General features: G+C 43.6%; 1 protein-coding gene and 1 non-coding gene across 2 annotated transcripts; one reads left to right on the forward strand and one right to left on the reverse strand.

The window, feature by feature from the left end:
* Positions 1–5,226: 5,226 nt before the first annotated feature.
* On the reverse strand, positions 5,227–100,785 carry CLIC4 (chloride intracellular channel 4). Its single transcript, XM_034958399.3, has 6 exons — positions 100,080–100,785; positions 48,347–48,456; positions 32,483–32,608; positions 19,627–19,733; positions 9,508–9,689; positions 5,227–8,775 (listed from the first exon to the last, which is right to left on the reverse strand). The coding sequence occupies exons 1-6, from the start codon at positions 100,149–100,151 to the stop codon at positions 8,611–8,613; spliced, it is 762 nt and encodes a 253-aa protein (XP_034814290.1). The 5' UTR covers positions 100,152–100,785; the 3' UTR covers positions 5,227–8,610.
* On the forward strand, positions 68,219–68,325 carry LOC112438350 (U6 spliceosomal RNA). Its single transcript, XR_003026795.1, has one exon. It is a non-coding gene; the product is annotated as a U6 spliceosomal RNA (small nuclear RNA).
* Positions 100,786–144,179: the final 43,394 nt, after the last annotated feature.

Genomic DNA, 144,179 nt, shown 5'->3' on the forward strand with positions numbered 1-144,179 from the left:
AGGCGGAGAGGAGGAATACACTTGGGTAGCTGGGGAGCTCTGGACAGTTCCACAGCTGGGCTAAGAAATCAGCTTCCCTGAAGGTCACAGTGAGCCAAGATTGCACCACTGCAGTCCAGTCTGGGCAATGGGAGTGAAAGCCTATGAAAAGAAAATAAAAAATAAAAGAGAAAAGAAAGAGAGAGAGAAAGGAGGGAAGGAGGGAGGGAGGGGGGAGGGGAGAAGAGGGGGGAAGAGGGGAGAAGAGAAGAGAGAAGAGAAGAGAAGAGGAAAAAAGAAATCAGCCTCCTCGAGTCTCTTTAAACCCTGCACAGGGGAGGCGACAGCAACCAACCCAGTGCGATGTTAAGCTCTGGAGCCAGATGACCTCTATCGGTTCCTGGTGTGATCTTGGGCAAATTATTTAACCTCTCTAGGTTTAAGTTTCTTTATATAAAACAATGGGGACAAGAATAGTCCCTCCTCTAATAGACTTGAGAATATGAAGAGACTTGAAACATTTTAAAAACTTTAGCACAATAACTGGTACATCGAGTTTAATGACAATTATTATCTGACTGAGGAAATTAGAGAAAGGAAGCACAGGAAGAAACTGAGGTTTATCTATTTCTTATAAGAAACTGGATCAGAAATGTGTCACTGGCTTCCCCAAAGGATGTCCCGAGGCCGTCCCTCCCCGTGAATGGGTGCCGCTTCTTCTGGCGGGGAAGTGAGGCCCGTCCGAGTCAGCAGAGCGGGGACCGCCCCGCCTGGAACCGTGGCCCCTTTTCCTAGTGCCCATGCGGCCCCTCCGGCGGTCGGCGCTCCGGCCTGTGCCGGGCGTCCAGGAGGGATCGCTCGGGCTCCCGTGCGCGCTCTCAGAAGCAGGGAACTGGCGCCTGGCGCGGCGGCGGGGACGCTCTCGAGTCCCCAGGCAGTGATCGGGGCCCCCCGGGGGAAGGACGCCGCTCGGGGCCAACCGCAGCGGAGCCCTCGCCCTGCCGCGACCCAACCGCCGCCCAGCCCTGTGGTTCGCGGGCGAAGCGCTTCCTCTAGCTGCCGGTGGCCGGCCGAGAACCAGGGACATGCAGAAGTGCCAGCGTCGAGGCCCACGTGCGACCTGACCTCGCGTGGACATTGGCTGGCTCCGTCACACCCAGACCGCTGGCACTTCCCACCCCACCTAGGGTGTGAGCGGGTCCCTGCCCTGCCCCGCCGGGGGAGGCGCGGAGGTGTCGGTGCGCGGAGGTGTCGGTTCGCAGCGGCGCCGGGGAGCGTCCGTTCGACACAGGAAGGAGGGAAGGAGGCCGGAGGCGCCTTCGCAGCGCGCAGCAGCCCTGACAGATCTGATAAAGAGGAAGGAAGCCGACAACGCTGCTGATCGGGTCTGGCAGCTCCCCAAACTGACGAGGTCCTGCAGCTGTCCCAGCCCTGCTTGCAGAAGTGGCGCCGAAAGGAGGGGAACCGCGGCCCCTGCTGGCCACTTCGGAACCGCACCCGAGTGGTGACAGGAAAGCGAGCAGGGGCTTTAGGGACGAGGCCGGCTGATGCCTCTCGCAGCAGGAGGTGGGGGATGCAGGGCCCCTCTGGGCCCGAGACCTCTACCTCCTGCTTGGTGCGAGAGACCTGCCCCTCAGGACAAACCAACCAAACGTGCTCTTGGCCGGGCGCGGTGGCTCACGCCTGAAATCCCAACAGTTTCGGAGGCTACGACAGGAGGATTGCTTGAGGCCAGGGACTTGACACCAGCCTGGGCAACAGAGCTAGAATCCTGTCTCTATTTTTATTTATTTATTTTTTTAAAGAATCTATATGTTCCAGCTGGACCTCTGCTTACCTGGCAACCAACTACCTTAGTTGTCAGGGGCCAGGGAGCCAAGTCCACTCTTTTAAGGAGGAAAACAGACACACTTTTAAAGATTGCTGAGCACTATCTGCATATTGCTATATTGCCTAGCTTTGACTGTCATTTACTAGCTGTGGGATTTTGAGCAAGTTTCGTTAATTATTTAGAGACAGGATCTTGCTCTGTTGCCCAGGCTGGAGTGCAATGGCACGATCATAGTTCACTGCAACCTCAAACTCCTGGGCTCAAGCGATCCTCCTGCCCCAGCCACCCATGTAGCTAGGACCGGAGGCTCTCACAACCTTAATTTTTTTTTTTTTTTTTTTTTTTTTTTTTGTAGAGACAGGGTCCTGCTATGTTTCCCAGGCTCTTGAGCAAGTTTCTTAACCTCCACATGCCTCAGTTTCCTCACCCATAAAATGGGAATAATAGTCTCTATCTCATAGGATTGTTAAAGAGACTAAGTTAATACATGTAAAGTGTTTAGAATAGTTCCTGGTATATAATAAATATGTGTGTTAAATTTAAAAATTTAGATTTTCAGGCAGGATGTGGTGGCTCACGCCTGTAATCCCAGCACTGTGGAAGGCCAAGGCAGGTGGATCACTTGAGGTCAGGAGTTCGAGACCAACCTGGCCAACAGGTTACAATTTTTGTATTTGTAAAAATACAAAAATTAGCCGGGCATGGTGGAGGGCGCCTGTAATCCCAGCAACTAAGGAGGCTGAGGCAGGAAAATCACTTGGACCTGGGAGGCAGAGGCTGCAGTGAGCCAAGATCATGCCATTGCACTCCAGCTTGGGCAGTAGAGTGAGACTCTGTCAAAAAAAAAAAAAAAAAATTCAGCATGGGTTGTAGGCTACTGTAAGTAGTTCCTTATTCTGGGGATTTTCTTGGTATCTTTCAACTATTGATTTCTAGTTTAATTCCACTGTGGTCAGAAAACGTATTTTGTATTTCATTCCTTTGAAATTTGTTGAGGCTTGTTTTATGGGTCGGCATAGGGTCTGTTTCACTAAAAGTTCCACATATACCTGAAAAGAATGTACATTCTGCAGTTGTTGGATATAGCATGCCATATGCATCCATTAGGTCAAGTGGTTGTGTTATTCTCTCTTCTGCTATTCCTATGTGTGTACGTATGTGCACACGCACGTGTTTTCCTCCTTGTTCTATCAGTTACTGAGAGCTATGTTAAGAATCTCCAATTATGAGGATGAATTTGACCTCATAATTGCAGACATTTCTCTCCTTTTAGTTGAGTCAATTTTTATTTAAAGGTGTTATTAGATACACAGAAATGTAGGACTGTTAACATTTTCATAGTGAATGTTCATGATTATCAATGTCCTATATTGTAAAACATCCTTTTTCATCTCCAGTAACACTTCTTGCCTCAAAACCTACTTTGTATGATAGTCACATCTTCTTTCTTTTTATTTACTGTGTCAATGAATTAACTATTCCATTCTTTAATTTCACCCTTCTGGGCCCATATATTTGTCTCTTGTAAATAGCATATGTTGGGTTTTGATTTTTTATCCAGTTTGACACTTAACATTGTTCAGCCCATTTACATTTCATAAATTTACTAACAGTGTTGGATTTACAGTTAACCTTTTGCTATTTTTCCAATTTGTCCTATGTTTTGTTCATTTGATTCCCTTGTCCTTTCTTTTGAATTTTTTTAAACTTCCATTTCCTCCTTAAGTCTTAAGATTTTTAAGTTATTTATTCTTGTAGTTCTTTTAGTAGTTACCCTAGAAATTGTGATATTTATCCATGATTTATTATCATTTTCTTAAATTGGTACTTTCACCACTTCCCAAATAACGTAAGAATCTTGCAAGTACTTAACTCCACTTACCTTCTCCATCACTATTGTTATATATTTTTTGTATTTTTAGTAGAGTCAGGGTTTCATCATGTTGACCAGGCTGCTCTCAAACTCCTGACCTCAGGTGATTCCACCTGCCTTGGCCTCCCAAAGTGCTGGGATTTGAGCCACCGCACCTGGCCTATTTTGGTGTTTTAATAGTTTTTTATGGTTGTTGCAGCAGTAGTATTGTGTTGCTGTGATCTATATCCTACCCATCAATTACTGTTTTTATTAAGTCTTGGTATCTTGTCAGACAAGTTCTCTTTCCCCATCTTCAAATATATGTTGGCTATTTGGGGGCATAACTCTTCCACATGAATTTTTGAATCCATTTATCTAGTTTCCAAAAACACCTGTTAGGATCTTGTTGGCAAATATATTTTAAGTAGTCAGAATTTAAATTTTCATGCTTTTGAGCTCTCCATCCATAAATATGGTATGCCTATCCATTGAACAAATTTCTATTAGGCCTTTCAATAATGTCTTGTACTTTTCTCCATAAAGAATTGCACTTAAAAAAAAAAAAGATACAGGGTCTTGCTCTGTCACCCAGGCTGGAGTACAGTGGCACAACCATAGTTCACTATAGCCTCAAACTCCTGGGCTCAAGAGATCCTCCTTCCCCAGCCTCCCAAGTAGCTAGGACTACAGACTCACGCTACCACACTTGGCTTTTTTTTTTTTTTTCCTGTAGAGACAGGGTCTTGCTGTATTGCCCAGACTGGTTTTGAACTCCTGGCCTCATGTAATCCTCCCACCTTGGCCTCCCTAAGTGCTGGGATTACAGGTATGAGCCACCATGCTTGGCTAGGAATTGCACATTGTTTGATTTGATCCTCAATCACTTAGGATCTTTATTCGCTTTTTAAAGCACTTTTTGTTTATTAGAATAGGTAATATATTTACCAATTTCTAAAAACTTAAAAGTATACATTGATAATTTCCCACCCCTTTACCTCAGGCACCCAATTCTCCTCCAGAAAAAAACCAATGTTACCAATTTCTCTATTGGCTTTCAATGTGCTTACTATTTGTATATAGTAGTTATATAAATTTTGTTCCTCGATCTTGCAACTAGAAATCCAGCTGAATTATTTTTAGTATTTGTAAGTTATTTTGGATTTTATACACATACACACCATCAACATCATTACCTGCAAAGGGCAGTCATTTTGTTGCTTCTTTTCCATTCTTTATTCCTTTCACTGATGTTACTGCATTGGCTAGGATATCTCTAAATAAAGTAGCTGTTAAAGTAGCTGGATAGTAGCTGTGATAGAGGGCAACCTTGTCTTATTCTTGACTTTAACGAGATCGCTTCTGTTTCATTTGCTATAGGTTCTCAATAACAGTCTTTATCAGGTTAAAAAAAAAAGTTACCTATTTTGCTAAGAATGAGTAACATGAATATTTTAATCAAGTTATTTTCTGTACCTATTGAAATGATCCTATGGTTTTTCTTCTTTAACCTATTAAATGTGCTGAATCACTCATAGAAAAAAAAAATAGTAGTCTCAAACACTTTTACCCCAAGTTGTTGTTTATTTTCATGAGGGTTGAAAAAAGAATCCTTTATGATAGTGAAAATATACTTTATTTTTTAATACAATAGCTGCCAGCAATATACTGGTGCTGATGTTCCAAAGAGAAAAGAAAATACATGCATTCTATAATAAGCTTTCATTTGCCTGTTCAAGAAATTATAAAGAAAATACTCCAATTCTGTTCAACATTACGGCTTGAGGAGTTGAAATTTTTCCATGATAAAAATATACTTTGTGTGGCCCAAACCTTGACTATTTATAAAGGATGGAGTTTTTAAAAGCCCACATGTATCAATAATGAATGCTCCCCTCTCTTTGAATTAAATGCTTAAATTCAAATTAATGCAAGAAATTGGTGAATCATTAAGTGATGAAATTTGTATCAAAATGTTCATGAAAAAATACATTTCTATTTCCTCTACATTTTTACTTTGTAGTTATTTTCTAAATGGGTTTAAGTGCACAGAAATAAATGCTATCTACATGCAACTCTGGAGAGATTCAAAACACAACAGAAGTTAACATGCCTAAATCCTAGAGTTGATCCACTTAGTGTAAGAATAAATGTCAGAAATCTCTTAATTGTATACAGATTGCTCAAGGATTTAAAGATAAATTGTGAAAGCCAAAATTACCAAGAAATAAAATCTTATTTGAATTTTATCACAAAAGTTAACAGTCCTAGTAAAAGACAACAGAACTGTATAGAATATCTGCATCTACATCAAAAAAGGGAAGTTTTATCAACTAGAATAGAGAGCTTTCCAACTGTTGAATACAATAATTTCTCAGAATCTCTTGGAAAACAGATCCATTCAGACTCCAATCTCCTCACTGAAGTAAAACACAAAAGGTGTTTAAATGAAGGGGAATGGATGTTAGTTGTAAAAATAAAATCAGATTATTTCCATTATGTCAATTCATATACTGCATGAACTGTCTACCATGAAAACTTTATGCCCCAAATTTCTCAAGATGTTAAACTATACTCTTTCCACAAACATACAATGGAGTTAAAGCATGTTGCTGGGTCGTCCTTTTTACTAGCTAGCTTTTGTCCATTTACCAATTTCCATTTCATTTGACTAACTTCCCTGATAAAGTGGTATCTGTCTTTCTACAGAGAAAAATAATTCTGTCTTCATCAAAATCACAATAGACATGCCTTCCTAGAACATTTAGAGGGATGGCCAGGTGTAATCACTGGTTTAATAAAAACAGGAGAATATCCAAAATGAAAATATTTGAGTTTCAAAATGAATTTTCATCACTGTATTCTGAAGAATGGAGTTCTTTCCTCTGTTAGCCCTCCAACTCGCACCACTCAGTCCACCATTCACTGGAAAGAACAAACCTCACTGCTCTTGAATCTTTTTTATACTTTAAGCTATGAGGCAAGGTTCAGAATCACCAGAATGAATCCCAAGTTGCCACTATTTAAAAAGTAGGTGAAGAATGATAATGCCTGCCTGTGTACTGGTGCAGATGGGACATTTTCGCCCACTAAAACCACTGCAAAATAATGTCTCAATAGATAACTGAATAGTGCATCTTCCTTGAACCAGATAAATCATACAATATTTAATTACCAAAAAAAAACCAAGCGGGTACTCAAACTTTTGATAAGCAATAAAGAGTTCTAAGAAAGGTAAGGCAAAGAATCTTCCTGAGCCAAATGGATACAACATGGAGATTTTCTTATCTTTCATACTAAGCTAATTAATGATAGGTTCAAAAAATGCAGTATACTTATAAAAAGCCGCTTTCATAAAGCCAGTGCTTACTAAATGTTAGCATATCAAAGTGGGAGAAACACTGCCATTTTAAAGCAATAAACTTAAAATTTCAAGAAACAGCCTATGAGAAATAGCACTTCCTATACAAATTAGGTATAAAAAAATTACCAAAAATGTATTATAGTCACAATCACAGTCTTTGGAGTAGTACGTAGAAAGTCTGGTTTTGCTTTTGTCTTTTAAAAAAGAGTAAATATATAGCAAAGTTTTATTTTCAGCAAGTTCATCCTCTCTTGTTAGAGCACAAATAATTCCTGGTTTAGGGCTTCAATTAAAAAAAACCCCAAAAAACAAAACAAAAACATGCAGAGTGCTATTCCTCAACACGGCTGTTGGAAAATTTAACTCCAGGAAGTGCAATGAGTGAGATCAGGCAAAACTACAGTAAATACACACTCACCATAACTATAACTTAGTCCCAAAGGAATGAACAATCCTCTATACAAGGTAAATGGGGTGAAATGAGAAAATTGGTGACCTGTGTTTTATCTTTCTTTTTATAGGATGGATAATGCATTCTTTAGGTCATCTACATTAAATGTACTTTAGAAACAAAAATTTACTTGATATTTTGACAAACCCACCCTTCATTCCTTAGGTTAATTTCTGTGTTAATTTTTACATTACTAATCATTGTACTGCTATAGCTAAGTCAACTAAAAATCAGTTATGTAGTGTTGCTCAAAAGATGTACAAATAGCAAGCTCTATGATTACGTAAAAACAAGCTTTTTAAAATAAAGAATGCAATAAAGTTCCAAATGAATGGCACAGGGCAAAACACATATAACAAACGTATTTAGACAGAGTATCAGGTGCCCATCAGTTTCTCTTCTAAAGATAAAATGCTTGAGGAAGGTCTTGAGAAAACCCTCACTCCCTCTAAACTTTTAGCTTCTACATGGTGTCAGATGTTACAATTGGTATGAAGGATAAATGCTTTTAGGCAAAAGTAAAAATCTATCTACAAAGCAATATAGCAAAATCTGTAGTGACTTTTGTAGAAAGCTCTCTTCTCTGGTGGTAATATTCGTTAGTACATATCCAGGATAGACTAAATTGAAACAATATTTCTGATACAGTAGCAATCCTTTCATATACTCTTACTAAATATTACAAAATTCCAAAAAATACATAAATATTTCTTGTACCATGCATTATGCACCAGTTTGGGGCTGCCTGATAAAGTCGTGGCTACTATTTTTAACAATTAAACATTGCACCTCAAAAGTTCTGCCATCTATACACAGTGAATGGACACAATGGTGAGGGCTCCTGAGAGATGGCAAGCTACCTCTAAAGTGAAAAGTTTGTGGTGGAGTGTCTCCAAATTAAAGAGAGGGGAACCCGGGTAGGGGAGGTAGCCTGGGTAAAGGATTTTAAAATAATACTGCTTAGGAGTGTATATTTTAAGATAACTACTATACCTTGTCTATCCTTGATCCTAATCTTCAATAACTGCATGTTCGTGCAAAATACAATTTCTGCTCTACAGGAAGGAGTAGCCTGTTATGAAAAGCGTATTCTTAGGGGAAGACATGAAGACATCTCTTTTACAAACGCGATTTTACTTGGTGAGTCTTTTGGCTACATCACTATATGCTATTTCAACCTCCTTATCACTGGGACAGGTATTGGTGAACTCGTCCCTACTGTATGCATTAGTTAGGTATCTCCAGATGCCAGTCATTTCTTTTGGAATATCAAAGTTGCGATATTTTTTGGCCACCACCTGAAATACAAAGAGATCAAAAGTTAACAGACTTATTTCCACGTCTTGTAAACTAGACATATCTCTGATTTTGGAGCAAATAATTAATGCTCTAAATCTTTGAGAACTGCTTCTATATGAAAAAAAAGTCCATCACCATCATTCTAACCAGAGTTTTAAATAATGACCAAGACTGCAAGCTACACCAGGGATTTAGAAGTGTGACAGTGACTGCAAATAACTGCCTTGGACATCCAGAAAGACAGCCAAGTATAATCACTGGAAAATACTTCACAACACACATATGCTATTTTAGATCTGTTTTTGTTATCTTAGGTCTTTATTTACAACTAGCGCTTATTATTATTCTATTTAACAATGTGCCCAGCCCAGTGTCTCATATAATAAATGCTCAATACTTTTTGCCTTCAATAGAGAAAGCAAGGTGTGATCACAGAACAGAATTTGATAACATAAGTCAGTGTGGCAAACTCCAATTCAAAGTCACGCATTGTATCTTTGAATTTGTATGCAGTCACAGAAAAAAAAATATTCATCTTTCTTATATTCCTCAATTTTAAGACATAATTTTCCATTTAACTAACTCTAGGGTGCTTCAACTATTGCCTAAACAGCATTGAGTTAAACAACTAGTCATATAAAATCAGAAATGTTTTGAGCACAAAGGAAATGCCACTTTAGTAAATACAATACAAGGTAATGGCAATGCGACATCACCCCCTACAGACCTACCTTGACAATATGCAGTTTGGGCAGCAGGTTGCAATCAGCTAATGTCATTTCATTGCCATCCAGAAATTTACGTGTAGAAAACTTTATGTCCTCCATACTATTTTCATCAATTTCATCAGGGAGAGGAGAATTCAGATATTCATCCAGTTTCTGCAGGGTTTTCAGGAGACCCCTCTCCAGTGCTTGGGGGGGAAAAAAAAGATGAGAATACTGTAAGAAGGAAAACCACTCAAGTCCCCAAGCAGAAGCAGACTCTTTGAGTCAATAACTGTTTAAAAATGTTTACTCTGAAACAAGGTACTGTAGAACAAAACAGACAAGGCTCCTGCTCTCCTAGAGCTCAATTATGTGGGGCAGGGGATGAAACAAGTTTGTTCAGGTAAAAGTATAAATAAGCATAATAATGTCAGGCAGTGGTATTTGTAAAAACTTGCTAACAAATGGCCGGGCGCGGTGGCTCACGCCTGTAATCCCAGTACTTTGGGAGGCCGAGGCAGGCAGATCACGAGGTCAGGAGATCGAGACCATCCTGGCTAACACGGTAAAACCTCGTCTCTACTAAAAATACAAAAAATTAGCCGGGCATGGTGGTGGGCGCCTGTAGTCCCAGCTACTCGGGAGGCTGAGGCAGGAGAATGGTGTGAACCCGGGAGGCGGAACTTGCAGTGAGCCGAGATAGCACCACTGCACTCCAGCCTGGGCGAAAGAGCGAGACTCTGTCTCAAAAAAAACTTGCTAACAACTAAATGTCCCACACATGAACACAAATGGTCCAACACATTTGACATTTAAACTGGAAAAATGGATGAGAAAAGGCAAGCATATTAATTCAAATCTAGGGATTAAAAAAATCTTAGAGACAGATTTTTGCCCTCATTTTTAATTCCTGCTCCCCCAGGAATATTTTGATTTATCAGCAAGAAATGTGTTAAGAAATACCAATTCAAACAATCCAAACAGAAAACCTGAGATTTTCAAAACTGTCTTATAATTCACAGGAAGCCAAGAATAGCACTATCTTGTACAAAAAACACAAAGGTCAGATTAAGGAGTTCAATTTACAATACTGAACTGGGAGCCTCTTTAACCAAATAGATTAAGATGCTCTGATTGTCATGATTCAGATTGTCATGATTCTGATTGTCATGATTCAGAAGAAAGGATAATAGAAGATCTGTCTGTTGTTATTCCATATTTTGATGGCATTCATTAAAGTGGGACAGAGCACCACTGTATATCTGGAAAGTCAAGGTTAGTGGCCCTCAGCAGAAAGGGGGTGGGAATGTCATTAAAAATATGGAATAACAACAGACAGATCTTCTATTATCCTTTCTTATCCTTTCCTTCCAAATCCACCTTCCCCCTCACTCTCAGAATAGATGAACTTACACAGATGATTGTGGTAACTGGCCATAAAAGACAGTTAAATATCATGAGGTGGCAAACCATGTAGTTTTAAGTCTGAATTCAGTTGTGTCCTTTAAGGAAAAAGGTAAAGGCTTACATGCTGCATCTTAGATATTTTACCAGCAATGTACATATGTCCTAACCCCAAACCTCTTCTTCCAAATTGCAGCCACCCACTCGGCCCTTGGTCCCTTCATGGTAGTCCAGGTAATAGATGGCAGTCTTAGTTAGGTAAGGGGCTATAGGCATAAAAAGGAATGAACGGATTTTAGGAAATAAAAACTAACAAGAGTTCAGAAACCAAAGTGAATATGGAGAAAGGGGGGAAGATGTATTCAACAAAATATAATTGAGCCCCTCCTACATGCCAAGTCTTATTCTAAGGATTGTTAAATTCACTGTTGAATAAAACCTAATACATTCCTATCCTCAGAGAGTTTAGATCTTGGGGACAGAGGGTAGTATAGAGAAGCTGGTCAACAAACTAAAGACTCCCAGGGTGAATGCTGGTGTCATTTACTGAGCCATTTACCTTCCCAAGGAGAAACCGATTTAGGGGCTACGGAGATGAGTTCATGCTGAGTTTGAGGTGCCTGTAAGACATGTGAGTAGAGATGTCCAATAGACAGACAAATATGGTTTCAAGTGTCACAAACTGAGCTGGAGCAACGTGTTTAGAAGTTATGAGAACATAAATGAACACTGAAACCATGGAGTAAAGGAGAAGCAGAGGGCCTAGAGAAAGCCCTAAGGAACATCATTTAAAGGACAGGTAGGAGGAATAGTCTGCGGAGAAGACCGGGTTTCACCATGTTAGCCAGGCTAATCTCGAACTCCTGACCTCAAGTGATCCGCCTGCCTGGTCCTCCCAAAGTGCTGGGATTGTAGGCGTGAGTCACTGCAGCCGGCCAGATTTCTGAATTTTTAAACAATCTTCCATTCCTGAGAAACCCAACTTGGTTGTACTACCTTTTGTTATGTTGCTGGATTTGGTATATTTTATTTCAGACTTTTGTATCTATATTAAAGAAAGATTGGCTTGAAATTGTCCTTTCTTTTGATGTTCTTGTATGGTTCTGGTATCAAGGCTCCCTGCCCTCAAAAAGCAAGTTAGAAAGCATTCCCTCTTTTCTGTTCCCTGGAAAGGTATATCAAAGTATGACCTTACTTCTTCCTCAAATGCTTGGAAGAGTTCAACAGTGAAGCCATCTGGATCTGGAGTTTTCTTTTTAATTATAAGAAATTGAAATGATATAAGAATATTCACATTTTTAATTCCTCCTTGTGTCAATTTTGTTACACTGTACTTTCTGTAAATTTCTCCAATAGTTTCAAAATTATAAGCATAAATTTTTTCATAATATCCTCCAAAAATCATTTTAATGTAAGATCTGTAGCAATCCTCCTTTTTATTTCTAATATTGGTTTTTGCTGTCTTCTCTCACTTTTCTTGATTTTTCTTTTCAAGGATTTATCAATTTTTTTTATTTGTTAGACTTTGCAAAGAACCAGCTTTTAGCTTCCTTGTTCAATGTCATGTTTGTTTTCTACTTCCTTATATTCTGCTCTTTAGTATTTCTAAACTTTTACTTCACCAATATTTAGCTCTCTTCTTTTCTAATATAGGCTTTTGGAACTATAAAATTCCCTCTAAGCACAGTTTTAGCCATATCTCACAAATGTAGACATTCTGTATTTTCATCACTTTATTCTTTTTCAATCTGTGGATTATTTAGAAATATACTAATTAATTTTCAAACATGTAGAAACTTTCTAGCTGTAGCTTTTGTTTTTTTCATTTTTGAGACAAGGTTTCACTCCTATCACCCAGGCTGGGGTGCAATGGCACGATCTCGGCTCACTGCAACCTCGAACTCCTGGGCTCATGCGATCCTCCCACCTCAGCCTCCTGAGTAGCTGGGACTATAGGCACATGCCACTGCACCTGTCAAATTTTTGTATTTTTTGTAGACAGAGGGTTTAGCTATGTTGCCAAAGTTGGTCTTGAACTACTGAGCTCAAGTGATCTGCCCACCTCAGCCTCCCAAAGTGCTGGGATTACAGGCATGAGCCACTGTGCCCAGTTCTAGCTGTACTTTTCTTATTGATATCTATCATATTTTCTTTGATTGAGAAACATTCCACGTTTTCAATTTTTTTGGAAAAATTTTTAGCTTTGTTTTATGGCCCAGCTTTACCATCAATTTTGTTCCATGTGCATTTGAAAAACAAAAGTATATTCTGAAGTACAGTGAGATATGTATATACATATATGAGATTAAATTTGTTCACTGTATTGTTCAATTTTATCTTCTCATTTTTTTCCTTTTGCGGTTGATTCTAACAGTTACTAAGGGGTAAGTTAAGATCCCCCACTATGACTGTGGATTGATCTGTCTCTTTTAGTTCTGTCAGTTTGGCTTATATTTTCAGGTTAGTTATTTGGTAAGATAAGTTTAGAATTATTTTATCTTCCTGGTAGATTAACCTTTTTAAATCAGTCTGGAACACGCTTCATTATCTCATAATGCTTCTTTCCTTAAAGTCTACTTCATCCAATGTCAGTGTGGCTTTGTCAACTTTCTTTAGGTTAGTATTTATACTATTTCATTTTTAGCTCTCCTGGATCCACATTTCATGTATGTATGTGTGTGTTTCATAGATAGATAGACAGATAGATACAGTCTTGTACATAAGCAACATTGTTTTTAATCCAGTTGGTAAACTTTGTTTTTTTATTTGGAATATTTAAATAATGTATATTCAATGTCATTACTAAAAACTCTGGTTCAAATCTGCTATATACTTCTTATTTGTCCACCTGTTCTGTGTTCTTTTCTTCTCTCCTACCTTCCTATGGATTACATTTTTAAAAATTATTCCTCTATTTCCACCTCTATTAGCTTAATATACGTCCTTTTCTAGTCTTTGTTTCCTTGACTCATTAAAGTTTAATTATAACTGTTGCCACTTCCAGGATAATGCAAAGACCTTAGAACCCCATTAACTTCCTTTCTGTCCTATATGCTATTATTGTTACGTATTTAATTCTACATTTTTAAAATTAATTAATTTATTTATTTATTTATAGACAGAGTCTCACACTCTGTCGCCCAGGCTGGAGTGCAGTGGTGCAATCTCAGCTAGCTGCAACCTCCGCCTCCCAGTTTCAAGTGACTCTCCTGCCTCAGCCTCCCGAGTAGCTGGGATTATAGGCGTGAGCAACCACGCCTGGCTGATTTTTCTATTTTTAGTAGAGATGGGGTTATGCCATGTTGGTCAGGCTGGTCTCGAACTCCTGGCTTCAAGCGATCCACCTGCCTTGGCCTCCCCAAGTGCTGGGATTACAGGCGTGAGCCACCGCACCTGACCCGGTAATATTTTTTACTTAGGAAAATATCAAACAAATTAGAATGTGTTACCTACCTAAGTGATAAGTGGCAAGGTCAAAGATCTACCCATTTTATTATTAAAGGATCACGCTAGCCATAGCCAATGATCAAGTTAGCTTATTTCTTAGATGAAACATAACCAGCAGAGGGCACTGGAACCCAGTAAAATAAAGTTGAGACATTAGCAGAGCTCAACTACAGAAGTGACAAGAGAAACAAGCCACTTAAAAATAAAAAAATCAAAAACATAAAACAATAAACATAAATTTTTATTAATTATATTCAGGCCAGCAATAATGCATATAGTTAGCTGAAATGTAAAGTTTATAAATTAACAGGAGAATACAGTGTGAGAAACAGCTAGGTCAGTAAGAATTCCAGGAAACGATGAAACACTTTCTATGGGTATATTTAAGAGGAAAAAAGAGAAAAGGAGAGAGCAGAATCTCAAGGTTGTAAAACAAGAGTTAATATGCTTCTTATTAAAGGCAGTGAATGCATGGCCGGGCATGGTGCTTCACACCTGTCATCTCAGTACTTTGGGAAGCCAAGGCAGGTAGATCACCTGAGGTCAGCAGTTCAAGACCAGCCTGGCCAACATGATGAGACCTCGTATCTACTAAAAATACAAAACTTAGCCAGGCATGGTGGTGCACGCCTGTAGTCCCAGCTACTCAGGAGGCTGAGGTAGGAGAATCACTTGAACCCGGGAGGTGGAGGTTGCAGTGAGCCGAGATCGTGCCACTGCACTCCAGCCTGGGTGACAGAGCAAGACTCTTAAACAAAACAAACAAAAAACCAAAAAAATAAAAGTAGTGAATGCAGAACAAGAACATATTAGAGTACAAGGACTTGTTCTTTGATCAGATTACAATGAATGGAATCAGTCTGTGGGGAAGATAATGTTGCCTGAATTCAAACATTGAATTATTGTCTCAAATGCTATTTGAGTGTTTTGACAAGTTTTTGAGCAAATGTTTAACCTTGGACCTGCTCTAAATTAATGTTTTTCCTGAATTATATATATAAAAATCAAATATCCTAAATTTACAAGGTTTATAACATAGTATTCGTCAGTGCAAGACACAGTGGTTCACGCCTGTAATCTCAGCACTTTGGGAGGCCAAGCTGGGTGGATTGCTTGAGTCCAGGAGGTCAAGACCAGCCTGGGCAATGTGGTGAGACCTTGTCTCATTTAAATAAATTTTTTTCAAAAGAAAATTAAGAGTCTAGCATAACATTACAATGACTGTTTTTTCTATAATTTTGGACTTAGCAAAGCACTTCTGATGAAGTCGAATTGCTATACCTGACTACGGTGTTAGTAATTTTTCATAGTTAAGAATGTCATAACAAGGGTATATTAATGAAAACAAAGAATGATGAATTAGTTTGATACAATTATATGTATTAACATAAGGTATGGCCAATAAAACAAACACAAAAAGAGATATCAAAAAGTACTAAACAGCACCATTCAATAAACACAATACAGTTTTCAAGACTAATCATCACAAAGGAGTATGTAAATATAAAGAAAATGTCTAAATTAACCACTAGAAGGCAGTAGCAAGCCATCACAAAGTAGCTCCCTGTCTTATAGCTAATAAGTAGCACTATTATTCTCCAATACCCCGATGTAGTAATGCTGGTATCCCTAAGAAGCTATTTCATAAAGCTCTCAAAAAATTTTTAAGTGCAACAGAGCAACAATATCAGTTTAAAAGTAATTATGAAAGTCAAAACACCCTTTCTTGTCTAAGAGAACACAGCAAAATTACAAAGATAAACACACACCAGGGTCTGAAGTGTAGGGTAATGAACACTTTCATGTTTGTGGGAATATAAACTGGTATAGACTTTTGGAGAACAATTTAGCAAAATAGAGCAAAATTTAAAATGCACAAACTTTTTGAACTATTTGGAATCTAGCTCAAGGACATTCACCAGCAGCACTGTTTATTATAGTGAAGAAAAAAAAAACTTGAGACAATCTAGATGTCTATCAACATGGAAATGGTTAAATGAAAATCCATATTATAAAATACAAAGCAGAATTTCTAAAAATTGAGGTAGATCTATATTTTGATATAGAAGCATTTCTACCATATAAGTGAAAAGTATAACTGCATAATGTATGTACATAATACGTACTTACAGAAATGTTTGCAAAATTACATAGAAAAAAGAAGAACACTAAATTGTTGAAGAGGTCATGTAATGTGATTAAAGAGGGGCAATTAAGTTTTATTAAATTTATTTCTATACTATTTTAACTTTTTCAACAATCATGTATTCTCTGTTATTTGTATGATTTGAATGAGTAAAATTCAAGGCAGAAAACATTAAATGTAATAAGAGCATTTCTGTTATTGAAAAACAAGATAATTTACAATGACTAAAACAAAGACTAAAAATTGTAAGCACTGACGTGGATAAAACCATATTTTCAAGCTACCTACCGCAGTCTTAATAAAGGGTAACCTTATACAAACAAGTTTTAAGGCTAAGTTACACATCAGTGGAAAATAGAAAGAGGTAATGGATATTTAAAGATAATTCAATATACAATGCAGGCTTACTGCTACAATAATGCACAACCATCCTCTGACTTCCAACACTTTTCCAGAGAGAAAGGCAGGAGTAGTGGGGAGAGGAGAAAGGAGAGGATCCTGAATAAAAAGGAACTAATCAGAACCTCTAGATTCCTTGCCTCCATCTAAAAATAGGAATTTGGACATCATGAAATATGCCTCAGAGTACATTCAACAAGGCTAAGTTCACATCTCTTTTATGAGTATTATAAATATCAATGACTGAGTATTATAAATATCAATGACTAGTCACAGTTGGGATCTTAGCAAATTACATAAATTAATGCCATCACAGAACTTAAAAAAAGTAGGAGATCTGGGGACAGGTCATACTTAATACATCCCCACAAAAGAAATTACCCATGAGCTTCTCTTTGACTGCCTAAATGGTTACATAAATTTTTACTCCCAATCAACTTGAACGTGTTATCAAAAGAATTATATATGTGTTATCTATCTATCATCAGTGTCTCTCCCTTTATTCTTCACATTTTACTTGTTTACTTCGTACCCCAACCTAACCACTAGCCCTTCTATTTCAGTTTCATTATCCCAAAACTGTAGCATTCAGGCATCGAATCCCTTACTTAGAATTAAGTCCTAAAAGGTCTTAAAATTGTCCAAACATATTGGATTTTGAAAATATTTAATAGGTGGTAAAACTAATCAGACTTGTCTACTCTGATTTACCATGTAAAACGACAAATTCATCTCTGTGTAAATTGTCAGCATCTGGGTGGGGGTTGGGGGAAATAAAAAGGAGAATCACTAATTTCCTAGGATTACTAAAGGCATTTGATTGCACTAAATGGATCTGAGGCCTGCGGCAAACATACATAAGGAGGGCCCATTAAGCTCCAAAGTGATTTGAAATATTGTTTTCTAAAGTCTCATGGCCTCAACAGGTCCCTGTGGAGAGAAGTTGCTTGGCAACTGGAACTTTTATTTACCAGTAGGTAATTTAATATAAAGCCTTCTAGATTATGTACCATGTATTATAATTATGTTGTTTGTTCTTATTGGTTACAGCATTCTGAGGACAGGAAGAGTAGGTGGCTACTTAAGATAGTAACAAATTGATAGGGAAAAAATAGAATACAAAGTTATACTTAAATGAGTCACTTTCTAACCTTTTTATTCCCGCCCCACCCCCACCCCGCCCCATCCTCATCCCTCAAAGGGGAAGCAAACACATTTTATTCCTTTCTCCTCCCCACTAAGTGTCAGAAGAAATTTAACCACCCTCCAACTCCCAAAAAACCACACGGAAAAATAAAAACATAACTGTAACTAAGATTGTTCAAAGAAGTATGCAGCAGGGGCATCTAAGTATAAAAGGGTAGTTTTATGAAAAGAACAGTTAGCTCGCATGAAGTGCAGAACAGAAAAGACACTGTCTGTGGAAAGGAGGGGCTCCAACATAACCAGTTGCTTAATGTATAAATTGCTTAGACAGAAACATTAGTCAGGAAAAAAAAAAAGCCAATTACTAAAGAAAATTGCTTCCAAACCATGGCAGCTACTGGAATACATTATTAACAGATACAAGCCAGACCTGAGCACTAACATTTTTCCCTTTTTTCCCTTCACTGTAGAAAAACAGTTCATGTAGTTAAGTATTATTCCAAAAATCAAGAGCAAAAGACATTGGAATCCAATACTAAATTTTAAAATTGCAGCATTTTATAATAATAGTACTGAAATAACAAGGAAATTAGCAAGTATTTCACTTTTTAAAAAGATATTCATTCTTGTTTAACCAGCACTGATATTTTCACCTTTGGTATTCTTGTTCATTTGCTGACATAAACTTCTTCTCAAAAGAATCCCACTCAAGCTAGGAAACTTATCTGGAACTATGATAAATATTTTTAGAAGCTAGCATTTTTGGTTATTGGGTTACTTTCAAATAAACACTAATGTGTGCTACACAGTTTTCCCCAGAGAGAACTCTGCTTAACATCCCGAAGAGAAAAGGAAATTACTAAATGCTGTAGTTAAGACAAGGTTCACTGAATGGAACCTCTTCCAAAGAGACCTCCCTACACTATACATTCATTTGGTGAATAAAATAATAAAAATAGTGTCCTTTAATAAATAAAAGAAAATTGCATCTGTACTACCTAAACAATTCTTACCGCGAAAACATGACTTGAAAATGAAATTCCAGCTTGAAGATGCAGAGAAATTTGGAAGGATAGTATGTCTAATTACCCTCTTACAGCAACTCCAAACATTGCTCAAGGGTAATTAGCAAAAACAACAACAACAAAAACAAAACAAAGCAAAAAAAAAAAAAACCTCAGACTGACTCTAGGCGGCAGGCACTCAACAATAAACATTTAGTTACAGTTTAAATTAAGCTCAACCAATCTATGCTAAACCACCACAACCACACAATCCACTGTTTCTGATGCACCATTAATTCTTTGCCTAGCTCCCTTCACAGTAACTTCTCAAAATAAGATGAAATAAACTTCATTCAAGAAGCATTTTATCACACACTTACTATATACTGTGCTACTAGCTAGAAACATGGAAAAATAGCAACATAGGGACTTATTCCACTTTATTGTCCAATTTCTGACCAACTCTGAAAGACAGTTTTTATTACTTATGGGAATGGCTGGACTCTAAAGTATTCATTTATAATCACTGTCATAATAACAGCCTGTTGTTGTTTGGGGTTTTTTGTTGCAATGTTAATTCAAGTTTTTGTTTTTTACCTTCATTAGCCTCTGGCCTTGAATTCTTGATATATGCAGAGAATTTGGCAAAGATGTCCATTCCAGCAGTATTTGATTCTGGGTGTTTTGGTGAAAGCTTTAAGTACCTAAATAGAAAAAGTGATATGGATTATAGATCCTTCAAAGATGAATTAGCATAAGTTCTCGCAAACCACCATGCTAGCAGTTACTAGACGTCTTTTAATAGTTATTATTATAAGAAATACCATCATTTGTTTTCTATGGTATTTTTAAAAACTGTTTTTTCTTACGAGACAAAGCTCTGCACTGTGTTTTTGTTCACATATTAATATTCTTGGCAACCACAGGGCATGTGCACTCCACCTCCATCTGATAAATTAGAATGCTGGGGAAACAGTTGACTTGTTCAGAGATTTCTGCCAGGCCAATGGGAGTCTTGGAATGAGATTGCTAGAGCAGTGCTGTCCAAGAGAACTTTCTGTGATGATGGAAATGTTCTCTATCTTCATTGTCCAGTACAGTAGCCACTAGTGCCATGTACCTATTTGAATATGAATTTAAATTAATCACAAACAAAATTAAAAATTCACTTCCTCAGTTGCACTAGTCACATTTCAAGTGCTCAGTAGTCACCAGACAGCACAGCTCACGCGCCTTCTCAAACAGCAGTGCCAACCAGATCCTTAGTATGTCCTGCACTAAACCAGCCAGAGAACCCCAACGGCAGGAAAAGCGCCTAGGCTGGTCAAGCATCATGATCACCCATAGCAGGTTAAGGACAAAAACAGAAGGAGGCGGATCAATCGCTTGAAACCTACACCTGGGATTTCCCAAAACCTCCCTTATATTACACATTCCCTAGAATATTTATGAGGGTAGCACCGAACAACAACAAAATGAGATGTCAGAAAGCACACTGACAAGTGTTCTATTGTGTTGTCAAATTTTTCTACTTTTAGAACAGACGTAATACACCAGCTTTCTAAAACACACACAAAAATGTATATTTCACATGTTTAGATTTAAAACACACATACTCTGTGTATATTTCTTCTTCAAACTGGAAAATATATGAAAAAGCTCAATTATTCATCTTCCCTTTAGGAGGACTCATGTCAGCCCCAGGAGTCAGGGCTAGAAGAATTCAGATTCTTAGCCCCATTTTAGGGAAGATTAATCAGCTTGAAGGTCCTGCAAAACGTCACTAGAAAATGGACTTGGGAGCAATAAGACTTTAGAAAAAACCTTACAGTGTACTAATTATTTCAGCTCATTTATTTGAAGACATTGTCTTGCCAGCTTTCTTTAAAAACGAAGGGGAAGTAGTTTTCAAAATTCAGTTCAGTTGCAAGTTGTGTTTCAGCTTTTATATTCATGTATCTTCTGTTTACTATTTTGAATTCAGGAAGAGATATATCTTCTAAATATTGGGCAGAGTACTATATTGGTAAGGAAAATATAAAATATCTATTGAACACCTACATGCTCAAGACATCTTTTTTAATAAGTGTACCTAGTCTCTAGATAGCTCTCATTTTTTAAGCTTAAAGATTTATCTTATAAACACAATTATTTACATAAAGAGTTTTTCTGTAAAAATTACAGTGAGTTTCACCTGAATTTAGATATCTATATCTATCTAGCCACACATTAACCACACATCACCAACTATAGGACCCTTTACCCTCTCCATTTTCTTTGTTTCTGCCTGGGCTGAAACAGTTAATCACAGATCCACCATCCCTGGATTTTCCTTGACTATACAAACAAGCCTCCGGTTTAAATGTTTGTACTGCTTGTGATACAGGACCATCATTGACTCATTTCAAACAAAAAATAGCGCAGTGAACATAGTGCCTTTTCAATACATCTATGTCTTCCTATAGCCAAGTTTCCCAAATTCTCCTTTTCCCCAACCACTATTTAGCTGTACCTAATTGTACTAATGAAGTAAGCCTCATAGTTCTTAAAATAATTTTCGGGAAGGCAGGCTTGAATTACAGATCATTTATATATTCATCATTCATATATACAGTGTAATTCTTGTAATATGCCCTGTTGTCCCTCTGAGATGAATTACTAATTTTGTACTTTTGTGTGTGTGTGTGTGTGTGTGTGTGTGTGTGTGTGTGTGTGACAGGGTCTCCCTCTGTCACCCAGGGTGGAGTGTAGTGGCAGGATCTTGCTCACTGCAGCCTCAACCTCCTGGGCTCAAGCGATCCTCCCACCTCAGCCTCCTGAGTAGCTGGGACTACAGGCATGTGCCACCACACTTGGCTAGCTTTTTGTATTTTTTGTAGAGACGAGGTTTCCCCATGTTGCCCAGGCTAGTGTTGAACTCCTGGGCTCAAGTGATCCTCCTGCCTCAGCCTCCCAAAGTGCTGGGATTACAGGCCTGAGCCACTGCACCCAGCCTGTACTATTAATTTAATGCACAGAATAGTATAGCTATAAGAGAATGTTCACCTCAGATCTCTCATTTTACCTAAAAGGAAATTATGTTCCAGAAAGCTTACACACTTGGCCCCCAAATCACTCAGCTAATTAAAAGTATTGACAAACGAGACCAAGCACAGTGGCTCATGCCTGTAATCCCAGCACTTTGGGATGCCAAGGTGGGCGGATCGATTGAGGTCAGGAGTTCGAGACTAGCCTGGCCAACATGGCAAAACTCTGTCTCCACTAAAAATACAAAAATCAGCCAGGCATGGTAGCGGGTGCCTGTAATCCCAGCTTCTCAGGAGTCTGAGGCAGGAGAATTGCTTGAGACCAGGAAGCAGAGGTTGCAGTGAGCAGAGATCATGCCACTGCACTCAGCCCGGGTGACAGAGCGAGACTGCGTCTCAAAAAAAAAAAAGTATTGACAAACTAAAACTGAAATCTCCTGTCCCCAGGTCTAGTGTTTTTGTTTGTTTGTTTGTTTCTATTACAGATTAGATTATCTCTAAAAGATAAATCAAATTCTAAACCAGTAGGTTCAAAATCAACTTTTTTGCATCTTCCCCAAACATTACATTGTAATTTATGCATTATTATTGGCTTTAGCAAATAGCTTGATCAAGCAATGGTTTTCAGTTATTGTGAGAACTCATTTTAACACTTAGCAAAAGGGAGACAAATAATAAAAGGTTAAGTGTCAATGACAGAATAGACATGAGCACCCAGGGTATTTAGACTTTCAGATAAGTCCTTAATTCTGCTTACATCACAGACTCTTAACATTTTAGACTAGCTAAGAATGTTTCCATGCTTTTAGGAAAGATCTCAGGCATTTTCTCCTTTCTGGTGTAAATATAAAAATGAAGGCTGATTAGCCTTGTAAATTCCTTTTTTGTATGTCTCTTTTTTTTTTTTTTTTTGAGACAGAGTTTTGCTCTTATTGTCCAGGCTAGAGTACAGTGGCGCAATCTCCGCTCACTGCAACCTCTGCCTTCCGGTTTCAAGCGATTTTCCTGCCTCAGCCTCCCAAGTCGCTGGGATTACAGGCGCCCGTCACCACGCCCAGCTAATTTTTTGTATTTTTATTAGAAACAGGGTTTCACCATGTTGGTCAGGCTGGTCTCAAACTGCTGACCTCATGATCCACCCGCCTTGGCCTCCCAAAGTGCTGGGATTACAGGCGTGAGCTACCACACCCGGCGTGTATGTCTCATTTTTAAAAAAGGTTTAATAACATTTTATAGCATGCCCCTCCAAATTTATCTCGCTTCCTTCTATTTTATCCTTTTATCAGTAAGTTAGCTAAGTATATCTAGGCTGTTTCAGTTAAAAATCCAAGTCTCAAAGTTTTTTAGCAAAGTGGTTTCTTCATTCAAGCAAGAACTATAAAACATACACAAAAATACTTTCCCCAGAGAAGAAGAAAAAGTTCACTTTAAAACCTATAGCTACACATACCAGTAAAAGTTATCTGATTTGAGCTTTTCATTAGCCTCTCAATGTTAAGCAACTCTAGAATAGACAATTGCCTGTATTTATATTTGTCATGATTAAATCAGGAAGTGTTCACAAAAAACCACTCAGTTCTCAGTACATCAAATGACAAAAACATGTTATTAGAAATGCTAGATTCCAGTCTACAAGCTTGCACAATTCTTCTCCTTTTTCTCCTTATCCTATTTAGAAACAGTCTTACAAGCAGAGCCTGAAGAAGACTAGCAATAAAGACCTGAGACCTCCTTGTTCTGGAAGAAAAGGCAGTGAGACAGAATGGTCCCTGGGTGCCCTAGAACAATATAGCACAATAGAGGGAAGGAAAATAAATGCAGCTTGTGATCCCAGAAACTCTTCCTCCTCCCACTCATCCCCTAGAAACAATTCTGCATGATGAAAATTATGCTAATTAATTAGCATTTCACATTCTGGGTCCATAGAGCCCACTAAGAAGGCGACATTCCCACTTCAAACATGCTGTTTCAATGCATACAAACAAATAAAAATTCATCAGAAGAGTTAAGATTCACCTGCTTTTTCAAAGCATTCACTGAATTAAGTAAGGGCAGGCACTGTGGCTCACACCTGTAATCCCAGCACTTTGGGAGGCCAAGGAGGTCGGATCACTTGAAGTCAGGAGTTCCAAACCAGCCTGGCCAACATGGTGAAACCCCGTCTCTACTAAAAATACAAAAATTAGCCAGGTGTGGTGGTGCACATCTGTAATCCCAGCTACTCAGGAGGCTGAAGCAGGAGAATTGCTTCAACCTGGCAAGTGGAGGTTGCAATGAGCCAAGATGCTGCCACTGCACTCCAGCCTGGGCGACACAGCAAGGCTCTGTCTCAAAAAAAAAAAAAAAAGAATTCACTGAATTAAGTTTAATAACCACCTTTGGTCCCACTTGTTCACAGTCAAGTAAACTATCTTTGATTTCTCTCCTACCTTTCCTCTAAACTTGAGCTAGCTTTCAATTTTGTACTCATTAAACCACAATCCCAATTAAAGACTTAACATTTTCCCTCTTTTACAAAAGCCAAACCCAATAAAATAAGAAGCAGAAAGCAGAGAACAGATGAAACACAGATTTTTGAAGTCATATTGATGTGGCTTCAAAAGTATCCCTGCTCTGCCACCATTAACTGTGAAACCTTGGACAAATTATTTGGATTACATCTTCAGTTTCTTCACAAAGTCTTTGTGAGGATTAACAGAGATAATCCACAAAATAACCCACAAAGCACAATGCATGGTGCATAATTAGTACTTGAGTGTTATTAATAACAGCAGAGGGATAAGCAGCATCAAAAACAATCCCTGGCCAGGCACGGTGGCTCACGCCTGTAATCCCAGCACTTTGGGAGGCTGAGGTGGGCAGATGGCTTGAGCCAGGAGTTCAAGGCCACAGCTTGGGTAACATGGCGAGACCCTGTTCTCAGACACCAATTGAAAGTGATCTTACTCTCAACAAAAAAAATACAAAAATTAGCCAGGCGTGGTGGTGTGCACCTGTAGTCCCAGCTACTCAAGAGGCTGAGGCAGGAGGATTATGAGCCTGGGAGGTTGAGGCTGCAGTGAGGTAAGATTGCACCACCGCATTCCAGCCTGGGTGACAGAGCAAGGAGTGAGACCCTGTCTCTAAACAAAAACAGAACAAAACAAAAAAAAAACAAAGAAGAAGTAAAAATTTTTACCCCTACAGGGGATTTGGCACACTATGAACATTTATAACACAAAGATTCCTATGTATTTAAACTGAATGAAAAAGACCATCTCTGGTTACAATGTTTCTATGAATATGCTCAAATATAATGGGGCTAGAATTTTTATATAAAAAAGCAATATGAAAATGTTTGTTTTCAAGGTCCAATTTAAAGCTATGATGTCTTATAGAGCATTAGATGCTAAGAATCCAGAATATTCCATATTAACCTTACTATTTCTCTTAATGTCACTTTCCCTCAGAGAGAAATGAGCAAGAATAATGAAAATTCTTTTTTTTTTCCTTCTTCTTTTTTGAGACAGGGTCTTGCTGTATCGCGCAGGCTGGAATGCAGTGGCATGATCGCAGCTCACTGCAACCTCTGCCTCCCAGGCACGAGCGATCCTCCCACCTCAGGCTCCCCAGTAGCTGGGACTACAGGCACGTGCCACCATATCCAGCTAATTTTTGTATTTTTTTGTAGAGACAGGGTTTCACCATGTTGCCCAGGCTGGTCTTGAACTCCTGAGCTCAAGTCATCCACCCGCCTCAGTCTCCCAAAGTGCTGGGATTACAGGCATGAGCCACCGCGCCCAGCCCAAAAGTCTTCATTGTTGTTGTTGCTGAAGGATGTAAGAGAATATGAGGAAATGTCCATTTAACTAAAGTCATATGTATGTTTTCAGCACACTAATTTTAAAAACTTATATATACTTGGAAGAATTTATATAATAAGCACTTCAGACAATACTTTAAAACAAAATAGTTTCCTTCATAGAGAATGAATAATAATTCAAACTACTTCTCCATTTATAATTTAATGTTGATACAATGATCTACAGTGACATGAGAGGAAGATCATTTTCAGTTAGTGTCTGAGAGCAAGTTGGCAAATATGGAACTTACCTCTGAGCTGACACTTTTAAGACTAAAAAGGGACCAGGCATGACAGCTTACATGTGTAATCCCAGCAATTTGGGAGGCTGAGGCAGGAGAACTGATTGCGCCCATGAGTTTGAGACCAACCTGGGCAACATAGCAAGACCCCATCTCTACAAAAATTTTTTAAAACTTAGCTGGGCATGGTGGCACACACCTGTACTCCCAGTGCCTCAGGGGAATTGCTTGAGCCCAGGAGGTCGAGGCTGTGGTGAGCCATAATCACACCACTGCACTCCAGCCTGGGCAACAGAGCAAGACCATGTCTCAAAAAAAAAAAAAAAAAGACCAAAAAGGGACCTACAAGTGGGACATAGGGTGCATGCCTGTGGTCCCACTTATTTGGAAGGCTGAGGCAGGAGGATCATCCTAGGCAGGAGGCTAGGAGTTCAAGGTTGCAGTGAGCCAGGACAGCAACACTGCACTCCAGCCTGGGCGACAGTACAAGATACTGTCTATATATATATATATATATATATATATATATATATTTTTTTTTTTTTTTTTTTTAAAGTATGGCTGGGCGCGGTAGCTCATGCCTGTAATCCCAGCACTTTGGGAGGCTGAGGTGGGCAGGTCACAAGGTCAGGAGTTCAAGAGCAGCTTGGCCAATATGGTAAAACCCTGTCTCTACTAAAAATACAAAAAAAATTAGCAGGGCATGGTGGCGGGCACCTGTAATCCCAGCTATTCAAGAGACTGAGGCAGGAGAATCGCTTGAACCCAGGAGGCGGAGGTTGCAGTGAGTCGAGATCGTGCCACTGCACTCCAGCCTGGGCGACAGAGAGACTCCGTCAAAAAAAAAAGAAAAAAAAAGTTATGGTCAGGCGCGGTGGCTCATGCCTGTAATCCCAGCACTCTGGGAGGCCGAGGCGGGTGGATCACCTGAGGTCCAGAGTTCGAGACCAGCCTGGCCAACATGGTGAAATCCCATCTCTACTAAAAACAGAAAAAATTAGCTGGGCATGGTGGTGGACGCCTGTAACTCCAGCTACTTGGGAGGCTAAGGCAGGAGAATCTCCTGAACCTGACAGGCAGAGGTTGCAGTGAGCCAAGATCACGCCATTGCACTCCAGCCTGGGCAACAAAAGTGAAACTCCGTCTCAAAAAAAAAAAAAAAGTTATTTCCACTAAGTTGAATTCATGTTCACAATAGTACCCTACTGAGACATATAAAGCTTCAATTTATATTCACAAATATCCTAGCTTTGATTTATTGGCATTCTAATTATATGCATGGCCTGAAGGAAAAATCAAGACATGGTTTTCTTAATGTTGGTCTGGAGATACTTTACTGGGGATGAAAGGAAGGTTAGGACTCCTGGGAAGGTAGAGAAAAAAAGAAGCTCCAGGCTCTTAGAAGGGCAGGAAGGATAGTAGAGGATAGGCTTTTAGAATTTTAGTAGAAAAAAAGAATTAAGAAAATAAAATCTTAGGCTTAGCACAAGATTGTTAACCAGAGGGCAATTCTGCTCACAACAGATGAGAAGCTAGTTATAGACAGAGGCGTTGTTGCTCATCAGCCTTCCTGCCTACCATCCCAACCATGCACATCACAGTCCAGCCACTCCAAGTCTCCCCCAAATATACGTATAATATTAATATTATATTAATTATAATATACATTACATACTATTTCTGTATAGTATGTGTATAACATATATGTTTATACTATTGATTTAAAATGACTCTTCTGCTCTGCAATACCTGTCACTCCTTTGTTCAACTGCTGAACATCTTTTTTCTTTTTTTTTTTAAATTAAGACAGTTCAAGTGTTCTCTCTTCTCTAAAGCCTTTCCTGATTCCATTCACTTCCCCGTCCCACCACCATAAACACCTCTCCACCCATACATGACTGCACTTGTTGAGGGCAAGAACTGTGTTTTATTTACTAATATATTCACAGTGCTTTGTAGTCCATTAATGCTTTGCAGAATGAATAAATCAATAAATAAATGAATGGATGAATACTGAGTAACTGGGCCAGGTACAGTGGCTCACACCTGTAATCCCAGCACTTTGAGAGGCCGAGGTGGGCGGATACCTTGAGGTCAGGATTTCGAGACAAGCCTGGCCAACATGGTGGAACCCCATCTCCACTAAAAATACAAAAATTAGCCAGGCATGGTGGCAGGTGCCTGTAATCCCAGCTACTTGGGAGGCTGAAGCACAAGAATCACTTGAACCCAGGAGGCAGAGGTTGTAGTGAGCCAAGATTGTGCCACTGCACTCCAGCCTGGGTGACAGAGTGAGCCTCTGTCTCAAAAAAAACAAAACAAACAAAAAAAAACCAAATTGAGTAACTTCAGGTATAACTTGTCTTATTGTGCTTTGCTTTATTGAGCTTTGCTTCATTGTGCTTTGCAGATATTACGTTTTTTACAAATTGAAGGTTTATGGCACCCTGAGTCAAGCAAGATGGCGCCATTTTGCCCAGCAGCATGTGCTCACTTCATGTCTCTGTCACACTGTGGTATTTTTTGCAATATTTCAAAACTTTTCATTATTATTGTATCTGTTATGATGATCTGTGATCAGTGATCTCTGATGTTACTCTTGTAATTGTTTTGGGGGCACCACAAACCACACCCATATAAGACAGCACACTTAACTGATTAATATCGCGTGTGTTCTGACTGCTCCAGTGATTGCTGTTCCCCTGTCTTTCCCTCTCCTCAGGCCTTCCTGCTCCCTGAGACAAAATAATATTGAAATCAGCCCACAGTTGATGACCCTACAATGACCTCTCAGTGTTCAGGTGAAGGGAAGAGTCACATATCTCTCACTTTAAATCAAAAGCTAGAAATGATTATGCTTAGTGAGGAAAGCATGTCGAAAGCTGAGACAGGCCAAAAGCTGAGATAGGCTGAAAGCTAGACTTCTTCCACCAAACAGCCAAACAGCATATACAGAAGAAAAGTTCTTGAAGGAAATAGTGCTATTCCAGTGAACACACAAATGATAGAGAAAAACAGCTTTATTGCCAATAGGGAGAAAGTTTGAGTGGTCCAGATAATCAAACCAGCCACAGCATTCCCTTAAGCCAAAACCTAATCCAGATCAAGGCCCTAACTCACTTCAGTTCTATCAAGGCAGAGAGAGGTGACAAATCTACAGAAGAAAAGTTTGAAGGTAGCAGAGGTTGGTTCGTGAGGTTTAAGGAAAGAGGCCATCTTTGTAACATAAAAGTAAAACATGAAGCAGCAAATGCTTATGCAGAAGCTGCATGCAGCCAGTTATCTAGAAGATCTAGCTGATCTATCTAGAAGATCTAGCTGATCTATCTAGATCTTCCTTCATCACCTTCATCTGATGATCTATCTAGAAAATCTGATCTACCTTCAACAATGATCTATCTAGAATTGATCTTCTAGATAGATCATTGATGAAGGTGGCTACACTAAACAGATTTTTAATGCAGACAAAACCTTCTGTTGAAAGATGTCATCTATGATTTTCATAGCTACAGAGAAAAAGTCAACGTCTGGTTTCAAATCTTCAAAGGACAGGCTGACTCTGTTAAGAGTCTAATCCAGCTGTTGACATTAGGTTGAAACCCATGCTCATCTTCCATTCCAAAATTTGAAGAACCCTTAAGAATTATACTGAAGCTACTCTGCACATGCTCTATAAATGGAACAATAAAGCCTGGATAATGGCACATCCATCTGTTCACAGTATGGTTTACTAAATATTTTAAGCCCACTGTTGAGACCCACTGCCCAGGAATAAATATTACTGCTCATTGACAATGCACTAGTCCCCCCCAGAACTCTGATAGAGATATACAGGGAGATCATGGTTGTTTTCATGCCTGCTAACACAACATCCATTCTGCAGTCCATAAATTTTGACTTTCAAGTCTTATTATTTAATAAACACATTTCATAAGGCCATAGAAAGTGATTCCTCTGATGGATCTGAGCAAAGCAAAGTGACCTGGAAAAGATTTACCTTTCTAGATGCAATTAAGAACATTCAGCCAGGTCTGGTGGCTCACACCACACCTGTAATCCCAGCACTTTGGGAGGCCAAGACAGGCGGATCATCTGAGGTCAGGAGTTCAAGACCAGCCTGGCCAAAATGGCAAAACCCCAACTCTACTAAAAAATACAAAAAAATTAGCCGGGCGTGGCGGCAGGCACCTGTAATCCCAGCTACTCGGGAGGCTGAAGCAGGAGAATTGCTTGAACCTGGGAGGTGGAGGTTGCAGTGAGCCGAGATCACATCACTGCACTCCAGCCTGGGCGATAAGAACAAAAACTCCGTCCAAAAAAAAAAAAAAAACACGAACATTCATGATTCATGGGAGGAGGTCAAAATAGCAACATTAACAGGAGTTTGGAGGAAGTGGATTCTAACCCTCATGGACGACATTCACAGGTTCAAGACATCAGTGGAGGGAGGAACTACATATGTGTTGAAAACAGCAAGAGAACTAGAATTAGAAGTGGAGCCTGAAAATGAATCAAATTGTTCTACCTTCATAATAAAATTTGAATGGATGAGGAGTTGCTTCTTATGATGAGCAAAGAAAATGGTTTCTTGAGATAGAATGTATACCTAGTGAAGATGCTAAGAACATTGTTGAAATGACAACAAGGAATTTAGAATATTACATCGACTTAGTTGTTAAAACAGCAGGAGGGTTTCAGAAGATGGATTCTAATTTTGAAAAAGGTTCTACTGTGGGTAAAAACACTATCAAACAGGGGTGCATGTTCTCAGGACCTCTTGAGATTAGCCTCAGGCAAAGAATATTTACTTTAAAATTTTTAAATGCTATCAAACACTATTGCATGTTACAGAGAAATCTTTCATGAAAGGAAGAGTCCATCAATGTAGACAAATTCATTGTTATCTTACTTCAAGAAATTGCCACAGCCACCCCAACCAGCAATCACCATTCTGATCAGTCAGTAGCCAGCAACATCAAGGCAAGACCCTCCATCGGCAAAAAGATTGACTCGCTGAAGGCTCAGATAACCATTAGCATTTTTTAGCAATGATTTCTTTTTGAGACGGAGTTTTGCTTTTGTCACCCAGGCTGGAGTGCAGTGGCACGATCTTGGCTCACTACAACCTCTGCCTCCCTGGTTCAAGCAATTCTCCTGCCTCAGCCTCCCGAGTAGCTGGGATTACAGGTGCCTGCCACCATGCCCAGCTAATTTTTTTTGTATTTTTTAGTAGAGACGGGGTTTCTTCATGTTGGTCAGGCTGGTCTCGAACTCCCAACCTCAGGTGATCCATCCGCCTCAGCCTCCCAAAGTGCTGGGATTACAGGCATGAGCCACCACACCCAGCCTAGCAATGAAGTATTTTTAAATTAAGGTACATGCAATATTTTCAGACATAATGCTATTATTGCACACTTAAAACACTACAGTATACTACTGTAAATATAACTTTTACATGCACTGGGAAACCAAAAATTTCATGTGACTCATTTTATTCCAATATTCATTTTATCACAGTGGTCTGGAACCTAACTCGCAATGGTCTGGAACCATACCCTTCAGGGTATGCCTATAATTATTTTAGAACCCTCCATCTCAATAATCCCATTCCCGGAAAATATATCTGGACATGGAGGGCAACAGTCAAGTTAACCAGTAAGAAAGGTTTTGGTCAGTAGAAACAAAACATGTCAATTTTCAGGATAATGAAACTGGAAAAGCCTAAAAGAAACAAATAATGCTTTGAATCTATGCCAATATTACAGTATGATGCAAAGCTGCATATCTGCAATTTAGGTAACTATCATTACAGTACATCCAGGACCTAGAGATCTGGAACACCTCAAAGAAGTAAGTAAATAAAAACTCTGAATCCTAGGGACACAGTCTGAAAAGTCAATGTCCTTGGATTATAGCTTTAGAAAGTTACCTTTAAAATGAACTGAAATCAAATCTCATTGCAGTCCTGTGCCACACTCCTGCTAAGACACTCTTACTGGGTTCAGCTGGAATGTGTCTTTCCCCACCCCTTCTCCTCTTTAAACTTCTCTCTCAGTTTGAGACCTACAGTCCCCAAATAACCAGTCTTTCCTGACCTATCAGACACATCCCAAATCTGTTTCTACCACATACTCTACAGCTTAGACAAATCCCCACCTTTCTTAGTATGGCTGATTGGCCTAGCTGGAAGCCAATTCTTATATCTGTGTAGCATTAATTATAAGAAACATAGAAGAGGGTCCTAGTCATTCCAAATTAATGCTGCGAGAAAGATCTCTACTGACAAATAACACAAGCTTCAAAGAAGTGACAATATTTTCATACGTATTTTCCTTGATACTCACTTGGGAGGGCATAAGACTTCTTCAAGAAATTCCTCAATCTTATTTACATCCGTTTTGACTTCACTGTTGAAAGTTATAAATGGTGGGTGGGTCCCGGGAGCCAAGTTCTGCAGGTCTGCTGGCTTCCTGTTGGGCAAAATATTGGTCAAAATCAGATCATTTTTTACTCTCAAACAACAATAATACTTTAAATTCTCCAAGTTGGCCAGGCACGGTGGCTTGCGTCTGTAGTCGTAGCACTACAGGAGGCTGAGGTGGGAGACTGCTTAGCCCAGGAGTTTGAGACCCAGCCTGGGCAACATGGTAAGATCCTGTCTCCACAAAACATAAAAAATTAGCCAGGCATGGTGGTGCGTGCCTATAGTACCAGCTACCAGGGAGGCTGAGGTGGAAGGATCACTTGAGCCTGGGAAGTTGAGGCTGGAGTGAGCCATGATCGCACCACTGCACTCCAGCCTGGGCGACAGAGAGACCCTGTCTCAAAAAGAAAATAAATAAATTGTCCGGGCATGGTGGCTCATGTCTGTAATCCCAGCCCTTTGGGAGGCCGAGGCGGGTGGATCACCTGAGGTCAGGAGTTTGAGACCAGCTTGGCCAGCATGGTGAAACCCCATCTCTGCTAAAAATATAAAAATTAGCTGGGCATGGTGGCGCGCACCTGTAGTTCCAGCTACTTGGGAGGCTGAGGAAGGAGGATCACTTGAACCCGGGAGGCGGAGGTTGCAGTGAGCTGAGAATGTACCACTGCACTCCAGCCTAGGTGACAGAGTAAAACCCTGTCAGAAAAGAAAAAGAAAAGGAGAAAAAGAAAAAGAAAAGAGATCAAAGTGGTTCTAAATTTTAAAGTATATAAAACTGAATAAGAAATGGTATTTTTCAGCCGGGCACGGTGGCTCATGCCTGTAATCCCAGCACTTTGGGAGGCCAAGGCAGGAGGATCACGAGGTCAGAAGTTTGAGACCAGCCTGACCAACATGGTGAAACCCCATCTCTACTAAAAATACAAAAGTTAATTGGGCGTGGTGGCATGCGCCTGTAATCCCAGCTACTCAGGAGGCTGAGGCAGGAGAATCGCTTGAATCCCGGAAGCAGAGGCTGCAGTCAGCAGAGATCTCACCACAGCACTCCAGCCTGGGCGACAGAGCAAGACTACATCTTAAAAAAAAAAAAAGAAAGAAAGAAAGAAAGGTATTTTTCGACCAGGTGTGGTGGCTCACGCCTGTAATCCCAGCATTTTGGGAGGCCAAGGTGGGCAGATCATGAGGTCAAGAGATTGAGACCCTCCTGGCCAACATGGTGAAACTCCGTCTCTGCTAAAAATATAAAAATTAGCTGGGCATGGTGGCATGCACCTGTAGTTCCAGCTACTTGGGAGGCTGAGGAAGGAGAATCACTTGAACCCGGGAGGCGGAGGTTACAGTGAGCCAAGATCGCACCACTGCACTCCAGCCTGGTGACAGAGCAATACTCTGTCTCAAAAAAAAGAAAGAAATAGTACTTTTCCACTAGATATAATAGCTGTAATAGTATTCTAATAAGAAGCAAGCCTCCACAAAATACATAATTTATGGTAAGAAAATTCTTTGATTTTTTTTTTAACCAAAATACAAAATCCATCATTCTCATTCCAAATTAACTAAGTCACTCATTAGAGATAGTGATAGAATGAGGAGGGAAAAAAGATTTTGGAGAGTTAGTGTCTGGTATCAACTCTGGCCCCAACTAATTGTGTTAAGATGGGTAAGTCATGACTTCCCTAGGCCTTTTTTTTTTCTTTTTGGCAAAATAAAAGAGAAAAGCAGCTGAATCCTGCAGTCATCTTCAACTTCATAAGATTCCAAATTCTGGTGCTATTTCTTTCCCATTATTCTAGAAGTCCAGGCTTGACAAGGAAAAGGATCACCAGATTAGACTATCTAATATCAAAATTACTTCAATACATAAAAGATGGCATAATGAAGGGTAAAAAGCAACAAAGAATGGACAAAGTACTGAGTGAGAAAAGCTTAAAATCTACATTACCTAAGGATTTTGTCCAAATTCATTCCAAAGGTCATCAAAAAAATCAAATAGGTATGGGTCAAAAGAAATTGATGAGAGACAGATAAAACAAGTGAACACACAGAAAAATGTAAAATAGCACAACTATAAAGGGAATTTAAAAGTAAACAATAAGATGTCTTCCTCCTGTTGATTAGGAAAAACTGAAAATACCACAAAACACTGATAAAGATGGTGAAACTGTTATGCTGACAACTACTAACAGCAAGAAATGTTTGTACTATCTTGTTAAAAAAGCAAAATGGCTCACCCAAACCCACCAATGAATTTTAGGATCAAAAAATGAGATGACCAGATATGGTGTGTTTCCTATGGCACCATGAAGTATTCTTACCAAAGAAGTTGACCCTGAATCTAATCAAGCCTCTGGGGCAGGCTGGGTGCAGTGGCTCATACCTGTAACATTAGCACTTTGAGAGGCCAAGGCAGGAGGATTGCTTGAGTCCAGGAGTTCAAGCGAGACCAGCCTGGGCAACATAGTGAGATCCCATCTCTATAAAAAAAATTTTTTTAATTAGCTGGGTGTGGTGGCACGTGCCTGTAGTCCCAGCTACTTGGGAGGCTGAGATGGGAGGATTGGTTGAGCCCAGGCGGTCGAGGCTGCAGTGAACAGTGATCATATCACTGCATTTCAGCCTGGGCAACAGAGTGAGACCCTGTCGCAAAACAACAACAACAACAAACCAAAACAAAGCAGCCTCTGGGGCAGCTGTTTCTCAAATTGTAAGCCAGGAGACCCTTTCACCAGGTGATCCATTAGGTCAGAACTATTCTTATAATACTAAGGCATCATTTGCCTTTTTCACTCTCATTCTCCTCTCGTGCACATATAGTAAAATTTTCCAAATTTACTTGGCTACTTGGTACAAGATATCACAAGGTAATGAATGCAGAAGCAGACACGAGAAACCTCTTCTAAGATGTGCAAAAATGTAAAAGAATGCCACTCTTCTCACTATTTTTTGTTTTGGGAAATATAGTTGTTTTACATTAAAAATGTTTTATGGTAATAAGTAGTGGGTTCATTATTGTTCTATATTTAATGAATTAGTAAATAATTTTTTTTTTTTTCCTGAGACAGAGTCTCACTCTGTCGCCCAGGCTGAAGTGCAGTGGCGCGATCTCGGCTCACTACAAGCTCCATCTCCCAGGTTCACGTCATTCTCCTGCCTCAGCCTCCCAAGTAGCTGGGACTACAGGCGCACACCAAGCCCAGCTAATTTTTGATGTATTTTTTAGTAGAGACAGGGTTTCACCATGTTAGTCAGGATGGTCTCCTGACCTCATGATCCGCCCACCTCGGCCTCCCAAAGTGCTGGGATTACAGGTGTGAGCCACCGCACCCGGCCGTAAATAAACATTTTTAAAATTTCTCAGGATTTTTTTTTTTTTTGAGACCAGTCACCAAAGCAGGAGTGCAATGTCACAATCATGGTTCCCTGCAGCCTTGATTTCCTGGGCTCAAGCAATTCTCCTACCTCAGCCTCCCAAGCAGCTGGGACCAGAGGCACACACCATCAAGCCCAGCTAATTTTTTAAAAATTTTTTGTAGAGATGAGGATCTCACCATATTGCCTAGGCTAATTTCTCAACTTTAATTTCTAATATAGTAAAATAGGTAGCTATAACCCACATAACTGAAAGCTGTTTGAGGCCTTCAATAATTTAAGAGTACAAAGGGGTCCTGAGATTATTTACAGGAAATGCAGGGAGGGGGGAAATGAGAGGACAAAGTTAAATGCTACCACAAGGGAGCAATTGCTAAATTCTGGATTTGGGACAATCTACCTTTCAGCTGAATGGTACTTTTACCAGACACAGGTGGGGGACTGTTATAGATTAAGAAAAACTTAAGAGATACAACAATCAAACATAAAAAGTAGAAATTACTTGGATACTGATTTGAACAAACCAACCAAAAATAAAAAGATATTTTAGAGATAACCAGGGAAATCCCAAATTGTATACTAGGAACTTCAGGAGATCAGAGCATTGTGGTTAGGGAAGAAAATGTCCACATTGTTTGAAGACATACACTGAATTAAGTAGGGATGAAATGACATGATGTCTAGCATTTACTTTAAACATTTCAGCAAAGAAAATAAGAAAAAAGGGGCAAAGCAAATGTGGCAAGATCTTGATAACTGAATTGGGTTTACGGAGAAGTTTGTTCTATTCTTATGCATGTTTGAAAACTTTCATAATTAAAAAAGCAAACATAAAAATGTGTACTTCAAGAAAATACAACAACATATAGTTTCAAAGAATGTTTCTGCCTCCTATTATAGCCCAGAGCTGTTTATCTTGTTATTAAGTTAGCCTGCCTGCCTTCCTTCTTCCTTCCTTCCTGACCATAAATGCACAGAATTTGAATAAAATAAAGAATATTGGCTGGGCATGGTGGCTCATCCTTGTAATCCCAGCACTTTGTGAGGCCGAAGCGGGTGGATCACCTGAGGTCAGGAGTTTGAGACCAACCTGGGCAACACGATGAAACCCCATCTCTACTAAAAATATAAAAATTAGCTGGGTGTAGTAGTGCATGCCTATAGTCCCAGCTACTCGGGAGGCTGAGGCAGAATTGCTGGAAGGCGGAGGTTACAGTGAGCTGAGATTGCACCACTGCACTTCAGCCTGGGCGACAGAGTGAGACTCTGTCTCCAAACATAATATTTTTAAATATATCATGAAAGTGAAATACTTCGTCATCAGAATTTTCAAGATAGAGGGGAATCAAAAATCTATAACCAGTTTATAATCTATCAATTTCCCTTGGTCTTATTCATATTCTCTCTCTGGCTCCATCTTTCCATTTAGGTTAGAAAGCCTCAGGTTTCTATGACTACATTCCAACCAAAGATACAAAGATTTATTTAATTATCTCATTAATTCAAAAATTTTTAACTCAAAGTCCAAGTTCTAGAGCCTATCTTGCTTCCTAAACAAAGTAAAATAAGACATATTTCCTATCAACTTCTGTAAGAACCTAACCTCCAAAAGAGGACTTTTAAAAGTCAAAATCTGATTTGATTTTCAACTCTGATGCTTTCACTGAACATTCTTTAGTCTGACAAGCTCAAGTTTTTCACAAAATGAAATAAGTCAGCCCTCCTTATTCATGGGTTCAGCATCTGTGGATTCAACCAACTGAGGATCAAAAATATTTTTTAAAAGGCCATGTGCGGTGGCTCACATCTGTAATCCCAACACTTTGGGAGGCCGAGGCATGCAGATCACTTGAGGTCGGGAGTTTGAGACCAGCCTGGCCGACATTGTGAAACCCTGTCTCTACTAAAAATAAAAAAAATTAGTCGGGCGTGGTGGTGGGTGCCTGTAGTCCTAGCTACTTGGGAGGCTAAGGCAGGAGAATCGCTTGAACCCGAGAGGCGGAGGTTGCAGCGAGCCGAGATCGCGCCACTGCACTCCAGCCTGGGTGACAGAGTGAGACTCCATCTCAAAAAAAAAAAAAAAAAAATTTTATAGATAGATAGATAGATCTCCCGTCTCTACAAAAAATACAAAAATTAGCCAGGCGTGTTGCACATACTACTTGGAAGGCTGAGGCGAGCCATGATCACACACTGTACTCCAGCCTGGGCGACAGAATGAGACCCTGTCTCAAAAAAAAGGGCGGCAGGGCGGGGGCGGGGGCGGTTGCAGTTGTACTGAACATGTACAGACTTTTTCTTGTCATTATTCCCTAAACACAGTGTAATGACAACTTACATAGCATTTACACTGTATTAGGTATTATAACCTAGAGATGATTTAAAGTATATGGGAGGCTATTTGTAGGTTAATATGCAAATGCTATTCCATTTTATATAAGAAACTTGAGCATCTGTGGATTTTGGTATCCACCAGGGGTCCTTGAATCAATCCCCCATGGATACCAAGAGATGACTGTAGACCGGGCACAGTGGCTCATGTCTATAATCTCAGCACCTTGGCAGGCCAAGGCGGGCGGATCAGCTGAGGTCAGGAGTTCCAGCCCAGCCTGGCCAACATGGTGAAACACCATCTCTACTAAAAATACAAAATTAGCCGGGCATGGTGGCGCACGCCTGTAATCCCAGTTAGGAGGCTGAGGAAGGAGAATTGCTTGAATCCGGGAGGTGAAGGTTGCAGTGAGCTGAGATTGTGCCATTGCATTCCAGCCTGGGCAACAAGAGCAAAATTCCATCTCAAAAAAAAAAAAAAAAGGAATGTTTTTTAATCTTGTCATATATAAATTGTGATTACCTGGAAAACAATTTTCTCACTCCAAATTCATAAAACATATCCATTAACATTTTTATAATGAACAGTCAATTAAATGCCTAACTGTAAGTTAATAATATAAGTCTGTTTTTCACAAACAGTTTTTTTTAAGAACACAGTAGATTAGATAAAGGGGAAGAAGGTCTTGTTAGATATGAGTTCTAAATTTCTTTTCAAATAATCTATGTCAGTATGTTCAATTCTTCACCTTCTGCTTTTAAACTTAACTTCCTCATAAAGTGACCATTTTCGATTACCTGCTCCACCCTGACTCATTCCAATTACCTGCTCTGTCATAACCATTTTTCTGGCCAAACCACTCACCCAGTGACTCTCTTTAAATTAGCCAATCAGAATTACTTTAGTTTGTGCGGTCTAACCCTAGCCAATAGGGGAAAGACACAGCAGCAGGGGCCACGTGAGTCAGGGATAAAAACCCCTTCCCCTACCTTATCCAAGTGTGTGCTCACCATTGCTCCATGTGTAAGAGCGCACCCTTCTATAGAAGTAACTTGCCTTGCTGAGAATTAAAAAGAAAATTTTATATTCAAGTGTTATTTCTTTTGCAGCACCGAAAATTTATTTATAACAGTCTCAATGCTTTAAAAAAAAAAAAAAACCCAAAGGGGTAGGTCGGGTAGGGCATGTGGGACAAAATAAATAACACCTATTACTTCTATAATTAATTATGAAAGTTTTTAAGCTCTCTAAACAGAAAGATTCTTAATTTTTTAAATTTTTATTCAATTTTCTTTTTTTTTAGAGATAGGGGTCTCTCTCTCTTGCTATGTTGCCCAGGCTGTCCTCAAACTCCTGGTCTCAAATGATCCTCAGCTGCAAGTAGCTGGGACTAGAGAGCACGCCACTGCATCCGGCTCCTAAATAAAAATATTTATTGGGAGAGGGAGAAAGCTAGCATATCAGAGAAAAAAGAACCAAGGCTGAATAAAAGGGACTGGCTTGAAGTCCCAAGTGGAAAAGCTCTACCATTTACCAGCTACATGACTAAGTAAATTACAACCTCTTTGGGTCTGGATTTCCTCTTTATAAGATCTGCTTTGTCTGTAAAGATTAAATCAAATAAGGCACGTGAAAGTGAACTAAAAGTATGCAAATGAAGGCCATTACCACTTTTAGTATCACATTAACAAAGCATTATGCAGGAAATAAGATTGGCAGTTTTAACTTTAATAGAGCTGATGGTTCATAAATGGTTACCTAGCATTAACTGATTGGTAATAAACAAAATCTGATTAATTTAGAGTCGTATATACAACCAAGGAAAGTTTAAAGGGCATATGATTACCAATTTTCCATTAATATTTGTGATTAGTGAATAGTCTATCTTGTTTTGGTTGAAAGGCTATATATATATTTTTTAAATAAATAAAGCGATAAAACTGTTTCCAAGGATTAACTGTTGAGATGACAGACAACCATGGCAGGTCCTGATTCCAAATGAAGAATCTGAGAAGAAACTTTAGTGCCTTCAAACTATTAGTAGACTTCAAATAAATGGACAAGTTCTAAACAGTAATCTGATTCACTTACAAGCTATGTATCAACCAAACAGAATCTAAGATTCTTCAACTTGCAGTTCTCACCTGCCCTCTCAGGCCTCAGGGGTTCTGTTTGACCCACAAAGGCTCATTTTACAGATGTTTCACAGAAATGTAACACTGTAAGAATTGCAGTTTGGCTCTCCCTCCCCCTCCCCCTCCCCCCCGCTCCCGCTCCCTCTCCCTCTCCCCACGGTCTCCCTCTCCCTCTCTTTCCACAGTCTCCCTCTGATGCCGAGCCGAAGCTGGACTGTACTGCTGCCATCTCGGCTCACTACAACCTCCCTGCCTGATTCTCCTGCCTCAGCCTGCCGAGTGCCTGCGATTGCAGGCGCGCGCCACCACGCCTGACTGGTTTTCGTATTTTTTTGGTGGAGACGGGGTTTCGCTGTGTTGGCCAGGCTGGTCTCCAGCTCCTAACCGCGAGTGATCCGCCAGCCTCGGCCTCCCGAGGTGCCGGGATAGCAGACGGAGTCTCGTTCACTCAGTGCTCAATGGTGCCCAGGCTGGAGTGCAGTGGCGTGATCTCGGCTCGCTACAACCTCCACCTCCCAGCCGCCTGCCTTGGCCTCCCAAAGTGCCGAGATTGCAGCCTCTGCCCGGCAGCCACCCCGTCTGGGAAGTGAGGAGCGTCTCTGCGTGGCCGCCCATCGTCTGGGATGTGAGGAGCCCCTCTGCCTGGCTGCCCAGTCTGGAAAGTGAGGAGCGTCTCTGCCCAGCCGCCATCCCGTCTAGGAAGTGAGGAGCGCCTCTTCCCGGCCGCCATCCCATCTAGGAAGTGAGGAGCGTCTCTGCCCGGCCGCCCATCGTCTGAGATGTGGGGAGCGCCTCTGCCCCGCCGCCCCGTCTGGGATGTGAGGAGCGCCTCTGCCTGGCCGCGACCCCGTCTGGGAGGTGAGGAGCGTCTCTACCCGGCCGCTCCGTCTGAGAAGTGAGGAGACCCTCTGCCTGGCAACCGCCCCCTCTGAGAAGTGAGGAGCCCCTCCGCCTGGCAGCCGCCCCGTCTGAGAAGTGAGGAGCGTCTCTGCCCGGCAGCCACCCCGTCCGGGAGGGAGGTGGGGATCAGCCCCCCGCCCAGCCAGCCGCCCCGTCTGGGAGGGAGGTGGGGGGGTCAGCCCCCCACCCGGCCAGCCGCCCTGTCCGGGAGGGAGGTGGGGGGGTCAGCCCCTCCACCCGGCCAGCCGCCCCGTCCGGGAGGGAGGTGGGGGGGTCAGCCCCCCGCCCGGCCAGCCGCCCCGTCTGGGAGGGAGGTGGGGGGGGTCAGCCCCCCGCCCGGCCAGCCGCCCTGTCTGGGAGGGAGGTGGGGGGGGGGTCAGCCCCCTGCCCGGCCAGCCGCCCCGTCCGGGAGGTGAGGGGCGCCTCTGCCTGGCCGCCCCTACTGGGAAGTGAGGAGTCCCTCTGCCCGGCCAGCTGCCCCGTCCGGGAGGGAGGTGGGGGGGGTCAGCCCCGGCCCAGCCAGCCGCCCCCCGTCCGGGAGGTGAGGGGCGCCTCTGCCCAGCCGCCCCAACTGGGAAGTGAGGAGCCCCTCTGCCCGGCCACCACCCCGTCTGGGAGGTGTGCCCAACAGCTCATTGAGAACGGGCCATGATGACAATGGTGGTTTTGTGGAATAGAAAGGGGGGAAAGGTGGGGAAAAGATTGAGAAATCAGATGGTTGCCGTGTCTGTGTAGAAAGAGGTAGACCTGGGAGACTCTTCATTTTGTTCTGTACTAGGAAAAATTCTTCTGCCTTGGGATCCTGTTGATCTGGGACCTTACCCCCAACCCTGTGCTCTCTGAAACATGTGCTGTGTCCACTCAGGGTTAAATGGATTAAGGGCGGTACAAGATGTGCTTTGATAAACAGATGCTTGAAGGCAGCATGCTGGTTAAGAGTCATCACCACTCCCTAATCTCAAGTACCCAGGGACACAAACACTGTGGAAGGCCGCAGGGTCCTCTGCCTAGGAAAACCAGAGACCTTTGTTCACTTGTTTATCTGCTGACCTTCCCTCCACTATTGTCCTATGACCCTGCCAAATCCCCCTCTGTGAGAAACACCCAAGAATGATCAATAAAAAAATAATAATTAAAAAAAAAAAAAGAATTGCAGTTTGAGATAAATGAAACTGAGCCAATAGGCAATGGCAAAAAATTTCAAGACATCTTTGGTTTACTTCCAAAAAGGCCTTCAGTAAATACTCAACACTTGATTAAAACTCATTCAAATATTTCCCTTACGTGACATCAAGAGCAAAGTGCACAGAATTCATGCCTTGCAACAGGGTGCAAATATTCTCCAGTGTTTTGGGGTGTATTATTTTTACCCTCACGTATCATGGTAGTCTTTCAGATGAAATAAATTATTCTGTTGTTTCCCATTTTTTTTCTAGATGAAGAAAAGGAAATAAAAACAAAAACCAAAAGGAAAAGAAACGAATGAAAAGGAGGAATCCTATAGGAGCTAATATTTTAAGAGACTTGAGTGGCTTAATTTCTATTAAAATGTAGTTCAGTACAATTGCAACAATTGGAGGAAGCTGGGCTGGTGACTCAGTTCCAGCTGCTTGGTATGAAATGAGTGCAGCATAGCTAGAGGACACCAGAGCTGGCTCTTGAAGATGACCCATCTGTAACAAGTTGACTTGCCCAACGAAGAAAAAAGTACTAGGTATGTAGGCCTTATCTTTTAAATGGAGCTCCTTTTTTCTCCAGAAAGAGAACAATAACAAAAAAAAATCGAGTTCCTTTTTGAAGGTGCTGATTTTCAGGGCATAAAATTAATTCACACATATCAAAGAGACTACTGGACACTATATAAACATATAACAACAACAACAAAAAACCTCAAAAAGTTAACACCAGAGAACCAGAATTATTTGTTTCAGAACGCTTTACTACTATTAATTATTCTTTACTAGATTTGCTATATTCTGGTTTGACTGATAGTCAAGTCACTAATTGAACAAATTAATCATGGACTCAACAAAACACACACACCAAGACCCCTTGTCACTAAGAATTTGTCTTTGTCCCAGTTCAACCAGTTAAAGAATTTTACTGATTTGGATTAAATATTGTTAATCTGTCTACTTTTAATGTCAATTTTATTGTCAATCTGTGGAGGAATACTTCAAAAAAAATAATACCCATGAAAAGATTTCAAATACGGATTCCATAATTCGTTTGTCTTTGTTTTTGGTTTTTTTTTTTTTTTTTTTTTTTGACATGGAGTCTCAATCTGTTGCCCAGGCTAGAGTGCAGTGGCGTGATTTCAGCTCACTGCAGCCTCCACCTCCTGGATTCAAGCAATTCTCCTGCCTCAGCCTCCTGAGTAGCTGGGACTAAGGCACTCACCACCATGCCCGACTAATTTTTGTATTTTTAGTAGAGACAGGATTTCACCACGTTGGCCAGGGTGGTCTTGAACTCCTGACCTCAAGTGATCACCTGCCCTGGCCTCTCAAAGCACTGGGATTACAAGAGTGAGCCACTTTGCCTGGCCCAAATATAGAGTCTATAATTTTTACCATCTTGATAACAGTTTAGGAGTAAAGTGTATACTGATAACAGGTTTAGAAAAACATTCACTAATAATTCTATTAATTCAGCTCTTAGCAGCCTCAACAGGATGTATCATCTTTGAAATCGTCTTAAAAAAGAACATAAAGACATAGCAACAAAATACTCCCTCTCTGTGTGTCTATATCTCCCTCCCCTCTCAATCACACACACACACACATCCCCACCCACCCACATACACACATCCCCCCACCCACCCACATACACACATCCCCCCACCCACCCACATACACACACCCCCTCAACCCACACACTCCAACCCACCTACACACACCCCACCACCCACCCACCCACACATACACACACACCCCCACCACCCACCTACCCACACACACCCCCTCCACCCACCCACCCACACACATGCACACACATACACACACCCCACACACACACAGTGGGTACACATGTGATTCTGAATGCAGTCATAAAGCACAATTATCTTGAATTGGACTGTTCTAACAAATGCTTTATGTAGCTCAAGTCAACTTTACAAAGGGGAAAAATGGAGTCTGACTTTCCTGTCTGGACAGCAGCAGGAAATAGATGATGTCTCTGAAAGACAGGCCTATCTCATTCCATTTAGTCTCTTGGCATGTGTCATTCATGCTGCTGCTACTGAAGATCATGGAAGTTGAAATGATTTCTTAAGTTACTGAAGACTGTTTTCAGAAAGGTGGAACCACAGAGACATGATCATGAAGATAAAACTATCTGAAGAGTCTATTTGGGAATCAGATTTTTTTCTGAGTTTCTAACTGCCTTTTAAGATATGCAGAACTATCAGTTTCATAGTTCCATTGTAACATTTTAAACTATTACAAAAGTGAAGTTTTTTTCCCTTTTCTCCTGAATTTAAATATAAGGTAACTAACTCCAAGGAAGATGAGGCAGCTCGCCCCAGGTCCCAGTGAAATCAGTGATAGAGCTCTCTCCATACACAGCTAGGTCTCACTCCTGAAATTTTCTATACTATGCCATGGTTGTTTCCCAACTGATGACATGCCAGAACATCTTTAACTCTGTCCCAATTTTAGTATTTTCACTTATATTATCTGAAGCTTTTGTTCAAATCGTTGATGTAAATTGAAATTCTTTGTGAAGCCTGGGCCCTTTTTTTCTATCTAAACGTTCTTTAAATTGCAATATGAACAGAAAATTAGATTTGGAAATGACTCCCACCAAAGCACGAAGGCTGCTCTGGCAGGCAAGTAATGGGAGATTGTTCACAGCCTCACAAGGGACACATGAATACTACCAGCATAGTCATTAATGCCAACTGAGATTCAAAGAGAACATGTCATACAGTGCCAGAACTAGAAATGGGCTTGTTCTTATGGATGAAATGTCATGTAACAATCATTTTTTTCAAATCATAGAGTGAGCTGCTAAGTAACTCTCAGAGGAGTTCTATTGTTCTCCACTGGTTTGTTCTGGAGTCAGTACTTCTCACCAAGATATTAGGCAATTACCAGGAAAAGCAGGAAAATAAGCACTGTAGGCATATTTTCTCCCCCAAGATTTCTAAAAAGAGTCACATTTAATGTTTTAAGATTAAGAATATATTATGAAAAGTACTACAGGGATGTTTTATTCCTCTGTGATAACTTTCATATATACTGGTGGGTTGTTTGTTTTTGTTTTTTGAACCAATGCTCACTTTCTTGAGTTACTTTCTCTTTAAAATTTTGTTCAAGACTGCAAGTGTGTAAACTCATAGAAAAGATCTGGACGAGGCCAGGCACAGTGGCTAAAGTCTGTAATCCCAGCACTTTGGGAGACCAAGGCCAGAGGACTGCTTGAGCCCAGGAGTTCAAGACCAGCCTGGGCAACACAGGGAGACCCTGTCTCTTAAAAATAAAAAATTAGCCAGGTATGGCAGTAAATGCCTGTAGTCCTAGCTACTTGGGAGGCTGAGGCTGGAGGATTACTTGAGCCCAGGAGCTCAAGGCTACAGAGTAAGCCGTGATCATGCCACTGCACTCCAGCCTCGGTGACAGAGGCAGACCCTGTCTCAAAAAAAAAAAAAAAAAAAGAAAAAGAAAAAAGGAAAAGATTTGGAAGAATAAAGACCAAACCTAAAATAAATTATCTCTCTGAAGGGGAAGTTGATGACTAGGGGGTAGGGATGGTACAGACTCATTATCACGTACTACTTGCTTAGTTTTAGTTGCCCTAAGAAGCATTTTTTATATTTACTGGAGACCTATGATTGCTAAAGACCAAAAAATATAAGCTTCAATTTTAAGTGCTCTCTACCATTGATTTTACATAAAGCCCTAGGTAATAAACATATATCTTCTTTGATATTTTCTAATTATAAGGCCCTGAATGCCTACCTCCCATGCGCCACTTTTTATATATATATAAACACTTAACATATACACTTACACATATTTCCACATACACACTTTAACATATATATACAAATCTGCAAATATCAATCAACCTATAGGAATAATGCCTTTAAAAAATCTGCAAATGAAAAGAAACAGACAACTCTGAAATAGCTATAATGGGTTTACTTCCTTTTCTGACCCAGATTCCCATGTTTATGGCACTATTACTGGTATGTATCACAATTAAAGCACTGTATTAAACTATTCAATGACAGCTTTTTCAAAGAATGGCAGTCAACTCACTTGCTCCAAGCCAAAAATGGAATAGGAGAAATTCATGTATTTTAGGACACAGTAAGGGTGTGTGCCTGGTGGCACAGTCTATTTTTAGGAGTTATATTGGGAAACTTGCTTTGTGTACACATGTATTAAAAAAAACAGTAATAGAAGGGTAACTACATGACTTATTTCATTCTTACAACATCTCTGTCCAACATGAATAAGGTAATGTCTTCCCAAGAGCTTGTAGTTTTAACTCACTATTCCCAAAGGCTTATTTCTACATTTATATACATAACTAAAGGGGTTCCTAGATGACTTTATGGCTTATGTTCAATAAATTTTAAAGTCTGTAAAATTTCAAATATATGCACTAGCAGTAAGTAAAAATGTATTTTAAGGGAATGACAGAAATCTGAGTACACTAACCTAGAACTGGGAATGGAATTATAGCTCTCAGGTAACTATCAGCATGTGATGCTCAGAGGGATAACATACATGAATTCTGCCACTTTATCAAGTGATAGGCTGTCAATATCTTTTCCTGGACACTGTTCATGACTTGATATATAATATGGTTTAAATTTCTGTCCTTGCCCAAATCTCATATCAAATTGTAATTTTCAATGTTGGAAGAGGGGCCTTGTGGGAGGTGACTGGATCACAAGGGCAGACTTCCCTTGCTGTTCCTGTGACAGAGAGTGAGTTCTCACAAGATCTGGTTGTTTAAAAATATGTAACACCTCCCCCTTCTCTCTTCTTCCTTCTCCGGCCATGAAAGACATGTCTGCTTCCCCTTTGACTTCTATCAAAATTGTAAGTCTCCTGAGGCCTCCCCAGACAAGTTTCCTGTACAACCTGCAGAACTGCCAGTCAATTAAACCTCTTTTCTTTATGAATTACCCAGTCTCAGGTAGTTCTTTATAGCAATGTGAGAACAGACTAATAGTTTTAAAAATAAGTATAATAGCAAATCATGTTGTGACACTTGCATCAAGAGGAATCCACTGCCAAACCCTAGATTTTCCCATTAATACAACTATTCTTAACCCTTGATTTAAATCTTTTGGGGAAGGGGATGTATGAATGTTCTTCACCTCAGACCTGTTTGCTAAAGGTGAATAGACATTCCTGAATAAAACAGAGCTTTCTACTCATCACAGCTCTTCTCAGCCCTCTCCGCTATGGAAAATAAGCCATAAAGTCATCCAGGAGAGAAACCTGCAAACAACTCTTCACTTAGCAAGAACAGACACCGGGCCACAGATAATTGCTCTTATTTTACAATACATTTAAACAAATATGATTAAAATACTTGCATTATAGCTAAAATGCTATAGAAAATTACTGTTATTCTCTGAAAAATAAATTAAATGAAATTGACAACAACGGTATTCAACCTCCTAAAAATCCTTGTCTTTGAAGATCCAGATTATAAAGGTCACATGCTTAACACATTTGGGGCCAAGATGATGTCTGCTTAGAAAGCTCTTCATGACTCCATGTTTACACTGGAAAAAAGAAGTCAAGGATTTCACTGCATCCACACTAACACTTAGCTCCTAGTGCTGCTCATGAAATTTAAGGTAAACATACAAAAGTTCCTAAAAAAGACTGAGTAGCCACGCAGTATACTGACAGCGTGACTTGTCCAAAATAGTTATATACAAGTTAAGTTTGTCCATAAACCAGCAGAACTTTAATACAATATATTTCCTTTAGAGAATACGTGCCATCAAGGTGAAAATAGGATCAAACTGAAAAGATAGTTCAGCTTAAGTTGATTGCAAACTGCGACCATGTCTTACCTTTTCAGGTCAACAGTCGTCACACTAAATACAACTCCTTTGAGCCAAAGAATCATGAAGAGCCTCTGGGAAAAGGGGCAGTTTCCTATGCTTTCACCATCACTGCCAGCCTGGAAAACAGAATTAAACATTAAAAACAAGGTCAAAGTGATGATACTCAACATGACATATCTTTTTCTGAATTTTAATCAAGAGTACAAGAAGCCAGGAAAAGTTACATTGTGGAAGGAAGAGTAGAAATTTGGGTCTTTATTATTTTGTTCTTTCATTAGCCTTTTTTTTTTTTTTTCTTTTTTTGAGACAGGGTCTCCTTCTGTCACCCAGGCTGGAGTGCAGTGGTGCGATCTCAGCTCACTGCAACCTTCACCTCCCATCTTAGCCTCCCAAGCAGCTGGAGCTACAGGCATGTACCACCATCCTGGCTAATTTTTAATAGTTTTAGTAGAGACAGGGTTTCACCATGTTATCCAGGTTGGTCTTGAACTCCTGGGCTCAAGTGATCCACCTGCCTCAGCCTCCTAAAAGTGCTGGGATTACAGGCATGAGCCACTGCACCCAGCTAGCGCTAGCCTCTTTCTTTTCTTAAAAATGATCAGTCTAGGGCCAGGCGTGGTGGCACACACCTGTAATCCCAGCACTTTGGGAGGCCGAGGCGGGTGGATCACACGGTCAGGAGTTTGAGACCAGCCTGGCCAATATGGTGAAACCCCATCTCTACGAAAAATAAAAAAATTAGCCAGGTGTGGTGGTGGGTGCCTGTAGTCCCAGCTACTCAAGAGGCTGAGGCAGGAGAATCACTTGAACCCGGGACACAGAGGTTGCAGTGTGCCGAGATTGTGCCATGCACTCCAGCCTGGGCGACAGAGCGAGACTCTGTCTCAAAATAAATAAATAAATAAATAAATAAATAAATAAAATAAAAAATAAAAATGACCAGTCTAGTATAGCACTGCCCAAGAGAATTTAATGCATGATGGCGATGATCCATATTGCCAATGTCCAATATGGTAGCCACTAGCAATATGTGGCTAGGGAGTATTTAATGGGGCTAGTTCAAGTGAACTGAATTTTTTTGTTTCATTTATTTTAAATTACAGTCATGAATCACTTACTGACAGGGACACATTCTGAAAAAAATGTGCTGTTAGGCGATTCTAGCATTTTACAAGCATCACAGGGTATGCTGACACAAACCTAGATGAGATCGCCTACTACACACCTAGTCTACATGGTATAGCCTATTGCTCCTAGGCTACAAACCTGTACAGCATGTTACTGTACTGAATACTGTAGGCAAGTGGAATATAATGGTATCTGTACATCAAGACATATCTAAACATAGAAAAGGTAGAATAAAAATACGAATTATAAGCTGGGTGCAGTGGCTCACGCCTGTAATCCCAACACTTTGGGAGGCCGAGGAGGGGAGATCACGAGGTCAGGAGTTTGAGACCAGCCTGGCCAACATGGTGAAACCCCACCTCTACTAAAATACAAAAAATTAGCTGGACGTGGTGGTACGCGCCTGCAGTCCCAGCTACTTGGGAGGCTGAGGCAGGAGAATCGCTTGAACCCGGCAGGCAGAGATTTTACTGAGCCGACATCGTGCCACTGCACTCCAGCCTGGCGAAGGAGCAAGGCTCCATCTCAAAAAATAAAAATAAAAAATAAAAGCGAATTACAATCTTTTGAGACCCCTGGCATATGCAGCACATGACTACAATTTATAATTTAAAACATAAACAATATGTTTTCATAATTTAAATAGCCACATATGACTAATGGCTACTATGTTGGACAGAACAGTAATTCCTAGGGGGTACATAAACCCTTGCCTCAGGGCAAAGGCCAAGTCTGTTATGGGTTTTCTGAAATGTAAAAATCATTTTTCATTCTATCAGACAGTATTCTTCGTAAGGCAAAGTAAAAAGGGAAACTTGTAGGTGTACCCGCCTCCAAAAAAAATTCATTATAAACATCCCATATCCTGGCTGGGCACAGTGGCTCACTCCTGTAATCCCAGCACTTTGGGAGGCCAAGGCGGGCAGATCACAAGGTCGGGAGTTTGAGACCAGCCTGACCAACATAGTGAAACTCCGTCTCTACGAAAAGTACAAAAATTAGCCAGGCGTTGTGGCGCATGCCTATAATCCCAGCTACCCTGGGGGCTGAGACAGGAGAATTGCTTGAACCCGGGAGGTGGAGGTTGCGGTGAGCCGAGATCGTGCCACTGCACTCCAGCCTGGGCGACAAAGTGAGACTTCATTTCAAAAATAAAAATAAATATCCTATATCCTTTTTTTTTTATATTTTTTTTTCAATTAGAGATAGGATCTTACTATGTTTCCCAGGCTGGTGTGCAGTGGTTACTCACAGGCACAATCACAGCATACTGCAGTTTCAAATTCGTGAACTTAAGAAATACTCCCGCCTCAGCCTCCCCAGTAGCTGAAACTACAGGCATGCACCACCATACCCGGCCCATATCCTGTTGTACACATTCCTTCAGAGAGCAAGAAAATAACAAAAGATATATTTATAATAACCTATTTCTAACCCTACTTAATGAATGGCAATGACGAGGTAGATTTTCCTAAAATCAGAGTGGTACAAATCTTTTATAGTCCCATCATGTATGCCCCAAGGTAGTTGTTGCTATTGTTTTTAACTTTTATTTTAGGTTCAGGGGTATTATGTGCAGGTTTGTTATATAGGTAAACTCATGTCACAGGGGTTTGTTGTACAGATTATTTCATCACCCAGGTACAAAGCCTAGAGCCCAATAGTTATTTTTTCTGATCCTCTCCCTCCTTCCATCCTCCACCCTCAAGTACAGCCCAGAAATAAGGCCACACACCTATAACCATCTGATTTTCGACAAAGCTGACAAAAACAAGCAACGTTTTTGTCAAAACAAGACTCCATATTCAATCAATGGTGCTGGGATAACTGGCTAACCATATGTAGAAGATTAAAACTGGATTCCTTCCTTACACCATACACAAAAATCAACTCAAGATGGATTAAAGACTTAAATGTAAAACCCAAAACTATAAAAACCCTGGAAGACAACCTAGTCAGTGCCATTCTGGACATAGGAACTGGCAAAGATTTCATGACGAAGATGCCAAAAACAATTGCAACGAAAGTTGACAAACAGGATCTAATTAAACTTAAGAGTTTCCGCACAGCAGAAGAAACTATCAACAGAGTAAACAGACAACCTACAGAATGCAGGTTGAATGGGAGAAAATATTTGCAAAATATGCATCTGACAAAGGTCTAATATCCAGCATCCATAAGGAACTTAAACAAAATTACAAATATAAAACAACCCCATTAAAATGTGGGCAACCGACATGAAGACACTTTTCAAAAGAAGACATACATGTGGCCCAACAAGCATATGAAAAAAAGTTCAATATCACTGATCATTAGAGAAAAACAAATCAAAAGCACAATGAGATACCATTTCACACCAGAATGGCTATTTTCAAAAAGTAAAAAAAAAAAAACAGATGCTGGCAAAGTTGTAGAGAAAAGGGAACACTATACGCTGCTGGTGGGAGTGTAAATTAGTTAAACTATTGTGGAAAGCAGTGTGGCAATTCCTCAAAGAGCTAAAAACAGAACTACCATTCGACTCGGTAATCCCATTACTGGGTATATACCCAAAGGAATATAAATCATTCTACCATAAAGACACATGCATATGTATGTTCACTGCAGCACTATTCATGATAGCAAAGACATGGAATCAGCCCCAAGTTTAAAAAGGAAAGATGGACTGAAGGAAAAGGAGAGATGGGAAGGAAAGAGAGCTGGAATGCTGGAAGAGAACGTTCTGACATTGCTAGAGATCAACACAGCCTGTTGACTATGACGTCCATGGAAAGTGCCAGAAATAACTCTCCAATAAGTCATTCAAAGATGCTGGTAAAAGTACTGTTTATTATCCTAAAGTAACTCTCAAAAAATTCAGAAGCATTTCAGTAAAATGCCACATCAGTAAAAAGTCATTAATTCCTAAACTAATGGAGAGGTAAAGGGAGTTTAAAAAACAAAAACAAAAAAAGTGGGCTTATAGTGAAGATTCTAGAACCCTAATCAGACAGCATGGAACAGTTACAACAGAGCTTGGTTTAAGAAAAAAAAAAAAATCCGATCATTCTTTATCAGTAACAAAATATACACAGAATTTGAGGGCAGAATGAATCATATTAATTCCTAATACTACATATAACTTGTACAAAAATGTACTTCCTAAAAAAGGCCTAGTTCTTAAATTTTACTGTGATTACAAATAACCTAAGGAAAACATTTAAAATGAAGACCCCAGGGCCTCATATCTAGAGATTCTGATTCAGCAGAACTCTCGGGTTGGGGCCCAGGAATCCTTATTTTGTTATAGGCACTCAAGGAGATTCTGAAGTAAGGCACCTGCCTGCTGGATACATTAAGAAACACTGGTGTGGGAAGGTTAGGATGATATTTGATTCTCAGAACCCAAGTCAATTTACAGCACTAACTCATCCTACTATATAACAAACTGGTGCCCAAAGTTGCCTTTTTGAAGATACTGACCATTAATAGCATGGAACACTGATAACACACAAGTGGATTTACTACAGACAAGAAAATGTTAATACACTACCTTTCCAATTAGCCTGATAATCCAAATTTGAGATTTACTGAAAAAAAAAGCAACAGTAATTTGGTACACAAAGAACTAGTCTGACTCAAGGCCTTTATCCTCCTCCACTTAATCTATAAAATTAACTAAAATTTCCCAAGCTGCCTGTCAAAGCAGTGTTAAAATCATTAAGTTGGTAAGCGAGACATAATAAAGATATTACATGTAGGAACTTAGAAACACGTTAAACTAAAAGCAGGCTAAAGATGAATGGGGACTGGCTACAGATCAGTCACCATACATAATCTCCTACAGTGGTCTGCAGAGCCAGTCCTTGAGCATGGGCAAAAGAATCTCAGAATACGGAACAGTTCATGAAGACCTGGTCAGGACACAAATGCCTCTTTCCTTTCACAGGTGACCGCCTCCTTTCTCTAACATTTTCTAGCAAATTTTCCCAATTTACTTTTGTTTCAGGTATATCAGAAGCTCATTACACATCTCATACGCCTAATAAGCACTTTCCTTCATGCACACATAAATAAAAGGATGCATATTCTTCAAGACGGACCTGAAAAAAGTCCCTTTTTTACTAACCACTAATGACAAGTCAAATAAGAAAAGTCATCGTCACCATGAACAACTTTTTCCAAAGTCTTAATAGCATCAGAAAATTGGGAGCTACTAGTCAGATGAAATATTTATTTTTATTTTTGAAAAATTTTAAAGTATAGAAAAGGCCACGCACAATAGTTCATGCCCGTAATCCCAACACTTTGGAAGTCCAAAGCAGGAGCATCACTTGACACCAGGAGTTTGAGATCAGCCTGGGCAACCGAGCAATACCCCATCTCTACTAAAAAAACTAGAAAATTAGCCAGCGTGGTGGCACTCTCCTATAGTCCCAGTTATTCAGGAGACTGAGGTAGGAGGATCACTGGAGCCCAGGAGTTCAAGACTGCAGCGAGCCATGATTATAGCACTACATTCCAGCCTGGGTAACAGAGCAAGACTCTGTCACTATTTAAAATATACATATTATATACATACACACACATACACATATACACATACATATAAATACATATATATATACACATGCACATATATATGTATAATTTATGTATATACAGTAAAACTGTGGAAAAATTCAAATTTCTTTTTTTTTTTTTTTAATTAGGTGGAGTCTCGCTCTGTTGCCCGGGCTGGAGTACAGTGGTGTCATCTCGGCTCATTGCAACCTCTACCTCCCAGGTTCAGGCCATTCTCCTGCCTCAGCCTCCCGAGCAGCTGGGAGTACAGGCGCCCACCACCATGGCTGGCTTATTTATTTATTTATTTATTTATTTTGAGATGGAGTTTCACTCTTGTCACCCAGGCTGGAGTGCAATGGTGTGATCTCGGCTCACTGCAACCTCCACCTCCGAGGTTCAAGTGATTCTCCTGCCTCAACCTCCCGAGTAACTCGGATTACAGGTGCCCACAACCATGCCCAGCTGATTTTTGTATTTTTATTAGAGACAGTGTTTCACCATGTCGGTCAGGCTGGTCTCCAACTCCTGACCTCAGGTGATCCACCCACCTCGGCCTCCCAAAATGCCCAGATTACAGGCATGAGCCACGCCGCCTGGCCCAATTTTTGTATTTTTATTAGAGACAGGGTTTCACCATGTTGGCCAGGCTGATCTCAAACTCCTGAACTCAAGTGATCCACCCACCTCAGCCTCCCAAAGTCCTGAGATTACAGGTGTGAGCCACTGGGCCTGGCAAAAAATTCAAATTTCTAGAATTCACAAGTCAAAAACCTTCTCCTTTAATCCAAGTTAAATATAAAATTCAATTTCAACAAAATTATAGAATCAAAATTACCCTGTTTAGTATGAACTACACTGAATACAGTCTATTGCTACAGCTGACTGAGGGCATTGTGATACAATGGAAAGCATCCTACACTGGGAGCCAGGATACGTTTATTCTATACCCAGTTTTGTATTAGTAACCATAAAAATTAACATATAGTTATCTAACAATAGCATCTGAGAAAAGTATGCCTTTAAAAAATACTTTTCACTGCTTCTAACAGTTATATTCATTATTTTTAAAATAAATAAAAACTGAAACACTAGAGAAAGTCAGCATTCCCTTACCCTTGAACCATTAATTTGCTACTTATTCTTCTACATTTTTATTTTCTATCTACATACTACTATTTTTCTTTTAATAGAGATGGGGTTCTAACTATGTTGCCCAGGCTGGTTTCAAACTCCTGGCCTCAAGTTATCCTCCCACCTTGGCCTCCCAAAGTGCTGGGATTACAGGTGTGAGCCACCACGCCCGGCCCATACTACTTTATTCCTTGAAAAATATGATCACATATATATAACTTTTTTTTAGTTTATATATTTTATTTCCAACTTAATGTAACCAATCCTCTGGAGGCTGTAATGTCTCTGCCAGAATACTGTCAGAGATGGCCAGGGAGGAAATCAGGGCCTCCAAACCCTGCCAAGCCCCTGCCCCTGGGATGGGGTCAGAGGAGGCCTAACAGAGTCAGGACTTTGAACATTAACCAGTGGTAATGAGGCCACCTCCACTAGTGTACCAGGGAGGTCACACAGGGAGCTGCAACTCCCATTCCCCCACCCCAGCAGTAATAAGGAGCCTCTTCACCATGGTTGCTGGCTTGTTTGGTTCCAAGTCTGAGATGTATAAGGCAAAAAACTAAGAAACTCACTACCATCTAATTCTGTTTTTCCAGAAGCAGAAGTCTCTCAGAAGTATTAAATTTATTTATTTATTTTTCTTTTCCTTAAAATCACATTCTGGAAGCAAGAAGTATTAAATCTCAAAAATGGGGCTAGGCACAGTGGCTCACACCTGTAATCCCAGCACTTTGGGAGGCCAAGGCAGGCAGATCACCTGAGGTCAGGCGTTTAAGACCAGCCTGGCCAACATGGTGAAACCCCGTCTCTACTAAAAATACAAAAATTAGCCGAGTGTGGTGGCGCACACCTATAATCCCAGCCACTCGGGAGGCTGGGGCAGGAGAATTGCTTGAACCTGGCAGGCAGAGGTTGTAGTGAGCTGAGATCACGCCACTGCGCTCCAGCCTGGGCGACAGAGCAGACTGTCTCAAAACAAATAAAAATAAAAATAAAAAAATTAAAATGAGATAACCCAGTGGGGCACTTGGACTTCTGTCTCTACCTGGTTATATAACAAAGCAGTGCCATCTCCCTTCTCCTTTTCCCTCCACAGAAATGTCAAAGGAGTCTTACTTGAGTGTCAGAAGTTTAAAGAGAAGGATTAAACAAGATCCAGAGTCTCTTAACATAATATGAAAATGTCCATGTTTCAACTGAACGTGTCATACCAAGAATCATATCAAACGGAATGATCTGCTTGAAGCAAATGAAAAAACAGAAAGCCTCAGCAAAAAAAATAGAAGATATATGTCAGAAGATAAACACGATAATTAAAGTTAAAAAAAAAAAAGATATAAAGAAGTCCCAGATGGAAATTTTAGAACTGAAAAATACAGTAACTGAAATTTAAAAACTCAGTAGATGGGTTCAAAAGCCAAACGAAGGGGACAGAAGAATCAGTAAAATGAAGGTATAAAAATTACCTAGTCTAAACAACAGAGAAAAACTACACTGAAAATGTAATACTTCTTATATATTTCCATGTTTTTTTGTTTGTTTGTTTTGAGACAGAGTCTTGCTCTGTCACTCAGGCTGGAATGCAATGGCGCGATCACGGCTCACTGCAACCTCTGCCTCCTGAGTTCAAGAGATTCTCCTGTCTCAACCTCCCGAATAGCTGGGATTATAGGCACACATCACCATACCCAGCTAATTTTTGTATTTTTAGTAGAGACAGGGTTTCACCATGTTGGTCAGGCTGGTCTTGAACTCCTGACCTCAGGTGATTCGCCCACCTCGGTCTCCCAAAGTGCTGGGATTACAGGCGTGAGCCTCCTCGCCCAGCCTGTTTCTATATTTTGAGATCATCCATCTAACTGCCATTCCTGAAGGCTTCACTGGATGCCATCTATTGTCCCAATAATTTTATATCTAGAAATTTATTCTATAGAAACAGTCACACAGATGTCCAAAGATACAAGAGAGAGGAATACTGAGGCCTTATTGTTTGTAACAGCAAAACACTAGAGACCACCGAAGCCCATCAGTAAAAGATTGGTTAAATTTATAGACCACCAACAGAGGATGGAAGTCTAGGCCACCCAATTCAGCCTTTGCTGGCATGGTGAGGATGGAGCCACAGCTTTTTCTGTGGTGTTTACAGTAGAGCAGTAATTATCTAAAAGTTTGTGGTCTTGTTTAGGCTGCCCCTTCCCTGGTTCTCAGGCAAGAGGCAGCAGGATTTGGTTGGAGTTTTTTTTCTCAGTGCCTGCTAGTGTGTCCAGGTTGCTGGCTTCTTTAGCTCCAAGTCAGGAATATAGGAGGCAAAAAAGCAGGAAATTCTATATTCCCAGAAGGAGAAGTCTCTCAGAAGTATTAGATTTAAAAGCAAAATTAAAAATGCATAATATGTGACATATCCATACAGTGGAATATTATTTGACAATTAAAAGCAATGAAGTATGGATACATGCTGTAACTTGAATAAGTGAAAGGAACAAAACACCACATATCACAGCTGGCCTTCCGTATCCACAGATGCAGAACCCGCAGATACAGGGACAACTATAACGGACTTCTACATCCACAAAGGAGTCCTGAAACCAATCCCCCGTGGATTCCAGGGGACAACTGAATATGATACCATTTATATGAAATGTCCAAAATAGGCAAATTCATACAGATAGTAGACTATCTGTTGCCAAGAACTGAGGATGGGGAAGAGGAGTGACTGCTAATGGGTACATGGTTTCTTTTTGAGGTGATGAAAATGTTTTAAAATTAGACCCTGGTGGCCAGGCGTGGTGGCTAACATCTATAATCCCAGCACTTTGGGAGGCCAAGGCAGGTGGATCACTTGAGGTCAGGAGTTCGAGATCAGCCTGGCTAACATATAGCGAAACCCCATTTCTACTAAAAAATACAAAAATTGGCCAGGCGCAGTGGCTCATGCCTGTAATCCCAGCACTTTGGGAGGCCGAGGCAGGCAGATCACGAGGTCAGGAGTTTGAGACCAGCCTGACCAACATGGTGAAACCGTCTCTACTAAAAATACAAAAATTAGCTGGGCATGCTGGTACATGCCTGTAATCCCAGCTACTTGGGAAGCTGAGGGAGGAGAATCACTTGAACTTGGGAGGCGGAGGCTGCAGTGAGCCAAGATCATGCCACTGCACTCCAGCCTGGGCAACAGAGCAAGACTCTGTCTCTCTCAAAAAAAAAAAAAAAAAAAAAAAAACTGGCCGGGCACGGTGACTCACGCCTGTAATCCCAGCACTTTGGGAGGCCGAAGCAGGTGGATCACGAGGTCAGGAGATCAAGACCATCCTGGCTAACACGGTGAAACCCCATCTCTACTAAATATACAAAAAAAAAAAAAATTAGCCTGGCGTGGTGGCAGACGCCTGTAGTCCCAGCTACTTGGGAGGCTGAGGCAGGAGAATGCGTGAACGTGGGAGGCGGAGCTTGCAGTGAGCAGAGATCGTGCCACTGCACTCCAGCCTGGGTGACAAAGTGAGACTCCGTATCAAAAAAAAAGAAAAAAATTAGACCCTGGTAACGGTTGCACAACTCTGTGAATATACTAAAAACCATTGAACTGTATATTTTAAATGGGTGAATTATATTGTATATGAATTACATCCAGTAAGTTGTTTTTTAAATATATACATATAGATTATAAATATAAATATATACATACTGAAGAAGATTTTAATTTGGATTACATAGGTTTGTTTTGTTTTGGTATCTTTAGTAGAGACAGGGTTTCACCATGTTGGCCAGGTTGGTCTCAAACTCCTGACCTTGTGATCCACCCGCCTCAGCCTCCCAAAGTGCTGGGATTACAGGTGTGAGCCACTATACCCGGCCTGGATTACATAAAATTATGATTTCATGTTACAAAAACATACATGTCTACTGTTTTCTTAAAAATTAGAAAACCAGTCTGAGAAACACATAGTGAGATCCCATCACCACAAAAAAATTTTTAAAAATTAGCCAGGTGTGGTGGCTCATGCCTGTGGTCCCAGGCTACTCAGGATGCTGAAGCAGGAGGATCACTTGAGCCTGGCAGGTCGAGGCTGCAGTGAACCATGATCACACCACTGCACTCTAGCCTGGGTGACAGAGTGAGACCCCATCCCAGAAAATAAAAATAAAAATTGGCCTGGCACGGTGGCTCACACCTGTAATCCCAGCACTTTGGGAGGCCAAGGCGGGCGGATCACGAGGTCAGGAGATTGAGACCATCCTGGCTAACATGATGAAACCCCGTCTCTACTAAAAATACAAAAAAATTAGCCGGGTGTGGTGGTGGGTGCCTGTAGTCCCAGCTACTCGGGAGGCTGAGGCAGGAGAATGGCGTGAACCTGGGAGGCAAAGCTTGCAGTGAGCAGAGATAGCACCACTGCACTCCAGCCTGGGCGACAGAGCAAGACTCTGTCTCAAAAATAAAAAAAAAAATAATAATTTTTTTAAACTCGAATGATTAAAGAGAAAACTTAAATAATCCCACTGACAGAAATAACAATGAATCTCTAGATAGAGTCTTAGCATTCATTTGGGTTTTATTCTTATAAAAGGAGTATTTTATTTACTTTGCTGTCTGGATGTTCCTCACTAGCCTCACCCTCTTCCCTTCACACCTCTGTGGTAATTCTTGAATTGCCTAATACTGGTATTTAATCAGAAACTGCTGGATTAACTCCAATATTGCAGAATAGGGGTCAATGGCAGATGCCAAATATTTTAATGTTTTACTAAGTCAAGATTAAGGAACTGCTCACTTAGAAAACCTAGTTTAATCAGTCTTTAGAATAGTCAGATTTTTAAACACCTAAGAAGAAAAGCTTTAACTTCATTCTTCTCTTTATTTATGTTTATGGAACTGAGGGTAAGGGGTGGTGATGACTAGGGGAAGAGAGAAGTTAGGATCTGAAAGTAAGGACAGGCTCCTGACCATTAAATTATTTTCCTCGACATATTTTCTGGGGAGCGTATAGAGTAATGTGTTGTTAAAGAATGAACTTTAAAACTTTAATACCTCATTTACCGTTAGTATGAATTCATCTAAATTAGCCGTCTAAATACACAAAATGGTTGCTTTGATTTAGACTAACTTAAAGTCCGAAAACAATGTGATAAATGGGCAAAGTCATCTGGCTTCTATTACCTATTTCTTCAGTTTTTCTTTTTTTCTTTTTTTTTTTTTTTTTTGAGTTGTAGTCTCGCTCTGTCACCCAGGCTGGAGTGAAATGGCACGATCTCAGCTCAGTGCAACCTCTGACTCCCGGGTTCAAGCAATTCTCCTGCCTCAGCCTCCCAAGTAGCTGGGATTATAGGCACCTGCCACCATGTCTGGCTAATTTTTGTATTTTTAGTAGAGACGGGGTTTCACCATATTGGCCAGGCTGGTCTCAAACTCCTGACCTCATGATCCGCCCACCTTGGCCTCCCAAAGTGCTGGGACTACAGGCGTGAGCCGCCGCGCCCAGCCTATTTCTTCAGAATTTTTGCTAAACACATGCTGGAACCAAGTTTGGAGTCTAGCTGTTTTATAAGCTGTTCTTCTACAGGGTCTGCAGAGCATGTGAGAAACCACAGTTTAGAATCACACATACCTAGGTTTGAATCCTGACTTCCCTAGTTCATTAGCTGTGTAATCTTCAGTAAGTTACTTAACATCTGTGAAACTTGACTTACTATATACCATGTTATTGTGGGGATCAAATAAGTTAGGATACACACAGTTCCTGGCACATGGTAAGAGTTTTTAAAATGTTACTTGACTTAAAGACATTCCATGCAAAGAACTCAAGACCTAACAACAGATTCTTCAGTTCCAGCACTTAGTGGTTAGAATCCCTAGATTGCTTTATTCTTTTGGAAAACAAGGAGAGAAGGGAAAAAAATCTAAATATCTTCCACATTAAATTATTCCAACTGACATAGATTACGACCCGATGCTTTAAAAAAAAAAAAAAAAGGTCTACATAAAGTTTAAATGTTCACTAAACAGAAAAAAGCAAAGATATTTTTTCTTTTTCTTTTCTTTTTTTTTTTTTGAGACAGAGTCTCGCGCTGTCGCCCAGGCTGGAGTGCAGTGGCGCGATCTCGGCTCACTGCAAGCTCCGCCTCCCGGGTTCACGCCATTCTCCAGCCTCAGCCTCCTGAGTAGCTGGGACTACAGATGCACGCCACCATGCCCGGCTACTTTTTGTATTTTTAATAGAGATGGGGTTTCACCAGGTTAGCCAGGATGGTCTTGATCTCCTGACCTCGTGATCCGCCTGCCTCGGCCTCCCAAAGTGCTGGGATTACAGAATTACTATGTGTCCAGCTCTGTCTATATAAATAAAACAGCTAAGCAGAGGATACTGCAAAGACTTCGGTTGCTACCATTTCCTTACTCAGCATCACCAATTCATGAAATCTGCTCTTCAGATAAAAGCTTTTGCCATTTAGAGAGGAAATGATTAGCTTGAAATTACATCAGGATGCCCAATTACCAGGGCTAGATGAAACTCCAGGACAGACTATTAAGACTTCACTCACATTTACCTTATTGAAGACAAATCTCTCTGCTCGTCCAAAACAAGCTCTTCACATGTATTAATCTAGTTAATCCTGATATCCTCTTGCTCAGCAGAGAATGGTGGTTAAGACCACTAATTTAGAGCCAGACTCTCAGACAACTCCACTACTTCCTACCTAAGTGACTGAAAAACTGGGCCTGTTTTCCTTTTCTATAAAATGGGAATAATAACCTCATTGGATAGTTGGGAGAACTGAATGAGTTCATACATATAAAGGACTTAGAACAGTACAACACTCAAGGGACGGGGTTAGGGGAGTTGTTTGTTGTGTACCTTTCACACTTTTTGATATTTGTAATATGGACATGAATCTTTCATTTTAAAAAGCCAAGCAAACAAAAACCCTCCCATCAAAAACATATGAAAATAGAGTGAAACACAAGTTAAAGAATGAATGTGGAAAAACTCTGAAGATAAACAAAATCTGGGTGACAGAGCAAGACTCCATATCAAAAAAAAAAAAAAAAAAAATCAAAACTGGAATGAAGAAGTTTGCCCCATGGTTAAACTTTGAATTCCTCATGATGCCTTTTGCACTCAGCTCTCTGTAGGCCAGTAACTGGTCACTGTTTGTTAGGGTCAAATTTGGTAAATAACAGTCTATTCCCTTCACGCTATCATGTCTTAAATTTGGACAAACTCAAACTTAAACTAAGCCAAATAGAATGTCAAGGACAATTTTGGTGATCCAAAGTCCTTTACAGATCAAGTGCTATTAGATGGTTATATCTGGTTCAGAAGACAATTACAAATTTTTCTTTTTTATTTTTTTGAGACAGACTCTTGCTCTGTCGCCCAGGCTAGAGTGCAGTGGCACAATCTCAACTCACTGCAATCTCCACCCACTGGGTTCAAGTGAGTCTCCTGCCTCAGCCTCCCAAGTAGCTGGGACTACAGGCATGCACCACCACACCCGGCTAATTTCTTGTATTTTTAGTAGAGACGCGGTTTTGCTATGTTGCCCAGGCTGGTCTCGAAATCCTGACCTCAGGCGATCCATCTGCCTCAGCCTCCCCAAGTGCTAGGATTACAGGTGTGAGCCACCACGACCGGCCACAAATTTTTATTACTGTATTATACTACTAAATAATTTGGCGTGTCAGGGGGAAAAAAAAAGATTCTGTTGTGATGTTAGGGACCAGGGCTAATACCTGACTAGCAGAGCAGGCTGGATTTTCCATTTGGAACCTATCTAACCACAGGGCAAGTCACTTAACCTCTTTGGGTCTTAGTTTTCTGGAAAAGGCAGGTGGGGAGAGAGATTAATTTATTGAAATTATAACTGTAACGTAACAACATTACATACACAAGATATATCCCTACTCTTAGGGAATCCACACTGAAGTATTTGGGGATAAAATGCCACAATGTATGCAACTTATGAGAGAAAGAGCAAATAATAAAGCAAATAGAGTAAAATGTTAACAATAGGTAAACCTAGGTAAACAGTATTCTTTGAACTGTTGTTTTGTTTTTTTGTTTTGTTGGGTTTTTTTTGAGACAGGGTCTTGCTCTGCTGCCCAGGCTGGAATGTAGTGGTGCCATCATAGCTCACTGCAGCCTTGAACTCTCCAGGCTGTAGTGATCCTCCCACCACAGCCTCTGCAGTAGCTAGGAATACAGGCAAACATCACTACGCCTGGCTAATTTTTTTACTTTTTTGTAGAGACAGTTTTGCTCTGTTGTCCAGGTTAGTCTTGAACTCCTGGCCTCAAGCAATCCTCCTGCCTCAGCCTCCGAAAGCGGTGGGATTACAGAGCCACTGTGTCCTACCTCTTATGCTTGTAACTTGTCTGTAAGTATGAAATTATTTCCAAATAAAGTGTTTTTTAAATTATTAATCTAGTTTCCACTTCAGTCCTAATAGTTTCTAAATACATTACAGCTCACTTTTATTGTCCATCATTTATATATTATCTTCAAGAGCAGATAGATATCAATCTTTTAAAATTAAAACTTTTTTTTTTTATTCATTCACCAGCCATGTGAGGACCTATACTAAACACCAGAGATCTGGTGATGAATAAGAGAAGAAATGGTTTCTGCCTTTGCATTACCTATAGCATCCAAAGTCTAATCTGAATCACCTAAGAATTTCAGAATACCCTAAAAGTACAAAATTTCTATTTAGAATACAATGAAACTCAAAATATACTCCATGACCTTACTACAAATAAAAAAGCACCTGTTTAATATTTTCTCAAAAGTGACATAAACATCTCCCGATAAATCATGGTTTTGTGAGTTTCAGTTTTATGGGCTTGCCAGTGGTTCCTCCTCTGAGTTAGTAGTTCAGCTTATAACAGTACATTTGATGTTCTCTTGCTTTAGTCTAAGTCACTGTGAATTGAAGTCATTCAAATGTTGAATGGGAGAGATGATTCACCTTCCAGTAGTTTTCAAAGGTTATCTGTTGCTGTTTCTTTCAGTAAATGACCAAATTATGATCAATTACCTAACATAATAGTTTCATTAAAAATAAAAACCATAAAGCGTACAATAGTCTTTAAAAATTAGGTCCTACAAGGCCCGGCGCAGTGGCTCACGCCTGTAATCCCAGCACTTTGGGAGGCCAAGGCGGGCGGAACACGAGGTCAGGAGTTTGAGACCAGCCTGGTCAACATAGCGAAACCCCATCTCTACTAAAAATATAAAAAATTAGTTGGGCGTGGTGGCAGGCACCTGTAATCCCAGCTACTTGGGAAGTTGAGGCAGGAGATTCCCTTAAAGTGGTGAGCTGAGATCGCGCCACTGCACTCCAGCCTGTGCAACAGTGCGAGACTCCATCTTTAAAAAAAAAAAAAAAAAAAATAGGTCTCACAAAGTTCTCCATCTTCTTTTCCTAGAATGACTTCCCCACTGATGTCCTTGAGGACCCACAGCACTGCTCCACCCCCACTCCCGTTCATCCTGTACAATAAGGCCACATAAATCTGGACCCTTATGTGACTACAATCACATTAACCTCCCTGAAATGATCACTGCCACACCCGTGCTTCAGGTCAAGCTCAAGTCTCACTATAAGAATTCAGTTACCTTGCCGGACGCGGTGGCTCACACCTGTAATCCCAGCATTGTGGGAGGCCAAGGAGGATGGATCACGAGGTCAGGAGTTCAAGATCAGCCTGGGCAATATGGTGAAACCCCATCTCTACTAAAAAAAAAAAAAAAACAAAAATTTGCCGGGCATGGTGGCGTGTGCCTGTAGTCCCAGCAACTCGGGAGGCTGAGGCAGGATAATCGCTTGAACCAGGGAGACAGAGGTTGCAGTGAGCTGAGATTGTGCCACTGCACTCCAGCCTGGGTGACAGAGTGAGACTCTGTCTCAAAAAAAAAAAAAAAAAATTCAGTTACCTGTCCTTTCAATTTCTTTTTTTTTTTTTTTTTTTTTTTGAGATGGAGTTTCACTCTTGTTGCCGAGGCTGGAGTGCAATAGTGCGATCTCAGCTCACCACAACCTCCACTTCCCAGGTTCAAGCGATTCTCCTGCCTTAGCCTCCCGAGTAGCTGGGATTACAGGCATGCGCCACCGTGCCCGGCTAGTTTTGTATTTTTAGTACAGACAGGGCTTCTCCATGTTGGTCAGGTTGTTCTCAAACTCTTGACCTCAGGTGATCCACCCGCCTCTGCCTCCCAAAGCACTGGGATTACAGGCATGAGCCACCGTGCCCAGTTGTCCTTTCAGTTTCTATCCCAGCTTCTCAAACTCTGATGTCATCACAACTTATTAGGCGATCTTGTAAAAATGCAGATTCCGATTCAGTAAATCTGGGGTGACAACCAAGATTCTGCATCTCTTACAAATTCCCAGGGAATAGCAAGCCTATACCATGTATTTAACAATTAATCATGATTTGCCTAAAGTAAAACAAAGTACTCAGAGAGAGGACAAGAAGCACCTACTTTAGATGACCATGGAAGACCTCTTAGACATAAAGAATGAGAAGGAAACAGCCATGCAAAGAGCCAGTGTGACAAGATTGCCATGAGTACATGAGAAAGTGGTGTTGGCAGGGGCCAGATCGTGAAAGATTTTCTAGACCAAATTAAGTGTTTGAATTTTATGCAAAGAGGGAACAATTTATTCATTAACTTAACAAATGTTTACCAAGTACCTACTATGTTGAAAAAAAGCATTTAATACAACATTTAACAGCAAGGACTGAAGGCAGAGTGCCTGGTTTGAGATATTGATTCTTCTACTTAAGCATGAGTGTGATATTGGGTAAGTTACTTAAACCTCTCTGGGCCTTAGTTGCTTTGTACATATAATGGTTGGGAAGAATACCTACTTCACAGGGTTATCATGAATATAAATGAGTTAATAGATGAAAAGCTCTTAAAATATTGTCCAGCATGTGGTTAAGTGCTCAATAAAACAGTATGTGCCAGAGAACATATTCCTGACTTCATGGAGCTTCCACTGGTGGGAGGGGAAAGGGGGTAAGGAATGCCAGAACAGGGTAACAGGATACCACTGAAGGGTTTTGATGGGTGCAACATAAGGGCAAAATCTGATTTCCATTTAAGACAATAAATAACACTCTGCCATATGGAAAACAGATCAGAGGCATCAAATGATGAAGAATTGAAGCTGGGTGGCCTCTTGTGGTAGTTGTGGTGAAATGTGCTTTGGATCAGGTAAAAGCAATGGACATGGAAAGAAAAGTGTAGATTAAATTGAATTGGGGTAGCATAATCCTAAAGACATGTGGATGGTTTGGATGTGGAAAGCGGGAGAAAGAAATCAAGTAATTCCTACATATCTGCTTTGAGCAACTGGGTCAAGGAAACCTCAAGATGGGAGTAAGGGTAGGCCTATACTTTGCTGGAGGTTGGAAAGGGAAATAAATCCCTTTAAGAGATACCACAGATCTGTAACCCTGGCATTTACATCTTGGAAATACTTCTCGAGTATGGAGGGCTATAAACCAAAATTAACATTGTTTACCTCGGGACAGATCTGGGGAGAGGTAGGGACAGGAGATTATTTTTATTTTATTTTTTGAGACAAACAGTCGCTCAGCCACCCAGGCTGGAGTACAGTGGCGCAATCACGGCTCACTGCAGCCTTGACCTCTTGGGTTCAAGCGATCCTCCCACCTCAGCTTCCCAAGTAGCTGGGACTATAGGCATGTACCACCATGCCTGGCTGATTTTTGTATTTTTTGTAGAATCAGAGTTTCACTATGTTGCCCAGGCTGGTCTCGAACCCCTGGGCTCAAGCGATCTGCCCACTTTGGCCTCCCAACGTGCTGGGAGTACAGGCGTAAGCTACCATGCCCAGCCTGGGGGTATTAATTTTATATACTTGTGTCCTGTTTGTCTTTTTATAACAAGCATGTTTTTCTTTTCTATTCTTTGTAGATTTAAGAAAATTATTTTTTTAATGTTTATACATGATAATCTCATTACTGTCTCTAATCAGTGCCAAAATGTTAAACTGCTTAAATATAATAGAACTTCTTTTGAATAAATGCTAAATGCAAAGTAGTCATTCAAAAACTACTAGATGAAATAACAAATGGAATTAATGTCGTGAGTTTCTTTTGAGTACTTTTGTTACTTGCTTGAAGTATATGCTGAAGATGGAAAGAAAGGCTTTAATCTGTAGGAAAATCAAATCTGAAATATCTCAGCCAGAACCACTTTTTAAAACAAACTGTCAGATGTACAATGACCAGACTTTCCATCTAGGCACAATAGACCCATGATGAAAACGAGTTCTGCTTGTTCACATTTACTCATCAAAAGCCTAAAAGGAGGAACAAAGTCTATTATCTCTTCAGAATAACTAATAAATCATATAATTTAAAATATTGACTGTCCGGAGGCAATATCTCTTCTTTTTACAGAGGGTCCATCCTTTTTTCTTACAAATTCTTCATCAAAGACATATTCTTTAGTGGTGGAAAAAAACTGAATGACAACAAATTTAAGAAAGAAAAAAAATGACGAAAGCTACAGTCCTTTTTTCCTAGTCTGGATCTACCTTGGTTATATTCCCTATAAGTATCAACTACAATAAATCAAAATGTTACCAAAATGGTCCAGAAACAAGTTAAAAGCTACTATTTATTGAGTAGTGTATTTTGCAGTTGACATGCACTATATAAAACTAGTTTTATGTATTTCACAATAACCATATGAAATTAGGGGTTGTTGTCCTCGTTTCATATGAGTTTCAGATGAGGAAACTGAGGTTCAGAGAAGCTCAGTAATTTGTCATAGGTCATACAACTGAGGAGTGTCAAAACTGAGGTTTAAACTCCAAGGTCCATACTATCTACCAACCACTATAATAGTTTCTTACACCAGAGCAAAGAAGGAGATGCTAGAATCTCACCTGCTTGATCTCAAGATTCTTACAGAACCACCACCATCTCACTCATAGACACTACTATCAAGTAAGATAAATTACCAGAGCTACGACCAATATAATGTAGGCCACAAATGTTATATTAAATTTTCTAGCAGCCATATTGAAGACTTAAAAAGAGTACTTACTTTGACAGCATGAATACTAAAATTGGGACAATTCAAAACAGATTAGCATGGCCCCTGTTCAAGAATGACGCACAAATTTGTGAAGCGTTCCACATTTTCTTAAAAGTAAAAGAAACAAGTGTGATTAAATTTTTTTATTTAACCCAATATATCTAACATCATTCAACACATGATCAACATAAAAAGTTATTACATTCTTTTCTTTGTACTACATCTTTAAAATCTGGTGTATATTTCATAATTATAGTACATCTCAACTCAAACTAGACATATTTCAAACACTGAATAGCCATGTATAGGTAGCGACGATTGTATTGACAGCAGGCATCTAGAGAAAAGGCCTCTGGGCACCAATGTCACCAAGACCAGATACTAAAGATGATGTACCTGACTCATTAACTCAACATTCAAGCTCTCAGAAACTATTTGTTCTTTTTTTTTTTTTTTTTTTCTCTATCACCCAGGCTAGAGTGCAGCGGCGTGATCTCGGCTCACTGCAACCTCCACCTCCCAGGTTCAAGCGATTCTCCTGCCTCAGCCTCCCGAGTAGCTGGGATTACAGGCACATGCCACCACGCCTGACTAATTCTTGTATTTTTAGTAGAGACAGGGTTTCACCATGTTGGTCAGGCTGGTCTTGAACTCCTGACCTCTTGATCCGCCCGCCCTGGCCTCCCAAAGTGCTAGCATTATAGGCGTGAGCCACCGTGCCCGGCCTGAAACGATTTATTCTTATTTCAAACAAATTTTAACAGTTTATCTGGTGTACTGAGCCACAACAAATTACAATAGAAAATTAACGGAAATGGGCTGCATCAATAGAGCTAAGTTGGCAAAGGAAGAAATACAAAATACACACACACATGCACGCATGCACCCATCCACACATGCACACACACACAGGAGATTTAGGTTCGAAAAGCACAATAGCTGAGGCCATTTAGCAGAAAGACAAAAATAGTCTTACATGCCTCAACGGCTCCCGAGGCCATTGCTGCATTACTGAATTTATATTCAGAATGTTGACATTAATTGGCAGTTAAACCCAGCATTTTCGGGGTTTTTTTTGAGACGGAGTTTTGCTCTTGTCGCCCAGGCTGGAGTGCAATGGCATGATCTTCGCTCACTGCAACCTCCGCCTCCTGGGTTCAAGGGATTCTCCTGCCTCAGCCTCCCGAGTAGCTGGGACTACAGGCCCCTACCACCATGCCCAGCTAATTTTTGTATTTTTGGTAGAGACAGGGTTTCCTGACCTCTGGTGATCCACCTGCCTCAGCCTCCCAAAGTGCTGGGATTACAGGTATGAGCCATGACACCTGGCCAAACTCAGCATTTTCAAAAGTCAAGGAAGCATTAATATATTTTAGAAGTACTTTCATTTAAAATAAATTTCAGAACTCTGTATTATTTTTGCAATTTTTCTACAAATCTAAAACTATTCTAAAATTTAAAGGTTTCTGTTTTTAAAAAAATAAATTTGAGTCTTCTAGTAAGACCAGGCAGTTCCTCCTATAGGATCAACTCTGCCTATCATAACAGCTATAACTTCCAGACAAAAACACCTGAAGGCACTGGAGAATGACAAAAGCAGGCAAATATTGGAGGGGAGTTGGCACTTGGAGGAAGGGAACTGCACTGGACAAGTTTCCCCAAGTTTTATCTTTTAGCCTTGCACCATGCAGGGCAGCTAAAACTCCAATGGAAAATTCACAGTTCTGCTGACTTTAAACGCCAAAAAACAGTCTAGAGCAACCATCACCACTGCAAAGAAAATAAAGTAAGACACTATTAAAAAGAGAGAGAGAGAGAACCAGCACAGGGGAGCCCTAAAATCTGCATAAATCTGTCTAAATCTCTCGCTGATCCGTGAAACACACATGCACAGAGCAGGCTCCAAGTAGGCCAGCTAAGAGAACTGAACTGAAATGTACACTGCCACCTACTATGGGGGGACAGTTTTGCAGCTTGAATTCAAGTAAGTTAATCAATTGCCTGCTTTAGAAAAGAAAATCAATGCTTTTAAGACAGGCATAACAAAATTTATATATATAAATTATCATTTATCATTTGTAATATCCAGAATATAATCCAAAATTACTCCCTATAAGAAGAAATGGAAAAACCTGACCCATTCTCAAGAAAAAAAAAAAAAAAAGTAATCAAGGAGACTACCCTAAGATGACCCAGATTCTACAGTTTGCAGTCAAGGATTTTAAAGCAGTTATGGTAACTATGTTCAAATAACAAAAGAAAAATATGCTCAAAATAAAGGAAGACAGGAAATCTCAGTAGGGAAAGAAATCACACACAAAAATGTAAATTCTAGAACTAAAAACTACAATATCTAAATTATTTTTTCATATTACTAGATTGGCTTAACAGTAGAATAAAGAAGGAAAAGAAAAAAAAGAAAAGAGAGGGAAAGAGAAAGAAAGAGAAAAGAAAGAAAGAGAGAAAGAAAGAAAAGAGAGAGAGAAGAAAGAAAGGTCTGTGAACATAAAGACAGAACCAAGAAATTATTCAATTTGAAGAACAGAAAAAAAAGAGCCTCAAAGACCTAAGGGAAAATACTAAAACATTTATATTTTAGAGTTCCAGAAGGAGACAATGAGGAAAAAAATATTTCAAGAAATAACGGCCAAAATTTTCCCAAATAAAGACAAATTTACAGATTCAAGTTTCATGAACATCAAGCAGATTCAATACAAATAATGCCATACCTAAGTATATCATAATTGAAATAATGAAAAGCAAAAAAAAAAAAAAAAAGAAAGAAAGAAAGGAAGAAAAAGAAAATCTTCACGGTAGCTAGAAAAAAAACAACACACTGCATACAAGGAAATAATAATTTGAATGACTGTTGAATTATCATTTGGAGTAATGGAGGCCAGAAAACATGGAATCACTTTCTTTTTTTTTTTTTTTTTTTTTTTTTTTGAGATGGAGTCTCACTCTGTCACCCAGGCTGGAATACAGTGGTGTGATCTCGGCTCACTGCGACCTGTGCGTCCCGGGTTCAAGCGATTCTCCCACCTCAGCTGCCCCAGTAGCTGGGATTACAGGCATGCGCCACCACATCCAGCTAATTTTTGTATTTTCAGTAAAGTCAGGGTTTCACCATGTTGGCCAGGCTGGTCTTGAATTCCTGACCTCAGGTGATCCACCCACCTTGGCCTCTCAAAGTGCTGTGATTATAGGCATGAGCCACTGCCCTCGGTCTTTTTTTTTTTTTAGACAAGGTCTCGCTCTGTCGCCTAAGCTGAAGCGCAGCTCTCACTGCAGCCTCGATCTCCAGGGATCAAGCCATCCTCCCACCTCAGCCTCCCAAGTAGCTGGGACCAGGCACCTGCCACCATGTCCAGCTATTTTTTCAATTTTTTGTAGAGACAGGGTCTCACTAGGTTGCCCAAGATGGTCTCGAACTCCTGGGCTCAAGAGATCTTCCACTTCAGCCTCCCAAAGTGCTGAGATTACAGGCATGAGCCACCATGCCCAGTCAAGAACATTTTTTAAAATGCTGAAAGAATAACAATAACAACAATAAAAATCAACTCAAAATTCTATTTCCAACAAAATCATCTTTAAAGAATGGAAGAGAAGTCAAGACATTTTCAGATACAACTATTTAGAATGTGAAAGTCTGGCACTAAATGACTTAATTTCAGAAACACAGAACACTAATTTGTTTTTATTATATTAATCCATGATTATTTTATTTAAAAAAGAAGTTACTTAGCTGGGCGTGGTGGCTCACGCCTGTAATCCCAACACTTTGGGAGGCCAAAGCAGGCGGACTGCCTGAGCTCAGGAGTTTAAGACCAGCCTGGGCAACACGGTGAAACCCCGTCTCTACTAAAAATACAAAAGAAATTAGCCAGGTGTCGCAGTGTGCACCTGTAGTCCCAGCTACTCGGGAGGCTGAGGCAGGAGAACTGTTTGACTCCAAGAGGCAGAGGTTGCAGTGAGCCAAGATCGCACCACTGCACTCCAGCCAGGGCCACAGAGGGAGACTCCATTTATACAACAAAAAAAATTAAAATTAAAATAAAAAAGAAACATGCTCCTTTATAATTATTCTCACTTTGGTTACATCAAAAAAAAGTGCATCTCTGGCTGGGTGCAATGGCTCACACCTGTAATCCCAACACTCTGGGAAGCCAAGGTGGGAGGATCACTTGAAGCTGGGAGTTTTGAGACCAGCCTGGACAACACAGTGAGACCCCCATCTCTATGAAAAATAAGAAAATTAGCCAGATATGGTAGTACACACCTTTAGTCCTAGCTACTCAGAAGGCTTAAGCAGGAGGATCACTTGAGCCCAGGAGGTCAAGGATGTAGTGAGCTATGATCTTACCACTGCACTCTAGCCTGGATGACAAAGTGAGGCCCTGTCAAAAAAAAAAAAAAAAAAAAAAAAGGTGCATCTCAAACTTTTTCATTGTCTAGCCCTCATTTTAAAAAAATATCTGCTAACCAAAGATAAATTCACTAACTGCCAGGGTCTTCCCTTGTTTATCAACTAAAGACAACTATGTTGGGAGATAGGTGAAATGCTTCTGCAAGTCAAAATGCAGCAACCCACTTTCCTTAAGGGTATACACATTATACTGTAGTATAAACTAGATTCACAAAGAATCCCAAGAGTACAAGAAAACAATGAAATGTTCAAGAAATTAATATTATTCTTCCCCATCTATGCTTAAGGCAGCTATTTCTGTTCATCAAGTTCTCAGACCAATTTTAACTAGACACTCCACCAAGAGTTCAGTAGTAGAGTCAAAAATCCAATTTTCCCTTTGTAAAAAACCTAAATTCTGCAGAAAGGTTTTTCTTTTTAAGAGATTACATTCCAGGTGAAGTGTGAAAAAAGAGAGATTACAGTTTAAGTAAACAAAAGGAAAATAAAGAATTCAGAGGGTAAATGAGATATGTGGGGGACTTTTAAAACACAATTGCTTGACATGCACAGAAAATTGGTTGTAAGGATATATACCACAATATTGCTTAAAGCCAAATTTCAGACCTCTAAATGACTAAGAACAATGGATTAATGAAGATGACAATAAACAATGAAAAACTGCAATCATGAAAATGCTATACAATATTTTATTAATAGTATAAAATATTAGCTCTCAACAAACATGAATTAATGAATCTTCCTCATTTGTTTTAATTTTGGATTATGTATTTTTAAATGTTCATTAAAATATATTACAAAATCAGCCAGGCGCTGTGGCTCACACCTGTAATCCCAGCACTTTGGGAGGCCAAGGTGGGTGGATCATGAGGTCAGGGGTTCAAGACCAGCCTGGCCAAGATGGTGAAACCCCGTCTCTACTAATAATACAAAAATTAGCGGGACACGGTGGCGGGCACCTGTAATTCCAGCTACTCAGGAGGCTGAGGCAGGAGAATCGCTTGAATCTGGGAGGTGGAGACTGCAGTGAGCTGAGATCGTGCCACTGCACTCTAGCCTGGGCGAGAGAGCAAGACTCCGTCTCTCTATATATATACATTACAAAATTAGTTTCTGCAAAAATTATATATTCAACACTGTATTTCAGCTGTGAAAGTTAATATTCAGAATTCTTGTCTATCTTCTTTGCTGGCCTAAAACTTCAAATATCTGAAGAGTATAACATAGCAGGATGTTTCTTACTGAAATATTTTACTTCGGATTTCAATGCACAGGTTACTCAAATATGATGAAGGAAAATTCTATAAATTTGACTGGCTTTAAAAAAAAAAAGAAGAAGAAGAATGGTTCTGTGTCTGCTTTATTTTAGATACAACAAACAAAATCTTTCCTTAAACTTTCTTTCAGGAGTTCACCTGGGAAATAAAATATATTCTTTCGGGTCAAAGAATTCACTCCTGAAATATTTTTTCTTTCTTTGGCAAACTGCCTCCATTATCATGAAGAATTTGTATTGGCTCTATTTTTGTTATCTAATAGATTGCTTCTAATTATGAGAATTTAATTCTCTGGATCTGACGTTGGAATCTCAGGGCTCAACTTTCTGCCTAAGCCTAAGCTTAAGCCAAGCCTAAGGCTACCCTGGCATATAAAATAATACAAACTGGACTGAACATCACCTCCAAGAAATACACCCACTTGACAGATGAGGTAGCAGATCAATTAGGATACACAAACATGAGATAGCAGATCAATTAGGATACCCATAGGACTTGAACCTGGCCTTCCAGTTACATAATATTCTAGTTCTCTAAACCAATCTGTTAGGTTTAGACCAATAGCTATATAGTGAGCAGCTAGTTACAAAACCCCAATTACATGTCTCAAGTTCAATAACTGAATACTACTTTTATCTCTGGTATTTTACTATGAGGTAATATAGAACACAATAACAGAAAATATTTAATATATTCTCTCTTACATGCTTATATTCCTATACTATGCACACCAATTTGCCAAAAAACACTAATAAATGCTTACTGAATTAATGAATTATCTCCTATATATAAAGGTTTGTGGTAGGGGGTAGATATAAAAGATGAAGAAAATAGTCCCTTAGTCTTTAGAAGAACATAATAATTTTTTAAATTTAAAATATAAAAAGAAGAAAAAAGAAAATAATTCCTTATCCTTGATCTCCTGGAATTTACATTCTAGCCTGGAACAAAAATGTAATTAAAGGTGATTCAGATGAGTGGCAGAATATAAAAATGCACAAACTGCCCCAAACAGTAGGAAAGAGTAGTTCTGCTAAGGGAACAACATGGTCAGAGAAGGATTCAGAACAGATTTCAACTTAGGCTTGGAGAACATTTAGTTTCATGAACTGATCCCTAAAACCCCGAAATATGTTAAGCTAAACTTTTTACACAATTAGTTGTATTCCAAAGTATTTATAGTAAGATGCGCCACAGATGTGTGTATATAGTTCTTCTCTTCAGAAGCATAGCACGTTCGTAAGGGCTTGAGTGTTCAGGAATGCTTGCAAAGGGCTCTAAGAAGGAGCACAAGAGTTGGAAATAATTATTGTAAGAATGCTTTGGGGGACTTTTCAAAGTCCTTATTTGAGAAGGACATGTGCTGTGACCAGAAGCAGATTTATTCCATCATTCCGTTCTACTACAATCTCTCTAACCAGCCAATCAGAAGAAATCCTATTACCATTTAGCCATACTGAGATCTGCTTTAATGGTTAAAAATGGAATAAACCAAGAAAATACTAAGTAAAACACATGTTTCTTACAACTTACAAAGATGAGTCCAGCCTCACAGTAAAAATATGTGACAAAGACTCAAGGATAAAACCAACTCAAAAAACAAAAAAAAAGAAGAAGAATTGGTGTGAGGAAAATGACAAGGTCAAGAAATTAAAGAAGCTAATTTATTTATAACCTCCCCTCAAAGGGAGGCATAAGTAACTATGCTTCATATACAAAGCAACTTTTTAAAAATTTGTGTGCTTGTTTTACAGAAAGATTCCTTATAATTTTTTTATTCTTTTTTTAAAGAAGCAAAGGCAGGCAGACTATAAGACTAATCAGTTTGGTAAGTGAGCCAAAAGCAAGGGGGGAAAAAACAGATCCAAAAGCACTGGCTGATCTCATTAGCTTTGCTTAAGAAACTTTATAGATGTGACTTCACTCCTGGATTACACGTCTATATTTAGTTTATACCTAATATGGATAAAGTCTTGAACCAACAGTCATTTCCTCTCTCCACAAAAAGAAACTTCCTTGCCTTTTTTTTTTTTCTACCAACCTCTGAAGGGGGAGGAAGGGAGAAAGGGAGAGGGCAGAAAGAAAAGAACTCACAGAAAAATAATTAACAAATTAGTATATGATTTTTGTTAAACTTGAACCATTTAGACATTTCTCAATTGGAAAACAATCCTAAAATCAAAATATGTGAGGCCAAGCACAATGGCTCATGCCTGTAATGGGAGGCCAAAGTGGGAGGATAACTTGAGTCCAGGAGTTCAAGACCATCTTAGGCAACACAGTGAGACCTCATCTCCACAAAAAATTAATTTAAAAAAAATTAGCTGGGCATGGTGGCACTGCAAGTCCCAGCTACTCAGGGGGCTAAAGGAGGAGGATCACTTGAGCCCAGGAGGTCAAGGTGGCAGTGACCTGTGATGACACCACTGCACTCCATCCTGGGCAACAGTGAAACTCTGTCTTAAAAAAAAAAAAAAAGACATTCAAGTCAGGTTCCTTAACAAGTTTATAAATAAACCCTCTAAAGTGCTTTATAAAATACTAATTAACCAGGCCCCCAAAATGCAACGAGGTGAGGTAATGGAAATTTTAGTTGCCTTTCAAATTTTACCAAGAGAACTGAAAGCAACCAAAGTCATCTAATGAACCATCTAGGCTCACTAGTTGTTAGTATGTTTTAGAAATATCCTTAAATATTCTCAGAATTTTTTTTTCAGGGTGACTGAAAACAGAACATAAGAAATTCTGTTAGGAAAGCATTCAAGTTTCAAATAAATAGAGAAAAATAACATAAACAAAGTTATTGATTCAGGTTCTGAAATCCCAAAGACGTTAGTACAAATCACAGTACTGCTACTTACTGGCCCTGCAACCATACCCAAACAATGATCTCTCTAATTCTCATGTGTTAAACAGTATTGATAGCACCTATTTCAAAGTTTATATGAGGATTAAATTAGCTAACACATGCAAATGGCTGGCACACTGTGCCTGGCCCATAGTAAGCACCCAATGCTATCTATTACCTCATGACCATTATTCTGGCTTTAGTAGGGAAACAAAAACTTACTGATCATTTTTTATATATCTGTTTATTCTGTATAGTGATAAATTAAGTAGCTTCAGAAAACTTATAACATTATTATAAAATGAAGATTTTAAAGTCACTTCATGATTCTTACATTATGTTTTTTTGTTTGTTTTCTTTTGTTTTGAGACAGGGTCTCACTCTGCCACCCAGGCTGGAGTGGAGTGGTGCAATCACAGTGGCTCACTACAGCCTCAATCTCCTGCTTCAGCCCCACTAGTAGCTGAGACCACAGGCATGTGCCACCATGCCCCGCTATTTTTAATTATCATTAAATAAATGATAGAGATTATATCTACCAGTTACAGACATGCTAAAGTTTTCTTTTTTTTTTTTTTTTTTTTTTTTGGTGAGGCAGAGCCTCACTCTGTCACCCAGGCTGGAGTGCAGTGGCACAATCTTGGCTCACTGCAACCTCCACCTCCTGGGTTCAAGTGATTCTTCTGCCTTAGCCTCCCGAGTAGCTGGGACTACAGGCACATGCCACCATGCCTCCTAATTTTTGTATTATGAGTAGAGATGGGGTTTCACCATCTTGGCCAGGCTGGTCTCGAACTCCTGACTGACTGCCTCAGCCTCCCAAAGCACAGGGATTACAGGCGTGAGCCACCGCACCCGGCCGACATGTTAATGTTTTAAGCTTTATTATCTCATTGTGGTATAAGATGAAAAAGTCTAAAAACAATAATCTTAGAGTCTAGAAAAATTAGAAGACTTCATTTTTACTCCTTAAAAATTACTAAATATAAAACCTGTAGATCTACACTATCTCAACTTCTTCCAGACAAATTAAATAAAAAGAGCTTAATCTCTTCTTCTCTTTAAGAGAAATGTAGACGTGTTAAAAATATAAGCACGTCTACATTTCCTTTAAAGAAAGCATTAGATAAAGGCTAGTTAATATATGACCTGTTCAGTTGTAAAGGTGAATACCACAAAAATCAAGAAATAGTGAAATTTGGTAGCACAGGAAGCCAAAATCCATAATTCAAAAGTACTTTTACCCAGCACTTTGGGATGCCACCGCAAGGGGATTACTTGAGTTCAGGAATTTGGGACCAGCCTGGGCAACATGGCAAGATCCCCATATCTTAAAAAAATGAAAATTTTGGCTGGGCGTGGTGGCTCATACCTGTAATCCCAACACTTTGGGAGGCCAAGGAGGGCGGATCACCTCATGTCAGGAGTCCGAGATCAGCCTGACCAACATGGAGAAATCCCGTCTCTACTAAAAATACAAAAATTAGCCAAGCGTGGTGGCAAGCGCCTGTAATCCCAGCTACTCGGGAGGCTGAGGCAGAACTGCTTGAACCTGGGAGGCAGAGGTTGTAGTTAGCCGAGATCATGCCACTGCACTCCAGCCTGGGCGACAGAGCGGAACTCCATGCCAAAAAAAAAAAAATATATATATATATATATATATATATACATAATTTTAATTAAAAAATTTTAATTGAGTATTTGTACAGAACCAATAAGATCCTATGTCATAGATTATTCCTCTTTAATTTTGCGCTTTCACATTAAAAAAAAAGAGAGAGAGGAAAAAAAGAAAAACATTCTCACTACTAATGGACTCTCAATCTTTAGCTACAAGTCCAGCAAGAGCTGCTGAGGCCGATGGACTAAGATGGCAGAGTCCAATCTGACTGTCCTTTAGTTACCTAGTAAGTGTCAACAGGATCAGGGTTCACTGAAGTTAATTCAAGAGCAAACTCAAGCTTAACCTTGAACTTTTTTTGTACTAACCCTGCTCTTTTGATAAAGAATGAAAAGTTCCCACCTGGTGGTAGTGGCAGTCTGGCAGATGCTTCTAATCCTGAAGGTTGAAACCACATATGGTATATTGAATATATAAACTAACCATAAGCCAAGCCAACATGGTCTTAATTCTGCATTCCTAAAGGCAAAATAGTAAGCAAACAAGGCTTACTATGAGTTAGACTCTAAGGGCTTTTCTTATATTAACTCTTATAATCTTTACAAAAGCCCAAGATTACCCCAGTGGGGACACCAAGGCAACTAGTGAAGGGTAGAACTAGGATTCAAACACAGGCCACATGGCTCAGGAGTCCACACTCTTAGCCACTACATCAAGCTTGTCCAACCTGAGGTCCGTGGGCCACATGTGGCCCAGGACCGCTTTGAATGAAGCCCAACACAAATCCATAAACTTTCTTAAAACATTATAAGGTTTTTTTGCTTTTTTGCTTTTTTTTTTTTTTTTTTTTTTTAGCTCATCAGCTATTGTTAGTGTATTTTTTGTGTGGCCCAAGATAATTCTTCTTCCAGCGTGGCCCAGGGAAGCCAAAAGATTGGACACTGCATACTCTAACAGCATAATACTAAAGATCCAGTCTTCCATAATGATGACTCAATTGCCTACTTGAAATATTAATTCGAATGGTCTTCAATTCCAAAAGAAACTATTTCAGCACCTAGACGGAAATACTGGCTAGGTGTGGTGGCTCACACCTATAATCCCAGCACTTCAGGAGGGCAAGGTGGGAGGATCACTTCACGCCAGGAGTTCAAGACTAGCCTGGCCAACATAGCGAAACTCTGTCTCTACTAAAAATACAAAAAAATTAGCCAGTTGCAGTGGCACATGTCTGTAGTCCCAGCTACTAGGGAAGCTGAGGCACAAGAATCACTTGAGCCCAGGAGACGGAGGTTGCAGTGAGCTGAGATTGTGCCACTGCACTCCAGCCTGGGTGACAGAGTGAGACCCCGTCTCAAAAAAAAAAAAAAAAAAAAAACCGTCTGGGCAACATAGCAAGACCTGATATCTAAAAAAAAGAAAAAAGGTGCAGTGGCTCATGCCTATATTCCTAGCACTTTGGGAGGCCAAGATAGGTGGATCATTTGAGGTCAGGATTTCAAAATCAGCCTCGCCAACATGGTGAAACCCTGTCTCTATTCAAAATATAGGCCGGGCGTGGTGGCTCACACCTGTAATCCCAGCACTTTGGGAGGCCAAGGTGGGTGGAACAGGAGGTCAAGAGATTGAGACCATCCTGGCCAACATGGTGTAACCCTGTCTCCACTAAAAATACAAAAATTAGCTGGGCGTGGTGGCGCACCTATAGTCCCAACTACTCAGGAAGCTGAGTCAGGAGAATAGCTTGAACTCGGGAGGCGGAGGCTGCTGCAGTGAGCTGAGATCATGCCACTGCACTCCATCCTGGCAACAGAGCGAGACTCCAGCTCAAAAGAAAAAAAACTAAAATTAAAATTTAAACAAATTTTAAAAATTAGCTGGGCGTGATGGTGGGCGCCTGTAATCCCAGCTAGTTGGGAGGCTGAGGCAGGAGAATTGCTTGAACCCAGAAGGTGGAGGTTGCAGTAAGCCAAGATGGCGTCACTGCTCTCCAGCCTAGGTCACAGAGTGAGACTCCGTCTCAAAAAAAAAAAAAAAAAGAAAGAAAGAAAGAAGAAAAAGAAGGAAAGAAAAATACAAATGATACTTCAAGTAAACAATCATCCCTGGCTCTGATTTTGGGATCTATGATCTCAAATATTTCAAAAGATATAAAGAACTTTTTACATGCAATACGGAGGCAACGGTATAATCTAACACAGGGGTTCCTGCTGAGTCATCAGGACAATAGCTGCTCTCAACACTCCTAATCTTAATGGCTATCAAGCCACATGCTCAGGGTCAAAACACAGTTGCAGACTCTCCCTTAAAACTTTTTTACTTTGCAAGGAAAAACAAGTAAATCTGTTTATTTCAATCTAAAATATGAACTGAGCCCAGTCATTTGCATCACCCTCTCGACCTATTTCTCTGGCTTCTTGTTAGGCATTTGCTTTTTCCCAATCGTGTGATCTTTTAGTTCTTCTTTTCCTCCCAACCTCCTCTGAAATTAAGCCTGTGCACGGAAAAAAATAAAAGCTTCTATATATTCCTTCAGCAAACATTTTATTGAGTAACAATCAAATGAGTTAATATTTCATAGATGTAGTCAATACAGTGCCTGGCACATAGAAAGCACTCCATAAATGTATATATTATTTCAATTAAATATGAAATGCTTTTCCATATATACTTCTATCTCATGCATTTAAGAAATCCAACAGAAAACAAAGTCAATGGGAACAGTATCTATTCTAAATATAGGAAAACCAGATCTTCCTAGAAGTGAAAAGGCCTCCCAGGCAGTGAGTTACAATAACTCTAGTGGAAAATATTATCCCATCTAAGATAATTGTGTATAGTACGCCTTCCTTATAGCTCATTCATTACTGACACCTGAGGGTACATTTTCTTGCTTCCCAGAGCTTAGAGCAGTTCCTAGTAGGCACTTAGTAAAGACATGTTTAATGAAAGATTTTTTAAATTTGTAGTCTCTGTACTTACCAAAAAACCAACAACAACAACAACAACAAACGCAGTGAGAGAGAGTTAAAACACAAAGTAAATAAATAAAACACAAAGTAAAAAAGGAATTTAGGGCTTTAGTGGTGAATCTCAAATTTGCTTGAAAGATTATTTTTAATAAAAGACAAAAGAATCAATTTTGGCAGGAATCCAGATGCCCTTCTGTGAAATGCCAGAAGATACCAGAGTATGAATTTTTTTTTTTTTCCCTTGAGATAGGGTCTTGCTCTGTCGCCCAGGGTGGAGTACAGTAGCACTATCTTGGCTCACTGCAAACTTCGCCTCCTGGGCTCAAGCAATCCTCCCACCTCAGCCTCCCAAGTAGCTGGGACCATAGGCGTGTGCCTCAATACACAGCTAATTTTTGCATTTTTTGTGGAGACAGGGTTTCACATGTTGTCCAGGCTGGTCACGCAATCCACCTGCCTCGCCTCCCAGTGCTGGGATTATAAGTGTGAGCCTCGGCCGGACGTGGTGGCTCACACCTGTAATCCCAGCACTTCGGGAGGCCAAGGCAGGTGGATCACCTGAGGTTGGGAGTTCGAGACCACCCTGACCAACATGGAGAAACCCCGTCTCTACTAAAAATACAAAATTAGCCGGGTGTGGTGGCACATGCCTGTAATCCCAGCTACTCGAGAGGCTGAGGCAGGAGAATCGCTTGAACCCGGGAGGCGGAGGTTGCGGTGAGCCAGAGATTGTGCCATTGCACTCCAGCCTGGGCAACAACTACCGACCAAACAGTGCTGCTAAGCAGATGATCCTTTTCCAAAGCACAGCACTTATAAAGAATATTTTTAGCCAACTATAATTTACTAGCAGTAGGTTAAGGTCTATCAACTATACTTAAGTGCATTTACTCATTCAATAAGACTTACTGAATGCCTATTATGAGGCAGACAATCTACTAAATATCGTGGTGGATGCAAAGATGAGTAAGACAAGGAATCTACTCTCCTGGGGCTTACTTTATTATAGCAAAGATAAGACATACATGCAAAACTATCAACAAAATAGATAACCGAAGAGTCATATAAGAGGCATGAAATATGAATCTTGAAGGATTAACAAAGGCAGACACATTTAAATGGAGATTTACAGGATTATGGAGTTTAAACTAACGGGAATGGAAGAGATGGGAAAGGTTGCTTCAGGGAAACAAGATAGCTCATATGGAAACAAAGAAGAGTTCAATTTAGCTGGACTGTAAGACCCAGGAGAAGTAGGAGATAAATTTGTCCAATTAATTGGAGCTAGACTATGAAGGTCATAGACTTGAATGCCAGACTATAGATTTGAACTTAATTCTTTTTTTTTTTTTGGAGACGGAGTCTCACTCTGTCGTGGAGTGCAGTGGCATGATTTCGATTCACTGCAACCTCCACCTCCCAGGTTCAGGTGATTCTCCTGCCTCAGCCTCCCAAGTAGCTGGGACTACAAGCATGCGCCACAACGCCCGGCTAATTTTTGTATTTTTAGTACAGACGGGGTTTCTCCATATTAGTCAGGCTGGTCTTGAACTCCCGACTTCAGATGATCTGCCCACCACAGCCTCCCAAAGTGCTAGGATTACAGGAGTGAGCCAGCATGCCCAGCCAATTCTTTCTTTAGTAGAGACCAACAAAATGGTTTTTGCACTTGCAGAGTGTGGGGGTCAGGAAAAGGAAGAACCTGTCTTAGCTGGTTCTTCAAAAAAACATAGTGTTGGACAGTCTGGCCTATACAAAGATGAAGAACAAAATTTCTTCCTCACAGAGTTTACTTGGCCTCAAGTAAAGAAGTAGGAGGGAAGGTTGTATGAAAATTCATACGAAGAAGCAATACATACCACTGAGGGGGACCTAGTGGAATAGGTGGCCATTTGGGAGATTCCTTGAAGGACATCCATTAAACCATGTCTCTGTTTAATTTTCCACTTCTTTCTCTAATAAATCAGCATTCAACCCAGCTCTTACAGCTCATACTTTTTAAAGCCTTCCCTTCATATGTATCCCCCTTTACAGCTATCAACCTGTGTCTTCTACATAGCCAAGTTTCTTGTTAGAGTTGGCTTTACACACTGACTCCAGTCTCTTACTTCCTATTTCATTCTTCTACCCGCTGTATTATGACTTCCCACCACCACTACTCCACCAAAGCTGTTACTACTAAGGTTGCCAGTAACTTCCAGGGTGTTAAATCCAACAAACACTCAGCTTGATACAACTGGTCACTCCCCCTCCTTACAAACCTCTCCTAGCTTCTTCCTACCTCACTCTAGTAGTTTTCCTCTCACCACTCACTACTGTTCTCCCACAGTTCCTCTTTGTTCTCCTTGTCTAGCTTCTCCTCCATTACCCAACCCCTAAGTGTTTAGAGTTCCTCAGAACTTGCTTCTAGGCATTTTCCTCACTCTTTACTCATCCACACAATGATCTCATACACTTGTTTTTTTCTTTAGAGAGAGTCTCACTCCGTCATCAGGCAGTGCAGTGGCATGATCATATCTCACCGTAGCCTCTAACTCCTGGGTTCAAGTGAACCTTCCTGCCTCAGCCTCCTGAAGTAGCTAGGACTATAGGCATGTGACATCATGCCCAGCTGATTTTTTATTTTTATTTTTGCAGGGATGGGGTCTTGCTATGTTGCCCAGACTGGTCAAAAACTGCTGGCCTCAAGCAAATCTTCCACCTCAGCCTTCCATAGTGCTGGGATTATAGGTGTGAGCTACCACATCCAGCCTCATACACTTTAAATACCAAATATTATATGTGTGTGTATGTCATATATACATATATGTATGTCATCAAGTCCCAAATGTCTCTACCCTGCCTAGACTTCTTTCTGAACAGATCTGTATGTCCAACTTTCTACCAACATCTCCACTTGAAATCTCAGCCATCTTATACTCAACAAGTCAAAACTTGAACTCTGTCTGCTCCTCCTCCCTCTCCATGAACGGCAACTCTTGACCAGTGGCTCTAATTACAAACCCAAGTCATTTCTCACACTTTTCTCTCTCACATACCTCCTTAACATCCTCCTATTGACACCACTTCCAAAATCTACCTCAAATCCATTCTCTTCTCTCCATCACCTCCCTAATCCAAGCCACCATCACCTTTCTTGATGGCAATGGCCTCCAAATAGTTGTCCTTATTGCCACTCTTGCCTCCCTTAAATTCATTTTCCACAGAGCCAGGCTACTCATATTAAGATGCAACTCTAATCCTGAAGCTCCCTCACTTAAACCCATCTGAGAACTGCCATTTCTACTAAGGACAAAATTCACATGACATACAAGGCCCTCCATGATGTGGCCCCTGTCAATCCCTCACTCTACTGCTCACTTTTGTTCTCTGTTTTCCAGTCACACCCTTAACTGATTATTTCCAGCCTTTACACATGCTGATTCCTTCAACCTAGAACGCTTTTCCCCTCATTCTAATTACTACTCATCCTACATGTCATTTTCTCAGAAAAGCTCTCACTGAGCCTCCATCTAAATTGGGTTTCCTGTCATTCTTTCTCAAGTTGCCCTGTTCTTTTCTTTGATATAATAACCTACTGTCCTTATTTATATGTTTCTTTAACATATGCCTCTCCAAGTAGACGATAGGTTCTATGAGGTATTAATAAATTTGAATTTAACATGTCAAAAAACTAAACTCCTGATCTCCTCCCCATTAGAACTAGCCCTTCCCACGGCCTTTTCCACCTCAGTTAATGACAACTCCATCATTCTGGCTGTTCAGAACAAAAATCTCAGAATCATCTTTAACTCCTCTTTCTCTCACATTCCACATCCAGTCCCTCAGGAAATTCTGTTGTCTCTATCTTAGAATATATCCAGAATCCAGCAACTTCCCACCTTATTCCAAGCCACCATTATCTCATGCCTGGATTACTGGAAAAGTCACCTCTAATTAGTCTCCCTGCTTCTGACCTTGCCTTCCTAACTGTCATTCTCCACAGGGATAATGGAATGCCCCGTTAAACTGAAAATAGCACCCCCTATCATTGTCAATACTCCTTAACCTACTTCAAAAAATTTCCTTAACCTACTTCATTTTCTTCACAGCATTTAATCACCAGCATTTATCGTTTGCCTCCCTCAACTGAATATGACTGCCATAATGACGAGAACTTTGTTCACTAGGTGTATCCAAGCACCTACAACAGTGTCTCAATAGTTGTTAAATAAATGAATGAAAAAAGAACAGATATTATTCTGGCAAGCAGAAATTGGGGGTAGGGAGAGGGTGGAAAAGCCAAAAGTGTATCAAGTGAAGGAAATATCAGCAAAAGTCTTCCATGAAGGCAGAGAAGTGCAGAGCATGTTTAAGACCAATCTAGATAGAATATGAGGCATATCTGCAGCTGCGGTGGGGGTTAAGAGTGGAAATACAAGTTAGATCAATGCCAGATCAAAGACTTTGTATCTAATTCAATAAACAACTAGGGAAAGCAGGATCTATTTTTCTTTTCTTTTTCTTTTTTTTTTTTTTTTTTGAGATGGAGTCCCCCTCTGTCACTGAAGTGCAGTGGTGCAATCTAGGCTCACTGCAACCTCCGCCTCCCAGGTTCAAGCGATTCTCCTGCCTCAGCCTCCCAAGTAGCTGAAATTACAGGCACCCGCCACCACGCCTGACTAATTTTTTGTAGTCTTAGTAGAGACGGGGTTTCCCCATGTTGGCCAGGCTGTCTCAAACTCCTGACCTCAACTGATCCACCTGCCTCAGCCTCCCAAAGTGCTGGGATTACAGGCATGAGCCACCGCATCTGGCCCCTATTTAAAATTTGAGGCAAGAAGTATCCATTTTATTTTAGATAGATCAAAATTAGCAGATATAACATGCAACTAATTATTGAGGGAAAAGATAAAAGTTTGTTTTGGTTTGGTTTTTTTTGAGACACGGTCTCACTCTGTGGCCCAGGCTGGAGGGCAGTGACACGATTATGGATTACTACTCACTGTGGCCTCAACCTCCCAAGGTTCAGGTGATCCTCCTGCCTCAGCCCCCAAGCAACTGGGAATACAGGCACGTGCCACCACACCCAGATTTTTGTGTTTTTGCAAAACACAAAACGATGGGGTTTCCCCACGTTGCAGAGGCTGGTCTTGAACTCCTGGACTCAAGCGATCCACCCACCTTGGCCTCTCAAAATGCTGGGAGTACAGGCGTGAGTCACCATGCCTGGTCAAAAGTTTCTTTAAACAACTGATAATAAGCAGTGTAATAGAGTCAGTAATACTAGCAACCCTTAAACTGTTAGAATACAACACAAACATTTAACTCATCTCTAAATCAATTATCTCATTTAATTTCCCACTTAAATCATTTCTTAAGCTTCTATTTCAGCTAGAATAAAAAAGTGCATGAGACAAAAAAAAAAAAGTCACGTATTGTATAGGAAAAAGATGGTGCTAAGAACCTACCACCAACAACCATGGCTCATTTACTCACCATCTGACTGTCTACTTGGTTATAATAGAGCTCCTTGAACACAAGGGGCTCATTCTTACTCCTTTACCTCTCCAGCACTTAGTGCATGGAAAGTATTCAATTGATGTTTGCTTCTATTATGATCCCCTATACTGTGCTCAACTGTTCCTAGGCAAAGACTGGTTTCTTATTATACTTGAACTATAAAATGGACGTATCTTACCTATTACATAGATATTGAAGGAAGAAATTAATACTGAAAAATAACTTTCATTTTTAGAATAGATTTCTCCTAAAGAGCACAAGAGGAGGATCTACCTTCAAACCATTTAATCAATATCCATTCTAGGTGATGGCACATTTCATGTCATACTTTCATGACCTGCTTTCTTCCACCAAAGATCAAATGTTCTAAAGAAGATATAGGCAAAATCTGAGTTTCTTTTATAAAACCTAAATAAATTTTCTTTAAAGCAACTCACTTAATTCAACACACGTTACATATCAGATCAGCGCTCATTCTTCACTCATTCAAGTCTTCTGTCATGAACAGCATTAAAATATTATATATAAATTATCAATAATTCATGCAAGCAAAAATAAAAATAAAAATAAATAAATAATAATTCATGCAAACTTATAAAAAAAAAAGACTAAGGGCCGGGCATGATGGCTCATGCCTGTAATCCCAGAACTTTTGGAAGGCCAAGGCGGGCAGATCACCAGAGGTCAGGAGTTCGAGATCAGCCTGGCGAACAACGGCGAAACCCTGTCTCTACTAAAAATACAAAAATAAGCCAGGCATGGTGGTACGTGTCTCTAGTCCCAGCCAGTCGGGAGGCTGAGGCAAGAGAATCACTTGAACCAGGAGGTGGAGGTTGCAGTGAGCCGAGATCGCACCAGTGCACCCCAGCCTGGGCGACAGAGTGAGACTCTGCCTCAAAAAAAAAAAATTATCTGGGTGTGGTGGCAGGCGCCTATAATCCCAGCTACTTGGGAGGCTGAGGTAGGAGAATCGCTCAAACCCAGGAGGCAGAGGTTGCAGTGAGCTGAGATTGAACCACTGCATCCAGCCAGGGAGAAAGAACGAGGAAAAAAAAAAAAAAAGACTAGGACATACAATAGCAACAACTATCTCTGGTCAAGGGGTTATAAGTAATTTTTATTTTATTTATGCTTTTCTATTGTTTTCTAAGTTGTCTAGAGTAAATACATACAGCTTTTATAACTGGAAAAAAGACACTTTTTTAAAAAGAGCATAATACACACAATGAATATACTAGAAAGCAGAAGGAAATGACATTACCTTTTCAAACTTAGGACCAATATTTAAACTAAAACAGAGAAAGGCTAAATAGGGCTGGGCACGGTGGCTCACACCTGTAATCACAGCACTTTGAGAGGCTGAGGTGGGAGAATTGCTTGAGCCCTGGAGTTTGAGACCAGCCTGGGCAACACTGAGAAACCCCATCTCTACAAAAAGCAGCCAAGCATGGTGGCATGCGCCTGTGGTCCCAGCTACTTGGAAGGCTGAGGTGAGAGGATCACTTGAGCCCAGGAGGTTGGGGTTGCAGTGAGCCGTGATTGCACCAGCGCACTCCAGCCTGGGCCACAGAGGAAGACTGTGTCTCAAAAAAAAAGAAAGAAAAGAAAAAAGAAGGGAAGAAAAAGAAAAAATTTCATTTCAGTCTTGGGTGTGTGTTATGGTCAAGGCTTAAATTTAATTTCTTAAGTGTAATCACCTTCTTGTTTTTCCTAATTAGTCTGTTTTCACAGCTACCACTTTTTCTGTTTTCCTAGGTAGCACAATAATCTAGTTTGGTTCACCTTTAGTTTTTTTGTAGAGACAGGGTCTCACTATGTTGCTCAGGCTGGTCTCGAACTCCTGGGCTCAAATGATCCTCCTGCCCCAGCCTCCCAAAGTGCTGGGGTTACAGGCATGTGCCACCACGCCTGGTCCATCTTTAGTTTTTAATGAATATTCACTCTTGTAATCCACCACCTGTTCTCTACTTCCAAAATAAAGTAACTGGTTGTTAGCAGAAGAAAACATGCAGAGAATTCACAAATCCTTAAAAGTTCTTAAGGCCACGTGCAGTGGCTCATGCCTGTAATCCCAACACTTTGCGAGGTCAAGGCAGGCAGACCACCTAAGGTCAAGAGTTCAAGATCAGCCTACCCAACATGGTGAAACCCCGTCTCTACTAAAAAGACAAAAACTAGGCCAGGCGTGGTGGCTCACGTCTGTAATCCCAGCACTTTGGGAGGCCGAGGCAGGCGGATCACCTGAGGTCTAGAGGTACAGACCAGCCTGACCAACATGGAGAAACCCCATCTCTACTAAAAATACAAAATTAGCTGGGTGTGGTGGTGCATGCCTGTAATCTCAGCTACTTGGGAGGCTGAGGCAGGAGAATTGCTTGAACCTAGGAGGCGGAGGTTGCGGTGAGCAGAGATCGTGCCATTGCACTCCAGCCTGGGCAACAAGAGTGAAACTCCGTCTCAAAAAAAAAAAATTAAAAAAAAAACTAGTCAGGCATGGTGGTGGGTGTCTGTAATCCCAGCTACTCAGGAGGCTGAGGCAGGAGAATCGCTTGAACCCGGGAGGCGGAGGTTGCAGTGAGCCAAGATCACGCCACTGCACTCCAGCCTAGGCGACAGAGTGAGACTCCATTTCAAAAAAAAAAAAGTTCTTAATTACCTCAGCTTTCATCTGATTGTTTGGTTTTGTATTCTCCAACATTTGTTCAGATTCTCTTTTTTCTTCTCCCACATACACAAATAAATAGCTATGCTGCACAGTGGTAAAATTCAATACTTAAGTTATTACAGGTGATTGACTAACTATATTATAATGAGAACTAAATCTTTTCATGAGTTATTCACATGTAAGTTGGAAGTAATAATTTTGTTACCAAAAAAAGAGAAAGAAAACCTGTCATACTCCTAGTTTATTTCAGCTTCAAGAAACAGCTTGTATTTCAACTTCAAGAAAAGCAAAGAAACCTATGAAAGGATGCTTAAAGGTACAAAATATATGCATGTTGAACTCAGGTCCGTTCCTGGCCCTGGTTCTAATAGTTACTTTTTCAAAACATTAATGTTAGCAGGGCGCGGTGGCTCACGCCTGTAATCCCAGCACTTTGGGAGGCCGAGGCGGGCGGATCACGAGGTCAGGAGATCAAGACCATCCTAGCTAACACGGTGAAACCCCGTCTCTACTAGAAATAGAAAAAATTAGCCAGGCGTGGTGGCGGGCGCCTGTAGTCCCAGCTACTCGGGAGGCTGAGGCAGGAGAATGGCGTGAACCCGGGAGGCGGAGCTTGCAGTGAGCAGAGATCGCGTCACTGCACTCCAGCCTGGGCGACAGAGCAAGACTCCGTCTCAAAAAAAAAAAAAAAAAAAATCAAAAAATTAGGTAGGCATGGTGGCACGTGCCTGTAGTCCCAGCTACTCAGGAGGCTGAGGCAGGAGAATCGCTTGAAACCAGGAGGCGGAGGTTGCAGTGAGCCAAGATCGCACCACTGCACTCCAGCCTGGGCAACAAGAGCAAAACTCCATCTCAAAAAAAAAGTTAAAATTTAAGATACTCCTAGTCTACATTTGATACAATTTTCAAATACAGTCTTATTTATCTGCACTAAGTTGTCACTTTCATAAATTAGACTAACATATTATCCTGGTTTTATTATTTTTTTTAATTGTTTTTTGGTTTTATTTTAAATAAAGGAAAAAACAGAAACCATATAAGGCTAATTATATGGATAGCTCTTTTCTTTTTTTTTTTAAGAGATAGGATCTCCGTCGGTCACCCAGGCCAGAGTGCAGTGGCACAATCATAGCTCATTGCAGCCTTGAACTTCTAGGCTCAAGTGATCCTCCGGCCTCAGCCTGCCAAAGCTAGGTCTAGAGGCACTCACCACCACCACCAGACCAGACTAATTTTTTTTTTTTTTTTTTTTTTTTTTTTGAGACAGAGTCTCACTGTTGCCCAGGCTGGAGTGCAGTGGTGTGATCTTAGCTCACTGCAACCTCCGCCTCCCGGGTTCAAGAGATTCTCCTGCCTCAGCCTCCTGAGTAGCTGGGATTACAGGCGTGCACCATCATGCCTAGCTAATTTTTGTATTTTTAGTAGAGATGGGGCCAGGAGTGGTAGCTCACGCCTGTAATCCCAGTACTTTGGGAGGCCGAGGCGGGCAGATCATGAGGTCAGGAGTTCAAGAGAAGCCTGACCAACATGGTGAAACCCCATCTCTACTAAAAATACAAAAATTTAGTTTTTATAGAGATGAGGTCTCACTATTTTGCCCAGCCTATAATTTTTTTTTTTTTTTTTTTTGAGACGGAGTCTTACTCTGTCGCCCAGGCTGGAGTGCAGTAACACAATCTCAGCTCACTGCAACCTCCGCCTCCCAGGTTAAAGCAATTCTCCTGCCTCAGCCTCCCGAGTAGCTGGGATTACAGGCGCCCACCACCACGCCCAGCTGATTTTTGTATTTTTAGTAGAGACAGGGATTCACCATGTTGGCCAGGCTGGCCTTGAACTCCTGACCTCAGGCGATCCACCCACCTCGGTCTCCCAAAGTGCTGGGATTACAGGTGTGAGCCACGGCAGCGGGCCTATCATTGTTATTTCTTATTTCTTATACCAATATCTGGAACTGACCACTGAGAGATAAGAGGCAAGTCTCGAAATAGACAATATAATTAAAAGCCACGAGAAAATTCACTAGCTGATGCCCTAAATTACATTTACATGTCTTAAATCATCCTTGGACAATAGGTAACCATGATCTAATGTCATTTTCCTTCAGAAAGTCCCTTTCCATTCTCTATGCATGCATCTAAAACGGGCAAACCCATCCTAGCTTACTCCTCTACTTGACCAAAATCTTAACTCATGCCTTAATCACACTTCCCATCCTGCCTAACACATTTTCCTTTTATGGACTCACAATTCCCTACTCAGGGGACATCAGAACACGGAGGCTCCACAGCTCTAACGAAACAGGAAGCGGGAAAGGATGGCTCACCATCCTTACTTACTGGCTTCTAGGCACCTCTGCAGGCATCTTCCCAAACCAACTGTGACTTTTCCTGACAGCCAGGTTCTTCTCCCAATTGCCTCTTTCCTATCATTATTCATACTCTGTTAAGCTTTTCGTGTGCTCAGTCTCCTAGGCTCAAAGCCTCCTGCCTCTTCCCCATTCTAGGCTCCTTTCTCACAGGTTTTTACATTAAACCAAAATCATCAAATTTGGCCTTTGCCAAAAGTAGCATTGTTAGGTCTTCAGGAACAGCTCAGGCAAAAAGTTAAAATAATAGGTTTTCATTAACTTCATACTTTACATTCATTTCTGTCTCCTGAATTTCCCCCCCGGAAACCTCAAATGAATGGCAAATCAATTAGATTCAAGGTAATATTGTCTGAATATTGAGTTAGCTTTTGTTAATTACCAGAACAGTTTTCAGCATCATTTCCTATAGAAAATTTATTTCATTTTTTTCTGTTAGAAAAAACAAAGATGGGGGGAAGTTTGAAGCCTGTCCTTGAAACAATATAAAGAATTCCCACTTTAAACTGTCAAAACAGTCCATCTGTACAATCCATTTGCACCTTCCCAAGTGCCACTGAAAAGTTATTAAACAGACAGCAATCCAAAAACACAGGAAAGTGTGGGGAGAATGAAAAAAGTTAGGAAAATGTATACATTAACAAAAACCCAAGTTAGGTTTTAAAAGTCTCATCCTCAACTTTTAAATAACTTGTCTCCCTGGCACTATAGATCTGAATCACTCCTGGTTCCTTCTTAGGTATCAATCTCCCAATTGTTTCCTGCATAAGGAGTTTCCACATGATGTCAAAACTCACATTCCCATTCTTGGCTATTCCGAACCCACCTATTCACCTCCTTTTTCAAGGTCAAGTTTAAGCCTCCTTCCATCTTTCCCCATGTCTCCTAGCCCTACTTAATGTGAGCCCCACTTGACTCTTTAAGCATGGACCATCTTGTATTGTTTTCTTTCCAATAAAATTTGTAAACCTAAAGAAATTAACTGTTTAATAATTTCTTATATCTTCCATAGTACTTAACTCAGTATTAGCACTTAGTTCACGCCGGTACATTCTTTAAGTCATAGTTAGAAGAGATCTTTGTGATCATCTAGCCCAAGCCCTTCTTTTATACCTTGCTTATATGAAGTATTCTTGACTCTAAGAATTCCACTATTTACTTGTTTTAGAACAGTGGTTCTTAGCCTTGGTTTAGGAATTTCCAGAAAAAAAGCCTCACATTAGAATTTTTTACTGTAATTTCAAGGATTTACAGAACTCCCTGATCCTACTAATAGAGCCCACATTTAAAAATAATATACTATTAGGCTGGGCGCGGTGGCTCACGCCTGTAATCCCAGCACTTCGGGAGGCCAAGGCGGGCAGATCACGAGGTCAGGAGATCGAGACCATCCTGACAAACACGGTGAAACCCCATCTCTACTAAAAATACAAAAATTAGCTGAGCATGGTGGCACGCGCCTGTAGTCCCAGCTACTCCAGAGGCTGAGGCAGAAGAATCGCTTGAACCCGGGAAGCAGAGGTTGCAGTGAGCCAAGATTGCGCCACTGCATTCCAGTCTGGCGACAGAGCGAGACTCCGTCTCAAAAAATAATAATAATAATAAACTATTATTGATGACAAAAGCAGGTGTTTACTATGTGTCAAGCACTCTTCCTAAAGCTTTATATAGGATGGTATACGGTTAGACCACACTTGCCAGCCTCTCTTGCAGATGAAGCTATGTGATTAAGTTCTCTCCAGTAGAATGTGACCGGAAGTAACAGGTAGAACTTCTGAGCTGGGGCCCTTAAGATGTGCTTCCTCCATATTTTCCACCCCCCACTGGCAACAGACAGTACTTGTCACCCACCAACTTTGACAATTCTGAAGAGGACAATGCTCTGGGAGTTAGTGGACAAATAAGCTAGAAAGAGCCCGGGTCCCTTAATGACTCTGAGGAGGAAAGCCACCCTAACATCTAAGACATTCTCCTGGACTGAGGGGTGAGAAATAAACTTCCATCATATTTGAACCACTGTTTGTGGGGGGATAACTTATTACAGCAACTTAAACTACCCTAACTAATATGCACAGATTAACAGTTTTAATCCCCTCAGTAACCACATAAAATTGTTATTATTATTATCCTGATATTAGAAGTTAGGAAACTGAAGCACTGAGAGCTTAAAAACTTGCCTGACATACTAGAAGCCAGATTCAAGTCAAGCAGTGTGGCTCCAGAGTCCATGCACATTAGGAACCTCTGCCAAATATCTCAAAAGAAACAGACTCCTATGTGTTATGCCACTCTGCACCAGATTAACTTTTTACAAACACCACCCCAATCCCAGCAGCTTGGTGACTACTTGCTGACAGTGATCATCCCAGTTCACAGTGGCACAAGAAGTTTAAATTGCAGCCCATAAAACTGAACTCCGCAAAGGAATTACTTTCTGTTTTTTGATTTGATTGTTTTTGAGACAGAGTCTTGCTCTTGTCCCTCAGGCTGGAGTGCAATGGCACAATCTCGGCTCACTGCAATCTCCGCTTCCCGGGTTCAAGTGATTCTCCTGCCTCAGACTCCCGAGTAGCCGGGATTACAGGCGCCCGCCACCACGACCGGCTAATTTTTGTATTTTTAGTAGAGACGGGGTTTTGCCATGTTGGCCAAGCTGGATGGAGAAACCCCATCTCTATTACTCTCATTTGTGGTTCAAGAGTTAATATTTAGTTTTACCCAAACAAAAATCTTGGTTCCCCAAATTCTGGACATAGCCAAGAAGAAACACTAGTAAATATATAAAAGACTGGCACGGTGGCTCACGCCTGTAATCCCAGCACTTTGGGAGGCCGAGGCGGGTGGATCACTAGGTCAGGAGTTCAAGACCAGCCTGGCCAACATAGTGAAACCCCGTCTCTACTAAAAATACAAATTAGCTCCTCATCTCTACTAAAAATACAAAAAATTAGCTGGCCATGGTGGCGGGTGCCTGTAACCCCAGCTACTCGGGAGTCTGCGGCATGAGAATCGCTTGAACTCGGGAGACAGAGGTTGCAGTGAGCCAAGATCGTGCCACTGCACTCCAGCCCGGGTAACAGTGCAAGACTCCATCTCAAAAAAAAAGACTGGAAGTATTAAATGGAGAAAAAAAGAGGTGAGTACATAAAATTACACTGGGTTTGGAGACTGGAGGCTAGAGAAATCAGGATGAAGAACCATGCTTTGATGCTCCAACCATCGGGATCTCAGTAAGTGGTTTCTAATTCCAAAGCATGGTAGAGACATACATTGACAACAAAATGCTCAACAACAGAATTCTCTGAAAGAAGGGCACAATCTCATTTCAAACATTTGGCATCCTCTTAAGTTGCAGGCACTCTGAACCATATGCACACCCTATCCTCAAGGAATTTACTGTCTATCTAGTAGGGGAGATCTGCCTATAAATATATATTCATACAAAATTATACACAACTAGCATTTATTTGCTTACTGTGTACTAGACATTGTTCTAAGATTGTTGCATACTACATATATTAATTTATCCCATAGGACTGTTCTACTAATATCCCAACTGTGCAGATGTGGCACAGACAGGTTTAAGTGATGTATCCTGGGATACACAATTAGTAACTGGACATATTGGATTAGAAACTCAGGCAGTAGGCCAGGCTCGGTGGCTCACGCCTGTAATCCCAGCACTTTTGGAGGCCAAGGCAGGCTGATCACCTGAGGTCAGGAGTTCGAGACAAGCCTGACCAACATGGAGAAACCCTGTCTCTACTAAAAATACAAAATTAGCCAGGTGTGGTGGTGCACGCCTGTAGTCCCAGCCACTCGGGAGGCTGAGGGGTAACAAGAGCAAAACTCCGTCTTAAAAAAAAAAAAAAAAGAAAGAAAGAAAGAAACCCAGATTACAAGGGACCTTATGCCCTTGCTAAAAGGTCTCAAATATACCGTATCTGTTGGTGGTTCCCAGCTGGAAATATATACACCTACCAGGCTCCTCTGAGTGGGGTAGAGAGCATCTCCACTGTTGAGGATGATTGCCATTACAAGCCTTTGTTGTTTTCCTCCCGAGACAGGGTCTTGCTCTGTCACCCAGATTGGAGTGCAGGTACATGATCATAAGCTCACTGCAGCCTCGAACTCCTGGGCTCAAACAATCCTCCCACCCGCAGCCTCTAGGGCTAGGGCTACAGGCGTGGGCCACCAGGCCCAGCTTAGTTACTTACTTATTTATTTAGAGATAGGGTCTCACCCAAGCTGGAGTGCAGTGGCACGATCACGGCTCACAGCAACCTCTGCCTCCCAGGCTAAAGGAATCCTCCCACCTCAGCTGGGACCACAGGCATGTATCACCACACCCAGCTAATTTTTTATATTTTTTGTAGAGATGGAGTTTTGCTACGTTGCCCAGGCTGGTCTCGAACTCCTAGGCTCAAGAGATCCGCCTGCCTCAGCCTCCCAAAGTACTGGGATTACAGGCATGAGCCACTGTGCCTGGCAATTTTTTAAATAGTTTTTGTAGAGACAGGGTCTCGCCATGTTGCCCAGGCTGGTCTAGAACTCCTGCGCTCAAAAGATTCATCCTCCTTGGCCTCCTACAGTGCTAGGATTACAGGCGTGAGCCACTACAGCCCAGCTGCCTTTTTTACTTTTGAGAGGGCATCCTATCTATCCTCCAGATGATGAGGGTAAAACAAAACAAAAACAAACCAAAAAAACCATCCTGCTGTTATATAGATGACAGGGAGTTAATGGGCTCACAGGCAGACAACTCCAAAAACTACTCACAAGGAAGGAAATGCAGTTGTGAATTCAGTCATACTATTTGAGAAGGTGCTCATCTCTCTCTCTCTCTTAAATGTGAAGCTCAGTGCTAGCTAGACAGGTAGGCTCAAAGCCCCATTACATCTCTTGGCCTTTCCCCTAGCGCCACCACCAAATTTCTAATTTCTATACATGCTATGTGCTTCAACTGTAAATAGTTTTCTTTTACAAACTCAGATACCTCTTGGCAGGTTAACACTGTTCAACATACCACTCTGGACAACCACAGCCTCTGCACCCTCTCTACTTTCTTTTTTTTTTTTTTAATTTTTATTTTTTGAGATGCAGTCTCGCTCTGTCGCCCAGGCTGGGGTGCAGTGGCACTATCTCGGCTCACTGCAACCACCGCCTCCCAGGTTCAAGCAATTCTCCTGCCTCAGTCCCCCGAGTAGCTGGGATTACAGCCATGCACCACTATGCGTGGCTAATTTTTGTATTTTTAGTAGAAATGTGGTTTCGCCATGTTGCCCAGGCTGGTCTCAACCTCAAGTGATCCAACCGCCTCCGCCTCCCAAAAGGCTGGGATTACAGGAGTGTGCCGCCACACCTGGTCCACTGCTTTCAAAATAACTATATTTACAAGGGTATTTCCCCCATTTGCATTTCCCACACATAGGTTTTGAGAAGAGATCAAGAATGCCCTTTACCACATTTTACCTGTCCTTTTTTCCCCTTTCAAACAAACCGGTCTAGGGGCCAAGCACAGAGGCTCAAGCCTGTAATCCCAGCACTTTGGGAGGCCAAGGCAGGCAGATCACTTAAGGTCAGGAGTTTGAGACCAGCCTGGCCAACATGGTAAAACCCAGTCTCTTCTAAAATACAAAAATCAGCCAGGCGTAGTGGTGCATGTGCTCCTCAGAAGGCAAAGGCAGAAGAATCACTTGAACCTGGGAGGCAGAGGGTGCAGTGAGCCGAGATCACGCCACTGCACTCCAGCAGCCAGGGTGACAGAGCGAAACACCATCTCAAAAAAAAAAAAAAAAAAACTGATCTGTATCAGTGCAAAGTTTGCCTATGTTGAATCACTGGGTAGCAGAAAACATTTCTTATTTCACAAATGAGACAAACAAGGCTTAAAGAGTGAAAACAAACTACCTAGGGTAACCCAACCAAGGAGTAAAGAACTGTGACTTGAACACTGATTCTCTGCCACCAAGCCCAATGAGAAAGGCTTACAACTAGTGGTAGGAAGGATGATTTTCAGTGGTTCTCAACACAAATATGAAAAACAGAAAGGGGATGCAAGTGACTCAAGTTTGGAAAACTGCACCACGCCCCTCTGCTATTTTAACTGAAAGATGAAATTAATAGTAAGCAGGGCGTTAAGCACTGATCTCTTCCTAATTCAGATACTCAATTTTTGTCTTCTTTGATTAGCTCCTCCAATAGAATAATAGAATGCTGAATAGAGCCATAGCTGATAATAGCTTTATCTTTTTTTTTTTTTTTTTTTTTTGAGACGAAGTCTCACTCTGTCGCCCAGGCTGGAGTGCAGTGACTTGATCTTGGCTCACTCCAACCTTCGCCTCCCTGGTTCAAGCGATTCTCATGCCTCAGCCTCCCGAATAGCTGGGCCCACCACCATGCCTGGCTAATTTTTCTATTTTTAGTAGAGACAGGGTTTCACCATGTTGGCCAGGATGGTCTCGATCTCCTGACCTCGTGATCTGCTCGCCTCAGCCTCCCAAAGTGCTGGGATTACAGGCGTGAGCCACCGCGCCCGGCCTCCTTCCTTTCTTGTATTTCAGGTTCCTTCCTACATTCTACGCATCTCAAAGTACTATATCTGCCACTCAAAGTAACCGAAACGCTTTGATATTTTGGGGGTTCTATACCTGTCTGCTGTTTCAGTTCCCTGGACCAAAAAAAAAAAAAAAAAATCGAAAATTGACAATTGAAAGAAAATCCTAGGGCAAACACTGTTCCAGTCATTACTGAAGACTGCAGAGGTAAATGCAGATTATTTCTTTTCTCCATCTCTTTTGTTTGAGACAGGGTCTTGCTCTGTCGCCCAGGCTGGAATGCAGTGGTGCGACGTGGCTCACTGCAGCCTCGACCTCCCGGGCTCAAGCGGTTCTCCCACCGCAGCCTCCAGAGTAGTACAGGCGCGTAACATCGCTCCCAGCTAATTTTTGAATTTTTTTGTAGAGACAGGGTTTCGCCATCTTGTTCAGGCTGGACTCGAACTTTTGAACTCAAGTAATCCTCCCACCTCGGCCTCCGAAAGTGCTGCGATTACAGGCATGAGCCACCGCGCCCAGCCCTTCTCTATCTCTTAAACACATCCTGAAATGTCCTTTCTTTAAAGTAAAAACTCGGGGGAAAAAAAGAACCCAATAGTTCTAGATGACCATTTACTTTCCGGTATGTTGCCTAGCTCTGAATGAGCCTGGCTTTTTAAGTGGCTGGAAGAAGCTCAAAGTGTTTTTTTTTAAGTTTTGAGGGAAGGAGCTGGATCCAGATGTTTATAACTTCGACTCTCTCCTTTGCTAAAATAAAAAGTATTAAAGAGAAAAGCAAAGGAAGAGGGGTAGTATGTGTAAGCAAATAAATTCCACGACATGAAAGCTGAAGACACAAGGGAAAACCAACCCTTTAAAGCCCAAGCAAGTTAAGAATTCTCTCCCTCAATTTCTTTAAAAACAAAAGGGCACACACAATCCTTCCCGAAGCAGCAACGCCGGGGGGAGAAGCCAAAATGTTGCATCATACAGAACACTCCGCGCTTGAGAAACGAGAAAGCCAGTAAATGCCCAAGACAGAAAAACACAAGTTGGGAATCTCGGTCTTTTCCGAAGGTCCAAGAGCACCTGCTCTTTGGTAAATTTGTTTAAGATTGCATCGAAAATTAAAGTTTCCGTTTCAGACCAGTGGGGAGCAAATGCTTTTTCAAAAACGCGTTCAAACAAGTTCGTTTGAAAGCTCATCGGGCGGCCGGCCGCAGTTCGGGCTCCGGGCGGCGGAGCGGAGCGGAGCGCTGGGGAGCGGGTGGGGCCGGGCCCCGGCGCCCGGGCGGGGGGTGGTGACAGGACCCGCGCGCGCCCGGCGCTGGGGCCCCGGGGCAGGCAAGTCCCGCCCGTGGGCTCTTCCCGACCCACCCGGGCGCGGGACGCTGGTCTGGCGTCCGCCGATGCCTACGCGCTGGAGACGGTGGCCGCCGCCCGGGTCCCCAACCCGGACCCCTCGACGGGCCCTCGGAGGCGGGAAGGCGCGGGCGGCCCCCAGACAATGGGCCGGGGGCGCGGGAGCCCGCAGCGGGACGGGTGCTGGCGCCGAGCGGGGGCGCCTCAGGAGAGCCCCGGGACGCCGCTCCCCGCAGCCGGGAGGGAGCCGGGGGATCTGCCGGGCGGGACCGCGAGGCGAGCGCTCACCTTGACGAAGAGCTCGATGAGGGGCTCTTTGTCCTCCTCCTTCAGCCCATTCAGCGGCATCGACAACGCCATGGCCGGCTCGGCTGCGCTCCGCGAACGGCGAGGGCTGCTGCTGCTGCTGCTGCTGCTTCTGCTCCGGCTGCCGGTTCCCGCCGTGCTGCTCGCTGGACTGTCCGGCGTCGAGCTGGCCACGGCTTCAGCTCCTCAGCACCGCCCCACGCCCCCCGCGCCACTCTGAGCCAGCCGCAGCCCGAGCCGCTTCAAACGGCTGGGAGGGGCGCCGGGGGCGGGGCCTCGGGCTGTAGGCAGGGCCAAGGCGCGGCGCCTCGGGACTCTCCGGGGAAAATAAGGCGGCAGGAGCACGGGGGCGTGGCCTCGAGCGGGGAAGGCGGAGGGACCGCTCCGGAGCCGAAGAAAGGACCTCTGCGGCGCCCCACAGCTGGTAGGGGGCGTGGCTTTGGTGGGCGGTACAAAGCTCAGGCTCTGGCGGGCGGGACCCGGGTACGCCTCTCTAGGGGACTGGCGCGGGGGGGAAAGGGGGGGAGGAATTCCCCAGGGGCCCGAGCCTGACACTGCCTCCCGCCGCAGCGCCTGCGCGTCCTCCGCAGCTGCTGCTGTTGCTGTGCCAGGTGACCTCATGCCTCGGCCGGCCTGGGGAAGCTAGGAGGCACCTCCTACCCACTCCCCCGCTGCAGCACCCCAGGACTCATCGCCCTTTCCCGCAGCGGCCACCTCCCCAAGTCCCTCTATTACGCGGAGTTGCCTTTTCCAAGACAACTTACTGGAAAGTTTTCATCGCCTGGGGAACACCTTTTTCTTCTGCCTCTGACTTCGTTTTTCCCTTTGACGCTCCTGATCGTTTCGATCTTGGCAGCCAGCATATTCACAAATATATATATATATATATTATATATATATGTATATATATATTTTTTTTGAGACGGAGTCTGGCTCTATCGCCTAGGCTGGAGTGCAGTGGCGCGATCTCGGCTCACTGCAAACTCTGCCCCGGGTTCACGCCATTCTCCTGCCTCAGCCTCCCGAGTAGCTGGGACTACAGGCACCCGCCACCGCGCCCGGCTAATTTTTTGTATTTTTAGTAGAGACGGGGTTTCACCGTGTTAGTCAGGATGATCTCGATCTCCTGACCTCGTGATCCGCCCGCCTCGGCCTCCCAAAGTGCTGGGATTACAGGCGTGAGCCACCGCGCCGGGCGCATATTCACAAATATTTATGAAACCTTACTGTGTTTCAGGCTCTGAGCTAGCCCTTGGAGAGTAACAACTCCCAAAGCTCAAGATCTTGAACTGCAATCTCAGTGCCTGCAGGCCACTAAGGACTTCCAAGTCGTTGTCCATCTTGTTCCCCACTGCCCACACCCATTTCTTCCCCCCGGCTCACCTGTCAAATTTGAGTGTGCATCAGAATCACCTAGGTGCTACACGCAGCCCCGCTTTTTGTGTTTCCCAGATCCTCTGGGAAAAAGAGAAATCCCCATCTTAGCAAGCACCAGGACAATTCTGAAGTAGGTGGTCCGCAAACCAGTTAAACTGCCCTGGGATTTAAGCCCCCGAGGGCAAGAGCTGTGCTTGCCTTGAGATTGTAGGCACCTGGTCCTAGTTTGCTGCTGTTGAGTGCCTGGGGCAAATTTCACCTCCTCTGGAAACAATTACTTGTGCCCTTTTCTGACTTTCCATAATACTTGACTCACAGCTACTCCTCCCAACTTCCCAGGTTGGGATAAATAGTGAGTTCCAGGAGGCCCAGACATGGGAGGTTTGTCTCCATATCCTCGGTGCCTAGCACATACCAGAATGTTTGAACAAATTGTACGTAGGCATGAAAATACAGTGAAACTTGCAATTTCTTCCTCTGCCAGCCCAAAGCAAGTTGCTCAAATTTTCTCACAGAGGCTCTGTGAAAGAGCCAGTGTATCCCAGTGGTCAGGAACACGTGCTCTGTAGTCTGACTGTTTAAGTTCAAATCCGACAAGGCAGTGTCCTTAAAACCCCTAAACCTCAGTTTCATTATCTAGAAGTGGGTGGGGCTAATTACTGATTCTTGCCTTACCATATGTGCTGCTCCGTCAGTATGGCTGTTAACTGCATTGAGACTTATTCTGTCCCTACCACCCCTGCAGGCTAGAATGTGGCATCATATTCTACTCTCTCTATGCCCGGCTAGTTCGTTGAAAATAAATAAATAAATTCCAGGAGGCTCCCCTTAGATGGGGGCTTGAACCATGAAAATCCTGAAGTGACTGACTGGACTCTGGACTGAACCGTGTTAATTTTTCATAGAATCATGAACTGAAGCAAAGTTTCCTTCCAGAATCCACCCTCTCTGCCCTACCAAAAAGGAACCAAATGGTGAATCAGTTCAAAGCAGATCTAAGCCAAAAAACAATTCAGCAGAAACTCAATGTACCTGAGAATTGATCAAATTGAGGCCGGGCACAGTGGCTCATGCCTGTAATCCCAACACGTTGGGAGACCGAGGCGAGTGGATCACCTGAGGTCAGGAGTTCGAGACCAGCCTGGCCAGCATGGCGAAACCCCATCTTTACTAAAAATACAAAAATTAGCCGGGTGTGGTGGCACATGCCTGTAATCCTAGCTACTCGGGAGGCTGAGGCAGGAGAATCGCTTGAACCGGGGAGGCAAAGGTGGCTGTGAGCCGAGATCACGCCACTGTACTCCAGCCTGGGCGACAGAGCGAAATCCATCTCAAAAAAAAAAAAATTTTGAGTTAGAGGCAGCAAATATTCCCGGTGGTGACTTGCCCGTCACAGGCTCCAACTGGCCAAGCACCAGGGTATGGAAGGAGGAACAGACCAGGGTCCTTTAGGCTTCATTGACTAAACAGAGATCTTAGCTAGGAGGAAGCCAGGGGCATTCTCTACAGAGTCCTGAGGTGGTGATGATCTCCTGGGCTCCTCCTACCCAACAGGAAGCCCCCCAGGAAGAGGCTTAGACCCAGAGCTTGTGCTTAGACCTAGTCACAGTCACACCTACAGTTTCCCAAGTTCCGCCCTCATATGGCTCCCATGGATGGGCAGTCAGTCCTGGGAGTGGGTGAAAGGGAAAGAGGATGTTTATGCAGGGGAGGCCCCCTAAGCACATTGCAGTCAAGTCTCCTCTTCGAATTTTGAAATGCATGCCTGCTTTACATTCTTTACTCAGGCTTGTTTTTATAGCACACAGAAATCTTGAAGATGGGTGGAGACATGTTGTCTCCTCCCACACACACCCCTCTGACCTCATCTCCTACGATTCTCCCCTTTGCTCTCCACCCCAGCCTCACTGGCCTCCTTTCTAGTCCTTCGATATGCGAAGCACACTGTGGCCTCAGGGCCTTTGCATTTGCTCTTCCCCCTCTCTGGAACATTCTTCCCCCAGAATTTCTGCAACTCCCACTCCCTTACTTCCTTTGGCTCTTTGCTCAAATGTCATCTTCTCAGAGCGCTCTCCCCAAATACTACCCTATGCAATGCTGCAAGTTGCTATCTTTCACTCCACCCTCCACTTTATCTCTCTTCATAACACTTACAACCCTCTGATACATATCTACCTATTTATCTGCTTATTGTCTGTCTTCTCCCACTAGAACATAAATGCCATAAGGGCAGGGATTTTTTGTTTGGTTTTGTTTATGGCTATATTCCTGGCTCAGAGGACAGCTCATGGTACACAAAAAAAATTTATGGAGTGGGCCGGGCGCAGTGGCTCACGCCTATAATCCCAGGATTTGGGGAGGCCAAGGCGGATGGATCACCTGAGGTCGGGAGTTCGAGACCAGCCTGACCAACATGGAGAAACCCCGTCTCCACTAAAAATACAAAAAATTAGCCAGGCATGGTGGTGCATGCCTGCAATCCCAGCTACTTGGGAGGCTGAGGCAGGAGAATCGCTTGAACCTGGGAGGCGGAGGTTGCAGTAAGCCGAGATTGCGCCATTGCACTCCAGCCTGGACAACAAGAGCGAAACTCTGTCTCAAAAAAAAAAAAAAAAAAAAAATAGCTTATGGAGTGAGTGACTGTACCATGTTTATCCTATGGTTTCATGTACCCCTGACATAACATTTGGATTGTCACGCTCTTCCAGTCTGGGAAGCCAGGTGGTTTGTGTTTATGACTGCCCCTTCACAGGGGGTCACGTTTTCCTCCAGTAAGCCTCCCTTGATGGCACACTTTCCTCCTCCCACTTCTAACTCTGTGGTGCTGCTCACTGACTGCCTCAGCCCAAAGTTCTGCAATTTCAGCAGCAGAATGAGCTGCTATGCACATGGACTCTGGGGCCAGACTGCCTGGGTTCCAATCCTGCTTCTGTTATTTACTAACTCAGGATACTTACTTAACCTCTCTGTGCTTCATTTTCTCATCAGTAAAAATGGATCTAAATTAGTACCATTTTCTCATCTGTAAACATGGATCTAAAATTAGTACCTATTAATATTTAATAGGATCATTGATAAATTAGTCTATGTTAAGAGCTTGGATTGTAAGTGCTCTGTAGACACTAGCTGTTGGTATTATTCCCATCTGTCCATATTCTTGACCAGTCACTGAGCTCTCACACTGCATGCCAGACACCTAGCTGGGTGCTTTCATATCCAATCATATTTATTCATCATGGTCTTGCAAGGCTTGATTTATTTATTTATTTATTTATTTTTATTTTTATTTTTTTTGAGACGGAGTCTCACTCTGTCGCCCAGGTTGAAGTGTAGTGGCACAATCTCATCTCACTGCAACCTCCACCTCCCAGGTTCAAGTGATTCTCATGTCCCAGCCTCTCAAGTAGCTGGGATTACAGGCATGTGCCACCACGCCTGGCTAATTTTTGTACTTTTAGTAGAGACGGGGTTTTGCCATGTTGGCCAGACTGGTCTCAAACTCCTGACCTTAATTAAGTGATCCACCCGCCTCGGCCTCCCAAAGTGCTGGGATTACAGGCATGAGCCACCATCCCCAGCATTGCAAGGCATAATTTTCATTGTCCCCATTTTACAAATAAGGAAACTGAGGGCCAGGCACGGTGGCTCAAGCCTGTAATCCCAGCACTTAGGGAGGCCGAGGCAGGTGGATCACTTGAGGCCAGGAGCTCGAGACCAGACTGGCCAACATGGTGAAACCCCATTTCTACTAAAAATACAAAAAGTAGCTGGGCTTGGTGGCAGGCACCTGTAATTCCAGCTGCTCGGGAGGCTGAGGCAGGAGAATCGCTTGAACCCAGGAGGCAGAGGTTGCAGTGAGCCGAGATCGTGCCAGTGTACTCCAGCCTGGGCGACAACAGCGAAACTCTGTCTCAAAAAAAAAAAAAGATTTCCTCATGCTCCCCAGAATGGCATGCAACTTATTTTTTATTTATTTTTTTTAATAGGAGAAAAGGCATACAAATTGATTTCACATACATACACAGGAGCCTTCAGAATGAAGACCCACCTCCCCCATGAATTACGGAAACTTATATATCATCTTGAGGTTACAGAAAGAATGGGAGCTTGCATCCTGGTAAAACAGGCTATGTGAAGGGGGAGAAGAATTCTGTTTAGGGGCAATAAGGGGTTGGGAAGGAGAATGACTGGATGGGGGAGCAGGGATTAACTTGTAAATAGTTTTCTTTAGAATTTAAATGATCCTTGGAGACAGTCATTATCCTCATAAAAAGACCTGTTCAGGTGTGGTCACATCTTAGTCTTCTTTTCTATATCACAAGATGTAAGTTTTAGCTTGCAGGTCCACAGGTCAGGAACCCTCTAAAGGACCTGCATAAACAAGGCACAAGGCCAGTCTTTCTAAGGGACGTTTATCAGTTCTATAAAGTCTATTTCAATTCCTCAAAGCAGTTTGCTCATATTTTAAAATATCCCATTCTGGTCAAAACCTTGATAAAATAACTGGTGTTTCCAATTGTGTCCCCTTTGCAGGCAGGTGAGTTTCCTGGGTTCTCTTCACTATGGCTTCCAGAACAGAACAGTAGCTTTGATCACCCTGATCACTGCACCATACTGTGGAGGCCGTAGGCTCCCGGTCCCCTAAAAGTTCACTGAAAAGTTACTGACATGAGGCAGATTGGTTAATAGGAGAAAAGGCATACAAATTTATTTAATATATATACACAGAAGCCTTCAGAATGAAGACCCTGACATGCCACTTAAATCTAATAAATGGGGCCGGGTGCGGTGGCTCACGCCTGTAATCCCAGAACTTTGGGAGGCCGAGATGCGCGAATCACTTGAGGTCAGGAATTTAAGACCAGCCTGGCCAACATGGTGAAACCCATCATTACTAAAAAAAAAAAAAAAAAAATACAAAAAATCAGTCAAGTGTGGTGATGTACGCCTATAATCCCAGCTACTCAGGAGGCTGAGGCAGGAATTGCTTGAACCTGGGAGGTGGAGGTTGCAGTGAGCTGAGATTGCGCCACTGCACTCCAATGTGGGTGACAGAGCAAGACTCTGTCTCAAAATAAATAAATAAATAAAAATTAATTAATTAATTAATTTTTAAAAAGCTAATAAATGGTTTATTTCTAGAATTTTCCATTTAATATCTTTGGATTGTGGGTAACTGAAACTGCAGAAATCAAAACTGTGGATATAGAGGATACTACTGTATAACAGAACCTAATTCAGGAACTCATTGTGAGGATTATATGAGGTAATCCATTTAAAACATTTAATAATCAGCATTTAATAAGTGTTAGCTATTACAGGCTGAGCATCCCTACTCCAAAAACCCCAAATCCAAAATGCTTCACAATCTGAAACTTTTTGAGTGCCAACATGACACTACAAGTGGAAAATTCCACAAAAAAGTGCTGAATACAAGCACTTTGGGAGGCCAAGGCGGGCAGATCACGAGGTCAGGAGATCGAGACCATCCTGGCTAACACGGTGGAACCCTGTCTCTACTAAAATACAAAAAATTAGCCGGGTGTGGTGGCGGGTGCCTGTAGTCCCAGCTACTCAGGAGGCTGAGGCAGGAGAATGGCGTGAACCTGGGAGGCGGAGCTTGCAGTGAGCCGAGATGGCGCCACTGCACTCCAGCCTGGGCAACAGAGTGAGACTCTGTCTCAAAAAAAAAAAAAAAGGTACTGAATACAAACTTTGTTTCATGTACAAAATTATTTGAAATGTATAAAATTACCTTCAGGCTATGTGAATAAGGTATATATGAAACATTAATAAATTTCGTGTTTAGACTTGGGTCCCATCCCTAAGATATCTCATTATGTATACTCAAATATTCCAAAATTCAAAATAATCCAAAATTTGATATCTGAAACACTTTTGGTCCCAAGCATTTATTTTTTTAATTTTTAAGTTTTAATTTTTGTGGGGACACAGTGGGTATATATATATATATATATATATATATATATATATATATATATTTATGGAGGTCCCAAGCATTTAAATAAAGGATACTTGCCTGGTTATGGTGACTCACACCTATAATCCCAGCACTTTGGAAGGCTGTGGCAGAAGGATCACTTGAGCCTTTTTTTGTGGAGATGAGGTCCCACTATTTTGCCCTGGCTTGGTCTTGAGTTTGAGACCAACATAGTGGGCAACAACTGGGCAACATAGTGGGACCTCATCTCTCTAAAAAACCCCAAAAATTAGCCAGGCATGGTGGTGCACACCTATGGTTCCAGCTATTCAGGAGACTGAGGTGGGAGGAACACTTGAGCCCAGGAGGTCAAGGCTGCAGTGAGCCGTGATCACACCACTGCACTCCAGTTCTGGGTGATTGAGTGAGACCCTGTCTCAAAAAAAATAAATAAATAAAAATAGGGCCAGGCAGGGTGGCTCGCCCTTATAATCCTAGCACTTTGGGACGCCAAGGCAGGATGATTGCTCGAGCCCAGGAGTTTGAGACCAGCCTGGGGAACACAGCGAGACCCCAGTCTCTGTTAAAATAAAAAAAAAAATTTAAGAAAAAAGATAGATAAGGGACACTCAACCTGTATCACTAGTCATATCGATGTCCTCTTCCTTGGTATAGTGTGAGATTCTTGGAGGCAAGGAACCCTGCCATATACATCTTTACTTGAATAAAATATTTCACTTCCTTTCTGTGTGATGTTTGAGCAAGTTATGCTCTCTACACTTCATTTCCACATGTAAAGTGATGCTAATTATACTTCATGGTGTTGTTATGGAAAGTAAATGAGTTAATAAATGTAAAGCACATAACAGTGCTTGACATAGAGTAGATGTTCAATAAATGTTATTATTTTACTATTATATGCATTTCTTTCTGGAAGAATACACAAAAAATTTTTAAGTGTTTATGTTTACTTCCAGGGAGGAGAACTGGGGAACTGAGTCACTGCTGAATTATATACTGTTTTGGTTCCCATTTTGTAACTTTTGTCCTAGGGGTATGTGTTATCTATCAACAAATTGGTTTAAACAAGGGAAAACAGGAGCCGGGCCTGTAATTCCAGCACTTTGGGAGGCTGAGGCAGGTGGATCACCTGAGGTCAGGAGTTCGAAACCAGCCTGGCCAACGTAGTGAGACCCCCATCTCTACTAAAAATACAAAAAGTTAGCTAAGTGTGGTGGCGGGCGCCTGTAATCCCAGCTACTAGTGAGGCTGAAGCAGGAGGGTCACTTGAACCCGGGAGGTGGAGGTTGCAGTAAGCTTAGATTGCGCCATTGTACTCCGGCCTGGGCAACAAGAGCGAAACTCTGTCCAAAAAAAAAAAAAAAGGGAAAACAGGGCCAGGCATGGTGGCTGACGCCTGTAATCCTAACACTTTGGGGGGCCAAGGCAGGCGGATCACTTGAGGTCAAGAGTTTGAGACCAACCTGGCCAATATGGTGAAACCCCATCTCTACTAAAAATACAAAAATTAGGTGGGCGTGCTTGTGGGCACATGTAATCCCAGCTACTTGGGAGGCTGAGGCAGGAGAATTGCTTGAACCCAGGGAGGCGGAGGTTGCAGTGAGCCAAGATTACACCACTGCACTCCAGCCTGGACAACAGAGTGAGACTCCCTCTCATAAATAAATAAATAAATAAATAAATAAATAAATAAATACAGTTAAATAGACTTCTGAGTGCAATTAAGCCTGAATGCATGTTCAGTTTCCAGTTCTGTGTGTAGGGAACTGGAGCCTCAGGCAGGGCTTGTGTTCCCTGGCTCACTTGGTTTTCTTCCCTGTCCCATAGTTGGGTGGAAACAGAACTAAGATTAGAACCCAGGACTCCTCATTTGGCATTTGAACCCTTTCCGTTGCTTCCCCATGAGGGACTGAATCCAGCTGCTGTTCCTGGCTCTTCCCACCACAGGTGCGCACACATGCACACGCACGCGTGCACACACACACACACTCTCTCTTTCTCTCTCTCTCTGTATTAAAACTATTTGGGCCCAATGCAGATCTGTTCCCCTGGGAGCAGAAACCTGACTATCAGCCCCTTTCTGCCCTGCTCGCCTGGAGACTATCTCATCCTGGGGACATTACAGGTTTCATTTTGTCACTTGGAAGCTGCTCCAGCCAGGAAGGGAACCCGAGTTGACTTGAAGCCAGGCCCTTAATTGGATTGGATCCCTGTGGAGGCCATTAGCCTCTTGCTGCAGCTTGGCAGAGAGGAAATACTTCCTCCCCCACCCCAACCCCCACCCACATCCACCCTGGCCAAGATCTTGCAGAGCTCTACCACCCACATAAGACACTGTCTAGAGTTTCCAATTACTATTACTCTCCCTCTCATTAGGACAGCTTTGTGCTGTCTGCAGACACTAACAAATATGCTAAGTATTGTCAGCAGAGTCTCATTTGATCTCTTCGTCCACTCAGGCTGCACATTTTCAGCGAGAACCTACTGTGTGTGCTGGGCACGCTTCCAGGCCCAGGACAGACAGCATCTTGGCTCTCATGAAGATTACATTCTATTTGGGAAGGCAGACAATAAACAAATACCTGGGCAAGTATGTCTAATCAGGAGATTATAAGAGCTATAAAGAGGAGTAAAGCAGAATGAGGGGCTGGGGAAGGACACGGGAACAGGGAGGAGGAACAGTCTCTCTGATAAGATGACATTTGAGTAAAGACCAGAAGGTCGTGGGGATAATATCTGGACGCACAGTTCTCTTTGCTGGCAAAGGGAACAGCAAGGCCGAAGGCATTGAGGCAGGAATTTCCTTGGTATGTTGGGGGAACGGTAAAGATGCAGATGAGAGATCAAGGTCCAGAGAGTTTGGGTGACTTGTTTGCTCAGACCTCCTGCCACCAATACAGTGGCTTTTGTCCACCACTCTGCCTAGTGAACCCTGAAGAATAGCAGAGGGTTAAAAAAAACTTATGCAGCTGGAGGCCAGATGTGGTGGCTTAAGCCTGTAATCCCAGCATTTAGGGGGTTTGAGGCAGGAGGATTGCTTGAGTCCAGGACATCGAGACCAGTCCCAGCAACATAACGATCCGTCTCTACAAATACTAATAAAATATTAGGGCTGGATGTAGTGGCTCACGCCTGCAATCCCAACACTTTGGGAGGCCAAGGCAGGTGGATCACTTGAGCCCAGGAGTTTGAGGCCAGTCCGGGTAACATGGCGAAACCCCATCTCTACAAAAAATACAAAAATTAGGTGTGGTGGTGCATGCCTGTAGTCCTAGCTACTCAGCAGGCTGAGGTGGGAGAATCACTTGAGTTCAGGAGGTTGAGGCTGCAGTGAGCTGTGATCATGCCACTGCACTCCTGCCTGGGTGACAGAGTGAGACCCTGCCTCAAAAAAAATAAAAATAAATAAAATAAAATAAAATAAAAATTAGCTGGGTATGGTGGTGCACACCTGTAGTGCCAGATAATTGGGAGGCTGTCGTGGGAGGATCACTCGAGCCTAGAAAGTCAAGACTGCAGTGAGCCGTGGCTGTGTCACTGCACTCCAGCCTGAGTGACAGAGAACCTCTCTCAAAAAACAGGCTGGCATAGTGGCTTATACCTGGAATCCCAGCACTTTGGGAGGCCAAGGCAGGTGGATCACTTGAGGCCAGGAGTTTGAGACCAGCCAAGCCAACATGGCAAAACCCCATCTCTACTAAAAATACAAAAATTAGCCAGGTGTGGTGGCGTGCGCCTGTAATCCCAGATACTTGGGAGGCTGAGGCAGGAGAATCACTTGAATCTGGGAGGTGGAGGTTGCAGTGAGGCGAGATCATGCCACTGCACTCCAGCCTGGGCAACAGAGCAAGACTCTGTCTCAAAAAAAAAAAAAACAAACAAATAAACAAAATAAAACAACCAAACGAAAAACTTATTTAACTGGATAACCCAGATCACCCCATGATGAATAAATAACCCAATCCCCCAAAGAAAAAGATAGCATTTAGGAGGATATCCATGGCTATAATATCTATAAAAACAAAAGAATAAGAAAAGCAGGCCAGACACAGTGGCTCATGCCTGTAATCCCACTACTTTGGGAGGCCGAGGTGGATGGATCACCTGAGGTCAGGAGTTCAAGACCAGCCTGGCCAACATGGTGAAACCTCGTCTCTATTAAAAATGCAAAAATTAGCCACGTGTGGTGGCACGCACCTGTAGTCCCAGCTACACGGGAGACTGAAGCAGGACAATTGCTTGATCCCAGGAGGCGGAGGTTGCAGTGAGCCGAGATCGCATCACTGCACTCCAGCCTGGGTGACAGAGCGAGACTCTATCTCAAAAAAAAAAAAAAAGAAAGAAAAGCAATATTTAAAACTACCAATCATTAGAAGGTAGAACCAGGCTGGGTGTGGTGGCTCACACCTGTAGTCCCAGCTACAGAGGAGGCCAAGGTGGGAGGACCACTTGAGTCTAGGAGTTCAAGACCAGCCTAGGCAACATAGCAAGACTCTGTCTCAAAATTTTTTTTTTTTTAAAGAAGAAGGCTGGGCACAGTGGCTCACGCCTGTAATCCCAGCACTTTGAGAAGCCAAGGTGGGCAGATCACCTGAGGTCAGGTGTTCGAGACCAGCCTGGCCAACATGGTGAAACCCATCTCTACTAAAAATACAAAATTAGCCGGGCGTGGTGGCACATACCTGTAATCCCAGCTACTCAGGAGGCTGAGGCAAGAGAATCGCTTGAACCCAAGAGGGGGAGGTTGCGGTGAGCCAAGATCACACCATTGCACTCCAGCCTGAGCAATAAGAGTGAAACTCCGTCTCAAGAGAAAAAAAAAAAAAAGGAGAAGTAATGTTTGCTGGGTTTACATTATACTGTGCTTGTAACACTCTATGCTGAGCTTCTACATATGAGGAAACTATGGCTTGGGGAAGATAAGTGACTTTCTTTTTTCTTTTCTTTTTTTTTGAGACAGAGTCTCGCTTTTGTTGCCCAGGCTGGAGTGCAGTGGTGCCATCTCGGCTCACCGTAACCTCTGCCTCCTGGGTTCAAGTGATTCTCCTGCCTCAGCCTCCTGAGTAGCTGAGATTACAGGCACCCACCACCATGCCCGGATAATTTTTTTGTATTTTTAGTAGAGACAGGTTTTCACTATGTAGGCCAGGCTGGTCTTGAACTTCTGACCTCAAGTGATCTGCCGGCCTCGGCCTCCCAAAGTGCTGGGATTACAGGTGTGAGCCACCACCCTGACCGATAAGTGACTTGTTTAAGATCACATAGCTTGGGTTAAACTCAGGTCTAGTTATATGCCTGTCTCTCCTTCTAGACCATAAGCTCTGTGAAGCCAGACTTATCTCTATATTCACCTTCGTATGGCCAGCATGTAACGCAGAGCCCGGTTTAAAGTTGGTGGTCAAAAATGTTGACTAAATAATTAAAGATCTCTAGCTTCACAGCCTGTTCCAAATCTAATACAACACTTTGCTTTCCTGTCAAAATATGCCAGCCTGGGTGACTTGGTGAAACCCTTCCTTTACAAAAAATACAAAAATCAGCTAGACGTGGTGCTGTGCACCTGTAGTCCCAGCTGCTTGGGAAACTGAGATGGGAGGATCACTTGAGTGTGGGAGGTCGAGGCTGCAGTGTGTTGTGATCATGCCACTGCATGCCAGATTGGGCAACACAGTGAGTGACCCTGTCTCAAAAAAAAAAAAAAAAAAGTCCATCCAGTCATTAAAATATTCTGCAGCTGTTAAAAATTATAGTTTGCTTAAAGTAAAACATAGTTCATCTATATAATAGAATGATACATAGTCATCAAAAATTATGTTTGCACCTACCTAGACACACACATACACAATTATGTTGAAGGTTGCTGGAATGGAGCTGCTGACAGAATAGGCACTGATGGAGTTCGTCACCAGGATGATGACATTCTGTGCTTCGTGGCCTCAGTTCATTGCTGCCCACTGCTCCACTAGCCTCTGTCCCAACCCCAACCCCAGCCCAGCTTCAGTTTCCTAGCTAAGCCTAACATAGCAGCCTAGAGGGTCAGAAATCATCATCATCATTACCACCACCATTATTATATTATTATCCTACACTAAGTGTAGCCTATTTAGTATTACTCATAATTACCAGTATAGCCTACACTATTACCTTATTTATTTATTTATTTTTGAGACAGAGTCTCATTCTGTTGCCCAGGCTAGAGTGCAGTGGTGCGATCTTGGCTCACTGCAACCTTCACCTCCTGGGTTCAGGTAATTCTCCTGCGTCAGCCTCCAGAGTAGCTGGGAATACAGGTGCGCACCACCATGCCCAGATAATTTTTGCTTTTTTTTTTTTTTTTTTTTTGAGACAGTCTCACTCTGTCACCCAGGATGGAGTGCAGTGGCACAATCTCAGCTCACTGCAACCTCCACCTTTTCCCAGGTTCAAGCGATTCTCCTGCCTCAGCCTCCCAAGTAGCTGGGACTACAGGCGCATACCGCCACACTCGGCTAATTTTTGTAATTTTGGTAGAGACGGGGTTTCACCATATTGGTCAGGCTGGTCTCGAACTCCTGACCTCAGGTGATCCACTCGCCTCGGCCTCCCAGAATGCTGGGATTACAGGCATGAGCCACCGCACCTGGCCTAATTTTTGAATTTTTTAGTAGAGACTGGGTTTCACCATGTTGGCCAGGCTGGCCTTGAACTCCTGACCTCAGGTGATCTGCCAGCCTCAGCCTCCCAAAGTGCTGGGATTACAGGCGTGAGCCACTGCACCTGGCCTAGCCTACACTATTACTAAATGAGCACTTAATATGTGCCTGACTGAGTGTATTTCATATACAATCTCACTTAATACCTATAACCTGGGTTGAGTATTACTCCCATTTTGCAGAGAAGAAAATTGAGGCTTAGCAGGATTAAATCACTTGCCCAAATCAAACAGATTAGTAGGTAAGCAGCAGAGCTGGGATTTGAACCTGTCTGTTCTGACTCCAGATGCTGCACCTTGCTATGCTATCCTGCCCCGCTCCTATCACCCATCACCTCTCTGTGGGCAGTGCCCTGTGTCCAGCAGTCTCCCCACGGATGCCCACTCTGCCATTTGCCCTTTGACCTCAGAATATGAAGATGACCTTCATCACGGAGAAGTGGCTCACACCACAGAGCTGGGGTGCATTTCCTACTGCCTAAAGGTGCAAGTACAGCCAGCTGTGGCCCCCAGAGCATGCAAGGGGTGGTCTACTTCCCAGCTGCTTCCCTGCCACAACAGAGCAAAACTTAACAATTCTTTCCATTTGCAAAGTTTGGTTTGAATAAGGACATTTCTTCTCCATTGCTGGAGGCTCATGGTTCATTTATTTGGTACTTGAAGGCCTGAACAGTCAGTCCTTCAGATCACAGCTAGGTAGCACAGGGGGCGTTAAGCTATTTGAAATTCAAGCCAGCAAATGTATTATTTCAAAGCTGACAAGTGCCCTTGACGCTTCAAAAGAATAACCGAGTTCCCCAGCTCTGAGCCGGGCTGAGTCTCTGCAGCCAGAGGAGACGCAGCAAGCGTAGGGACCCGGAAAAGCAGCGGGTCGGATGTTTTCCCAGCTGCATCCTACGCCCTGGAGGTCCACCTGGCTCACTTGCTGGCAGCTTGGGAGAGACTTGCAGGCTTTGGCTTGGTTGGTTTGTTTCCCGCATGGAACAGTCGCTAATCTCCTCACGTAGAGCTAAGCTTCCTATGGCAGTGTCTGGATTTGAACCAGGACTGCAGGTCCTTGTGTGGAACACTGGGTCCTGCCGCATCGTGTCCTGCTGCGTCTGAGAGCGCACCAGGGACAGTCCATTACAGAAGGACAACAGCCTTGCCTGAGCTGACTGCAGACATGGCCAGGGTCCTGAGGGTTGAGCTCGACACTTATTTTTTTCCCACCTTGTTTGCCTCTTCATTTTTAGGTGAGGCTTGAGAAGGAGTCCCCTCCCCCTCCCCTTCCCCCTCCCTTCCTCCCCTTCCCCCTCCCTTCCTCCCCTTCCCCCTCCCCTCCTCCCCCCTCCCCTCCTCCCCCCTCCCCTCCTCCCCCCTCCCCTCCTCCCCCCTCCCCCTCCCCTTCCCCTCCCCTCCTCCCCCCTCCCCTCCTCCCCTTCCCTCTCCCCTCCTCCCCTTCCCCCTCCCCCTCCCCTCCTCCCCCTTCCCCCTCCCCCTCCCCTCCTCCCCTTCCCCCTCCCCCTCCCCTCCTCCCCCTTCCCCCTCCCCCTCCCCTCCTCCCCCTCCCCTCCCCTCCTCCCCCCCTCCCCTTCCCCCTCCCCTCCTCCCCCTCCCTCCCCTTCCCTCTCCCCTCCTCCCCTTCCCCCTCCCCCTCCCCTCCTCCCCCTTCCCCCTCCCCTCCTCCCCCTTCCCCCTCCCCTCCTCCCCCTCCCCCTCCCCTCCTCCCCCCTCCCCCTCCCCTCCTCCCCCCTCCCCCTCCCCTCCTCCCCCCTCCCCCTCCCCTCCTCCACTTCCCCCCTCCCCTCCTCCACTTCCCCCCTCCCCCCCCAGATGGAGTTTGGCTCTTGTCACCCAGGCTGGAGTGCAATGGCGCTATCTCAGCTCACTGCAACGTCCACCCCCCTGCCACCAGGTTCAAGCCAATCTCCTGCTTCAGCCTCCTGAGTTCAAGTGATTCTCCTGCCTCAGCCTCCCAAGTAACTGGGATTACAGGCACCCGCCACCATGCCCTGCTAATTTTTGTATTTTTAGTAGAGACAGGGTTTCACCGTGTTGGCCAGGCTGGCCTCAAACTCCTGACCTCAGGTGATCCGCCCACTTTGGTCTCCCAGAGTGCTGGGATTACAGTCGTGAGCCACCATGCCTGGCCAAGGGAAGGAGTATTTTTGTTTGTTTGTTTGAGATGGAGTCTCGTTCTGTCGCCAGGCTGGAGTGCAGTGGTGTGATCTTGGCTCACTGCAACCTCCACCTCCTGGGTTCAAGTGATTCTCCTGCCTCAGCCTCCTGAGTAACTGGGATTACAGGTGCCTGCCACCACGCCAGTCTAATTTTTGTATTTTTAGTAGAGACGGGGTTTCACCATGTTGGCCAGGCTGGTCTCGAACTCCTGACTTCAAGTAATCCACGCACCTCAGCCTCCCAAAGCGTTGGGATTACAGGTGTGAGCCACTGCGCCTGGCCAAGGGAAGGAGTCTTTTCTTCCCCTGAGCCTGCCCTTATCCTTTAACTGGTGGATCCGCCCCACAGTATAGGGACCAGTGTCCCTGGATTCACTCAGTAAGGCTCCTGAGAGGGCTGAGTATGTCCAAGCCCCACGAACCCATCTCTTGTTAGCATCAATGGCTTCTCATAGCACAGTGCTGATAGATCAGGCTAAGGGAGGCTCCGTCCCAGTCCCCACAGCACGGGAGGATGGCAAGGACGAAGAATGTAAGAGGGGGACCAAAGCATCAATTCCTGCTGATAAGAAATAAGCACTACAAGAATCAGCAGGAACAGTACACTTACAGGACCTAAAAGTGTCCACACAGATTGCTCATAGCTTGCATGAAGGAAAATTGTGACTTATGCAGAACTAGACCACCCCTTAGCCAGGTGATCAAAATTAACATCACCCTTTCCAGGCAAACAGACCTCAGGTGCTTCCCGAAGTCACGCCCTGCAAAGCACACTATATCACTTTAGTAATGTTCCAGCTGAGAATGCAAAGCTGAATGTGTTCATGAGGAGACATCAGATTCACCTGAGTTGAAGAACATTCTGTAAGAAAGATAACTTGCCAGGCATGGTGGCTCACGCCTGTAATCCCAACACTTTGGGAGGCCGAGGCGGGCAGATCACCTGACGTAGGGCGTTCGAGACCAGCCTGACCAATATGGAGAAACCCCGTCTCTACTAAAAATACAAAATTAGCTGGGTGTGGTGGCCCATGCCTGCAATCCCAGCTACTCAGGAGGCTGAGGCAGGAGAATGGCTTGAAACCGGGAGGCGGAGATTGCGGTGAGCCGAGATCACGCCATTGCATTCCAGCCTGGGCAACAAGAGCAAAACTCCATCTCAAAAAAACAAAATAAATAAATAAATAAAAATGAAAAGGGTTGGGTGCGGTGGCTCATGCCTGTAATCCTAGCATGTTAGGAGGCTGAGGTGGGTGGATTACCTGAGTTCAGGAGTTTAAGACCAGCCTTGGCAACACGGTGAAACCCTGTCTCTACTAAAACACAAAAAATTAGCCGGGCATGGCAGCATATACCTGTATTCCCAGCTACTCGGGATGCTGAGACAGGAGAATTGCTTGAACCCAGGAGGCAGAGGTTGCAGTAAGCCGAGATCAGGCCACTGCACTCCATACTCCAGACTGGGCGACAGAGCGAGACTCTGTCTCTTAAAAAAAAAAAAATTATATGTATGTGTATATCCACATCTATGTCTATCAGTTTATCTCCATATATACATATAGATATGTATCCACATTTATTTTCTCTCTATATAGATGTAGATATGGATTCATATCTACTCTGTAGAAAGAGAGAAAATAAATGTGGCAAAATGCAAAACAATTGATGAATCTGGGTAAAGGGTATTTAAGAGTTCTTTACATTATTTTTGCAAGTTTCCTGTTAGTTTGAAATTACTTCAAATTAAAATAAATGGGGGCCAGGCAAGAGGATCACCTGAGCCCAGGAGTTGGAGACCAGCCTGGCAACATGGTGAAACTCTGGCTCTACTAAAAGTACAAAAAATTAGCCGGGCATGGTGGCTCATACCTGTAGTGCCAGCTACTCGGGAGGCTGAGGTGGGAGGATTGCTATAGTCCAGGAGGTCGAGGCTGCAGTGAACCATGATTGTGCCACTGCATTCCAGTCTGGGCAACAGAGTGAGACCCTGTCTCAAAAATTTAAATAAGTTAATTAATTACATTAAATAAACATCAAAGAGGTTCAAAGAGAGGGAAAAGCTGGATCCCCAAGTGATATTTAGGGGAATTTCCCCACTCCTGTTGGACTTAAGTGAGGTGCCAGAACTCATCCTATTACTTCTCTTTTTAAGGACTTTGTGGTGAATTAGTTGGTTTCTTTTGCTAACAGCCAGGAAGACACTCCAGCTGTCTTAGATCATCGTCCCCGAGGCCAACCCACAGTGTCTGGTCCTTGGGGCTGGGCCTCCTGGGCCAGCCAGCTGGGAAATAAGACAGCACTGCTCACATACTGTATCTTTCCAAAGTGAAACTGGCAAGGGAGTCTGAGCCGCTGGGGCCCACTTTTGAAAGTGGAGGGGAAAGTGCTGTTATGCTTTCTAAAAATCTACACGTATAGGGTGTCATGACTCACACCTGTATTCCCAGCACTTTGAGGGGCTAACACAGGTGGATCGCCTGAGGTCAGGAGTTCAAGGCCAACTTGGCAAAACCCCGTCTCTACTAAAAATATAAAAATTAGCTGGGCGTGGTGGTGCATGCCTTATAATCCCAGCTACTTGGGAGGCTGAGGCAGGACAATCACTTGAATCTGGGGGGACGGAGGTTGCAGTGGATCGAGATCGCGCCACTGCACTCCAGCCTGGGCGACAAGAGCAAAACTCCATCGAAAGAAAGAAAGAGACAGAGAGAGAGAGAGAGAGGAAGGAAAGAAGGAAAGAAGGAAGGTGACCTCACTGAGTGCGGTGGCTCACGCCTATAATTCCAGCACTTTGGGAGGCTGAGGTGAGACGATTGCTTGAGTCCAGGGATTCAAGACCAGCTTGGGCAACATGGTCAGACCCTGTCTCTTCAAATAAATAAATAAAAAGTTTTTTTAATTAGTTGGGCTTGGTGGCACACACCTGTTTCAAAAAAAAAAAAAAAAAAAAAACTGTGGCCTCTCTTCTTGGTGCGGAAGTGCAGGGAGGAACGAGTGAAGAGCAGCTGCCTGCCTCACCTGGCCTGGGGTCCTGCAGGTTGAATGGGAGAGGAGAGCTTACTCATGTGGACACTTTGGAGGGAGGGAGTGCAAACCAGGACGGGCAGAGGGCATCTTTGAAGTTTTGTTCCCTGAGCTTGGAGGTGCTCATTTCTGTGGAAACAGCCACTTGGCTGGCAGCATACCGGGGCAAGTCAGCCTTGGCTCCTTCCAGGTGGAGCCAGGGTCTCTCCAAAAGGGGAATCTCTTAAAAGAGCCAGAACAGTGAATGGAAGGGGTGGGAGCCACAGATGGATTCCAAGGATAGCAAGAGGGGACTCTGCAGATTTCAGGAGACAGCCTGTTTTGTTTTTTTGTTCTTTTGATACGGAGTTTTGCTCTTGTTGCCCAGGCTGCAGTGCAATGGTGCGATCTCGGCTCACCGCAACCTCTGCCTCCCAGGTTCAAGTGATTCTCCTGCCTCAGCCTCCCTAGTAGCTGGGATTACAGGCACCCGCCACCTGTAATAGCCCAGCTATTTTTTTTTTTTTGAGACGAAGTCTGACTCTGTCACCAGGCTGGAGTGCAGTGGCGTGATCTCAGCTCACTGCAACCTCCGCCTCCCAGGTTCAAGCAATTCTCCTGTCTTAGCCTCCCGAGTAGCTGGGACTACAGGCACGCACCACCACGCCCAGCTAATTTTTGTATTTTTAGTAGAGACGGGGTTTCACCATGTTTACCAGGATGGTCTCGATTTCTTGACCTCTTGATCCACCCACCTTGGCCTCCCAAAGTGCTGGGATTACAGGCGTGAGCCACCGCATCTGGCCAATTTTTTGTATTTTTAGTACGGACGAGGTTTCACTGTGTTGGCCACGCTAGTCTTGAATTCCTGACCTCAGGCGATCCACCCATCTCAGCCTCCCAAAGTGCTGGAGTCTGCTGCTGTTGTTGTTGTCGTCGTTGTTTGAGACAGAGTCTCACTCTGTCACCCAGGCCAGAGTGCAATGGCGCCATCTCAGCTCACTGTAACCTCCGCCTCCCAGGCTCAACCGATTCTCATGCCTCAGCCTCCCGAGTAGCTGGGACTACAGGCGTGCGCCACCAGGCTTGGCTAATTTCTGTATTATTTGTAACGACAAGGTTTTGCCATGTTGCCCAGGCTGGTCTCGAACTTCTGAGCTCAAGTGATCCATCCACCTCGGCCTCCCAAAGTGCTGGAGTTACAGGCATGAGCCACCTCGCCCCAGCCTATTTTTCTTTTTCTCACTTTTTCAAGATTCAACTCAAGTCCTATGAAGCAAGATCTTCTGGCTGTTGATCTTTTACGTATCAGTTTCCCTGTCTCTCAGGCCTAAGGAGGGGGTCAGGCTTATACAATGGCCATCTCCCTGCCCTGCCTGCTGGAGACAAAACCCAGCTTCCCGCCTTTGTCTGTCAGATGCGGGTCTCCCTGCTGAGGCCACCACCAGCTGCTGTGATTCATGGCACTGGACTAACAGGACTTCTCTCTCTCCTTCCAGCTGCCCTCCTCCTGCAGGGATGGGGCTTGGGGAGGGCAGTAGAGGCATGTTGAAAGCATTGGCTTTGGGGTCAGACTGCCTGGAGTCATAGCCCAGCTCTGCCCTTTCAGCTGTGTGACCTTGGGCAAATTATTTAACCTCTCTATATCTCACTTTCCCCATCTGTAAAATGGGGAATAGCAATACCTCCCCTCCGTTGATAGACCTGTCCTGAGGATTGAACCCCGGGGAAGTGTGCACTCAGTAATGTTAGCTATTCTGATTATGCTATCAGCCCAGAGATGGAGGTGGGAGGAGTGAGTTCTGCTTTCAAAGGGGCCGTCTCCACACTCCTCCACTCCCAGCTACTCTGCCCCATGAAGCCCACAGATCTTTGCTTGTGTTGGGACCTCTGACCCTCTTCTCAGGCTTTTCCGGCTGGAGAAATATTTCTCATATTTGAGGATTCAGAGGCAAAGGCTCCAGGGATCTCCCACAAACACACCTCCACCCTCAATCCAAATAAACCACTTCCTCCTCTGGATCCTGCACTGCTGGACACTGGATGCCACATTGTATTGAAATTATTTGTGTAACCCAGGGGTTCCCCCCAGGCCCCCAGCCAACAGGGGTCACTAGTTCTTTAAAGCTGCTCCCATAGCCCCCACCCAAGCTGTCCCAACGGAACCCACCGCTGCCTTTCCCCCCAGCCCCCAGTGGCCACCCGTCTCAGCTCCAGGGGTGAATCCCAAGGAATGTAAGCCAATCAGCTCCTTGCATTGTCTTGGTGCTGTGGTTGGTACAGAGGTGACCACATGACCCAGCTCACCCAATCAGACTGAAGGGAAGGATTTAAATGTCTGGCTTAGGCAGCCGGCCTTCTCCTTGCTAAGGGAGCCGGCCTTCTCCTTGCTAGGGAAGACCAGGACACCTCGTCCCTTGGGTGTTGCTGGCAACCGTCTTGTTACCAAAAGGGTAGTTGCCCTTGAGCTGAAGCCAACCTAAAGGGAGGCAGTAGCAGAGACAAGGTTCCTGGGTCCCTGTGCCATCACTGAACCAGCGAATCAATCCATTCCAAGGCCAAGAATCTCCTGGGACTTCCTGTTGGTAAAATAATAGATTTCTTTCCGCGGGGCACAGTGGCTCATGCCTGTAATCCCAGCATTTTCAGAGGCCGAGGCGGGCGGATCACTTGAGGTCAGGAGTTGGAAATCAGCCTGGCCAACATGGCAAAACCCTGTCTCTACCAAAAATACAAAAATTAGCTGGGCGAGGTGGCACACGTCTGTAGTCCCAACTATTTGGGAGGCTGAGACATGAAAATCGCTTGCACCCAGGAGGTGGAGGTTGCAGTGAGCCAAGATCCACCACTGCACTCCAGCCTGGGCAACAGAGTGAGACTCCATCTCAAAAAATAATAATAAAAATAATAAATAGGCTGGGCACACTGGCTCACGCCTGTAATCCCAGAACTTTGGGAGGCCGAGGCCACAGATCACGAGGTCAGGAGTTCAAGACCAGCCTGACCAACATGATGAAACCCCGTCTCTACTAAAAAATACAAAAATTAGCTGGGTGTGGTGGTGTGCGCCTGTAATCCCAACTACTCAGGAGGCTGAAGCAGGCGAATCTCTTGAACCCAGGAGGCAGAGGTTGCAGTCAGCCGAGATCGCATCACTGCACTCCAGCCTGGGCTGGAACAAGACTCCATTTAAAAAAAGAAATCAATTATTAGCCGGGCATGGTGGTGCGCACCTGTAATCCCAGCTACTCGGGAGGCTGAGGCAGGAGAATTGCTTGAACCCAGGAGGCGGAGGTTGCAGTGAGCTGAGATCATGCCAGTGCACTCCAGCCTGGGCGACAAGAGTGAAACTCCATCATAAATTAATTAAAAATAAATTTTATGTTTAAGCCAATTGAGTCGAGTGTTCACACGTAATCACCTTGCACAAACTCACATTTAATTTATTGAGCGCTTGGCCCTGTGCAGTGGCTCACGCCTCTAATCCCAGCACTTTGAGAGGCCAAGGCAGGTGAATCACTTGAACTGAAGAGGTCGAGACCAACCTGGGCAACATGGTGAAACCCCATCTCTACAAAAAATACAAAAATTAGCTGGGCATGGTGGCGCACATCCATAGTCTCAGCTACTTGTGGGGCTGAGGTAGGCAGATTGCTTGTGCTGGGAGGTTGAGGCTGTAGTGAGCCGAGATCATGCCACTGCACTCCAGCCTGGGTGATGGGAGTGAGACCCTGCCTCAAAAAAAAAAAAAAAAAGAAAAAGAAAAAATTGAGTGCTTAACGTCTCTCAGGCACTGTTCTGAGAGCTTTATGTGCATAGATTAACACTCACTGCACTGCAGCCTGGGTGACAGAGTGAGACTCTGTCTCAAAATAAGCTGTATAGCTGGGCGCAGTGGCTCATGCCTGTAATCCCAGCATTTTGGGAGGTCAAGGCGGGCGGATCACCTGAGGTCCGGAGTTCAAGACCAGACTGACCCACATGGAGAAACCCCATCTGTATTAAAAATACAAAATTAGCAGGGCGTGATGGCACATGCCTGTAATCCCAGCTCCTAGAGAGAATGATGTAGAATTACTTGAACCTAGGAGGCGGAGATTGTGGTGAGCTATCACACCACTGCACTCCAGCCTGGGCAACAAAAGCGAAACGCCATCTCAAAAACAAAAACAAAAAAGGGCCGGGTGCGGTGGCTCACGCCTATAATCCTGTGTCCGGAATTGGTGGGTTCTTGGTCTCACTGACTTCAAGAATAAAACCACGGACCCTCGCAGTGAGTGTTACAGTTCTCAAAGGCGGCGTGTCTGGAGTTTGTTCCTTTTGATGTTCAGATGTGTTCGCAGTTTCTTCCTTCTGGTGGGTGCACGGTCTCACTGGCTCAGGAGTGAAGCTGCAGACCTTCACGGTGAGTGTTACAGCTCTTAGGGCTCTTAAGGTGGTGCATCTGGAGTTGTTCTTTCCTCCCGGTGGGTTTGTGATCTCGCTGGCTTCAGCAGTGAAGTCGCAGACCTTCATGGTGAGTGTTACAACTCATAAAGGCAGTGTGGACACAAACAGTAAGCAGTAGCAAGATTTATTGCAAAGAGTGAAAAAACAATGTCTCCACAGTGTGGAAAGGAACTCCAGCGGGTTACCACTGCTATCTCAGGCAGCCTGCATTTATTCTTACCTGGCCCCACCCACATCCTGCTGACTGGTCCATTTTACAGAGAGCCGATTGGTCCATTTTACAGAGAGCTGATTGGTCCGTTTTGACAGGGTGCTGATTGGTGCGTTTACAATCCCTGAGCTAGACACAAAAGTTCTCCATGTCCCCGCTATATTAGCTAGATACAGAGTGTCAACACAAAGGTTCTCCAAGTCCCCACCAGAGTAGCTAGAGACAGAGTGTCGATTGGTGCATTCACAAACCCTGAGCTAGACACAGGGTGCTGATTGGTGTGTTTACAAACCTTGAGCTAGATACAGAGTGTCCATTGGTGTATTTACAATCCCTTAGCTAGACATAAATGTTCTCCAAGTCCCCACCAGACTCAGGAGCCCAGCGGGCTTCACCCAGTGGATCCTGTACCAGGGCCACAGGTGGAGCTGCCTGCCAGTCCAGTGCTGTGTGCCCGCACTCCTCAGCCCTCGGGTGGTCGATGGGACTGGGCGCTGTGGAGCAGGGGGCGGAGCTCGTCAGGGAGGCTCGGGCCGCACAGGAGCCCACGGGGGTGGGGGGAGGCTCAGGCATGGTGGGCTGCAGGTCCTGAGCCCTGCCACGCTCGGAGGCAGCTAAGGCCCAGCGAGAAGTCGAGCACAGCAGCTGCTGGCCCAGGTGCTAAGCCCCTCACTGCCCAGGGCCGGTGGGGCCGGCCGGAGGCTCCCAGTGAGGGGCCCGCCGAGCCCACGCCCACCCGGAACTCGCGCTGGCCGCAAGCACCACGCGCAGCCCCGGTTCCCACCCGCGCCTCTCCCTCCACACCTCCCTGCAAGCTGAGGGAGCCGGCTCCGGGCTTGGCCAGCCCAGAAAGGGGCTCCCACAGTACAGCGGCGGGTTGAAGGGCTCCTCAAGCATGGCCAGAGTGGGCGTCAAGGCCGAGGAGGCACCAAGAGCCAGTGAGGGCTGGGAGGGCTGCCAGCACGCTGTCACCTCTCAATCCCAGCACTTTGGGAGGCCGAGGCGGGTGGATCACCTGAGGTCAGGAGTTCAAGACCAGCCTGATCAACATGGAGAAACCCTGTCTCTACTAAAAATACAAAATTAGCCGGGCATGGTGGCAGGTGCCTATAATCCCAGCTACTCGGGAGGCTGAGGCAGGAGAATCGCTTGAACGTGGGAGGCGGAGGTTGCGGTGAGCTGATATGGCGCCATTGCTCTCCAGCCTGGGCAACAAGAGCAAAACTCCGTCTCAAAAAAAAAGAGTCTAGCAAACCTTTCCAGAGACTTCTCTTGGGCCAGCCTTCCCCATGGACTCTTGGCAGGTGGCTTCTTTCTTCAGGCTCTGAGATTTCTCTACATTCATCCTTCCCGCTGCCTTTCAGGTCTCAAGCCTTCTGCCCTCCTGCCCCATTTCCTTACCCAGAGCCCTCTCTCCTGTCCTCCAGGCCACGGCCAGGAAGAGGGCAGTGCCTTTCGCACCCAAGAAAGTCATCAAAGTATTTGGCCATGCAGAACCTTCGTCTCTCCAGCCAAATGCTATGGCCTGGTTTTGTGTGTTTGTTTGTTTTCTGAGACGGAGTGTCGCTCTGTCCCCCAGGCTGGAGCACAGTGGTGCGATCTCGGCTCACCGCAACCTCTGACTCCCTGGTTCAAGCGATTCTCCTACCTCAGCCTCCCGAGTAGCTGGGATTACAGGCACGCGCCACGACGCCCAGATAATTTTTGTATTTTTAGTAGAGATGGGGTTTCACCAGGTTGGCCAGGCTGGTCTCAATCTCCTGACCTCATGATCCACCTGCCTTTGGCCTCCCATAGTGCTGGGATTACAGGCATGAGCCACCGCACCTGGCCTGGCTTGGTTTTTAACCTCACATGTGTTTCCTCCCTGGGAGTCTGTGAGGACCCTGAAGCTCCATGGTGGGTGGATTCTGGCCTGTGGCTCCAGGGCCCGGCCTTATTCCAGTGAGTGTCCAAGAGAGGGAGGATGGAGTTGGCGACCCCTTGCCCTTCCTGTCCTGGTCCCACCTCCCAATGAGTCAGCTTGGAGCCAGGCCTCTTGGCCTTTCCTGTTCTGCTCTCTGGCTCCGGAACAACAGCCGGATGTGAGCTGCGCCCAGGCTGTTTTGGGACTTGGCGGACTGGCAGGTGTTGGCTGACTGTCTCCTGGAGGCCAGGCCCATTACTCGGTTCCCCACATCCCACAGCCAGCCCCTGCTCTCGCCCAGAGGATGGAAGAACCCCATCCCAAGAGATGAGCCATGGATACCAGTGGATGTGTGGGTACTCAGGGTACCCCAACTCCTGAATAGAGGGGACAGGGTCAGAGAAGGCCAGAGGATGAACCCTGAAGCCAGAGGTCTTGGGTTAGAATCCTAGGCACGTTACTTTAACTCTGCCTCAACCGCCTCATCTGTAAAATAACGATGGGGATAATAATAGTCATTCTCTACAAGATTGCTGAAGAGTAAGGCCGGGGTTGGTGGCTCACGCCTGTAATCTCAGCACTTTGGGAGGTCAAGGCGGGGGGATCACCTGAGGTCGGGAGTTTGAGACCAGCCTGACCAACATGGAGAAACCCTGTCTCTACTAAAAATACAAAATTAGCCAGGCGTGGAGGCACATGCCTGTAATCCCAGCTACTCGGGAGGCTAAGGCAGAAGAATTGCTTGAAGCCAGGAGGAGGAGGTTGCAGTGAGCCGAGATCGTGCCATTGCACTCCAGCCTGGGCAACAAGAGCGAAACTCCGTCTCAAAAAAAAAGATTGCCAAGGAATAAATGCATTTATATCTGTAAAGCACGTAAAGGAGTGCCTAGCACATGAGAAGCACTAAGTTCATGTTTGTTACATGAAAAACATAAATTCAATAAACATTTGCTAAGGGCCCACCATGTGCAGGCCCAGGTCAGGTGCTGGGGACACAGTGAACAAGGTGGACACAGCAGCTGCCCCCAAGAAAGGGCATCGGGCATCTCCCGCAGGGGGACCAATTCAGTACATGAAGTGGAGCCTGGGAATCTGTTAGGGCATGGCGCTTACGGTGAAGCTGAAATTTCCATGAACAAGGCTGGGTGCAGTGGCTCATGCCTGTCATCCTCGTGCTTTGGAAGGCTGAGGTGGAAGTATCCTTGAGGCAGGAATATCCTTGAGGCCAAGAGTTCAAGACCAGCCTGGGCAACATGGTGAGACCCCTATCTCTACCAAGAAAAATTAAAATCAGCTGGGTGTGGTGGTACATGCCTGTAGTCCTAGCCACTCAGGAGATTGAGGCGGAAAGATTCCTTGAGCCCAGGAGCTATGATTGCACCACTGCATTCCAGCCTGGTGACAGAGCCCGACCCTGTCTCTATTTTTAAAAAAGTTCCGGCCGGGCACGGTGGCTCACGCCTGTAATCCCAGCACTTTAGGAAGTCGAGGTAGGCAGATCACTTGAGGTGAGGAGTTCAAGACCAGCCTGGCCAACATGCTGAAACCCCATCTCTGCTAAAAATACAAAAAGTAGCCAGGTGTGGTGGCACACACCTGTAATCTCAGCTACTTGGGAGGCTGAGGCATGAGAATCGCTTGAACCTGGGAAGTGGAGGTTACAGTGAGCTGAGATCATGCCACCGCACTCCAGCCTGGGCAACAGAGTGAAACTCCGTCTCAAGAAGAAAAGAAAAAAATTCCCTGAACAAATAGGGAAACTGATGCCTTGGGGAGGGGCAGGGAGCTGCTTGGGATCACTAAAAATTGGGGATCGCTTTTTTGTGAGGGGCACATAGCTGCTATTGTATTATTGTTTTTTGATTGTTCCCAATTTACCAGGGAGGAACTGAGCCGAGAAGTTAAGTAACTTAGTTGAGATCACATGACTAGGAAATGGTAGAGCCAAGATTGAACCCCAGCCAGCCTGGCTAACCAAACAGTAGCATGAGACTGATCATTAACTGTCTTTTACTGAATATCCACAACATACTTGCAAAATACATCTTCTTCTTCCTCACACCACCCGATGAAGGAGGTACCATTAAGGTCCGCATTTCACAGATGAAGGAACTGAGCCCCAGGGAGGTTGTGTGATTTACCCAGGGTCTCACTTCTAGGCAGTGGCAGAGTTGAGGTTTCTCGACACAGGGTTGTCCTGCTGCCCAAGACCTCTTAATTCCCAGCTGGCTTTCCCTGGCCAGGCTAGAGCCAGTGCCATCCCCCATCCATCCCATCCCTTCTAGGGTGTACGTGCAGAGAATGCAGAAGTCATTGAACTACGGTCTGGACAAATGGGCATTATGAGCAGGGTCCTTCTGCCAAGCAGCCACAGCCAAGTGGACGCTGTGCTAGACTAGCCACCTCCCCCCTCCCTCCAGCTTGACCCTAAAGTCCAGGATTCTTTGGAAAGACTAGACTCCACTAGGCTAGAACACCGCAGTGCCAACAGCAAGGGCTTCAGCTCTACTGTACCCTCCACACACATTATGTGAAGGTGAAATTTCACAAGTACCCCAAGAAGAAGGTTCTAGTACTATCCTCATTTTTCAAGAGGCAGGACAGTAGAGGGGTAAGAGCATTGACTTCGAGCAGAGGCTGCCTGGGTTCCATCCCCTACCCGGCCACTAGGTCTGTCCAAGGCTCTGTCCTAGTCATGGCCTTGCTTACTTAACCTCTCTGGACCTCAGTCTCTTTATCACTGGGAAGAGGACGAGACTGGTACCTACACCTCATAGGGAGGATAAAAGAACTAGAAGTATTAGGATATGGGCACAGCACATAATGAGCACCATGTGTTTGCCATTTTATGGAAACTGAAGCTCAAGTTATATGACTTGGCCTACGTCACATGAGTACCACATGGAAGAGCCAGGACTTGAACTCAAGTCTGTCCAACTCCAAAGCAGCCCTCTCCTCACATACTCAGGGCATTGAGCTCCTTGATGGATGAGTAGAATTTTTAGATTGAAGGAAGGTGGACATTTCAGGTTGTTCACAGAGATGGGAATGGGCTGCATAGCAACTAGTAGTAGTTCCAGGGTGAGTGCCACATCCCCACAGCTCTAACATCCAGTCTGATGGACATTCAAGTCACTGGACACAGGATTCCGAGCGCCTACTCTGTGCCAGGTCAGGTACTAGGTATTGAGAAAGGAGAAAGAAAGCACACACAGTTCATGAAGCTCAACAATCCAGTGGGGGAGATGGATGGGCAAGTGAATCACTATGATACAGTGAAATAATGGCTCTATAGTGCTGAAGACAGGTGCAAATAGTAAATTCTCCCTGGGAAGCAGTTGAGGAAGGCTCCATGGAGGAACTGGCATTTGAACTGGACCTTTAAGAACTGAGCAAGGCCTGGCACGGTGGCTCACGCCTGTAATCCTAGCGCTTTGGGAGGCCGAGGCGAGTGGATCACCTGAGTGATTCAAGTTTGAGACCACCCTCACCAGCATGGTGAAACCCCATCTCTACCAAAAATACAAAAATTAGCCGGGCATGGTGGTGCATGCCTGTAGTCCCAGCTACTTGGGAGGCTGAGGCAGGAAAATCACTTGAACCCAGGAAGCGGAGGTTGTAGTGAGCTGAGATTGCGCCACTGCACTCCAACCTGGGCGACAGAGCAAGACTCTGTCTCAAAAAAAAAAAAAAGCTGAGCAAGTTCAAAACAGGAAAAGTGAATCCACCCCAGACAGAGGGCCTAGCAGGAGCAAGTGCAGAGAATCACAAGGCACATGGGGCATTCAGGGGAGTGGAGAGTTCCATATGCCCCAGGCAGGGCCGATGAGACTGCAGAAGTGGTTCAAGGTCAGAGTAGGAGGGCCTTTCTCTTGGTCAGAACTCCTGGGTTGCAAGAGACAGAAAACGCAATTCCAAGAAGCTTAGGAAAAAAGAAAATCCATTGACTCAAAAAACTGAACATTCATCTCCTTTGAGAATGAAAGTTAAAAAGAAAAAACAATAGAGTATATTAGTGTATTTGCTTCAGGTATAGCTCAAATAAATGCTTTCAAGACTTGGCCTCTCTCTCTTCTTCTCTGCTCCTCTCTGCTTCTCCTTGCATTGGCTTCACTCTGAAGCAGGCCCTTTCCAAATGGAGGCTCCAAGCCCAGGGGAAAGAAAGATTCATTTCTCCAGATATTTATTTATTTATTTTTTTTGAAATGAAGTCTTGCTCTTGTCCCTCAGTCTGGAGTGCAATGGCGTGATCTCGGTTCACTGCAACCTCTGCCTCCCGGGCTCAAGCAATTCTCCTGCCTCAGCCTCCGGAGTATCTGGGATTACAGGTGCGTACCACCACGCCCAGGTAATTTTTTGTATTTTAAGTAGAGACAAGGTTTCACCATGTTGGCCAGGCTGGTCTCAAAGTCCTGACCTCAGGTAATCCACCCGCCTCGGCCTTCCAAAGTGCTGGGATTACAGGCGTGAGCCACAGCGCCCGGCCCATTTCTCCAAATATTTATACACAGGTTCTGAACTTGAATTTCATTGGACTGGTTTAGGTCACGTGACTATGTCTAAACCAATTGCTGTATAGAGGTGGTGGGAGTGGAGGTAGAACAATCGGATTGATCAAGTTGGGGTCACATGTTTAATTCTAGGCCTGAGCTCCACTCGAAACATATGGACTGAGAGTGGGGGCCCAGGTGCTTCCCCAGAAATAGAGAGACTTGGAGCTCATATGGAAAAGGAATGGATGCTGAGTGGGCAAGATGACAGCCTGAACACTGAGGTCATGGTCTTTTAGGTAGTGAGGAGTCAGTGAGGGCTTTAATTTGAGGACAGAGCAGTTTGGACTCAACTTGGGCTTTGTGAGTGAAGAAGGGAGAGATGATGGAGACAGAGATGTTTGTAGATGAAAATCTCTTTGAGAGATCCTGGAGACCTGGGGTAGCAGGCATGGAGAGGAGGGGGAGAGGCAAAGGCTGCCTGGCTGGGATGCCCCAGTTGTTACTGGAAGGGCTGCTTCAAGGACCAAGACTACGTCACCCCCTGGCTACGGGCCTTCAGATGCCAGCAAGAGTGTGGGCTAAGGGCCCAGCCTCCCTGCCCCACAATGCCCATGACTAACTCTTTCCCTCCATCTGCCCCCGCACTTACTCACCCCCACTGGGCCCCAGAGAATCTGATCTCTCATGGTCCCAGTTGTGAGGTGGTCACCTTGTCATAAGGTGCTGGTAGTGGTGGAGGCTGGGCACCTTCACCCCTCCCAGCCTTAACAACCGCTTTCTTAGTTTCTAACCTCCCACCCCATCCCCCTGGGGCCTGGAACATCACCCCGTGGGCTCCAGGCAGGCCAGCTCCTCTCCCTGGTGAATGGAGCCATTGTAAGATCAGCCTAAGAGCTGGCAGGCACTAGCCTGGCACACGTGGCTCTCCCAGAGTCCCTAAGTCCAGCCATTCTTGGTGCTGGGTGCTTGGGCCTGCTCAGAAATGAAAGAGGAGGCCTGAGGGGGTTTGGACTGCTGTAGCAGGTTTCAGGACCTGCTGCGGCTAGGCCCCTGAATATACTATGCTCAGCCTCAGGTCTGAGGGAGGAGGCTGGGGGCCAAGGCTTGACCCTGGAACCTTCAAAACTTTGGAGCAGGAGGGACTTGCCAGTTGGGCCCTGATATATCGGGGGCTTTTACCAAACTGAAAGCTGTGATGTGATAGAAAATGCCAGAACTCTGTTCCTGGTGGTCCAGCCAACCCCACAGAACTCTGGAGGGAGAGGCAGGACACTGAGGCCATCCAGGAAAGATTATGAGGTTTGGGGGTTGGTGGTAAGAAAGTGGGGAGTTTGGGACTTGCCATTTCACCACAGACTGCCTTCCAGAGCCTTCCAGATGGAACCTGGGGTGATGGTGTCAAAATACTTAGCTACTGTTTATTGAAGACTTATTAAGTGGTTAAGCACTGTGCCCAGAACTTCACATACCTTATTTAGTTTTTATAACATCCATGTAAGGCAGGTATTATCATTATTCTCAGGGCTGTCATGTACTGTTGCCCAGATTGTTCACTGCACAAAGGTACCCAGCCATAGATGAGTATGTGAAGGCTAAAATCCACCCAGTGCTCTACTCACCCACTCTGCTCCTGTGGGTCTGTGTCTACTATAAGAAGGTCCTCTTTTTCTTATGTTATAGCTGGGAAGTTAGGCTCTGAGAAGATGAAATTACTTGTCAAAATCTTCATAACAGGTAAGTGTAAGATCAGATCTGCTGACTCCAAAATCTCTCAATGAACCACTGTACCCTCTATCTTCAGGCTTATGCACTCACACTCCTCCTGCTTTTCTCTTTCCTCGGGACCCAACTGCTCACAGTAGGCTACGTGGCAGGAGGCAAAAGCCTGGGCCAGGAGATAGGAGACCTGGGTTGCAGGCCTGGCTCCACCTTAGTATTCACCTTTCCTCTTCACACCTTGGTCTCCTTATCTGTAAAGTGGGAATTTCAATTAGAGTTCTTTAGAAGCAAGAGAAACCAACTTGGGCTTACTGAAAAAAAAAAAAAGGAAGGCAGTGGAAGAATCTGGGGCTGCCGGTAGAACAGAAGGAGGAGCGAAACTAGGCCTTGGATAGACCAGAAACCTCACTCCAGGGATCCAGCAATGGACGTTTGGGCTAGGTCCCTGTGGCATCCCCATGTCTATGTGAGCCACTGTGCCTGGGAGAGGGACTCATGCCCAGCTCATAGGGATTGCCTGAGTCAAGTGGGCTCTGGGTGGGGAGGCTCTCTGCAGGCTGCAAAGTAGATGTGATTCAAGGGAACATCGTATGTGGCTCTGTTCCTCCTGTCCCAGGAAAATGTGTGAGCAAGGCCAGCCTCTGGCCCTGGCTTGCCACTGACTGACTGCCCAAGGTTACGTGTCCTTGGGCAAGTCACTTCTTCTTCTGGTCCAGAGTTGTCTACAGAAGGTAGATGATTATCTGTAAGGCCAGTTTTTAGCTCACTAAGGTGTTAGCAACTGATTCCAGGGAATTTCAGACATTCCTGGGAGCAGTTGCTCAACCTAAAAGAATGAATCATGGATGGTGGAATTTTAGGCATCCATGAAGATGATGTTGGGTGGAGTTTTTGTGTGGTCACACCAAGTGGAAAAATGTCCACTGCACGTAGGAGACCAAGTGGGGAGAGGGGCAGCCTGGGCACAGTACCCCTACTTCGCACCTCCAGGACCTCTGCCATGAGAGGGCTACAGAGATCCCGCTCAGGGGCAAGAGGTTGGCCACATTTGAGAGCTGGGTCACTGGAAGGGCTCCAGGCAGAGGAAGAACAGCTGGCTGATGGGAGACATGGAGCCTCCTGACCACTCCTATCCCCATGCCTTTGTCAAACGGACACACATATTCATGGCAGCCGGCTGAGGCACTGTGCAAAAAGGACATCGGTTCTCCTGTCTGGGCCTCAGTTTCCACCTCTGTCAAATGGGGTAAGGTTGCTCTAACCTCATGGGGTCTTTCTAAAAATCAAATGGGACAAGACATCCGGAAGAAAACCAAGGAAACTTAGGATCTTGGTGCTGAATAAGGACTAGAATGTCAGTGTCATGGAGCAGGTCTTCTCTCTGTCTTCTGCACTACTGTATCCTCAGTGCAGCATGGAGCCAGCACATAGTAGATGCTCAAAACATTATTTATTGAGGCCAGGCACAGTGGCTCACACCTGTATTCCCAGCACTTTGGGAGGCTGAGGCAGGCAGATCACTTGAGGTCAGGAGTTCGAGACCAGCCTGGCCAACATGGTGAAACCTGTCTCTACTAAAAAAAAAATTACAAAAATTAGCCAGGTGCGGTGGCTCACGCCTGTAATCCCAGCACTTCAGGAGGCCTAGGTGGGTGGATCATGAGATCAGAAGTTCGAGAGCAGCCGGACCAACATGGTGAAATCCCATCTCTAATAAAAATACAAAAATTAGCTGGGCATGGTGGCGGGCGCCTGTAGTCCCAGCTACTCGGGAGGCTGAGGAAGAGAATTGCTTGAACCCAGGGGGTGGAGGTTGCAGTGAGCCAAGATCACGCCACTGCACTCCAGCCTGGGCGACAGAGCGAGACTCCGTCTCAAAAAAAAAAAATTACAAAAATTAGCCGGGTGTGGTGGCGCTTGCCTGTAGTCCCAGCTACTTGGGAGCCTGAGGCAGGAGAATTGCTTGAACCTGGGAGGTGGAGGGGAGGTTGCAGTGAGCCAAAATCGTGCCACTGCAACTCCAGCCGGGATGACAGAGCAACAAGACTCCATCTCAAAAAAAAAAAAAAAGTATTGAGTATTAGTAAGTAATATCTATAGGTTTTTATGTTCCAAGCATTGATCTGAATTTTTGTTTTGTTTTGTTTTGCTTTTTGAGATGGAGTCTTGCTCTGTCTCCCAGGCTGGAGTGCAGTGGCATGATCTTGGCTCACTGCAACCTCTGCCTCCTGGGTTCAAGCGATTCTCCTGCCTCAACCTCCGGAGTAGCTGGAATTACAGGCATGTGCCACCATACCCGGCTACTTTTTGTATTTTTAATAGAGAGGAGATTTCATCATGTTAGCCAGGCTGCTCTTGAACAGGTGATCTGCCTACCTTGGCCTCCCGAAGTGCTGGGATTACAGGTGTGAGCCACTATGCCCGGCCTGATTTTGTTTTATAGAGACAGGGTCTCTCTCTGTCACCCAGGCCAGAGTGCCGTGACACAATCATAGCTCACTGCAGCCTTGAACTCCTGGGCTTAAGCGATTTTCCTGCTTCAGCCTCCCAAGTAGCTGGGACTATAGGTATGAGCCACCACAGCCAGTGGTCTGAATTTTCCAGGTATTCATTCTTTTAATCTTTACAATAATATTGGTACTGTTATTATCATCCCCACTTTGGAGATAAAGAAAAAGAGATGACATCACTTGCCCAAGGCCATGCACCTAGTAAGAGATAGAGCTGGATTTTGAACCTAGGTAGTCTGGTTCTAGGGTCTGCTCTTAAGCATAACTCTACCTGCTGAATGGCTGGCTAAGTGAGCAAATTGAATGAATACATGAATGCATGAACAAGGATATGAATAAATGGAATTTGGGTTTCAGACTCCTCAAAGCTTTTACTGTAAGAACATGGGCCGAGGCCGGGCGCAGTGGCTCACGCCTGTAATCCCAACACTTTGGGAGGCAGAGGTGGGTGGATCACGAGGTCAGGAGTTTGAGACCAGCCTGGCCAATATAGTGAAACCCTATCTCTACTAAAAACACAAAAATTAGCCAGGTGTGGTGGCACATGCCTGTAGTCCCAGCTACTCGGGAGGCTGAGGCAGAAGAATCACTTGAACTCGTGAGGTGGAGGTTGCAGTGAGCCAAGATCACGCCACTGCACTCCAGCCTAGGTGACAGAGTGAGAGTCTGTCTCAAAAAAAAAAAAAAAAAAAAAGATGGGGGGACTGGGCGTGGTGGCTCACACCTGTAATCCCAGCACTTTGGGAGGCTGAGGTGGGCGGATCACCTGAGGTCGGGAATTCGAGACCAGCCTGACCAACATGGAGAAACCCCATCTCTACTAAAAATACAAAAATTAGCCAAGCATGGTGGCATATGCCTGTAATCCCAGCTACTTGGGATGCTGAGGCAGGAGAATCACTTAAACTGGGGAGGTGGAAGTTGTGGTGAGCCGAGATCACGCCATTGCACTCCAGCCTAGGCAACAAGAGTAAAAATTCGTCTCAAAAAAAAAAATACAAAAATTAGCCGGGCATGGTGGCAGGCGCCTGTAATCCCAGCTACTCAGGAGGCTGAGGCAGGAGAATAGCTTGAAACCAGAAGGTGGAGGTTGCAATGTGCCAAGATTGCACCACTGCACTCCAGCCTAGGCAAAAGAGCGAAACTCCATCTTAAAAAAAAAAAAGAGAACATGGGCCGAAACTTCTAGCAAGAATTCTTCTTTTTTATTATCCATCAGCAGACTTTGGCATTTACAGAAAACATTTTACAAATGTAACCGGGTACAGTGGCTCATGCCTATAATCCCAGCACTTTGGGAGGCCAAGGTGGGAGGATTGCTTGAGCCCAGGAGTTTGAGACCAGCTTAAGCAACACAGCAAGATCGCATTTCTACAAAAAATACAAAAATTGGCTGGGTGTGGTGGCGCTCGCCTGTGGTCCCAGCTACTCAGGAAGCTGAGGTGGGAGCATGGCTTGAGCCCAGGAGGTTGAGGCTGCAGTGAGTCATGATCGTGCCACTGTACTCCAACCTGGGTGACAGGGTGAGATCTTGTCTCAAAAAAGAAAAGAAAAGAAAAACAACAACAAAAAATCCCCAAAAATCAAATGCAACAGTGTGTTCTAATTGGTCTTGTCATTTTCCTCCAAATCTGTTCTTCCTCTTTGTCTCCTCCAATTTCAACTCATGCTGTCATAGAGGACAAGCTGCCTAAGCTGGAAATATTCAAGTCATAGTTGACACCTTTCTCTCTCTGACTTGGACAGTCCCTGGTCCAACTCCTCAAGGTCACAGCAGAAACTTTATCTAACATCAAGCTCATCCAGATGTTGATCTCTGTCATCTAACAAGTGTTACAGCTCACTGAGGCCCTTTTATGCTTTAAGATTTTATGAAAAATCGGCTCTAATATCTCACCCCACTGTAATGGGCTTCATGGCTTGTCTGCTGTTTCAGTTAAAACCATTGCAGCAAAATGAATCAGCTGAAACTTAGTGGCTTAAAGCAACATCATTTTGGCCAGGCGCGGTGGCTCACGCCTGTAATCCCAGCACTTTGGGAGGCCGAGGCAGGTGGATCACCTGAGGTCAGGAGTTTGAGACCAGCCTGGCCAACCTGGTGAAACCCCGCCTCTATTAAAATATGAAAATTAGCCGGGCATGGTGGTGGGCGCCTGTAATCCCAGCTATTTGGGAGGCTGAGGCAGCAGAATCACTTGAACCTGGGAGGTGGAGGTTGCAGTGAGCCGAGATCACACCATTGCACTCCAATCTGGGGGACAGAGCAAGACTCTGTCTCAAAAAAGGAAAAAAAATGTATATATATATATATATATATATATTTTTATCATTACTTCTCATAGTTCTACAGGTTGTGCACAAATCCATAGGATTTTTCACGTGGTTGCAGTCAGTTGGTGAATGGGGTTGGAGTGATCTAGAGGTTTTCTTACTCACATGTCTGGCAATTAACGCTGGTTATCAACTGGGAACTCGGGTGGGGCTATTGGCCAGAACACCTACATATGGCCTCTTAATGTGGCCTGGGCACAGTTTAGCAACTGGATTCCAAGAATAAGTGTCCCAAGAAATAGGAAGTGAAACCAACCAGTTTCTTAAGATTTGGGTCACTTCCATCATACTCCATTAGTCAAATAGTCATAGAACCCATATTCAAGGGGATGGCATACAAAACCCCACATCTAGGCCGGGCACAGTGGCTCACATCTGTAATCCCAGCACTTCAGGAGGCTGAGGCAGGAGGATCACTTGAGCCCAGGAGTTCAAGAGCAGCCTAGGTGACATGGTGAGACCTTGTCTCTACAAAAAAATTTTAAATTTCTTTTTTTTTTTTTTTTTGAGACGGAGTCTCGCTCTGTCACCCAAGCTGGAGTGCAGTGGTGTGATCTCAGCTCACTGCAACCTCCGCCTCCCGGATTCAAGCAATTCTCCTGCCTCAGCCTCCCGAGTAGCTGGGATTACAGGCATGTGCCACCACGCCTAGCTAATTTTTTTGTATTTTTTTTAGTAGAGACGGGGTTTCACCATATTGGCCAGGCTGGTCTCGAACTCCTGACCTTGTGATCCACCCGCCTCGACCTCCCAAAGTCCTGGGATTACAGGCGTGAGCCACCACGCCTGGCCACAAAAAATTTTTTAAAAATTAGCCAGGGATGGTGGTGCGTGCCTGTAGTCTCAACTACTTGGGATGCTGAGGTGGGAGGACCACTTGAGTCCAAGAAGTTGAGGCGGCAGTGAGCCATGATTGTACAATCCAGCCTGGGTGACAGAGCAAGACCCTGTCTCAAAAAGAAAAAAAAAGAAAGAAAAGAAAAAACAAAACCCCACATCTTGATGAGAGAAATGTCAAAGAATTGTGGGGCCGTGTTTGATAACCACCGCACCTCCCAATCTCTCTGGGGACTTTTGGGGAGGAGGTCCATCTCTCCTAGCCAGCCTCTACCTCTCTTCCTTCTGTATAACCTGCTGCAGCTGAATTCCATTTTTTTTTTTTCTTTTTTTGGGGGATGAAGTCTCACTGTTGCCCAGGCTGGAGTGCAGTGGTGCAGTCTCGGCTCACTGCAACCTCTGCCTCCCGGGTTCAAGCAGTTCTCCTGCCTCAGCCTCCCAAGTAGCTGGGACTACAGGCATCTGTCACCACGCCTAGCTATTTTTTTGTATTTTTAGTAGAGATGGGATTTCACCATGTTGGCCAGGCTGGTCTCAAACTCCTGACCTCATGATTCACCTGCGTTAGCCTCCCAAAGCACTGAGATTACAGGTGTGAGTCACCGCGTCCGGCCTGCAACTGAATTCCTGATCTCCTTCAGCTGTCAACTCCCTTGAGGGCCCTTCCACCACCACCCACCCCCCACCCCCCCCCCCACACACACACTGGCAGCGCAGGGATAGAACATATAGCCCTTTTTGCTTGATTTTCTCCAAGGCCATGTGTCAAGATGTGGTAGACATTTACTGATTTGTGGATGGTGGGTGGAGGAGTTGCACTGCAATGCAGCTGTGTACAGACAACTTAAAACTGAACATCAGGTTCATTCTTCTCAAGAGTCCTTCAGCCATCCTGGCCCGCTGGTCCTCTTTCCTTTCCTGGCTCCCTCTGCCCACCAGGTTGCCAGACCCTCTCCGACTTTCAACCCACTCTCATCTCCTCTTTCATCTCCCCCCGCAAATTCTACTTACTATTTTTTTTTTCAGACGGAGTCTCGTTCTGTCACCCAGGCTGTAGTGCAGTGGCATGATCTCAGCTCGTGGCAACCTCTGCCTCCCAGGTTAAAGCGATTCTCCGGCCTCAGTCTCCTGAGTAGCTGGGATTGCAAGCACCTGCTACCAGTCCCAGCTAATTTTTGTATTTTTAGTAGAGACAGAGTTTCACCATGTTGGTCTGGCTGGTCTCGAACTCCTGACCTTGTGATCCACCCATCTTGGCCTCCTGAAGTGCTGAGGTTACAAGCGTGAGCCACAGCTCCTGGCCTCTACTTGCTTCTTAATCCTGAACAACTAATTTCTCTGTCTCCTCTCCTTCCCAGTGCATTCCAGCCTCAGCAAGCCATTCTCTTTCCACAAATATAATGTCCTTTCAGCCAAGAAAAATGTTAAAACATGGCCAGGCAATGGTGGCTCATGCTTGTAATCCCAACACTCTGGGAGGTTGAGGCAGGCAGAAGGATTGCTTGAGCCCAGGAGTTTGAGACCAGCCTTGGCAACACCGTGAGACCTTGTCTCTACAAAAAAAATACAAAAATATTACCCGGGTGTGGTGGCACATGCCTGTAGTCCCAGCTACTTGGGAGGCTGAGGCAGGAGGATTGCTTGAGCCCAGGAGTCAAGGCTACAGCAAGCTGTGTTTGTGCCGCTGCACTCCAGCCTGGGTGACAGAATGAGACCCTGTATCACACACACACACACACACGCACAATGTGTTTGGGAAATGCTGGATTAAAGTGAAGCAGGCCTCCTCTGATTGCAGCGCCTTCAAATGGTGCTTTCTGTGCTAAAGGCAATGCTCTTACCTGTTCTCTGCTGTACTGTAGCCATTAACCCCGTGTGTCTATTGAGCACTTGAAATGTGGCTAGTGAGACCGAATAACTGAGTTTCAAATTTTATTTATGTTTAATTTAAATAGTCCCATGTGTTTAGTGGCTACCATATTGGACAGCACAGTTTCAGTGCCTTTAATATTCTGAAAGTTGTTAAATGGCTTTTCCCAAAATGTTTGGCCAAAGATATTCTTTTTTTCTGTGAGTCTCGCTCTGTCGCCCAGGCTGGAGTGCAGTGGCGCAATGTGGGCTCACTGCAACCTCTGCCTCCCAGGTTTAAGAGATTCTCCTGCCTCAGCCTCCTGAGTAGCCGGGATTACGGGCGCCCACCACCACGCCCAGCTAACTTTCTGTATTTTTGGTAGAGACGGGGTTTCACCATGTTGCCCAGGATGGTCTTGAACTCCTGAGCTCAGGTGATCCACCCACCTCAGCCTCCCAAAGTGCTAGGATTACAGGCGTGAGCCACCGCACCAGGCTCCAAAGATACTCTTTCTCTGTGTGGCGTGCTTTTAGTTTCAATTTGGGAAATGCTCCTCTAGTCCAATCCTCATTGGACAGATGGGGAAACCGAGTCCGAGAGAGGGAAAGGGGCTTCTCAAGGTCACACAGCAAGTTAGACGCACAGCAGAGGCTTGAACTCAGGTTCTTCTCTCCTAGTCCAGCTCCGCCTCTCTGGTCTGTTGACAGCTTTAAGGACTGAAGCCAAACAGAAAGGCAGACACTGATGTTTGTTTAGTGCTCGCTGTGTAGCAGGAGCTCGCAGATACATTGACTCCTTTCATAACCCTGTGAAGTGGGAATTGAGTAGCACAAATATGCACATGGGGAAACGGAGGCCCAAGGAGCTAAGGGACTTGCCCAAAGCACCGTAGGTGGTCATCACTTAGAATTAGAGATGTGTCCAAAATGAGCAAGCAGCAGGAAAAAGGTGGGGAAGCCACAGGAAGGAGAAGAATAAGCTTCAGTAAACAATGAACAAAGAATAGGGGCGGGAGTAGGAGCACACGAAACTGGCACCGGCCCAGAGAAGAATCAGGGTAAGCAAAGAAAATGTTTGCAAACACCAAAGCCCAAAGGGCCCCTAACCACCACTGCCCAGGAATGGGCGGGTCCCTGGATCTCAGGCAGCCACTTTATAGGCTAGTGTGAATGGGGGAGGGCGGAGGCCGCTGGTGCGAAAGCTCTGCCCAATAGGGGCAGTCCTGACAAATTGGTGAGTGGGAGAACCAATCAGTTCCTCTCTTTCATGGGGTTTGGATTTACAAGGTTTAAAAATTGTTCCTAGGCCGGAGCGCTGGCTCACTCCTGTAATCCCAGCACTTTAGGAGGCTGAGGCGGGAGACTCACTTGAGCCTGGGAGTTTGAGACTAGCCTGGGCAACATAGTGAGACCTGTCTCTACAAAAAAATTTAAAAATTATCTGGGCATGGTGGCACCTGCCTGTAGTCCCAGCCACTTGGGAGACTGAAGTAGGAGGATCACCTACCTGAGCCTGGGGAAGTCGAGGCTGCAGTGAGCTGAGATCAAACCACTGCGCTCCAGCCTGGGTGACAAAGCGAGACCCTGTCTCAAAAAAAAAAAAAAAAAAAAAAAAAAAAAATTGTTTATAGCAGCCAAAGAAGCAAACCGAGGGAATGATTGGTTTGTACTGACTGAAACTGGCATTAACTGCTGCAGCCACAGACGTGAGCAGATGAGCAACGGCTAGTTCAGAAGGAGAAAGGATGACTTAAGAGCCCTCTAACAATAATGAATAATGAGGGACAATGGATGACGTCGTGTTTGTGTGGGTAGCCTAACAGCCTCATCCTGGGAGAGATTCAAGACCTCTTGTCTGGGAAGACGGGGGGAGGCGGCGGGAGGGGGTGGGTTGGAAGGAATTAGACAAGCTGCTGGGCCTGGGCAGGCCTCATTTCTTCCCACCCTCCACAACCACACCCCTCTCTGAGTCTGCCCCCACAGCCCTGAGTGGTGGGCGGTGGCCCCTAGACCCCCACAGCTCCCAAGACCAGCCAGCCAGTCAGGTTCCCTCTGCTGAGAATGTGTGATTGAGATCCAGACACCCAGTCTCTGTTGGGTGTTTGAACCAAGAGGACCTATAAAGCTGGGCCTGGGACCGCCAGGGGCTGGGAGAAAGTTCTGAGCAGGGAAGAGGAGAAGAAGAAAGTGGATGTGCAGACCAGAGGGATGGGGCGATGGCGGGTAATGTCATTTTTTTTTCTTTTTCTTTTTTTTTTTTTTTGAGATGGAGTCTTGCTCTGTCACCCAGGCTGGAGTGCAGTGGCGCAACTCAGCTCACTGCAACCTCCGCCTCCTGGGTTCAAGTGATTCTCCTGCTTCAGCCTCCCAAGTAGCTGGGATTACAGGTGCCCGCCACCATGCCCAGCTAATTTTTGTATGTTAGTAGAGTAGTAGAGATGGGATTTCATAATGTTGGCCAGGCTGGTCTCCAATTCCTGACCTCAAGTGATCCACCTGCCTTGGCCTCCCAAAGTGCTGGGATTACAGGTGTGAGCCACTGTGTCCAACCCGTAATGTCTTTTTTTTTTTTTTTTTGAGACAGAGTCTCACTCTGTCACCTAGGCTGGAGTGCAGTGGCGTGATCTTGGCTTACTGCAACCTCCACCTCCTGGGTTCAAGCAATTCCCTGCCTCAGCCTCTCGAGTAGCTGGGATTACAGGCACCCACCACCACGCCAAGCTAATTTTTGTTTTTTCGTTTTTTTTTTTTTTTGAGACGGAGTCTCACTCTGTCGCCCAGGCTGGAGTGCAGTGGCGCAATCTCGGCTCAGTGCAAGCTCCACCTCCTGGGTTCACGCCATTCTCCCGCCTCAGCCTCCCGAGTAGCTGGGACTACAGGAGACCGCCACCATGCCTGGCTAACTTCTTGTATTTTTAGTACAGAGAGGGTTTCACCATTCACAGGATGGTCTCGATCTCCTGACCTTGTGATCCGCCTGCCTCGGCCTCCCAAAGTGCTGGGATTACAGGTGTGAGCCACCACGCCCGGCCTAATTTTTGTATTTTTATTAGAGACCGGGTTTCACCATCTTGGCCAGGCTGGTCTTGAACTCCTGACCTCGTGATCCACCTGCCTTGGCCTCCCAAAGTGCTGGGATTACAGGTGTGAGCCACCGCACCCGGCCCATAATGTCATTTAAAAAAAAAAAACTTTCTGTGTTTGTTTCTGGCCCGTTTGGGAGCACTGGCTGAGTTTCCTGCCCTTGGGTTGCACAGGGATCCTGCCAGTAAATTCCCCCTTCCCCATTTATGCTTAAGCAGAGTGAATGGGTTCTGCTGCCCTTGTAACTAAAGTGAGGCATGCGTGGGTGTGTGTCTAGGTATTGGGGGAAATGGATTAAATGCTGTGTGCCTACGAGAGCCTGTTTTCCTTGTGAGGGTATATCCTTGATTGTGGACTCTTTACTCTGAGCCCCCAGTCTTCCCATTTGACTTGAGGGGTTGGAGGAGAAGAGGCTTTGTTCCCAACAGCCAGCTTTCTATTGTATGAGACTTTGCCCCTGTGCAATGCTAAGTGCCTTGGAAAAACCACATTCATTCATGAGTCAGTCATTCTACAAATATTTACTGAGTACCTACTATGTGCCAAGCATTGTTTTGGGCGATGGGATGAAGCAGTGAATAAGACAGACAAAAACAAAATATTTTATGCATGCCTCAGTTTCCCTGTCTGGAAAATGAGCATTTTTGGAGCATTGGACCAAAAACTCTTTGAGGTGCCTCTGGGCTGTCAGCGCATGTGGTTTGCTGAGCTGTCCTGCGAGCACTTGTTGCCCATCAAACCTGAATCTGTACTTCAGGCTCCTGGAGGGGGCTGAGCAGGAGACTGGGAACTCGAGAGGCACGGTGGGTGGGTAGTGATGGTTCCTGGGCTCATGTTGCAGGTTCAGCTGGGCCTGCCAGCTGGCCTGGCCCCAGCCCCATTCCCAGCTAGTGGGCCTCTCAAACAGCTGGCCTTCGCCTGTTGCTACTCAACTCTCTCTGTTTGGCCTGGGGGCTGCCCCACCTGTCCTTTGACTCACCAGTCTGGGCTTCCCGCTTGACCTGGCATGATGGGATCCTGGAATACCAGGCAGGGTTCAAATACCAGCACCACCACTTTCTGGCTGTGTAGCCTCAGGCAAGCTTCTTATTCTCTGTGCCTCTGTGTCTTCCTCTGTAAAATGGAGATTTTAATAGCATCTGATGGCTGGGCATGGTGGCTTATGCCTGTAATCTCAGCACTTTGCGAGGCTGAGGCGGGCAGGTCACTTGAGGCCAGGAGTTCGAGACCAGCCTGGGCAACATGGTGAAACCCTGTCCCTACTAAAAATACAAAAATAAGCCGAGCATGGTGGTGGGCACATGTAATCCCAGCTACTCAGGAGGCTGAGGCAGGAGAATCACTTGAACCCAGGAGGTGAAGGTTGCAGTGAGCCGAGATCACACCACTGCATTCCAGCCTAGATGACAGAGTGAGATTCTGTCTCAAAAAAATAAAAAATAAAATAACCATCTGACCTCATAGGTGATGGGATATGTGGGGGCACATAAAGTGTT

The sequence above is a fragment of the Pan paniscus genome, chromosome 1, assembly GCF_029289425.2.
Source record: "Pan paniscus chromosome 1, NHGRI_mPanPan1-v2.0_pri, whole genome shotgun sequence".
Taxonomy (NCBI): domain Eukaryota; kingdom Metazoa; phylum Chordata; class Mammalia; order Primates; family Hominidae; genus Pan; species Pan paniscus.

Bases quoted from the DNA above. Each gene is read 5' to 3' on its own strand.
- CLIC4 (XM_034958399.3), bottom strand. From the start codon at position 100,151: ATGGCGTTGTCGATGCCGCTGAATGGGCTGAAGGAGGAGGACAAAGAG. The intron at 19,734-32,482 runs GTGAGTATCAAG...TTTTCTATTTAG, and splicing joins GAAGTCTTATGCCCTCCCAA to GTACTTAAAGCTTTCACCAA. The intron at 9,690-19,626 runs GTAAAAAACAAA...TTCCCCCCCAAG, and splicing joins AAGGCCAGAGGCTAATGAAG to CACTGGAGAGGGGTCTCCTG.